A 109,143-nucleotide genomic window follows, 5' to 3' on the forward strand; every position below is an offset into this window, starting at 1 on the left:
ATCTGGCTTCAAGAATAAGCTTGATAAGTTTATGGAAGGGATGATATGATGGGATAGCCTAATTTTGGCAATTAATTGATCTTCGACGATTAGCGGTAGGTATGCCCAATGGCCTGGGATGGGATGGGATGGGATGAGAGTTACTACAGACAATTCTTTCCTGGGTATCTGGCTGGTGCATCTTGCCCACATGCTCAGGGTTTAGCTGATTGCCATATTTGGAGTTGGGAAGGAATTTTCCTCCAGGGCAGATTGGCAGAGGCTCTGGGGTTTTTTTTGTCTTCCTCCGCAGCGTGGGGCACGGGTCACTTGCTGGAGGATTCTCTGCACCTTGAAGTCTTTAAACCATGATTATAGGCCTTCACTCGCTCAGACATAGGTTAGGGGTTTGTTACAGGAGTAGGTGGGTGAGATTCTGTGGCCTGCCTTGTGCAGGAGGTCAGACTAGATGATCATAATGGTCCCTTCTGACCTTAAAGTCTATGAGTCTAAGTTCTGGCCTAAGTAACTGGCCCAGGTTGGTGCCGAGCTGGGAATAGAATCAAAGAACATTGGACTGGGCTTCCTGAATCTTTGAGTCCAGACCCCTTCTATGACAGGCAAACCAATCATATAATCCCTTTAATAAACTGACTCTTTGTTCCAAGCTGCTGCTCGCAATAGTTGGGTGGTGGGGCTTTGTGTGCCCCTGTGTGTTGGTGTAACATTGGTGTCCCGAACTTGTTCTGCTGGACAGGAAAGAACTTCTTAAAGTGGATGGATTAGAACTCTCTTTCTTTCCCTGCAGCGCCTTTTCTCTGGTGCTAGTGATGACATGCCCTCCGTTGAATAGCGGCACTCGTACTCTGAAACAAAAAGACACCTGGCTTGCCTATGTAGCTTGTAAGCTCATCGAGCCAGGTGTTGTCTCTTACCATATGTCTGTCCGTCTTCTAGCCCTGACTTCAGTTGTGCCCTCTCAATGCTCATATAATATATCCTTATGTCCCTAAGCCAGATTGGTTGGCTCTCTCTCTGATTCCAATACATCTGTCTTTTTCTTCAATTGTTCATAGTTTTCTATATGCAATTGGAAAAGGCTATTTGCATTTCCCCATCTTGTGCAGTGGTGAACAGTTCCTACTTTTGTTTCAAAGTAGCAGCTGTGTTAGGCTGTATTTGCAAAAAGAACAGGAATACTTGGGGCACCTTAGAGACTAACCAATTTATTTGAGCATAAGCTTTCGTGAGCTACAGCTCACTTCATCTCATGAAAGCTTATGCTCAAATAAATTGATTAACCTCAAAGGTGCCACAAGTCCTCCTTTGCTTGTTTTGATTCACCTTTTATTTTTTTTAAACGGGGATTTGTTTCTGGTCAATTTCTTTTGAAAGGGGCCTGAGAATCCCAGAAGTAATGGGAAAGTTCAGGACCAGATAAAAGGGGGAGGGAGAGACAGAGACGGAGCGTGTGTTGTTGCTGCTTTGGAATACTTGATATCTAAGAGACACTTGGGTACCGGTTGTGCTGAAAATCAGCCCCATAAAAGCACATAGCAGCGCGGGGCTGGAAGGGACCTCCCGAGGTTATCACGTCCAGCTCCCCTGCACCGAGTCAGGACCAAGCAAGCCTAGACCATCGCGGACAGGTGTTTGTCCAACCTGTCCTTAAAACCTCCAGTGATGGGGATTCCACAAACCTCCCTCGGTAACCTGCTCCAGTGCGTAACTAGCCTTAGAGGTAGATGTTTTTTCTTCATGTCCAATCTCAGTCTAAATGAGGATAATGGATTCTGCCCTGCTTTGTAAAGTGCCTTGAGATCTACTGATGCAAAGCGCTACCTAAGGGCGAGGGGTTCGTGTTCACTGCCTGAGGTTTTGTGGGTTGTGAAAGTCACTGCCGTCCTAACAGGAAGCCAGAGGCCGGTACCAACGCCTGTGGAAACAGTTTCATGCGCTCACTGGCAGCTCTTTTGCTGCACAGATAGACCAAGCCAAAGATTTGCTGGGCAGCAGGACCGTGCTCACAGCTCCGCCCTTGGAGTCCAACTGCAGATGTGCTTGTCCCCTCCCTCACCCAACAGCTGGTTCAGAACTAGCCCCCTTCGCCCTCTGGAATTTGCAGCTTGAGCTGAGCCGATACCCAGGCCTAGAGGAAGTGCCGACGGGGAGGCGGAGGCTGCTACAGGCTGAAAGATAGTGGTGTTGTATAACAGCTGTCTTTCCAGGCTGATTTTAATCTCAAATCCTCTTTCAGCTTTCAGGAAGGGTGGAGTTATTTCCCCCATCCCCACCCCCTGCCCTGACAGCTGCGGTCCTGGATGTATCCGGAGCCCAGAACCAGCAGGGGTCTTAGCAGGGCAAGCCTCCCCCAAAAGCCATCCCACCTTGCGCTGGAGGGTTCGTTTTGAAGGGGTGCAATGTTGGTTCACCCTCAGTGGCACCTGCTAGCTACAGTATTGCCATCCAGCAACTTACAGTGTCACTGAATTGGGGCACCACGAAGCAAGCTCCCTTTGCCCTTCCTCGTTGCTGCCCCCGTTGTCACCGGCAGGCACAACCAATGAACCCCTGGCGGTGATGATCTGCTTTGTGTACGTGTATGTACCTTGCAGCATCTCTCCGCAGGGCTCAATGTATTTACCGGACACCAGGCAAGCCGCGGCTAGCTCGGTCCCTGCAACCAAGGGAAGTTCTCGCCCTGCAAATGGAAATTAATGTGCATGAGCAGCTCCTTTTGTCTTCAGTACCTCTGACAAGCAAACCCGAAATAACTTTCCCATGGTTACTCAGTGGGTCAGTGGCAAAGGAAGGAATAGAAGCCGGGCCTCCTGACACCCAACCCTGCATTTTAACTGCTAGAGAGGCCATGCTTCTTCCCTCATAAACGTATTTTTGTCATTAATTTTCATAAGCAAGCTAGTTTAACCCTTCTGTTCAGTGGAATTTAATCAATGGCGGGAGAGGGCAACTGGCACTGCCTTCTATTAAGGACTCTTATTATCACTCCGATGTCAGGATCAGAGGAACACACCAAGGAAAAATGCAGACGCGTCAATGGCAAACTCTGCTGATGTAGGCTCGGAGGCTCTCTACTTTCCTGGAATTAATGTGGACAGCGTCATCGACTCCACATGCAGAGTCGTTGTGATCATCTTGTCTGACCTACTGTATAACACGGGCCATAGAACTCCCTCACTATAATTCCTAGAGCACATCGTCCCACATTCTCCAGCAGGAGTTTAAAAGGTGCAGGACAGAGGGGGAAATTCCTTTGATCCTGACTTCCCAATTAGCAGCTGTCCAAGGTCCTGGATCTGCTGGATCCTGGCAGGGGGAAAGACTCTTGATTGTATTGCTATGAAAAATGACATGGTGTGAACAACTAATCCACCGAGACAGGACAATGACAGAGCAAGTGAAGAAGGGGTGCAGAAGCTTCCAGAATAGACATCTTTCCGCACACCTGACATTGTTAAAACAACAGCAGCCCACAAATCGCTGAAATTAGCCCAGAGTACCCGTGGGCATGCGCCTCCTAAAACCGTTTAACGGCTCAGCGAGGAGCCACCCTCTTTGATTTGCTCCTGCACAGATCAGATGCACAGCTCCTCCCTAGTTTCTGCCTGAAAGCAGATAGTGCAGCTAAACCGATGCACAAACTGAACTGCACAAACATTTCCATTTTGGGGTTCAACACTTTATGGCCACCATGCTAGGTATACTGGCGGATCAACACGCAATAGCATGAAGATGGATAATTTTTGTCTTGGTTTTTTTTTTTTTTTGATGAGGACAGATTTTTTTTAAAAACTGATTTCGAGGAACATGCCCGACAAGAGAGAGTTCTTTACATATGTAAACTGACAGTTGTGAAACTCAACTGACTGCGTTCCTCCCTCAGTAGGGTCCAAGTTCAACTAGCTGACTTGAGCTTTTGTCATTCAGATACTTCCTCCTTTTTGTTCATGCCTTGCAAACCCCCAGACAAGAGGTATCCATACACACACAACCAGCACATATTGTGCCATTATTTGTATTTTAACTTAGTTTTTATTAGACAAGTTATTCCTTGAAATAGTCAACCACAAACTCCTCTTTGTGTAGGCTAGGGGGCAGCATACTGGTCTGATTTCTGGCAGCTGTAATCCATCACCTCTGCTGTTTTCAAAAGCCATTCAAAAATAGTAGCAAAAATAGCACAAAAGCCCTGGAACAGCTATTTGGTCTATTCATATGCTGGTAGGGAGTAAAATAGGAAAATAAACACATTCCCTTATGATCTTAATATTAACCTGTTCATTGGTCCTTTAAACTGGATGAAGGGAACACACTGTGGTGTAGTGGTCAGGGCACTGGACTGGGAACTAGAAGGGGGCCTCTGTTCCAAGCTCTCCTAATGATCTGCTCTGTGATCTCTCTGTGTGCTTGTTTTCCTTCCTGCCCTTTGCCTATCTTGTCTATTTGGATTGTAAGCCTACGGGCTGCCTCTCTGTATTTGTAGAGCACCTAGCATAGCTGAGCTCCAATCTCAACTGGAAGATTCAAGACACTGCTGTAAATAAAAAGGATAAATAAGCCTTTGCTTCTCTTTGTGCGAGTTCCATATTTCTTGAAAAATGAATACAACCAACAAACTGCCAAGTTGCATCTATGTCAGCGTTTATTTATACTGAAAGGCTTTAAAAATACAGAATAAAATAGCTTTATCTACTATTATTCACAACATCTGGTCCAAATATTACATATTTTTTAAATATTTAAACGTTTAATGAAGCAATGTTAGAAAAACAAAATACGAAAACTCCATAAAAGAATTACACGTTTCAAAAAATAAAAACAAACAAACAGAAAACCCTTGGTATAACACAAAATAAAAATGTTTACAGCCAAAGTCAGTCACAAAAAAAGAAAAAAAATCATGGAAAAATATTTATCCCCACTGTCTAAGAACAGTCAATAGTTTGTTATGCCAAAGGTTGTTATAAACAGACAAAAGTACAATAATTTGGACTGGCAGCAAGACGCAAAGATGTCACAATAAATGCCAGATAACACAGGAGGCAAGTCTAAATACATCTTTGATATTCATAAGTACCGATGACAATGTGCACAGTCACAATCAAATTGTAACTTGACAGGAATGGTTTGGATGTCGCTAAATATGAATCCCCCACATTTTTAAAGCAGCCCAGCACTATGTTGTATAGAAGACTCTTGGGCAGAAGCTAAATACCGGCAAGCGTGTGGCCTCCTCCAGTATTGTAAATAGCTACATAAAGAGGTGGACATGCGACATTTGTTATCCCACGTCCAGGAAGGTTAACATAAGCCTGAGCAAGAAGTCCTACGAGACATACACCAAATGGGAAACCAACCACTGGAGGATTTTCTGGAGAGGAAAAAGTGATTATTTTTGGTTTGAGAAGGCCACTTAGAAAAACAACCAAGGTTGTGCTGGTCCATCATGCATTTTTATTGAGATCTAAATTACGTTAGCACAAGCTGCTTTGGATTGTGTGCAAATATCCAATGGCTAACTTAAACCACCAGACACTGGCTGCTTTGGACTGTGAGCAAACATCCAATGGCTAACTTAAACCACCAGACGCTGGCTGCTTTGGACTGTGAGCAAACATCCAATGGCTAACTTAAACCATCCGACGCTGTAAACCACAGATGCCTGTAGTGCTGTTTATACCATAAGTGATATTAACCCACTGAATATTTTTCACACTGTTTTGGTATGAAGGCATTGCCAAGACGGATTGTTCTTACCTGACTGACACCTCTTGCCGTATACATAGTACCAAGGATTTCAGTTCGTGTTGATTCGACTTTGCGAGTCACAATATTTCGGTAGCGAGGTGAACAATAAGAAACCCTTCCGTTTTCAGGAATAACGAACACGGGTAAATAAAGTATACACAACTACTATCGATTCGTCAATGAAGAAATTCTATCACCACATGACATTGTCATGACAATCATACCACTCCCTCCCAGGAAACCTGTGAAAATTATCCTGAGTGGAAATGTTATTTTTAATATATGGAAATAAAATACTGCAATATTCATGTACAGACCAAGTTGCCATATTGAAAGTTAGTATTAAAAGGTGTAAAGCAAATCCCAAGTATGAATTTGGAAGAAAAAGGAAGAAGTCATGCTTTCCCCAATAGGTGACTGGTCAAGCTAGTCAGTCAACACACCCGAATAGGACATTCGTCAGTCATAGGTAAATTTGCTATGAAATGTAATTTTCAAGATGAATAATTTGTCAGAGTTCTATTTAGGGAACTTGTTAGCAAGAGTTCTTAATTTAACCAAAAAGATCAATACAATAAAAGATTGGCTACCAAAGCCCCAAAGCTATTTTGCCTTGAATATAGTTATACACCTCTGATATGACAAAATGATATTTCGTCATGAATATTTGCCATTCTAGATTTAAATAGAGTTGAAACACCTCATTCTCTTCTAGTCCTTTTAGTAGGTGTTGTCTTCTTTATACAGTATTGTCTGACTTCTCAATTAGAAAGACAATTACATATACAGCAAACACATAGTATTGCAACAACAACCGTATTTCTATTTCCATCTCCCACGCCAACTTACCCCTTTAAGTATAAACGTAAACAAGAAACTTTTAAAGTATCTAACTGCTTTTCAAAATTACAGAGCAAACCTCCGCAGCGTATCTGCCTGCAGCACCTCATGTGGTAAACTTTGCATCACCTAAAGTTAACAGCATTTCGACACCATTCTAACTCAAATTTAACGTGTTTTTTTCTTGTTTTGGGTTTTAGGGGGTGTGGACTCTCCTACCATAAACAAAGGTATTAAAAATCTGCACTTAGTATTTGATTGGCAACTTAGATTCCTCTGAGAAAGATGCGCAGAAGGGGGATTTCTCTTCCCAAGGCAAAACTGTGCACTTGAGCTTTTCCCCGGCTCTTATCTGAGAATGCGGAGATATACACAAAGAGACATCTCACATTCTGGGTGCTGCCATTATCAGACGTTAAATGCACTGCCAGTGACTTTGTTAAAACATTTTGCTATAAGCAGTGTTTCATCAGCTCTCTTCTGGTTGTCCTTGCAAAATTAAGGCTCAACGTTAACCATTAGCTTTCTTAAAAGAAGAGGATTCAAGAAGTCACCTTTCTCAGAAGTTACAACGTTTCAGGATTTTCGTTGCAAAATGGACTGCTCAACCACATTAAATACTAGTTTTTGTGTTGCCAAGTCAAGGTGGATGCAAAAGCGAAGCATGTCAGCTACACATTGTGATTCTCCAGTATATACTTCACTCAACTTCTCTCACCCAGTCAATGGAATCAGTGTGGTAGGACCAGGGAAGAATTAAAATCTAACCATAAGATTTTAGATGGAGGCGGCTCTGGCTTTACATAATCCAATGTACTTTCTTCTGCCAAGGATGGTATTGTATCTCAGAAAAACAAGTCCTCAGAATGATGGTTCAACTGTTACTTGATTCAAACTACCACGCAGCACCTAAAGACTATTTAAAGTGGTTGTTCTTTCAAACATGTTTAATAGGCCATTCGTGTGAGTGCAGCACTTTACTTCATCCAAAGTAAGACCTTGTAGGAAAAAATCTATTTAATTTTCAAGTCAGGATTTCCCATTGTGTTGTCTACTACTGTATGATGCGTCATGCTAATACAAGAATGCACAAGCTTCCTGGCATTTCAGGGTTAACATGTAAGTCATTCTGCCAACAACCTTGTAAGGTAGCCAAATTGTTCCTAAAGTTGTTATAAGATTTTAGTTTCTTTCCACTGCCTTACATTAACACGCTCTTTTGGGAAAAGATCAGAGAAGCCTCAAGCATGACATTCGCTGCTGAGTCCACAGAACAAAAATGTACTATCAGATTTTAAGTATCTAGAAGTCTGTTTTTAAGTCGTGGCATCATCTTTAATTCAGACTTTTGCCTTCCTGACCCCACATTTATAAATGAACCAGCTTTGGCATTTTACATGATTATAGCCACCTCAAACAAGTGGCTTTTCTTTTTTTAATTGAAACTCCCCCACCCTGACATCTTTGGTTGCACATAAAATAAAAGGTGGAAAATTTAGAAGCTTAGTGTTACTGATCAGTGCTCTTGGCCAAATCCGTTCCTAAGGAGACGGGTAATTTCTGCAACCCCTCTCGTGGCCTGGAGAGCAAAACAGAAAATGTAAGACATCACTTTGTCTACTACACAATAATTCTTCTGATTGGCTTTCAACAAAGTCCAACTGACACCCCCACTGCAAACTACTGAAAGTTCCTTGGAGCAAGAACAAATACATGGTTTGTTATGGAAAAAGTTGTATAAAAATATGTGGAATAAACAGCCATGACATGCTGAAAACGAGATCAATGGAATCATTTTGACGCTGCACTATTCAATACTGATCCATTAAGCAATTTTCTTCCCCTCCCCCACCCCACCCCGTCCATGCTTCAATAACAAAATTTACTGCTCCCGTCCAGTAGTCAACTTTGATAAATATATTAGTGAATTACAGTATTTACCTTTTTTTTTTAAATCCAGAGATACAAAACGCAAGCATCGTAGAGCATACTGGCCTTAAGAGTACATTACACTACACTTCCCTGATGATCTCCACAGCTTAAAAATGCTTTTTTGGGGCCACACTGAAACACTGACGTCTAAAACTAACTTGCAATAGTAAGAACATTAAACATGAATAAAACCGTATAATTATGAATGCATGATGAGCATTAACATCCACATAACATCAGAGCTGAGGCTATTCCAGAAAAAAAAAATAACTGAATGGCACCGTCACTGGGCCCAATACCCGTTAAAACCATCCAGTGGATGACGATGCCGAATGCAGTGTCTCTGCTATTTAAAAAATCCACTTGTAAAAACAAACAGCTGCTGGGAGAGTCCCCAGAGGAGGGGAAAAAGGCAACATATACATAGGCCGCTCTTACTCAAGTGGCACTAGTCAGACCGAGATCGTATCTGAGCAGGATGAAGAAAATTCGGTACAAGTCAGAATACGCAAATGCTGATATTTTGCCCTGTTGATTTCTACGTATCTGGGGCTGCTTAGACAAATTCACATTTTCATTCAGGAAGAGTCTGTGATTAAAGTGGATATATGCACTGCATTGTAATGATAAAAGCGGTTGGGCTAGGAAAATGGAACCGTCTTGAGGTTAAATAGTTCCCTATCCAAGTAAAAATAAAGCTAACACATCCCTTAAAGAGAACTTGGACTTAGGCACCAGTTAGGTGGCTAGCTGCCAGGCAGACAAGAGCAATCCTATTTAAGTGAGTCTTGCACAGTAGTAGATCACGTGTGTCAAGCAGTGCTTTTATCTGGCGTAATTTAATAAGGAAACACTTGTCTGGAAATCTCTGAATGTACTGTCAATGATTGTGAAGATATTCTAGTGATATAACCATTAGCCACAACAATATAATGTCTGATTTACAGGTGGCTGTGTGGAAAAAATATGGAATGTATGAGCTATAACTGGAAAAAAATACAACTGACTTGATACTGGTGTCTATGTTTTACAAGTGAATAAAATGGTATTTACTCATTTCACACAAGGATTTAAATTGTCCGGCACAACTAACTGACAGCAATGGATGTGCCAAAAATGCCAGCAGCGATGATTTAAATAAAATAATCGGAGGATAAAATTTTCAAAAGCACCTAAGTAATTTAGGAGCCCACGTTCCATTTTCAAATGCGAGTTAGGCACTTAGGGACCTAAACCTGTTCTGAAAATGGGACTCGGGCACTTAAATTTTACCCAGATCGGTAACCAATTAGGCAACCAGACACACTATATAGAGCCATCACCATCCACAACAGGAAAGCTATTTTTTTTTTTTTTTTTTAAATCTGTCTCAGCTCTGGTTCCAGAATTTAAATGCAGATATACAAAACATATATTTTAATGCTTCTTAATCAGCAAGAAACTGCAAATACATCTGTTACTACAACGAGATAATATAATTGCAACCAAGGCTATACGGTAGCCTCAGAGTCTTCGTCTGAACTCCTGCAGTTACTGCTTTTCCTGAAGCCTTTCCACGTGTAGCCCATGAAGGTGGGACTGATGGGCAAGAAGCTGAAGCACCTGCACTTTTTGATAAAGTTCATGCCAAAGGGCAAATCGTATGTTTCCATGCCCTCCAGGGACTTGCTGCCTTTCCCCACGCCTTTCTTCCATTTCTGGATTCCTCTCTCCTCGGGGCTTCCTGAAGTTAAATTTTAAAAAAAAATGGGTGGGGGGGGGGAACTCATTCTACTTCAAAAACATGTTCCACAAGCAGCCAGTCTAGGAAGCCATATCGTAGTCACGGGGAGGGAAAAACGGAACTTCACTGCAAAGGTAGAGCATCGAGTACGAGGTTGCTCCTACACCTCGAAGGGCTTGTCTACATTACTGGCCAGATTGACGGGCAGCGATCAATCCTGCGGGGGGTCGATTTATTGGGTCTAGTATAGAAGTGATAAATCGACCACCGATCGCTCTAGCGTCGACTCCGGTACTCCACCTCAACGAGAAGCGCAAGAGGAAATCGACGGGAGAGCGTCTCCCACCGACGCACCGCAGTGAAGACACCGCGGTAAGTTGATCTAAGTACGTCGACTTCAGCTACATTATTCACGTAGCTGAAGTTGCATAACTTGGATCGATCCCCCCTGTAGTGTAGACCAGCCCTAGGTCAATGGCGACTTGACGGAAGCAGGATCAGACCTTATACGATCTTCTACTAAGGAAATGGCTTCAACAGTCTGTTCTTTTCCCTGGTTTCATTTCGTAATCATCAGTACATCTTTTAACTTACATTGCCCTTTCGGCATAGAGACGTTAAATGATTTGCCTAAGGCATCACAGCAAGTCAGTGAATTCAAGCCAAGAATTAAGCTCTGGTCTCCAGCATCCCAGTTCTGCGTTCTCATCTCCAAGCCATGCCACCTCCCCAGTTAACAGTGAGAACCCTCATTCAGAAAGGCAGGTGAAGCCATTTAAATTTCAAAGACAATTACAACGACATCACAAAACTCACCTGGAATGGTGTTATCCAAAATAAAGGCCACACACCCGCCGACAAACATGGCTGTAGTGAGAAGAACGTTTAACACTTGATCTATGCCTGCTATTCCTAGAAAAAGAAAAAGAATTAGGTCACGATTTGCAGTTTTTACATGTCCACACCCTATCTGGGGGGGGTCTGATCTCATGTACCTTAACCAGGCAAGAATCCCAGTGAGCTCAAGGGGGGCCTTGCTTGAGTAAGCGAAGAACAGAGGATTAGGTCGTTGCAAACAGTTTACAGGAGCATCTGCCACTAAGCTAGTGGAATATGTAAGACTGAGGGAAGTATGTGCCTTACCTACTCTTTTTAGAGTCTACAGTTCTGGATTTAAATCAGTCAGGAAACTAACCTGAAAGGAATTCATTTCAGATTGCTTAGAATACCATTTTCTTTTATAAATATATGGGAGACACTTCTGTTAATGCAATGAAAAAACTACTAGATAAAAAATATGAGAGTTTTTCCAATTTCAAAATGATGTTGACCGAACAACCCAACTATTCACTATCATTCCTTGGAATGGCAAGTAGTTTACAAGGTTCTTCATTAAGGATTACTCTATTATTGCTTTGAATTTCGTTCTCCCCGCTTCCTTAAAGCGAATCTCAGCCAAAATGAACAGCTAGATTAGCCTCTGAATCTGCTTTTGAAGCAGCATGATTAAAATTTAGTTTAGACTTGTAGCTTTCACCAAAATAAATGGTTCTGGTTCAGGGGCTTTCTTCAAACATTACATATCTGCGTCAGTCCCAGTGGTGACAGAAATCAAAACAGCTTCTCCATGGTTTTGTTAAGAAATCAGTCATTAAAAAGTCTGAAAAACTGAATTTTGAGGTGATCTCTCTCGAAAATACATCTGCAAGTGACAAACGCACCACAGTCTTGTCAAAGGTTAAACACAAATACCCACGTTTCAAGAGCTAGTTCAACGTTTTCCCCAGTGCTTTTCAAACCTTTTATCCATTAGCTCTAGCTTTCTAAATGCACACTTTTCTCAACGCTTCTTCCACCCGTCTAGCAGTAGGTCCTCTCCAGACCCTGCATCCCTCTCCAATGTCACCCACAGAAGGTGAGGTGAGAAAGTCATCTCCACACCATCTGGAACAACCTTCTTGGGTCTCACCATCTCACTCTACTGGGAATATATCTGCTCCTTTACTTATGGCTCTCAGTCCAGGTGTACCCTACATTCTTTTATAAACTATGTTGGTCAGGCATGTGATCCCTGACCCACATAGCTGTGCCAGCAAAAGCCCTAATTATTCTGGCAAATCTGCACATGAAGCTAGCTATGCCAGGGTAAGTGTAATTTTGCTCGGATAAGCTGCTTCCACACTCCGACATTACACCTGAATATACCTATACTGGCAAAGTGCTCCAACTGTAGGTAAGACCCTGATTATTATTATTTTTTTTAATAAAGTATTTGTCACTAGCCCATGTTTCACTCGGTACAACATTTTCAATGAAACAGAAGTTGGTACCTGTAACCAGTGGATTTTGTTTGAGGTAACTTGGAAGGACAAGTCCGAAGAAGATGGAAAATCCAAGTACAAAGAGGTTACGTGAAGAGTTTAAATCTATGAACTGGAGGTTGGACAGACCCACAGCTGTAATCATTCCTAAACAAAAACAAACAATCAAGAGTGCGAACTTTTAGACTCTCCCTCCTTTTCGTTCAATAATTTTGTTCAAAGGTTAGCTAACAGCCACAGGTACATACCACAGAGGTCAAAGGCTGTCAAACAATCAACTTGCATATGAAGAGAAGCAGAGAAACAGACACTTACCAAAGAGGGTGCAGAAGAGGGCTCCAAGCACTGGGTCAGGCAGGGATGCAAAGAGCGCACTGAACTTCCCAACCATTCCAAGTAAGAGCATGAAGGCTGCACCATACTGAATAACCCTACGACTTCCAACCTATGAAGCACAAAGGGAGAGGAATGAAGCAGAATACTTCAGAAAAACACACATTTACACCAACTTTAATATCTTACTTTTTACACTAGAAAAATCTATATTTTATTGTCTAATCCCTCTTGAAATTCTCTCCAAACAGAGCCCAGCCATTTCCTGTAGTCCTTCACGACACCACAAAGCAAAGTAACCCTGCACAACAGTAGCTACTCTGGCTGAGACAATATACATAGGGTTGACTGTGAATTCTCCAGTGAAACACCCAGCACAATCCCCCCCAAACCCACACCCTACAGGAACTGGAGATCATCAGAGGAGCGGAAACTGCAGAAATCTCAATTTTAGGACCAGCTGCTTCAATTTTCCATTTAGAATTTTTTTTTTCTCTTCTTAAAATACTGGCTGCACAGTTTTACAGATGTCTTGGGTTTCACAGGTGGAACATGGCTGTACTTCAACGGTGACATAATATGGTTTTGGTCTTGCTTATTTAAGCTAGGCCGTTTTGAAACTAAAGAATCATTAACCTTGCCCAGCATGGTTTCCTTGATGTAGTTTGGTCCCATCTACAAAAGTTAAAATAAACCACGTCACACAAATTGCCCCAAGATGGTTTTAACAAATGGGACCAAAACGTATACATTTGGATTGGCACCACATTAACACCGCCTTGCAGAAAAACATATCGCCAGCTAACAGCAACGGAGTGAAATTTTGCCTCACCTCCAATTCACTTCAGTCACGTGTAATTTCCCTGCCTGAGATCATGTAACTGATTTTAAGTCATCTCTCTCTTAAGCGGCTCCAGTATTTGTCACCTGCAGAATTTGGCTCAGCTAACGCTGCAGGAACTTTAAAATGTAAAAACATTATGGAAACGGAAATACTAATTGTGGAACCTATAGTGTAGTATTACTCTTACATTTTAGGTTGTATTGTATGTTTATACACAAGTATAATATGTTTTGAACTAGAGAGAGACCTGGTGTACGTATTTGTATGCACAGGACCCAAATCTGGTCGGTTTGAAAACTTGCTCCCAGCATAAACCTTTTAGAGGTTTTGAATTCAGCAATGTTAAGCTTCATACAGAACATAAGTAACAAAAATCACTATTATGTGTGGGTGTTTCCAGTGCTTGAGCCCTTAATTGAGCCAGTAGGTATAACAGGGTGCTTCACCCAAAAAGAGACACTCAGCATAAGCAACTATCAGTTCCTCAGAACGCTTGGGTACTAACAGGGTCAGACACAAGCAAGGGTGGCTCATGCTGCAATTATGTAACATTTGAATTTTAAAAAGAAGCACATTATGCCTTTGTGGGTAGAGGAGACTATTTTCACCATGTTCTTCATTGCTTAATCATTCGCAGTCTTACCCGCTACGTGTGAAGAGACCAATTGCAAAGAGAAGCCAGACTGGTCAACATTAGTTATTTAGTGGATTAGCAATGCAAACAACTCTGCAAAATATCTTGATTGAAAGTATTTTCCTATTTGTATAGTATTAATTTCCCTCTGACTTGCTATCCCTTTCCCATTACTGATTACTTGATGATAGAGCGTGAAAATTGCTGAAGAACTGAATCACCACTACACCCCCAGCCAGTAAAAAGGAAATTGACATGCAAATATTCAGCCTTTAGGCATTAAACAAATGAAGTCTCAACTGGGATTTGAATCCCACTGTGGGTAGTCTATTACTGAAAACATCGAGTTCAGATCTGAATTTGATCTGCGTACATGTTCCCAGACACTTACACATAAACTGAACAAAAAAGGTTCTTATTTCAAAACCAGAGGAAACCACGTACAGCAAATCAGTATCTTATTGACATTTAATATTCTTTTCATCATTAATGTTTGCAGAGCAAGATGCCTGAAGCTTCTGCCCTGTAGTCAGATACATCACTCAATTCTCTTCTCACAGTGTAAAATTCACCGGAGCAGGGGTCTAGCATAAGGCCTAGGCCCTATCCAAGGGCCACTTAAAATTGGACCTTAAACTGTGCATGAGCCTTGTGCTGCACTCTGCACAGGGGTATATTTTACACCCACAGACTTTACACTGATAACAGACTCAGCTTTAGTCCACAGTGTGCCAAATCACCTGACATGTCTTAGGCCAGGTCTACACTACACACTTACTTTGGTACAACTGTGTGTGGATTTTTCATACCCCTGAGTGATATAGTTATACCAGCCTTAACCCTCTGTATAGACAACGCTATGTTGGTGGGAGAGCTCCTCTCGCCGGCACAGCTACTGTCTCTCGCGGAGGTGGAGTAACTAAGCTGACAGGCGAATTTTCTCCCGTCAGCTTTAGAGCATCTCCATCCAAGCACTATAGTAGCGTAGCTGCACCGAAGCAGTGTTTGTAGTGTAGATGGGCATATGCAGGAATAAAAAAATTGACCAGTTTCGGAGGCGCACGTTGTGTGCCCCACCCCGAGGCTGGGGCATGCCCCTGCTTGCCCCCCCCTTATGAACCCCCAAGTGTAGACTTGCCCACAGTTAGGTTTTTAACCCCATACAAAGTTTACATGCCTCTTTGCACCCTTGCCTTATAGCAACTCCCAGGAAAATTAGGCAGTAGACATTGAGATTATTTGGTCACAATAAACCTTTTATAATTAAACCTCTTTTTATAAACATTTACACTAATTTTTTCCTACGGAATTCCCTTCAATAATAAAAAGGAGGAGAGAGGTACAGTCAGCAGATGGCGCTGTTAGAATTTCTATTCTCAGCCAAAGCAAATACACTTGTTTTAGCAGAGACAAAAATGGATAAAGATGCTCCAGAACGCTATGTGTATGTAAGAAAATGAAGCCATCCCCCTGTACCGCCCAATGAGTTTGAAAATTAGATGTTAAATTTAAATAAAAAGATTTAATACAATTATTGAAAACGAAATATATACTTTCTGAGATCCATCATCACAGATCCAGTATATGCTGTGTACATCTTCTATTTTCATTTGCAAGAAGAAGCTGGATCTGATTGCTGAGTTCAAACACCACAATCACTTATGCCAAATATTTGACAAAAATATGGACATTCATAACAAATGGTTACTCTAAGCAATTTGATATCCTTAACAATATTAATAATGGAGGTTGAACAAATCAGTGTGTGTTCTAAGGTCCCAATTCAGGAAGTTACTAAAGCATGTGCCCACTTAAGCATGTGAATAGTCCCCATTAATTCTCATCATAGAATCACAGAAGATTAGGGTTGGAGGAGACCTCAGGAGGTCATCTAGCCCAACCCCCCCGCTCAAAGCAGGACCAACTACATCTTCCCACTAAGGGCTTTGTCGAGCCGGCACTTAAAAACCTCGAAGGATGGAGATTCCACCACTTCCCTAGGTAACCCATTCCAGTGCTTTACCACCCTCCCAGTGAAATAGTTTCTCCTAATATCCAACCTAGACCTCCCCCATTGCAACTTGAGACCATTACTCCTTGTTCTGTCATCTGCCACCATCTGCTGAGAACATGTGAGCTCCATCCTCTTTGGAACCCCCCCTTTAGGTAGTTGAAGGCTGCTATCAAATCCAGTCTTACTCTTCTCTTCTGCAGACTAAATAAGCCCAGTTCTCTCAGCCGCTCCTCATAAGTCTTGTGCCCCAACCTCCTAATCATTTTCATTGCCCTCCGCTGGAATCTCTCCAATTTGTCCACATCCTTTCTGTCGTGGGGGGCCCCCTAACGGGACCGACTTACCTGCTTAAAGTTAAGCATATGCTGACATACTTTGCTGAACAAGCCTAAAGCACAGGGCATTTTCAAAATACACATATAGAAATATAGCATCCAAAGCATTTTAGGTGCTTTACAAACTAATAAGCAGCCAAGGACAAAGGTACTTAATTTAAACCTACAAGGGGGTTTTTAACCTCTGATGTAGCTACATCAATGCAACAGCACACCAGGGCAAACCCCTAGTACGTGCTGCAGACAGTGGGGGATTTCACTAGTGCTGCTCAACAGGCGGCTCGCACCCCCGCCTCATGTAGACAAGGCCTTAAGGTTTGCACTGTATTACACTGTGTGTAAAAATGCACACAGTGGGGGATTTCACCAGTGCTGCTCAACAGGCGGCTCACACCCCCGCCCCGTGTAGACAAGGCCTTAAGGTTTGCACCATATTACACTGTGTGTAAAAATGTTTAGTCATTGTTATGAATTACCTCACAGCCAGGATACATACCAGAGCATTGATTTCAATTTACTTTAGAGCCCAACCAATTTGAAAACTGTAAAATCAACTTCGTTTGCACAAAGATCGAATTGATCTCATGTTACATTCCTGAAATAGGTTTTCTAACCACTTCCGACAAAACAAAGAAAAGGTTTTACCGTCTCTTGTTCATAATGGACATCTTGACAGGAACATGCCCAGTGTAGACAGATGAAGGAAGTTCAAAATATTGTGTGGCAGACGGTTTGCACAACAAGCTACAAGAGAGCACTACTTCCCTGTAGAGGGTTATGTCATGAAACAATATCAACAGTGAGAGCCAGAGTACTACAAGATCAAGCAATACTCAGGGAACTGATTACTGGCTGATGAGAGTCGAACATGTACCTTGGTGATACCCAAGACCCCGATGTTAGGGCTCGAAGAGGTGGATCCATTACCGGTACCAAATACTCCATCCAAAACGCAGGAAAGACCCTCAATGAAAATCCCTCTGTAATTCATGAAGAGAAAAAGAGTTAAGCTTTTAGATTAAAATACTCTCACTTCAAAATGTATTAATGGTTGCACAGTAAGTAGGTGCATATCATAGTCCCTGGTCCCCAAGTTCTGATCCACTGAACATTTCAACACTTAGGTACATCTAACCAACCACAGTGGGGTCTTGTTGCCCCATCCTAGATTTCTACATTCGTAAAACAATTTAGGAAAATACAATGACGTCGAAAAATCAACGTTTAGAATTACTCTCTACTCTTAAAATTAAATTTCAGCTGCATTTAACAAGATACCGACACTGATTCCTTAGAATGAATTTAAAGCCCAAAAGTTTAATGATTCTGGCAATATTAGGATAGACACGAGTGCTGCTCCTACTGAAGCCATACGTCTAACTTCCATTGAGTTCAGCAGGTTCATGATTGGGCTTTGAGTATTCTATTTCATACAACAGCTCAATTCAAAGTAGCTATGTTTTAGAAATCAGATCATTGGTTTCTAGACTTGATCATATTGTAAAACGTGATACAAAACATCTGATAACAAAACTCTATCTCAGCGAGAGTATGAAGCAGCCATGACAGCAGATAATACTATGCTTATTCTTTTCCAAGTGACTTACCTATTTATTGCATGAATAGGTGGAGGAGGAGCACAAGACAACCTTGCACAGGCATAGTAATCTCCGATTGATTCTATAATGCTTGCAACAACTGCACTAAGCATTCCTATTACTCCAGCCGCTGAAATCGTTGGCAACCCCCACTGAACTGTGAAGAGAAGAAAACTGAAATCTCTTTTGTTCTGCTGAAGACAATAATTTAGCTATTAAGATGTAAAACCACTGGTTCCCTTGCAGATTGCATGACTATCGCCTATGAAGATCATTCATTAAAACTCTATCTAGTTCAACTAGATATGAGAGGCAGAAACACTTGTTTAAATGTAAACCACTACAGTTTTGAGAGAGACTAAACCATTTTAACTGGCTTGGCCATGTTTAAAAACAAACTGCTTGCATTCATGAGAAATCTCAATGATTTGAGCTGCAGCTTGAGAGTCAGATCAGTGTGGGCTAATCACATAATTATGATTTGTTTGCACATTTGGTCTCTGCCTTCAAGGGCTAACGATCTAAAGAGGACAAACTACCAGCTGTGATGATCCACATACTAACACCCCATCTCTCCAAACCTTCACAATACTAAAATAAGCCTGATTTGAAGGAAAGTCTTGCCATTGTTTTCATAACCACTGCCTCGATGCTTTCATCTTTTTTAAAGACTGAGGCGCTCTTCCAATTAAGCAGTGTAAGTTATGCATACATTAGTGAGTGACCCAGGGAAGTCTAATACATCTTAGATTTGAAAAATAATACCACTACCCTCCCTCCTCACCTCTCCCCCACCCCCCCAAAAAATCTTCATTTGCTTTACATCACGTTTTATAAAACATACTTCAGAAACTACTTCTTTAAAATGTTCAGTATGAACTAAAGCACACGAAAAACCAAAACACAGTTGCCTCATTTCTGTGTGATAGTATTGATATGCATTTCTGGTATTGCTCCTTTCACCTCAAAAGGGGCACAATTAAATTTGGCTGTAAAGCTGCAATTTGTGTTCATGAGAAATGTGACGGTAAGTCCCCCGTTACCAATTTTAAGCTTTAGATCCATCAGCAAAAGAATAAATGTCTAATAGTTTTACTGTAAAATTCACTTATGCCCCAGGTATCCTGTTTCTCCAACCCACTTTCACATTTCAAAAGTAAAAAGATACACTGCAGCATTTAATTGGTTAAAATTACCAGGTTGTAAATACTTCCATTTGGACATCGTGCAGTGCTCTGGACATTCACCTAGCACATAGAGTAAGGGAGTTCAGACACCAGCCCACAGTTTCAAATTTGATGCCGAAGGTTTGACACTTAGGTTTATTATTTAGGCCAATAAACAGAAGTGGTCTAATTTTCAGACTTGCTCAGACTCCCACAGAAAACAATGGGAGTTTGGCCCTTCTGAAAGCCAGGCCACTTCTATAGTGGTGCCCAATTTCAGGCTCCCAAATTTGAAAATTTTCATCATAATTATCAGAAGTGGGTAAGAAGAAATGTGCTCAATCGGGAAAACAAAATATAAAACCCCAGACCTGTGCATTTAAGTGATGCTCTTAGGTGGCTTAAAATCGAGACACCTGTATCCATTTGTTCTCACTATAGCTCTCAAGGACCTCAGCAGCTTAACAGGGCTATATGCACTCGCCACATCACCTATATCTTACAGTGCTATTAGCAGTGGAATATATGAAAGTAACAGCTTGCTGCGCAACAAACTGCACATCAGCAAGTGAGTGTTGAGGAAAATTCAACCCATCATTTCCCAGGAATCCCAGTAGCTGCTTTGCCGTATCCATTGATAAAAGGTTACTATTTTGTGGGAGAACACGTAAAAACAGACGTTAGTCATTAAACGGCAATAGTTATCTTGTTATATCCTGTGAGGTACTGAGGGTCCTCAACTCCTACTCCAGAAAAGGCGAATTGAGGGTGCTCAGCACCTCTCTGAATGAGACCCTGTGGCTTGTGCTGTTTTTGTATGTAAAGGGAAAGCCATAACCAGGTTTAAAACTCCTGGTTTCTATAGGTCAGTTTAAAATCCCATCCCTCTTACTGTCTAAACACATCAGAACCCAATGGTATGACATAGTCGGTAATGTTAGCAAGGAACATTGAAAGGATGCTCGTGAGCATACTTCTAACTCCCAGCACTTGTACACATTTTGTAACATACTCACAAGGATAAGGAACCTTAAACCAGGGTGCTACCAACAGCACTCCTTGTCTAGCATCCGTGCGAGCATAGAACCCATACTTTGTGCTGTCGGGGGGAAAGACGTCTGTCACAGTAAAGATGAAGCAAAGCAACCATGACACCAGGATAGCCAGAATAATCTGCGGATGAGGGGGAGGGGGGGGAAAAAAGTATTTAAAGTGAACGCACATTTCCATTTATCAACAAGGAAATGGCCATCAATAGTGAATTGTTCATGCAAACCTCTATTACCTACATATCAGACATACTTAAAACCAGAATAATAAATCCTATAATGAACTTCTTGGGTAGATTTTCCTTTCATTAAACTGCATCTAGAAAAGCTTTCAAGTCGACTTTTCCCCCTTCTTAAATCAGTGAATGCTTCCAAATGAGTACTTCAGGAATGACTGCACTAGTTTTTATTTTAACAAAAACGTAAAAGGAAGCTTTTCGCATAACTCAAGTGCATATTACAGAAAGCCTGAAGATAGTGAACTTTACCAACCCCTACTTTGGAAGGCTAAATTTAAGTTGTGAACCCCTCCTTCCCCCTCCAGACTCCTTCACTCCCCCTTTTCCCACCCTGTACCCGTAACTGGCTCTGCACAGGCACAGGGGTGAGCCCACACGGAGCCAGCTGCAAGAATGGGGACTATGAATACTAGAGGTTTGTCACCATTTCCTGTACTAAATGAGAAATTTTGTGGAGTTTCTTAGAAGTGCATTTGTGGCGTTATCCCCATTATTATTTTTTGTGATCTGCTCAGCTGGTTCTAGAAAAATCAAAATAGTCTTCACCAGTTCAGGGGTGGTGGGGGGAGGGAAGAGTCCATTCAGACTATTTCACCATAACCTGTGGTCTGGAAAAATCAAAGACAAATGGAATTACTTACAGGAAACATTTTAAAAAGCTGCAACCTGTAGGCTGTCCATCCTTTTTTGGATTTGTAAATGGGTAAGGGGAATTTGACATTCCTTGCATATTGGGAAAACAACAACACTAGGAAAATAGTCCTGAGGGAGAGAAAAAAGGGCCATAAATCATTCACATCAGCATGTTCAAAATCCTTCCCATTACGAATATAATATTGTAATCTCTTGCAGACATTCTACAGCCAAGGTATAGCAGCATATTTTGGTGCTTAACCAAGACAAAACATTTTTACAGAGAAAATGAATACTTCAAGTATGAAGCCATTGTAATGAGAAATCCAATACTATAAAATATGTATACATGCTTTAGAGTGTCATAATACAGTTAAAAGAAAAGGAGTACTTGTGGCACATTAGAGACGAACAAATTTATTGAGCATAAGCTTTCGTGATCTCAGCTCAGCTCATTGGATGCATTCACTGAAGGCTGCAGCTCACAAAAGCTTATGCTCAAATAAATTTGTTCGTCTCTAAGGTGCCACAAGTACTCCTTTTCTTTTTGCGAATACAGACTAACGCGGCTGCTACTCTGAAACCTGTCAAAATACAGTTAGAGGTAAATAGGTCAGAACAGAGGGAGCGAGATTAAGAGATCTAGGCCACTGAGCGATACATATTCAGAGATGGGAAAGCCACTGAGATGGAGAGAGATTGTTCTCTATAACTCCTGTCTTTAGGGCATTGCCACTATCCATAGCCTGTGTGTGAAAGCACAGATGTCTAGGACTCTATGAAATCTCACTGCTAAATACGCAGAAGGGGAGGTCAGAGACAGGCTGGAGGCAAGTACATGGTGAGATCTTAATACTCGGTACTTACATAAAGCCTACCATCTCCAAAGCACTTTACAAACATTCATTAAGTAAGTTACCAAAAGTCAGTTCTAGCATCAGCTCTTAAAGGCTCAAATTTTGTGGTGTATTCACCCTCCAACATCCAAGCGCAACAGTCAAAGATTAATGAGTTACACGTTAGCACAGGGTGAAATTTCATCCTATGCAGAAGGACAGCTCAAGGCTTACACACCACTTAAGTTCTCAAAATAGGGTTTAAGTGATATACAGAACCTGTGCTGGCTCTCTAGCACAGTGGTATAATTCACTTATCCTTTAGGTTAATACATAAAAACTGCACAACTGATTTATGGAAAGTAAGTTCTGGTGAAGCCATACTCTAATTCCCATCCCACTGCGAAGTTTTTACAGAAAACACATTTTTTCTCTGAAAACAAGTCATGACTTCTGAGAATCCAATAACAGAAAGAAGGAGAAAGTGTTCAAAAGTGAAAGAAATGCAGATCCATCTAGAGAGAGCACAAAGAAGGGGAAGATGCAGCATGTGTAATGCAGAGTTGTAGGGCAACATGAACTGCTAAAACCACCCACACCATTCTGTTGAGTAGGATACTTACAATGGCAAATAAACAAAAATCAATATCTCTCTCCCAGGCAGACCAATATTCCCAGTTCCATTCAAAACTTTAGAGTTAATAATAATAATAATAATAATACTGTTTATTACTTGTACTATAATAATGCCTATAAGCCCTAGTATTAAGCAACCATTTTTCTTGGGCCAAAGCATCTGACTCGAGTTTTGGACTTGCCTCAGGGTCACAAGTGCAAACTTCTAATTTAGAAGGATTTTAAAAAAATATTAATTTAGTACTGTTGTAAGATTTTAAGTCACTGCTGCTCATACTGTGAAGAGGGTCAACAAGGCACGGTATTTAATATTTTACTCAAGCTCAATATCGCGGAGAATGGTCTTAATGCCTAAAAATTACTAACAAACGACCTGAATGAAAGCCTATTCCAGGTCCTACCCAAAGTAGTGACCTCATATGCTTCTCTAGTCTCTTATGGTATTCTCTGCTGACCTTGAACAAGATACTAGTCCTTATCTTGAGAGCCAATCTCGCTCTCGTGAGTCAAATCAGAATGCAAACTACATAAAAACTTGAGTTAAGCTGTTCTAAATATAAACCCTTTTTGAAATTCTAAAGGAGTAGGTTCCATCCCCAATTCAAAGATTTTAAGCTTTTCTTTCTTTCTTTCCATCTTTTCCTGTTCCAAATCACCTTTAATTCAGTAGAAAAAAGTTTTGTTCTCTCTTAAACTCTAGGTACAGCGTGTTCTGCGCAGGAGTAGTGTCATTCATACTTGCAAAAGTATGAATGATAAGAGGTACCTTTCCTTGCATATGAGGTACATCTTGCACTCTTCAAAGAAAGACATTACTGAAAGATGGACTACCTTTGTAAGTGTAACTAGCTCACCCTAAACCAGAGTTCAACTGGTTGCCTATAGTATTAAATAAAAGTAATGGTAAGAACTAAAACTGGATTACCCAAACATGACAGATGTTCCGAGCTTCCTAATTCAGAGATAGAGCTGGCAGTGGTTAAAGCACAGAAGTGGGAGTCAACTCAAAATGTAATTCCAGCTCTGCCATTGCCTCATTGGGACCATACACAAGTAAACCTTTGCGTCTCAACCTGCTGATCTACTAAATGGCTGTAATATTAGGCCTGCTTCAGGGGGGAAATATTGAGGCTTACTGGCAGTCTCTGTATAGTATTTTGCGATCCTTGGATGAAAGACATTAAGTAAACTCAGAAGTATTATTACTAAATTTGAATATTTTGCCCTCAGGCCCTGTGACAAGGCAATTTGCCTGCAGTATTCTTGGAAAACATGATTGAATTAAGTTTAAGCATCTTTGGAGTGCAAAGTTTATGTATTGTGAGATTGGATGTAAATTCTCAGGGGGGCAAGAGAAGGGAAGAGAGACGTGGCCAATGAAAGCCCTGGGAAGTGTGATGAGCTTCAAAGGACTATTTTAAACAAGACAAGAAGGATCTTCTGGGAAAAACAAGTGAATTTACTAGGAAATACCTGGGGGAAAGTGAATGCAAATTCCCACCTTCAGACCCAACCTTTTGAAATTAAACCCCAAGGAGAGAAACGCCGTCTGCTGATTATCTTTTCTCAGAATCTGAAGATCCAAGATCCAAGCTGTATACGGGAGAGACTGACTTATTCATGGGTGTGCTTCTTCTCAGCTAAAGCAATGATGAACTTGTAACCACAGAAAAAGCCCTTTGTGAGGCCTGAAGGCCTGATCAACTTACTAGAGCCCTAGCTGGATTGGGGGGTGATTTCTGGTAAGCTTATTAGCATTCATGCAGAGTTTTATTGTTTTTAATAGGTTCTCTCTGTAATGCTTTCATCTTAAGAACAAAGGTTTTTGCTTACAAAGAACTGCCGGGTAACTTAGAACTGGGCAATTACAGCTCTTTATAGCCTCTGAGGAGAAAGCAAAGTGCAGATGCAGGCCTGTTTAGGCAGTCTGGCTTGCTGCGAAGTCACAGCGTAGGTAGGGAACTATGCAGACTGGAAAATCCCCAGTCTGGAGGGAGACAGAGACAGGTCTCACTCAAGAGGTAACAGCTGAAGAGCCGGGAGCCCACAGTGGGTGCCCTTACTGGCCAATGCAGGGGGAATTCAGGTGGAGCTGTCCTGAACTGTGACAGGCCTTATTCACCAAACAGACCAGCGTCCCAGATGCACAACTGAAGCACAGTCTAGGAACTCATGTTTCCCAGTCTTCACATAGTCAACACACTATGATGCATCCTACGAGTGAGTTATTTCAGCCTTGGACTCTGATTTGTGCAACATGTGACGTCAGAAAACTGTTTGGGAAATTAAAAATCCTGTGAAACAGGACTAACTGCCTGTTTAGTGTAATTCATTCACAGGCATTTTTCTGCCTCCCAAGTTAGCAACCTAAGTCTCTGTAGCATGTCATAACAGAGAAGGTATTTTCACGAGACTTTTTTTTTTTTAATATACTGAGTTTAGCTGACTGAGGAGACACTTTCCAGTCTTGTACAAAGTTCTGCATTGCAGCAGTCGGACAGGATTTATTTACTGGCCGATGCTCAACTATTTAATTGCTGTTCCCTAACAACAAATGGAATGGGAGAGGAGGCGAGATGTCCGCCCACAGTGGGAAACTTGAGAGTTGCTGCAGGATTTAAATGCAGAAGGAAGTAAGGGAATACACACAGAAAGTAAAAATAAAGGGCGAAAGTCACATACATGCTAAAGCTGTGCATATTTCCTCACTAACAGTTGTTCAGTGTGAACGCAGGAAACCTATATAACAAAAAAAACTACCAAAACATTAATTACTACTAAAGGCTATGTCCTATCCTTTGTGCAAACCGCTCCCTGACACGAGCAGGAGAACCACTGTGGAGTGACAACTGTTTGCATCCTTTCTTCATAATGCAGCTCCAGTTAACCACATCCAAGGGTACTTACAACATAGCAATACCCCAGTGTTTGCCTGCTCTCTCCCCTGCAGCCTGGAAACCCGACAGGCCAATCAGAGCCACAGTTGGTGTAATCGTCAGAGGTCCAATGTATCTCAGGAGAGCTCCAGGAAGGCCAAGGAAGCCAATCACCACTTCTATTAAGGAGGACATGATAATAGCCCCTTGGATCTGAATACACAAAGAATGGGAAAAAATACAGTTCAATTAAGTTTGAAACGAAACATTCTTTTTCGGCTCTGGGTTATAAACTGCAATTAAAGAATTCAGTGACAAAGCAGGCCTCAGCAAACTGTTTTTCGTCATACAACAGCTAATTATGAGTTTAAGTGACTTATTGCTTACGTATAACACTCATGTTTTTCTCCACAAAACTATTACCCAACGGACCAATGGGCCAGTTTGGTAGTTGTGTGGATAGCACATCACACTGTCATACAGGAGACCTGGGTTCCAGGCTAACCTTTAAGCTCTCAGATCGAACCGGCAAGGGCTGGTGGCGCCACGGAGGTGAGATGCTCTTAGCTCCTAGGGGCAGAGTATATGCTGCATTGTTCACAAGTGCTCCTTAGAAGCTGGCATAGAGCAGCGTTGTGGTCTCAGGAGACTGCCAGCCTTCTTGGCTGCAGGGCTCTTGGCAGGATGTAGCTATGGTTTGAACATGGGGAAGAGAGAGGGGTTGTTTTAAATTGAGGAAAAATTTGCAGCCCCAAGCGACGGGATGGGAGATAAGTTCCATGACACATGCCTCAATTGGACTATGCTACCTATCCTTCTGTAGTGTGATGTCTGGGCACAACCCCCATCCTGGGCTCTGCAGGACAAGAGAAAGTTCATACTGAAATGCTGGAGGTGGGGAAGGAATTGGGCAGACTCAGCACGTCTCTGGGGAGCATCAGCATCTGCATCAGAACTGTATCCAGTTTTAGAAACCTTGATATCAAGTGATTTGCTCACTGCAGATCATTATCCTTGGGGAACAGCCTATTGAATTACTGAGCAATGGTAGGCAAGCAGCTTAATAGCAGCTAAAGTGTTTAACTGCTATTGGTGAACACAAACTGCGCATTCTAAGCAGCAGAATATTAGTCTCCCTTGTGTACTGTACGTCTTTTTGAACGTGGTAAATGACTCATTGCATTCCATTTTCAGTAATGCATAAAGAAGTTGGAATGGTTAAAATTTGCACAAAGCAGATAACGGGATATATTCACACTTAATGGTAGTGAAGGACAAAATTACAAACTTAAAATACAAGAACATGCAGAGGTATGGATGAGAAACCTTAACTGAAATGGGATGATCAACAGAGAAAGACTACTTATGTTACCTCTCGTATCCTGGGGTACCAGATATGCTCAGTGTGCAGCAGCTCTGTTGTGCCATTAGTAACTGTTACATCTTGGAGGAATAAAAAACAAACACGTTTTCATTTCTGTGTCCCATTCAGAGTGTTTTTATTTTTAGTAAGTGAAAGATTCACCTAATACTTCAGCACTAGTTTATTTTTTAGACTGACCAATGTTTGAGAAACTAAATACTCCAGTCCCAGCAATCAGCTCTCAGAGTCTGTCTACACAGCAACTAGACACCAATGGCTGGCCTGTGCCAGCGACTCAGGCTCGCAGGGCTCAGGTTATGTGACTGACCGTAGATTGCAGTCTACGCTTCTGGGCTCAGGCTCTCAGACCCTGCACAGTGGGAGCGTCCCAGAGACCAGGTTCCGGCCTGAGCCCAGAAGTCTACATGGCAATCAAACAGCCCTGCAGCCCAAGGCCCGGGAGCCCAGGTCGAGTGGCACAGGCCAGCCACAGGTTTTTCTTTGCAGCGTAGACACATCCTCAGAGGACTAAGGCAGCATTTCCTAAGGGCTAGCCACCAGAGTGGAAAATCCTAATTTGCCAAATGTAAGGGTCACTTATGGATTCTTTTCACCCCAGTAAACTCAGTGGGAACGTTTTCATCACGAGAATTACTTGATTTTATACGTCTAAAGCAGTCAAACATTTGTCATTTACTAATTTAACTAGTTCATTAGAGTGTAATAACAGCTCGTGTCTGACCCCTTTAGAAGGTTAGAAATGGTCAAGAGCAACACAAAGCAAGGGTCCTTTTCAACGATAAACTGAAACCAGTATCTCATTTGATCTCTAATACAGGAATAAGCCACAACAGGGTGTGTACTTCTAGGCTGTTAATACACGCTTCAGGGCACTGTGATGCATCCAGTTGAAAGCAGATCACGCTCCTTAGCATGGCTTACTGCCATGGACACTGAAAATTTGTGTGTAATTTCATCATGTCCAGGGCCTGATTTTCTGAACTACAGACTTGGATATCTACCTTCTAAGATATAAAACCTAACGTGAGCTGTTGCAAATATCAAAAAGAAGAAATGAATGTAAGAGGGTCACAATTAAAGGGATCTGGGGCCTATGAGAGGAAGCCGGAAACTCTTTTTTCACCTTTTCATCTGCTGTTCCCTTCCCCAAGTCAAGCTGCCTCATTCTGCACAGGTAAGATCTTAAAATCTACCGTAGAAAACTGAACTGAGAGCAATGACATAGTTCCGACTTCAGTTTTTTAACTTAAAGAGAGACCAGATGGTCAGGTTTCATTTAAAAAGGTAACTATACAACTGTGGGAAACTTCTCAAGACACTGGGGTGGGCAAAAGAGACACTGAAGGCCTAATTTGGCCTACAGTTTGGTTTGCTTGTTTAATTGGTGACATTGAGGTGGAAACCACCAAAACCTGGCTCTCAAAATTCAGGCTCATTATGCAGAGAACAGTGAAACATCTATTGCATAGAGTTTATGGCTAAAAGACTAGCTCTTCTAGTCTGATCTCTTGTATATCGCAGGCCATAGAATTTTGTCCATTTACTCCTGTATTGAGCCCAATAACTTGTATTTAACTAAGGCATATTTTCCAGACAGGCATCCAGTCTTGATTTGCAGACACCAAGAGATGAAGAATCTACCACTTCCCTTGGAAGTTTGTTTCAATGTTTAATCACCTGCACTGTTAAAAATGTGTGCCTAATTTCTAATTTTAATTCTTCCAGCTTAAGCTTCCAACCCTTGGTTCTTGTTCTGTCTGTCTTCACTAAAGCCCTTTAGTACCTGGTATTCTCTTCCTATGAAGGTACTTATACACTGTAATCAGATCACTCAAAAAAAAATTTTTTTTTTTTGATAAACAAAACAGATTGAGCTCTTGAAGTCTCTCACTCCAAGGTATTTTCTCCAGCCTTCAAATCATGTTTTGTGGCTCTTTTCTTCAACCTCAAATTTTCAACATAACTTTTAAAATGTGGGTATCAGGACTGTATGCAGAACTACACGCTATTTCAACACTGGTCTCACCAACGCTATGTACAGCGGTAACCATCATCTCCCTACTCCTACTCATTAATCCCTTTGATACATCCCAGGATTGCATCAGACCTGTGCACCACAGCATTGCACTGGGAATTCATGCTGAGTTGCTGGTCTATTATAACCTCTAACTCCTTTTCAGTTGCCAGGACATAGTCCTCTATTCTGCAGGTATGGACTTCATACCTTATTCTTAGAGGTACAGCTTTGTATTTTAATACAGTCAGATGTGTTTTGTTATATGGGTCCAGATTACCAATCAATCCAGATGACTGCCCTATCGTCATTATTTACTATTCAGTTGGTCTTTTGAGTCATCCGCAAATTTTATCAGCAGCAATTTTATATTCGCTTCCAGATGGTTGACAAAAAATGCTGAATAGCATTGGACCTAATAGTAATCCCTGTGGAACCCCACTAGTAATAACCCCATTCAATGGTGATTCCTCAATGACAACTATGTTCCAAGATCTCTCAGCTAGACAGTTCTGATTCCACTTCACACAAGTTTTGATATTGTATAGTACTATTTTAATTTTTGAATACTGATGTAACATTAGCACTTTTCCAGTTTTCTGAATTTTCTGTTTTCTCCTTAGCCAGATCTTTTATAACTCATGGATGCAAGTTATCCTGCTGATTTACAGAAGTTTATCCCCGGTAGATGTTGTTTCAAATCCTTCTTAATCAATAGTAGCATGCAAAGTACTTCAGAATGCTCATGTGACAAGAGTACATCATCCTGCTTCATTCCAAATGCACAACAGAAATATTTATTGAACACGTCTGCCTTTTCTGCATTGTTAACAACAATTCTGCTATATCTATCTAGTAATGGGCCTGTACCACTGCTAGACCCCACTTACTGAACAAAAAAACCCACCTTATTTTCCTTAGCGCTACAAGCCAGAGATTTTGCCCTGATATAATTAGCTTCTAGCTTTTTTTTAAAAAAAAATACTTCATTTACAAGAAGAGTGTATTAGACATGGAAATCACTAAAAGAAAGTCAGAACTCCACAACAGCATTTTTACAAAATCATGTTTTCAAAAGCAAAAAGTCAAACAATTCTCCTAATCCCTCCACATAGGTGAGTTGCAAGTTAGATGTCCCATTTTGAGTTACCTGGGTGACTTATCACGTGGTTAAAATTCCATAAGCATACATGACTTGCATTTACCTGTGTTATTACACTTCCACTTCTCCAAGGAGAGGATCGCTCTGGCAGGTGCTAAGAATGCAAAAGCACTGGCTTGAAACAAAGGTAACCTGAAGGAAATGGAAAGAGAAAATACAGACCTTTATAGTTTGCAACATCATAACACTGTTTCTATGTACTTTTCTACGTGTGGTTTTCACGAGGTTAACCCTCTCCAACTTACTACTCCTTTTTTCCCCACTATTAGAAATTTTGAAGTAAACAATTTTTTATTTCAAGGAATAAAAAGAAATCATAAAAAAATCCAACCACCAGAAAGACATTAAATGCAATAGCAGCTATTATCAGTAACAAATGTTACTGAACACTTGTTTGCAGATACCAGGTATTGGTACAAGACCTTTATTCAACGGGGGAAAGGCCGTGCATAACAGGTATATACGAAAACAATACAAGTGTGAGGCGCTGAATGTGCAGCAGTACAGTATATGAAGTGTTAAGTTAGCTTGTGAAAGGCAAGTTATTCTTCACATAGTTTGAATAAGGGCTAGTCTACACTGGCTTTAGCCTTGTTGGTGTAGTCACAGCAGAGTGCTGGGGGAGAGCTCTCCCAGCGCTCTAAAAATACCACCTCCATGAGAGGCACGGCTCCCGGCGTTGGTACACTGTTCACACTGGCGCTTTACAGCACTGAAACTTGCTGCGCTCAGTGGGGTGTTTTTTCAGACCCCATGAGCGAGAAAGTTGCAGCCCTGTTAAGTGCCAGTGTAGACAAGCCTTAAGGGACGCACCTGAATTGCATAGCTGGGATTAAAAGCATATATACTTTCATCACTGAGTTGATGTGTAAATAGCTATAAAGCAGGTAAAAACTGCTAAGTTCCAGGAAAGCAAGAGCAATGAATCTGGAAGCTGAAAGGATATTAAGAGAAAAGACATGTTTAATATTGTTTATATAAATTCCCCAAACGGTTTTAAAAAGGACATCCATCTGTATCTTTCTGTGTATTCAGTAAGCTATAGCTTGCACAACATGTTAAAACAGAAATAGTTAAGCAATGTCTATTAAAGAATAACACTTTGAACTGTTCTCTACAGACTGTTTTTGAGAGATGGTCACATCGTTCTCTTTAAAAACAGATCAAACTCTGGCACATCGAGCACTTCCTGCTCATGGGGCACTGGCTACACTCCTGCTTTTCTGCTGCTTGTACCGCCACAAAAGAGAGTCCTGATGCCGGCAGAATCAGCAGCACAGGAAAAGGAGCAAAACCAGCAGGCTCGGCTCGGGGTAACAAGTAGCCAAAGAAAGTAGGACTAGAAATGCGAAATGCCAGAACAACTGGAGGGAGGACCTTCCTCAGTGAGGTACTTCAGAGAGTAAGATGAACAGAGGAGGTGGCGAGGAGATAGAAAACAGAGGCAATAGGAATGTGCATGAGTTAATGTCATACGTTCACAGGCAGGAAAAGGGATCAAGAGTTGGTATATGATTGGCAGGGGAGGTGGCCATGAGATTCTTTTACAAGAATTGGCCCACACAGAGAATTTAGAAACCTCTGCTTATTAAAAATTCTAAGTACGGGCAGCACACAGACCACATGTGAATGGCCATGACTTTGCTTGGATTGTGAGGCTTCTACTCGGGTATGAGTCCCTATATCGGCTACTTGTGGCAAAAATCTAAACCATATCCTGGGTGAAGAGAAATGGTGTTTGCTGTGAGCAAATGATTCACCTCATACCTTTGATTTTCACTAGACAAACTGAGTACACTGGCACCCAGGGCAAAATATGCAACACCTGAAACAAGCTGCTACTCCTCACCTCTACTTACACACTACTCCCCTTCTCCTTTTACAAATCCTTTAATATACCTCTCAAAAACATTCTTCAATAATGAAGTCAGTTTAGTGTTTCAACTTCATTCCAGCAATTTACTCCATGCAGAAAAAGCTTTTCAAACCTTGTGTAAATTTAACTTCATCTGTAACATGCACATGTTGTGAGCATTCAAAGCTTAATATTTGTTCCTTTCAAATGATTAGGTATCAGCACATTCTATGAATATTAAATAGTCACAGAAGCCTGGACTTCTGCTGTGTCAACTTGCCTCCATTTGACACAAAACTTCTTGACAGATAAATTTAGATTTAATTTTTTTAAAACATCATAAAATTGCAAAACTGCACTGTCTTGGAAGAGATCAGTGCAAAAGAGTTCAGGAGTTGAGCTTTTTAACTATATTCGATAAGGAACTGTTATGTGAAGTGTTCAGAGATGCTCCAGGCTGTGGAGATTTTTAATTAATTCATGATGTTTGAATTTTCAAGTAAAACACTGATGCCCTGATTTAGGGAAGTATGAACATATGTGCTCAGGTTAAGCTTTTGGATATTCTCCTTTGATAAATTCTTTGTACATTGTCTAATGCGGTTTTGCATGACTGACCCCTCAGGCCTTGTAAGTCAAAGCTGACCTGCTATATTGATCATGAGAGTTTCTGCAGCAGACAGGATACCAGCTTTGTTTTTTCCTAACCAGAAATTAACATAACCTATCTTACTTTGTTACAGTAGTAAGCGAGTAAAGAACAACCATAACCAGTTATCTTTCAAGAAAGCTAGCATTAGCACTGGCCTGGGTTAATAGAATATCAGGGTTGGAAGACCTCAGGAGGTCATCTCGTCCAACCCCCTGCTCAAAGCAGGGCCAATCCCCAACTAAATCATCCCAGCCAGGGCTTTGTCAAGCCAGGCCTTAAAAACCTCTAAGGATGGACATTCCACCACCTCCCTAGGGAACCCATTCCAGTGGTTCACCACCCAACGTATTCCATACAATGCCAAACATATTCCGTAAAATGCCTTTCCAATTTTTAAGTTCCACACATACTGGATAAGAATTATGCTACTGTCAGGGTTCCTTCCCCCACTCTGAACTCTAGGGTACAGATGTGGGGACCCGCATGAAAGACCCCGGAAGACCCCCTAAGCTTATTTCTAGCAGCTTAGGTTAAAAACTTCCCCAAGGTACAAACTTTCCCTTGTCCTTGAACCGTATGCTGCCACCACCAAGCATTTTAAACAAGGAACAGAGAAAGAGACCACTTGGAAACGTCTTCCCCCAAAATATCCCCCCAAGCCTCCCTCCTCCCCCCGCCTCCATTCCTGGGGAAGGCTTGATAAGAATCATCACCAATTTTGTACAGATGAACACAGACTCAAACACTGGGATCTTAAGAACAATGAAAAAATCAATCCGGTTCTTAAAAGAAGAATTTGAATTAAAGAAAAGGTAAAAGAATCACCTCTGTAAAATCAGGATGGAAAATACTTTACAGGGTATTCAGATTCAAAACACAGAGGATCCCCTTCTGGGCATAACCTTAAAGTTACAGAAAACAGGAATAAACCTCCCTCTTAACACAGGGAAAATTTACATAAAACCAAAGATAAACTAATCCACCTTGCCTGGCTTACTTATACCAGTTGCAATATTGGAGACTTGGATTAGGATGGGTTGGAGAAGATGGATTACTGTCTGGCCTCTCTCAGTCCCAAGAGAGAGCAAACATGTAAACTAAGAGCACAAACAAAAGCCTCCCCCCACCCCAAGATTTGAAATTATCTTGTTCCCTTATTGGTCCTTTGGGTCAGGTGCCAGCCAGGTTAGCTGAGCTTCTTAACCCTTTACAGGTAACAGGATGTTGCCTCTGGCCAGGAGAGATTTTATAGCACTGTATACACAAAGGTGGTTACCCTTCCCTTTATATTTACCTACAGCCATATTTAAACCAAAGCTCATCTTTAATGTGTGATTTCAATTTGGGCTATAGTGCAGTACGTAGTCCTTAGTCCCATTTCTAACGTTTACACTGCAGTCAATTCACAGAGTAAATTCTAATGCAACACCAAGGCAAACACCATTGCTGCAGACACATAAACCACAGTATAAACGCTGAAGCTCTTTTGTAAAAGAGAAGGTTACTCGAAGAATAGCAATTCACAACTAACTTGCAAAAAGTAAGATGCTAATTTAGAGTTTAAGTGTAACAGCAAGCCTGAAGCAGGTTTGTAAAAGGTAAGGTTACTCGACGAAAACCAATTACTCACCTTCTCGGAACTGTTCTTCAAGATATGTTGCTCATATCGATTCCAATTAGATGTGTGCACGCCATGTGCACAGTCATCTGAAAGTTTTTCCCCTCGCAGCACACGTCGGGTTGGCTCTAGAGCGGTGCCTTCATGGCGCTCCATCTACGACCCTGGCAACCCGGCGCCTCCTCAGTTCTTTCTTGCCAGTTACTCCGACCGAGGGCAAGGGTTTGGAATGGATATCAGCAACACATCTCGAAGAACAGCTACGATAAGGTGAGTAACCGTTTTTTCTTCAAGTGATTGCTCATATCTATTCCAATTACGTGACTCCCAAGCCTTAGCTAGGCAATGGGGTCAGAGTTATGGAATCGCTGATTGGAGCACCGCTCTGCCAAAAACTGCATCATCTCTGGCATGCCGGATGATGGCGTAATGAGAGGTGAACGTATGTATCGAGGACCAAGTTGCTGCCCTGCAGATTTCTTGCATCAGGCCCTGGGCCAGGAACGTCACTGATGAGGACTGGGCCCTCATGGAGTGTGCCGTACGAGCCGGGGCTGGTGTTTTGGCCAGCTTTAGTATGTGCGGATGCAGGACGTGATCCAGGAAGATATTCTTTGAGAGGAGACCAGGAGTCCTTTCATCCCGTCTGCTACCACTACGAACAACTGGTTCAACTTCCTGAACAGCTCGGTGCGCTCCATGTAGAAGGCCAGCGCTTGCCGAACATCAAGGGAGTGCAGCCTCTGCTCACGACTACAGGCATGAGGCTTAGGATAAAAAAACACGCAAGAAAATGTCCTGACTATTGTGCAAGTGTGACACAACCTTAGGAAGAAAGGCCGGGTGGGGTCTGAGTTGCACCTTATCCCTGTGGAAAACCGAATAAGGTGGGTCAGAGGCAAGGGCCTAACTCAGACACACTCCTTGCAGATATAACGGCAACCCAAAAGGATATCTTCCACGACAGATAGAAAAGGGAGCAAGTCGTCAGCGATTCGAATGGGGGCCCCCCATCAGTCTGGAGAGGACCAGATTAAGGTCCCTCACGCGGACAGGCTGTCTGATCTGGGGATGTAGCTTTTCCAGACCCTTGAGGATCTGACCAACCATAGGGTTGGCGAAGACGGAGAGTCCAGACGCTCCTCGGTGGAAAGCTGAGATAGCAGCGAGGTGTACCTTTCTGGAGGACCTTGCCAGGCCGTGCTGTTTCAGGTGCAGAAGGTACTCTAAGATGAGAGGTACAGGTGCCTGAAGAGGGGGTGTATGACTCTGGTCACACCAAAACAAAAATCTCTTCCACTTTGCCAGATACGTGGCTCTAGTGGAGCGCTTCCTGCTGCTGAGGAGGACTTGTTCTTAGCACAGAAGCTCCATGGGGTTCAGCCAGGAAGCTTCCAAGCTGTGAAGTGGAAGGACTGCAGGTCGGGGTGATGGATGCAACTGTGGTCCTGAGTGATCAGGTCGGGGAGGAGTGGCAACGTGATCGGGGCGTCCACTGACAGTTCCAGGAGCGTAGTGTACCAATGTTGTCGAGGCCATGCTGGTGCCGCGAGAATTCTCTCTGCCCTGTCCCTGCGGACTTTGAGGAGGACCTTGTGCACAAGAGGGAACAGGGGAAAGGCAGAGAGCAAGCAGCCTCCCCAGGGTAGCAGGAATGTGTCTGTGATTGAGCCTAGGCTTTGTTTCTGGAAGGAGCAGAACACTGGGCACCTTCTGTTGCTCCAGGTGGCCAACAGATTGATCTGGGGAGACCTCCACCTTTGGAAGATGGAGTGTATGACATCCAGCCGGAGGGACCACTCGTGATTGCGGATGGACCTGCTGAGGTGGCCCGCCAGTGTGTTCTGAACTCCTGGTAGATGTGATGCTTCCAGGTGAATGGAGTAGGCTATGCACAACTCCCACAGCCGGAGGGCTTTCCGACAATAGGAGAGAGGAGCGGGCTCCACCCTGCTTGTTGATGTAAAACACAGCAGTGGTGCTGTCCGTCAGAACTGCTACACTCTGACCTTTCAGTCAGACCTGGAAGGCTTGGCATGCTAGTCGCACCGCCCTTGGCTCCTTGATATTGACCTGGAGGGAGAGCTCACCCTGCAATCACAGGGCCTGTCCGTCGCTCGCCTGCAAGCACTCTGATGCAAGCACCCTTTCTTGTCCCAGCATATAAACAATGACTAAAACGCCAACAGTCTGATAGGAGAAAAGTCCACTCCCAAACTGGAGTCTCTCATGCCGCAGTGGGGCCGAGAAAGCAGCATGCCAGCCTGCAAAGAGTATTAAGCTGGGTAAATCAGCAGACTCCATAGTAAATGGTTTTACTACCCACCATAAAAAGGCACAAGAATTCTGCTACATAATTAAGCAATGAATGCTCCAAAGAGCTTCTGGCTGAACTCCCCTCAGTCCAATTGCTAGAATAAACTCCAATTCAGCTTGCAATAAAAGTAAAACTGGAAAGGATCTAAAACAAAGCGAACAGCTCGACTTTAGCAATGCTATTTCCACAGTGGCTTTATCTCTGTGTTTAAGCCTGGACGAGTTAGGGGAAAAAACGCATTAGGAGGTCTCTATTAGATTCCCTTTTCACGTCATATCCACGGAGATGGTGATTATCTTAATGGTGAGGAGTTATTCCAAATGAAAACTGACTTTTTTTTTAAGCATAGAATACAGAAGACACTGACTGTAAAGTTGTTTGATTAGTGCCCCTGCATTTTTCTTCTCTCTCCAGCCAGTCTCCTTTCATCTAAGACCTAGGAAGTTGTGTTTATGGCTGCAGAATCAATAATACTCTTTTTGTTAATGTAGTGACTTCCCATACAAAGCTACATTTTTCAGTAGTTTAAAATTTGTTTGACTAGGGCAGTGGTTTTCAAACGTTTTGTATTGGTGACCCCTTTCACACAGCAAGCCTCTGACCCCAACGTAACCACCTTGTGACCCCAGTTTGAGAATCCCTGAACGAGGGGTCGCACGCTTTGTAGCTTGCGTAGGCTGAGCTCATTGCTCCCACAAGGGGCTCCAGGCATCCTTCCCTTCTCCCTGTCCCCAGCTCCCTATGTGCCATTCTTCCCTCCCCCTCTATTGCAGGGACTCCCTGCAACCTCCCCCAATCTGCTCTCTGCCATGGGGTCTGTGCCCGCCCTATTCCTCCTACACCAGCAGCGTTGTGTGCACCACCTTCCTTTCCCACTTCCCCCACGTCATCCATTCCCCTCCATGACATTCTGGCCACTGATCCTTAGATCACACGGTGAAATTTTGTAATTGGTCAGGTGCAGCATTCAACAGCGATTGTGATGCACGCATAAGGCCTCCCCGAGCTTTGCTAAAAAATTCACTCTGAGTTGAACACTGTTTCTGAACTACTTTTTTCAGCCCAGTCACAATGGACTTTTTGCCAAGGCTAAATTGGCTGGTCTTTTATGAGGACATGATCAAGGGACTCCAGTGGTTATTGCATTTCCTTCTTCTCAAGAGAAGACAAATTCACTCTTCTCAGATAAATACATAGTAATTTGTCAGCAATATACAATGAAGTGGCGATACATGGAAACACCAGTCAACAAAAATCAGAAGAAAAAACAAAAGGTGAGATTGTACTAGGTTAAGTAACAATTAAATCTCTTAGTGGAATTCTACCACAATCTTGATAAACTGAAACTATGCCCTAAAAGTACACTATTGTGAAACAGTAATACATCACACAAATGTACAAAGTGGATACATTACCCAAGCCCATATAAACACATGGTCAGGATGCAATTTCAAGGGCAAGTGTGCATGATAACACCCATTGTTTCATGTTCTCTATGTATATAAACCTCCCCACTGTATTTTCCACCGAATGCATCCGATGAAGTGAGCTGTAGCTCACGAAAGCTTATGTTCTAATAAATTGGTTAGTCTCTAAGGTGCCACAAGTCCTCCTTTTCTTTTTCAGGGCAATTCTGAATTTCCTAATGGTTGAGGTTTTGACACTCGCACTATTGAGGACAGCTTCTGAGTAATTAAAATGTTGTTTTTGAAACATCCTAGCTAACATAAATACATTGCATATATGTAACAATGCTTAGATACTACAGACACACAATTCACCAGACCTAAAATATAGCTCAAGGTACACATTTATCTCTCAGATCATAACAGTTCCTTTGTATTAATCCAAAACGCTGGCAAAGAGCTATGCTTTGGTAAATAGCCTGAATTCCTAAAATTAGTATGGATAGCAGACGAACTACAATGGCTCCAGATAACTGGCTACGTCCATCTCTAAGGGCTTTTAACTAGTGAAAATTGACCTTTCTGAAACCGTAATGGCTTTATTTGTTTAAACATTTCTCAGTTCACAGGCTTGCCAATAAACCTTGTAAGAATCTCATTTCAAGTGTAGTTCACGTCTGCAGGTCCCAAGCAAATATAAAACAGTATCACATGCTAACAGTTACAAAATGTTCAGCCGCTAATTCTCCAAAAACAAAGTTAGTGGAATAGGCCTGAGAGATGATGGAGTAAGTCTTCAGTGGTCTAAAAAAATGAAGATGACTTTTTCATCTAAAAAAAGACTTATACTGACCATATCTTCCGATTTCCGTGACTATCCCTTGACCCTATACGTGAAGGCCAGTATAAGATGCAAGATAAGGAGGTAAAAAGTAATGTGTTAAAGGTAAAAGCATTTGAAGCAAGCAGCAACATAATCAGATATAGCTGCTCAATTTAAATGTGATTATCTTGAAGACAATGAGGGGCCTGGCCCATTCTTCTCTGCTACCCTCTCCCCCCCCCCCTTTTATAAATGTTTAGCTAAAATCTAGGAATAAGTGTGTTTGAGCTAACTCTCTTTGTCCTCATTTGAAGTTAACAGGAAGGAACAAACCGAATAGGAAAGAAAACTGTCTCATACGTGACAGGTTTCAGAGTAACAGCCCTGTTAGTCTGTATTCACAAAAAGAAAAGGAGTACTTGTGGCACCTTAGAGACTAACCAATTTGTTTGAGCATAAGCTTTCGTGAGCTACAGCTCACTTCAACGGTTGCATCCGATGAAGTGAGCTATAGCTCACGAAAGCTTATGCTCAAATAAATTGGTTAGTCTCTAAGGTGCCACAAGTACTCCTTTTCTTTTTGCGAATACATGTGAGGGACAGAGCATTTTGTCTCAAGGAAAACATGGTCTTAGGAAAAAGCAAATTCTTTTTTCTCCTTTCTGACAATTTCACCTAGACAAAATATCCCTTCCTATTTCTGAAGTAAGCATTCGATGAAAGAAATATCAAAGCAGCTTTACAATTCTTAGAAAAGCTGAGGGTAAGAAAAGGACAAAGAACCTTTTCTGAAGAGGTAGAAGGAAGGTGAGATGGCAGATCAGCTGAGTACTTTCTCCAGGCTATTGAAAACAAAACAAACACAAGAACTTTGACTCAGGACGCCTGAATTGCCTGAAGAGGTTTTGGATTTTTTCCCCTTTGGCTGACCTGCATTAACAATCCTAAATGATTTGTTTAACGGGTTTGCCCTTTTCTCCCTACTGAGTGATCTCCTCCACCCAAAGAGTCTGTTTCTTGAGTAAGTGTTTTTAATTTAAACTACGTTGTCCATTTTTCACTGAAAGTCTAAGACTTCATCTTATATCATTTTTATGATGAATTAAGTGACACTTGAACAATAGTGCTTGGACATGCTAATGCGAGTATCTTTCTTCTGGTCTTATTTTTCTTTCTTGATTCTATTCAAGATGCAGCAACAACCTTGTGGGTTTTATCCATCCCTTGACTCAAATAATGCACGAACAAGGGTTTAAGTAAATGTTTAGTTAAACTCTCTCTGCAGTATTCCAAGTACAGTGATAAGTGCTTTTTTATTTTTATTTTAACTTCACTGTTAGAACGTACTCAGTTTTGGCAATAACGTATTATTTTAAAAATCTGGCAGTATTTGGACTAGTCTCAGATATGTCACCGTATTAAAATAGCACTTCCAGAAACAGTGGCGTAAAAGATACTCACAGGAACCCCAAAGCAAACACTTATGTTCCTTGACAGCTTGTGGTAAAGTGATACTGGCACCTCTGTGCAGTTAAGAAAGAAGACCTTTATTTCCCACCCATTCCCACAGAAGGAATTTACAAGGGAACATATGCAAAGGGTATGTTATTGGCAGACAGAGTAAGGTCAGGGATAAGAAGTTGCCCTTCCTTTTTCTTAAGGTCTATTATATGATCTACCTTAATTATGTAAAAGTGATTCCGAAGTGCAAGGGTTTCGACAGGACAGAGAGACTCTTCTAGATGAGCATTTTATCCTCAGCTGTAAGCATGATTAACTACACAGGTCACTTGCTTTCACTGATATACACCTGCAACCTGAAGCATCAGAGTCGTACATTAGCTTCTTCAAGTATATGGCTCCAGAGATCCTAGTATTTCAACATACTTTGACAATCACCTTGCGGAAACTGTCACAGCACAATGTGACAGAAGGAACAGTAGATGTTACTGTGTCCATACACCAAAACTTCAACTGGTTACCTTTTGGAAGTTAGTACAAGGACAGTATTCTAAGCAATCACTCTTTAAAGTAAGCTAAATCATTTTTTTCCCAGTGTTCAATCATCTTGTTTCTCCTCACTATTTCTCCGCTCCTCTACTCTTTTTATTCTGCTCATGCCTTCTTTCATTCAAAACAGCTTCCCAGTTATCCAAAATGTAGTGCTGGTCTACATCAGAAAATTAGATCAACCCAGCTACATTGCTCAAGGGTGCAAAAAATCCACATCTCTGAGTGACGTAGCAAAATGACTTAACCCTCAGGCAACTTTATTACAGTGCTACATCAATGGAATAATTCTTCCATTGATCTCGCTGTGACATTGCACTCAATATGATTTTATCAAAGTATGCTAATGAGTGAATATCATGTAACTGGAATATGCTTCATGCAAAAGGTCTCTTGTAAGGTATCATTACAAAGCTTATAACCTAGTGAGTGTGGTCATCCTATTTGTATAAATGTATCCCTCTTGTATCTGAAACTAGAAATATGAAATATAGCTTTGTAGTTATGCAAAATGTGGGCCATTAATGGTAGTTTGGAATCTTAATGGCGCCCATCAACCAGGACAATTAATTGTGGATAGCTCTGTTCGCTTCCAGGCCTTCCTGTGAGTCAGACTGGGAGGAATGAGGGCTTGGAGTTTTACAGTGACATGTGATCATGTCACCTGAACTGAAATCCATCTTTAACCTGGTGCTTTTCCATTGAGAACTAGGAGTGGGAACCCAGAGAGAGACAAAGGATTCCCACCTGGTACAAAAGATATATAAGGGAGTGGAACAAAACAAAGGGGGCAGCAATCATGAGAAATCCCCTAGCTACCACCTGAGCTGGAACAAGGGCTTTGTACGAGGAGAAAGGATTGTGCCCAGACTAGGAAGGCGTCCAGTCTGTGACAGAAGCTTTTTCAAACATCTGACGGTGAGATTTTATCTGTACTCAGTTTTCTTACTGTACTAGACTTAAACTTGCGTGTTTTATTTTATTTTGCTTGGTAATTCACTTTGTTCTGTCTGTTATTACTTGGAACCACTTAAATCCTACTTTTTGTATTTAATAATTAATAAGGAAAAAGTGATTCTAACTCAGAGTACGTATTAATGCCTGGGGGGACAAACAGCTGTGCCTCTCTCTCTCTCAGTGTTATAGAGGGCGAACAGTTTTATGCGTTTACCTTGTAAAAGCTTTACACAGGGTAAAACGGATTTATTTGGGGTTTGGACCCCATTGGGAGCTGGGCATCAGTGTTAGAGACAGGAACGCTTCTTAAGCTGTTTTCAGGTAAGCCTGCAGCTGTTGGGGGACATGGTTCAGACCTGGGTCTGGGTTTGTAGCAAGCCAGCATGTCTAGCTCAAACAAGCAAGGTTCTGAAGTCCCAAGCTTCAGGGGTAGTCTCAGCACATCAGTTGGCAGTCCCAAGGGGGTTTCTGTGATCCAACCCATCACACTAGCTATGGCCTCTTGGGGAGGTGGATTTACTACAGCGACAGGAGAACCCCTCCAGTCACACTAATACGTGAGGACAGTGAGCATACACTGAAGCGCTACAGTGGTGTAGCTGCAGCTATGCCACTGTAATGTTTTAAGCGTAGAGACAGCCTTATTTTTACATTTCGTATCCATTTTGTGTACGTTAAACCTTCCAAAATTAGGAAGGGACAACCCTATTGCCGAGCAAGCGTGAGTTTGAACTGTTATTCTGTGTTTCACATTCATCCTTCTGAAATATCCTATGCACTTCTTGGATCACACAAGGTATCCTGTACAATTAAAGAGATGTGTACCCCACCATCAACATCTCAATAATAAAGAATGACTTAGGAGTTTGGATCTCACCTGCATCCAAAAGTGGTTTGTAACAAAGTAGTGATTCCCACACAGAAGAAAATGGTCCCAATCAGTTGGCTGGTTGCCCACTGGTCAAATCCAACACACATGGCGTCAGCTAGCAAAAAAGGTACAGCTATAGTTCCACTAAAACATGTCAGGTAGTGCTGTGAACAAAAAGAATGAACAGCGTGTTAACACTGCTAATCACACATACGAGAAGCCCCAAGATGCACTATTTTTCCTCTGCACTCAGTTTATTTATTGTTTTAAATTAACCACCAACTCTCATTGCTTTCTCAATTCCGATTCCAAATATTTTAATTCCTAGTGTTTTTTACTTTCCATGTTTAGCTACTTTTAGCCAACTACTAATGACTTCTACTTATAGATGATAAATTAGGCTATTTACATAGCTCAGTGGTTCCTGTTCTTATTCTTGATGAGTAGGTATCTAGGTAACCAGGCTGAAGCAGCTTCCAACTTACAGAAGCAGAAAAACAGCTCCCTCCATTTTGAAACACACAAAATCACAGGGTTTGAAGGGACCACAAGCGTCATCTAGTCTAAACCCCTGCCAAGATGCAGGATTTGTTGTGTCTACACCATCCAAGACGGATGGCTATCCAGCCTTCTTTTGAAAGCCTCTAGTGAAGAAGTTTCCACAATCTCCGGAGGCGGTCTGTTCCATTGTCCTACGATTCTTACAGTTAGGAAGTTTTTCCTGTGATTTAATCTGAATCTGCTATGCTGTAGTTTGAACCCATTGCCTCTTGTCCTGAACTCTGTGGCAAAACAGAACAATTCTTCTCTTTTTTATGGCAGCCTTTTAAGCAGACATGCCAAACCTGCGGAAAAAAAGCAGAAATCAGGCTTGTTTGGGGCTTAATTGGCTTGTGAGTTGCTTTTTGGCTAGTTTTTGGTTTGTAGCTTTTTGCTTGTTTGGCTTGTAGCAGCTTGTTGCTTCTTTTTTTTATCAGCTCCCGGCAAGTAGGGGCAAGGAGGGAGAGAGTCAGGGATGCACAGCAGGTCCACCAAAGTCCCAGACTGCACGCAGGGGATCTTGTCAGAGTGTTGGGATTCTTAGGGATTGGCTGGTTTGGGCCTTGTTTTGAAATGGGATTAGCTTGATTTTTGGCTTATTATGGAAGTCGGGGTGCATATTTACCATGTGAAAGTTGGCAGCTGTGCTTTTGAGTATTTGAAAACAGCTATCCCCCGCCCTCCACCCCAGCTGTGTGTTATCTGCAAATCTGATCATTATGCTCTCTATTCCTACATCCAGGTCATTAATAAAGATGTTCAACATCACTAGACCCAGAACAGATCCCTATGGAACCCCACTTCAGACCTCCCTCTAATCCCCCATCATTCCATTAATAGTTACTCTTAGTTTGCGGTTGTTTAACCAATTGTATATCCACTGAATGGTCTTTCTGCTGAGCCAGCATTTCTCCAGCAGACTTATCAGAATGTCCTGTGGGACTGTGTCAAAAGCCTTGCTGAAGTCCAGGTATATTATGTCCACCACATTTCTCCTATCCACCAAATTAATTCATATGAGGATCACATGACAGACTGTCTGATTAGACATGAATTTAAATAGTACTTCAGTATGAAAACTATATAGGGGATAAATTCTGGAATGTTAGAGATGAGCCAATCATGGATTTATTCTGCTCCAATCCAAGTAGATTTAAAAAAAATATTAAAATGCTGTATGTTCAACTACATAAGAAAAAGAAAATTCCTGCAGTGCTGGCTGATGAATCAATGCAGGCAGAAAAATAAGCCACTTTGGATTTCTGAGTTGTCATTTATTTGAGGATCTCCCAGTATTTTTACAAATACTAATGAAGTCTCAACACTCCTTTGGGGTAATTTTATTCCCCCTTTCAGAGAGGGGGAGAGAGATGAACGGACTTGCCCATATTCACAGCAAAACAGCAACTAGAATCCAGCTGTCTTGGCTGTCTGTTAAGTTCTACTATGGCCACATCTACGCGACAGACTTCTGCTGGCATTGGTCAAGGATGCAGAGTGAGATGCATGACCAACAAAGCTGTCCTGGCAGAAGTCTGTAGTTTAGACAGAGCTTTATCAGCAAAACTGTGCTTTTACCACTCGAGATTGTTTCGTTGGCTGGGGGCGGGGTTATTATACCAGCACAAAGCACAGCCTTGCCGGTCTAGTGCCCACACTCGAAGCACTTTGCCGGTACAGTACACTGATATTCCTATACCAGTAAAGCACTCCTAGTGTAGACATAGTCTAACTCTCTAACTAACAGAAAGTACAAGTGCCTGAGAAGTACAGGAAACTCAGCAGGCAGGGGGTGGTGTTTTTTTTCATAATTAACCAGCTTTCCAGACAGTGGATGCTGCCAACTTGGTGCTAGTCATTCCCAGAACTAACTCTCCTAAAAGCAGAACCTCCGAGAAAGATCTGAACATTAACACAGCATCTCTCCCATCTTCCATCCCCCTGTATTATCCCCACATGAATTCGTGAGTGACAAGTTGTTAACAAATTTTAATTTTTAGTTGAATTAAGGAACACTTTGTTAGGCAGCAGCCCAAATGGTTATTTGTGACGCAAGTCTCCAGTAATTCCTGAAATGCAACAGCTAGCAAGCAACATTATAGCTCATTGTCCATGGGTGAATTCTAGTGAGGTGGTGGTGAAGGGAAGGAGACATTTTGCAGGAAGGCTATCTTGCCACAATAAAAATTAGTACAGATATGAAAGTAGGGAAGCATAATAAATAGATAAGACTTATATAAGCTTCCAGCTGTTTTATAACTCCCCAGTAGTACTTTCCATCCGTTCTGCTTCATTCACAATACACATAACTCTGTTGCCAGAGTGGGCTTCCAGCCTTCCAAACCACTTCAATAAGTAATCAAATGGACTCAAAGCAGAAGGCAAGTCACTAACATTGCTGAATATCTGTATCACGTACCATTATGTACTATATAAGAAAATGTTCAGCATTTTTAAAGATTATAAACAAAAAAATGGATTTCTTCAGAAATATGCGTTTTGAAATGTACCTGTAACCCCAAGAATATGCAGAGGTACCAGGGAGGAACATCCTCAATTGTGTAAATCATGTCAGCTCTCTGCGCATCTAAACTTCCACTGCTGTCCAGTGTCTCTGCCAGAGAACTCTGTTAAATTGAAAGAGGAAAAGCCAACAGCAGTTTAATGTTACGGAAGAATAACTGAATTTGGAATGTTAGACTTCTAAGGGACTCTTGAAGAGGACGGGGTTCTATTATTCCAAAGCAACATCGGTGCATATTAAAGCTTTAACTTTTGAAATGATCAACCGCTATCTCCAACTCTAACTACTGAGCATGCATAAAAAGATTCTCTTTCATAATCCATCCCCTGCCTATTCACACAAACAAAGCATAATCCTCCATTTGTGATATAACCACTTTGGCAGCAGATTATGCCAAAATAAACGGGGATTATCATGACTGATAGGTTTACACAAAGAAGGAGAATGAGAAAAAAGAGTTAAGGAGCAGAACATTCTACAATGGATATTTCAAAAGTAAAATGGCTATCCTTGCGTAAGAGATCTAAACTGAGGGCAACAACGTTTCAACTATTGTGATTTCATTCTAAGATGGCCTCTTACTTATTTTAGTCATGCGCAATCATTTTTAGCAACATAGCAAACCCTATGGGGTTGCTGCTGCACACTGAAGCATGTAGGAAAACATGTTGATGTGGCTACATGAGGTAAATCCAGAGCATCTTTAATACAGACCAACTGAGTTACTCTGGATTTACCAAGTGTAAACGAGATCTGAATTTGGCCTATACACATTAATACATCCTAATTAGGAGAGAGCATGCAGGTAACTGGAAAGGCAGCTACATGTAGGATAGTACCTTCCAGCCTCCTGAGATAGTCTGCAATAATTTCAGAATCATTATCCTATTTTCTACAGCAAAATATTTTAAATACAATTTTAATGGCTTCATTTCAAAACTGGGGAATTAAAACTCTGAGATCAAAATACCTACATGTCTTTTAGTGCCAAGAACATTTGAGCAGGAGGGAGGATTTGATTTTATCATTTTAAACCCTGAATCATAACTTATGTAACTACTGTTCTGGCCTAATCCACACTGAACAAATTCACATGAAGAAGCCTTACCGCAAAACTGATAACTTTACCAGACTCCCCTTCCCTTTATTGAGATAAATCCAAGTAGAATTCCTACATGACCCAAATTTAGTTTATTGTCCAAAGTGTCATGGAAATCAACTGACCCATGACATTTCCTTTTCACACAGCACTGATTTTGTTAGCAAAACAAATACAACTGCCTGGGATACACATCCATACTCAGATCAGTTACATAGGGGGTTGAGGAAGAATGAGGACATTGAGATTTTTCTGTGCTGAGTACAGCGATATTCGTATCCTAGAAGCTTACTCAAAATGTTAAATTCCGTGTTTTGTTGAAGGAATGTTTGAAATGGGAGGGATAGCTCCTAAATGATCACTGAGGGGAAGCTGTTCAGCGTGGCTCCCGTCTGCCAGACCAGCGGCAGCACTAAGGGTATGCTTTAACCAAAGGATAGCTAAAAACACAGTGGAGAAAAAGCAATTTATTTTTATGAGAGGTAAATTAGGTGAGGTTAACCATGGGGAGGAGGTACATAGCACTGACCTCACCTAGCCACTCTCATGGTAGACACTAAGCGCCTCTGTCTTCACTCAGGATTATACAGCAAGATAACTACAGCATGTTTTGCTTTGCGTCAGTGAAGAGAAAGCTGAGTGAAGAGCATCAGTAGGGAAAGGAAAGCTGGCCCTGGGAGGGTGGAAGAGAGGGAGATGCAGAGGTTAGTGAAAATGTGGGGAGACCCGATGGCACCTTTATGTGACATGGGGACTTTTCCTCTTCATTAGGTTACACAGCTGGACAACCAGAAGAGCCCAGTCTAAAGAGGGCTAAGGACAAATCGAGACTGACAGCCTGTCGGAAAAGAAGAGCCCTCTCCTGGGAATTTAAGTATACTTCAAGAGAAATTTCTGTGATGGTTTCAGTCTCGTTGCAATAAAGTTCTGTTCAACTTCTTAAGAGTGTTTCTGTGCCTGTATACATTTCTCTTCATCCTTCCTTTTGCTCTGAGATTAGCATATGTACTTGCTGAGGATTGTTTATCAAAGGGGATTTTGTATTTTAATTAATTTTTTGGCTAAGTCATCAACATACTGACTAAAAAGGGTCAAGAGGGAAACACCGCCACCCTGTTAAATACAAGCTAAGCCTAATACCAACAGAGACAAACCGTTTCCTTGTGAACAATGCCAGAGTTGTTTTGGTGAAGCCATCCATCTAGGAGCACAAATTAAACAGGATGGACAGTTGCCCTACACTCCTGAAGGCGAAATTCTCACTTGCCCCATTATCCAACAGAACACCTCAACACGCCAAAGTCATGGGTAACTTTCCAAGGTCAAGTCCTTCCAAAGACTGAGTGGCCTGACCTTGACAAGTTGCCTATGACACAGTGGGCTCGAGTGACATTTTGGCCTTCACACATGTTCAGAATGCCTCAACATTGGGTACCAGATTTCATGCAAACTCCAGGCCATAATTTGGGGATGCCGACGTGCCTTCATTGGTCCTTGCCCCCCGTTGGCCTCTTCTCTTGGTCTGCAGCTATGCTGAAGAGCTTCCAAAAACTGTCCACAGCTGCATTAGCACCTTACTACCCTGAAACACTCCCCCCTGTTCTTCACAGGACTGGTGATATTGCACCAGTTCTACAGTGATGGCGGGAAATTTTCAAAGAAAGCTTAGTGTAGTCACAGCCTGGAGATAAAAGCGTTATTTATTGGCCCACTGTCCTACCTGGCCATTCCCCACCCAGACACAAGTTTACAACCCACCCATCTGCAACAAAAGAGATTAAAAACCTGAAAATACATTTAGAAATCGAAAAAATTCAAACACACATCCAGCAACTCTGAGCCCAGCAGTCTGTCAGCTACACACCAACCACACACTGGCTTCCACCATCCTCAGATACTATATTTGCAGGATAACCCCACCACACTCCCAGGTCTGTATTTTTCCAAAATATTGTGTTCTGCACTGTCCAGCCCTTTGGGTGTGACCTGTATGCAAGAAGGCTGTTTGTGAGCAGCCCAGTTTGGGGGCTTCATCATCAAAACATTGTGAGGCACCCAAAGTTGCAGGGCAAGCGGTGACAACCCCTCACTGGTCTGGATTGCACCCTGGAACGTGTCATCAGTCATTTGATGGGAGTGAGTGTGTGACCAAATTTGTGGATTTGCGTGATGGAATAGATTGGAAAACAAGCAGATTACTGAATGGTTTTTTAGTGGGGCTAGGGAAGTGGGACCAATATAGAAATATATATTTTGAGAGAGAGAGAGAGAGAGAAACCACACAGAGTAAGGGAACAAAGCAAAAGGAAAGAAAGGCACCAAAAATAAATTGACAGACTTACACTGTGACCTAATAAAAGGGAAAAAAATAAAGAAGCGGAGAGAAGTCGGAAGACAAAAATGCAAGAGACATAATGCAAGAGACATTTTTTAAAGTGTTATATGATGAGCTAACTGACAACACTTTACAATTAAATCAATTGTGCAATAAGCAGTGCACACGTGTTTATTTTTCTAAATTGGAGCCATAGGGCAGTGCAGCTATTTTCATTCTGGCTAGCAGGTCTAACATTGGGACTAACAGGTGTCAGATAATTTAGCATTCATAGTCTACAGACGGATACGTGTTAGCGTGCATATTTACTCGCCACAGATTATACAAATTTTAGTCATCTTCACTTTGAACTTTTTGGTTTAAGCCTTGTGTGGTCTTTGATGAGTCATATTTTATGAGGAAGAGAACAAAAAAAGGAACATAATTGATACCGATACTGTTAGGGGTGACTGATAAACAGAAGAGAGAGATGTTTACATAAAGGAAATTACAGTGTCAACCATTATCTCCCACACTAGATGGCTAATGGATAAAGCCCTCTCCTTTCACCTCTAACAAGTTCCTAAATCAAGCAGGTTTAGCTGATAAAGTTCACTATCTATATAGGGAAAATTATATTGTGCACTACTTACAATCCTGTTCACGTACAGCTTAAAAAGAGAGAGACAGAAAAAGAAGTACCCAGAACTGAGTCGAAGCAATGAATGAATGTTTTCCTTCCATGTAATGTAATCTGAGTTACACTGGCATGCAGATGGCTAAATTGTCCTAGAACTGGATGAGGAGTTAAGGAATTAACAAGAGATCAGTGGAGAACAGATAGAAATACCATTTAGGCCAAAAAATTAGTCAGCTAATGCATGCTTTCAAATCTGAAGACCAACCTACTATGGTGGTTTTACCATAATAAATTTTGCATATTAAGGTGTCTTTGCTTTGATGTGACCCAATCCCCATGGTGCAATATTAGCATCTGATAAAATTTACAAGTCACCAGTTGCCAAAAAGTTGATCTTTGCAGTACCGTAATGAAAACTGGAGTTTTGCCAGCTAAAATATTATATGACAAAGGTGGCATTAGAAACAGAAATAATCATGATTTATGCCTCTCTGAGTAAGCTTAGTGTTTGCAGTGGGACTCTAGGATAAAAGGTTTTCTGCATCTAGACAATTCGATACATTGTTGACTTTGTTTCAGATATTTATCTAATGTTCTTGTTAAACACAATATAATCCAAAATTACGCTGGTATATTATTAGCCTTCCAAAGTTATGGCTAAAAACCTCATAGATTTTCTAAAGACTTTGAGATAGTTAAGGAACTAACTAAATATTAATAAAGAAAAGAATCTACGCAGCTCTTCTCAAAATCTCATTTATGTCCCTCTGGTTTATCAAACACCTTTCCATAAAGTGTGTGATTTTAGATAATTTCAAAGCAAAACACATTGACAATGAATTAAGACACTGATGCCTGTTTTAACATTGCTTATTTTTAGTCTAAATTTTAAAGATGAATAGCAGAACTGGATTCTAAAGGTCGCTATAAAAACCTAATATAAATATATAATTATAACTAAAGCTACCTTCAAGTCAGATATTTTTAACAGTCATTTTTAAAAGTTTTGGTAATTTGGTCACCAGAACAATAACTTTTCCATATATTCCAGATGCATGGGATATTCATGAAGAAGTGGTTTTTTACCCACCAAAGCTTATGCCCAAATAAATCTGTTCCTCTGTAAGGTGCCACCAGACTCCTTTTTGTTTTTGTGGCTACTCCTCTGATACTATTCCATACAGTTTCACTTGAAACATTTCAGGCTACAGAGTCTAGATTACAAAAGGGAAGGTTATAAGAACATAAGAAAGGCCATAATGGGTCAGACCAATAGTCAAATGAGGCCAATATCCAGTACCAGATGCTTCAGAGATAATGATCAGAACATGGCAATTATCGAGCAATCTAACCCCATCATCCAGTCCCAGCTTCTCACAGTCAAAGATCTAATGGCATTTGGGGTTCAAGCCCCAAATAAGGTTTTCCTTAAAGAAGCTCTCCAGTCCTTGGTGTATTAACACTCATCACAAAGATGTCACTTATATGGCTTAACACCAACAGTACTAGGGGAAATACGGTAATCAAGATTCTTTAGTTTCACAAAAATCTGTGAAAGTCAACGTTTGTTTCAATATAGAAAGCCCACTTGTTTAACAGGTATACAACACGACTGAAGAGTAATCCCATAATGACTACTGACACTTATAGTTCTATCTATCAGCATGAATAAGGCTGATGGAATAGATTAAAGCCCTCCCCTACTCCACCCTCTAGGATTAAGAGATCCTTAATTCTTTCAGATAGCCCTGCAGCCAGGTTTAAGGAGAGATTTTCAAAGGCACAAACGACGGTTATGCACCCAACTCTCACTGAAAGTCACAGGGACTTGGGTTCCTAACTCCCCTTTGTGCCTTTGAAAATCTCCCCATAAACAGTGAACCAGTTTCAAGGGATGAGACACGACAGCCTACAGACAGCTTTGTGTCGTCCTTCTCATTAAAGAAGGGAAAGGGACATAGCTCATGTTTGCCACCACCTAATCTATTATGATTTTACTGTAATAGAGCAAGCAGCTTTCTGTGCTATCCGATTCAAGGCTTTTTATGAAATATTTTCCACCAGACAAAAAAGAAATATTTCATCTCTATTAGAAATACAGATTTCTCAAAAGGAAAATCGGACAATAAAGATGACAGATTAGAAAATCTGCAAAGACTGTAAATAAGTAAAATGTGCACAAAGACTTGGACGAAAGCAGTGCATGGAGTGCCACAGAACCGTCTCTTTGAAGCTGACTTCAAAATTCATAGGCCCAATCCAGAGAGGGGCTGAAATCAAAAGGAGTTGCAACAGCAAAGCAACTCTTATAAAGGTCAAGTGTGAGGGGAAAAAAAAAACCCCACAATTTACTTCTTGCATCACAAAGGTGCTGTGTCTAGTAGTGGCTATTTTGTCAGATTTTTTAAAAAGTTGATTAAAAAGAGCCCCACCTTGAACCAGGCCCCAAATTCTACATGATTTTAGCAATACAATAGTGGCAAGCTAACAGAGCAATTAGCAGAGCTTACCTAGCCCCGAGTTCAACGTAACCATCAGCAATGAAAGAAAATTGCATTGTAAAAGGTAAAGAGCTAATTCTGACGGAGGAAGAAACAAGACACTTTCCGTTTCTTTCCATTTACGCCTCCTTCTGTGAGCTCAGTGACCAGGTCCAGCAGAAGGGCCTCTCTCTTCAGCAGATCCACCTAAGTCTGCATGTTTCATGCTGTCCCATGGATCATGTCTCAGGGATTTTTCCAGATTATGCCTTTTGGCTTTCATGGGGCTGATGAGGCCAGGTGTGTCCAGGATGATCAGCTGACTGTCTTCTTCTGTGATGACCCCATGGGCATTGCATCGTGTGGTGTGCACCTTCTTATTGGAAGGCAGAAATGATGAACACTTATCAGTTCACGTCTGCCTGTTTTTGAAAGGTTTCGGGCATGACATGGACAGGCATATGCCATGTATTTGACATAGCATGAGAGCACATTACATTTAAAAAAAAGAAAAAAGAAAATCTGTCCCCACCGTTACAAAAAAAATATATATATCTAAAAGCAGTTTAACGCAACAGATGAAACCCCAACTCTCAACACACACTGATAACCCAGAACGGATGCATGTAAGTGACACTAGACTACTCCAAAGGCATCACCTCTTCTTGCTCCGACTGGTCCATTCTTGCGAACCAGCAGGTATGTCAGAGGATCTGTCTACACGGCAAAAAAAGATGTGCCTTTCTAATCTAATCTGATTAATTTGACTTAAATCCCCCCTCAATACCCACATAGGTATAGTTTATCACCTTTAAGATTCTTTGAGATGGCCGTGTTGCGCTTGTGCTGACAATCTTAAAGGCATTAAACTATGCTTATGTGAGCACTGAGGGGTTTTCAGTTGAGTTACCTACAGCTTCCTCATGATGAGAAAGCATCACCCATTTCAATTAAAGGTGGGATATTAACCAGCTTTGGGGTATGCTTACACTGTAAAGACTTGAGCAACCCAGCTGCACCACTTCGGTGGCATAGGTAATCCCCTTCCATGGGAGACAGTTGCTAGGTTGACAGAAGAATTCTTCCGTCAATGTAGCACTGTCTACACCAGGGATAAGGTTCTTATAGCTACATCTCTCAGGGGGTGGATTTTTCACACGCTTGAGATGTAAAACTTGGCCCTTAGTTAAACTGGAACCAAAAACTATGTGTGGCCACTGTGAATTGGATAAACCAAGTTGATTTCAATTTCATTTAAGTTGATGAGAAAGGTGTTAAAGCTAACCAAAATAAACTATTCTTAATCAGAAGTGCGTCCACACGGGTTTCCACTGTTTAAACTTAAATTGGTTTAACATTTAAGTTAAACTGGGGCAACATTCTTGTTTAGATAAGGCCTAACTCAACAGAGCTAACTCAGCTGAAACACTTGTTTTTGCCCATGCAGACCGATATACAATAATCTTACTGCCTACACACCAGAAAAGCTAAGATTCTTTTACATTCTTGCATATTCTGCCTGTTTGCATCATTGCCCTGCCTTATTAGCTCTTTATCTGTGTTCTCTTGCAATGTCGATACGACCTAGATAGAGCTACTATAAGGTGGGTGCATAACTGGTTGGAAAATCACTCCCAGAGAGTAGTTATCAGTGGTTCACACTCAAGCTGGAAGGGCATAACGAGCGGGGTCCCGCAGGGATCGGTTCTGGGTCCGGTTCTGTTCAATATCTTCATCAAGGATTTAGATAATGTCAGAGAGAGTACACTTATAAAGTTTGCGGACGATACCAAGCTGGGAGGGGTTGCAAGTGCTTTGGAGGATAGGATTAAAATGCAAAATGATCTGCACAAACTGGAGAAATGGTCTGAAGTCAATAGGATGAAATTCAATAAGGACAAATGCAAAGTAGTCCACTTAGGAAGGAACAAATCAGTTGCACACATACAAAATGGGAAATGACTGCCTTGGAAGGAGCACTGCGGAAAGAGACTGGGAGTTATAGTGGATCACAAGCTAAATATAAGTCAACAGTGTAACGCTAGGTTTCAGAGTAATAGCCGTGTTAGTCTGTCTTCGCAAAAAGAAAAGGAGTACTTGTGGCACCTTAGAAACTAACCAATTTATTTGAGCATGAGCTTTCGTGAGCTACAGCTCACTTCATCGGATGCATACCATGGAAACTGCAGAAGACATTATATACACACAGAGACCATGAAACAAAACCTCCTCCCACCCCACTGTCCTACTGGTAATAGCTTATCTAATGTGATCATCAAGGTGGGCCATTTCCAGCACAAATCCAGGCTCTCTCACCCCCCCACCCCCATACACACACAAACTCACTCTCCTGCTGGCAATAGCTCATCCAAAGTGACCACTCTCCAAGTTTAACCAGAACGTCGGGGGGGGGGGGGGAGGGGGAAAAAACAAGGGGAAATAGCCACTCCCAGTCTCTATTTAAGCCTAAATTAATAGTATCCAATTTGCAAATGAATTCCAATTCAGCAGTTTCTCGCTGGAGTCTGGATTTGAAGTTTTTTTGTTGTAAGATAGCGACGCTGTTACAAAAAAAGCAAACATCATTCTGGGATGTATTAGCAGGAGTGTTGTAAGCAAGACACGAGAAGTAATTCTTCCGCTCTACTCCGCGCTGATTAGGCCTCAACTGAAGTATTGTATCCAGTTCTGGGCGCCACGTTTCAGGAAAGATGCGGACAAATTGGAGCAAGTTCAGAGAAGAGCAACAAAAATGATTAAAGGTCTAGAACACATGACCTATGAGGGAAGATTGAAAAAATTGGATTTGTTTAGTCTGGACAGAGGGGACATGTGTGACGCACTCTATACGATTTTATAAAAGTATAAGTGTGAATATAATGTAACTAAAATATGCTTCATGCAAAAGGTCTCTTGTAAGGTATCATTACAAAGCTTATAATCTAGTGAGCGTGGTCATCCTATTTGTATAAATGTATCACTCTTGTATCTGAAACTAGAAATATGAAATATAACTCTAATGAGGGCCTATTGTAGTTATGCGAAGCGTGGGCCATTAATGGTGATTTGGAATCTTGATGGCTCCCATCAACCAAGACAATTGACTGTGGGTGGCTCTGGTTGCAGGCAGGCCTTCCTGTGAGTCAGGCTGGGAGGAATGAAGGCTTCGGGGTCTCACAGGACATGTGATCATGTCACCTGAACTGGAATCCATCTTTAACCTGGTGCTTTTCCACTGAGAAGGAGGGGTGGGAACCCAGAGGGACAAAGGATTCCCGCGTTATGGAAAAGATATATAAGTGGGTGGAACAGAACAAGGAGGGAGCCATCATGAGAAATCCCCTAGCTATCACCTGAGCTGGAACAAGAGCTGTACCAGGGGAACGAATTGTGCCCAGACTAGAAAGGCTTCCAGTCTGTGAAAGAAATTTACTGAAACATCTCTAAGGGTGAGATTTTATCTGTATTCAGCTTCTTACGGTATTAGCATAGATTTGCATGTTTTGTTTTGTTTTGCTTGGTAATTCACTTCGTTCTGTCTGTTACTACTTGGAACCACTTAAATCCTACTTTCTGTATTTAATAAAATCACTTTTTAATTATTAATTAACCCAGAGTATGTATTAATATTTGGGGGGGGGGGAGGGGAAAACAGCTGTGCATATCTCTCTATCAGTATTACAGAGGGCGAACAATTTATGAGTTTACCTTGTATCAGCTTTATACAGGGTAAAATGGATTTATTTAGGGTTTGGACCCCATTGGGAGTTGGGCATCTGAGTGTTAAAGACAGGCACACTTCCGTAAGCTGCTTTCAGTTAAGCCTACAGCTGTTAGGGGACATGGTTCAGACCTGGGTCTGGGTTTGCAGCAGGCTAGCGGGTCTGGCTCAAACCAGGCAGGGCACTGAAGTCCTAAGCTGACAAAGCAGGAAAGTAGGAGCAGAAGTAGTCCTGGCACATCAGGTGGCAGCTCCCAAGGGGGTTTCTGTGATCCATCCCATCACAACATGATCACAGTTTTCAAGTACATAAAAGGTTGTTACAAGGAGGAGGGAGAAAAGCTGTGGGGAAAACTGTTTTTCTTAACCTCTGAGAATAGGACAAGAAGCAATTGGCTTAAATTGCAGCAAAGGCGGTTTAGGTTGGACATCAGGAAAAACCTAACTGTCAGGGTGATTCAGCACTGGAGTAAATTGCCTTGGGAGGTTGTGGAATCTCCATCATTGGGGATTTTTAAGAGCAGGGTGGACAAACACCTGTCAGGGATGGTCTAGAATGATAATACTTCGTCCTGCCTTGAGTGCAGGCGACTGAATTAGATGACCGATCAAGGTCTCCTCCAGTTGTATGATTCTATGATAAATGCTACAAAATCAAAACCAAGCTGACTGGTTTAATTTTAGGCCCAATTGCCTTAAGAGTTTCTTTGAATAGTTATTAAGCCACTAGCAATATCCAAGGAGAATACTTATGGGTTTATTAATGACATGAACTTTGTTCACAATGCTTTCAGTAAAGAACAAAAAAAAGGCCCTCATATTCAGAAGGATTAGAAACTTGAGTATGTGAGAAACAAGACAAAAGGTCACAAATCACCAAAGTCTTAATGTTGGAACACCTGCTGGCAGGCTTTTTTTCTGCAATTCTCATTAATTCTGCCTTCTAAAAGGGAAGTGAGAAAGTTCTTGTTGAAAACTTCAACGTCAGAGTGATTGAATCAATATTTAGAAATTGTTATTATGGACACTAAGATTAAAACTACCCATCTGACCAAAATTATAGAGGGCTACTGGGGGGATCTAAATGCATTGGAATTGGCCGGGTTTTGTTTGCAGAAAGTTGGCTTTAGAGAGAGATCTAAAAGGAGATAGAAATCTATGTTGCTGCAGAGAACCACTTTGGGAAGGGACTAACCGTAGCAGTTCACTAGCCAAAATGAACATCGGAGAGCAGGAGCATATGGGACACGGAAACAGTCCCGAAGCTATGGTAGCAACCACAGAATAGTTATGAGGCTGCTGTGTAGACTAACGGTGGGAGGAGGACATCTTGCTATCTCCTGACACATAGGAACTCACTGAATTGGGATTGACAGAGGGGTTGAGCCCGTGGTCCTTTGTTCTTTCCTTTAAGGGCTTGTCTACACTGGCACTTTACAGCACTGCAACTTTCTTGCTCAGGGGTGTGAAAAAACACGCCCGAGTGCTGCAGATTTCAGCCTTGTCACATGTCAGTGTCGACAGTGACCCAGCGCTGGGGGCGTAGCTACGCCCCTCATGGAGGTGGCTTTTTCAGAGCACCGGGAGAGCTCTCCCCCAGCGCTCTGCCACAACCACACAATCCACATTAAAGCATCACTGCAGCAGCGCTTTAGCATTGCCAGCGTAGACTAGCCTTAAATTGACACATTTTAATCCTTCTAGACGTCTTCAACAGAAGCAATTTCGACAGAGTCTGGCAGCATATGGGGATGTGTAAAAGGCCGGATGGAGTTCAGAAAGGCAAAAAAGCAGCATATTAAGAAATTATGCGCTTTAACCCCCTCACCTAATTGCTGTGTCGCTCCTTGAGCTCCATAATCACGGACCTGACCCTGCAGTCATAAGGAAGGCAAATACCCCAGAGAACCAAGAATTGGGGCTTTAAATCAGTGTATTTTGTGGAAGTACAGAAGGTAGACAGTGAACTGAAATTAATTAGAAAGAATGTCCAGGCCCTAGGATGAAGCAAGAGTAAGTTATTTTATATTAACATGAGTTTTACAAAAAACATTTAACAAAACGTTATACCTTTTCTGCTATGCCATTTTCTGTGGTATAGATTGCCATCAGCTCGGTGTCCTCTGTGTCCTGATCACCACTCGATGTCGCTCCACCACTTATGACAACCTACAAAAAATCCACATACAGTATTGTAACTTACGTAACTGTACAGCTTATGTGACCCTATTTGAGGCCAACTATCACTAACAAACTTTCTGAATAAAAAGTATGTCACAAGAAAATTTCTCACTGTAGCTCCTTAAGAATATATTCAAGTTGTTCTTGTGGCCATATTCCAGTGGTTCTCAACCAGGGGTACGTGTACCCCCAGGGGGTACACAGAGGTCTTCCAGGGAGTACATCAACTCATCTAGATAGTTGCCTAGTTTTACAACAGGCTACATAAAAAAGCACTCGCAAACTCAATACAAACTAAAATTTCATACAGACAATGACTTGTATATATTGCTCTATATATTATGCTCTGATTGATTTATTCAAATTGATTTATTTTAGAATTATATGGTAAAAATGAGTAAGCAAACAATTTTTCAGTAATAGTGTGCCGTGACACTTTTGTAATTTTTATGTCTGATTTTGTAAGCAAGTAGTTTTTAAGTGAGGTGAAACTTGGGGGTACGCAAGACAAATCAGACTCCGAGTCCTGAAAGGGGTACAGTACCCTGGAAAGATTGAGAGCCACTGCCATAGTCTATAGCAGTTTATAAAGTAAAGGTCACATTTCCAGACATCTTGCTGAGAAGGTATTTTAAAACTATATATGTATCATCGATTAAACGCACCACAGTATTCAAGTCTTTTCTTTACTAAACAAAAGCATGGTTTGCGATAATGAATCAACAACTGTGTCTTTTGCTTGTGTCTTTAATGGCACTTAGCTGAAAATGGGGAATTTCTGGCTTTAATCTTCACCTTGTTTCCCAAGTAAGGGAAAGGGGAAGATTCTGTCAGTTCTCAAATTCTTTCAGCATGAGCATAGTAATTCTCTGGAAATTAGATACACTTTCATTACTGAAGTATTTTAATACAACACCATGAAATCCATGTCATGAGTTTTTCTTAACTCCACACATCTTATTTGATTGCATATTTGACAGTGTCAAAGCAAATGCTAAGCATTTTTTAATTTGCCTTTTCTCCCAGAGTACTCCCCTCCTAAGTGCCTGTAATAAATCACTTGTGATGCAAAGTATTCCAGTCTATTATTATAATTTCTGACTTTGGACCATGAGATAAATACCAATTATCTAAATAATGTGGATCACTCGTCTTTTTAACAGGCATTTAACATAAGAATATGCTTAATTGTGTATTATAATCAATTGAGGTTCTGATCCTTACCACCATCTTCCTTTATATCCTGGAATATACTATACACAACATGAATTGCGGTTTTCAGTTTCACAATCAGCCCCCCATAAAAACATCCACCCACCCCCCGCAAAGATTGACCCAGTGCATGGGCGTGAAGTCACATCCGCAATTTAGAAAACAAACCTGTTAAGGCCACAAGAGCAGTAAGTTACAGCCATTCAGGCAGTGAACAACGACTACAGGAGGAGGAGGAGAGAGGAACTGAGTAACACAAGGAAGTGGGAGAAAGGTAACAGCAAGACTTCTAGAACAAGCATAAATTGCTCTCTGAGTCACTCTTGCCATCTGTGTCAGCACTATAACATCTCGAGGAATTATAGCCCCATAATTTGCTTATCTATGTACATATTTTGCAGAGAAGGGCTCCCTTTGATTGACCATGCCTCTCTCCCCACTTTCTTCTCATTTCTGAAAGACCTTCATTTATCAGTTGATTCATTTTATATTTGTTCTTTCCTCCAGAGAGTAAAAGCTAATCATCTGCTGCTCTATGCTTTTAGATTGCATTTAATATGGAGTAACAGAAAGTTCTCAGGTCAAAATTAGGAAAGACAGATTTTGGGGTTCTTCTTGTCCATCATGCCTTGGATACAAGACTCATCCTGAAAGCAAAAACCCATCCTTAAAAATACAACACAAGTTCAAATGCGGACAGTGATTTAATACATTATTCTCTTTTTCCTCTATCAAAATTGAGAAGACATTAGTTTGCATGGTATAAATTTTATCTCCATTTTCTACTAGTTGTAAACCTTCTGGGACAGATCAAAGGCAAAACCAAACACAATCAAACAAGATGTCAATAACCTAGTACATTCAGTTTGCTTGTTCACCTAAAAACTGCATCAGCAAATTATTAACAACAGCTTGTGCACTGGTAAAACAGAAGTGATCCAATACCATTTTATAGCTACTTTGAACTATTAGAACTTGATGTTTTAGTTGAAAATTAACTAGGTTAGAAGTCACAGAGATCTTAACGTTCACGTTAACATTTTCCACGGATGAGCAAATATTACTGAGTACTGAAAAATCTAACCTTTCCTCTATCTAGAAATAGCAGGCATAATTCAATCAGGGATGACGAAAAAAGAGCTTTCACACAGAGTTAAGAGGCTATCTGGCAGATAACTACACTGTTACCAACAATGATTTGGAAGCTCATTTCTGTACCAATTCTGGGTTAGAATCCTTTTTTATAGAACACTTACATAAATAAAAAGAACAATTCTTTCCCAGGCCTGGAAATGACCTAATTTTTAAGATATGAAGTTTATCTTAGAAAAGTGTACACACTTGAAAATAAAGCATTTCCACTAAAAGAATGCAGCAACAGATATTTGTGGTCTGGTGAACACTCTTTTAGATACACAGAACACAACCCTCGTGTCTGTCCTCAAAACAGAGAGACAGACACACAACTCCACAGAAGTCAATGAGAGCAGATGTCTTATAAAAATTTATAAATGGTAAACAACGAAGCGGGCCATGTCTGCATTCTTGCTTGCAGTACTTCAACAGGCTGATACATTTCAGGCCCTTCCATATTTTAGGAACATTGTATAAGGCAAATAAAAATAATGAGAATCTTGCCTGTGTAAAGATTGCAGGATTAGGCTCAGAACCATCAAGAAACAAAAAGGAAATCCCTCTTCCTGCTTTCAATTAGTTATAGTCTTCTCCCTATATGTCCTTCCACAAACCCACACACATTCAGGAGGAAAAAAACATGCATTCTGGGTAACAGTCAAAACATCTCACAAGTCACTGAAGATCTTAAACGGTAAAATAACTGAATGAATTTCCATATGCATTCTTTTAAGCAGTGCATGTTTCCCAATACATTATTGATCTAACCATTTTTCAAAACTTTCTCTGATTTCACCACCTCAATGAATTAGAACATGTACGTCACGCCTATCCTCACGTTCCTTCACTGGCTTCCAGTCAGGTTACAATGATAGTGTACAGCTTCGGTGCTAAGCGGTATTAACTGATCAAATCCCAGGTTTATCAGAGACAGAATTTTCATCTATGAGCCACCATGGCAGCAACGCTTCTCTGGGACAATGAAGCTCACAAAGCCCAGGACGAAGTGCACATCATCTGGAGATAAAACATTCTCAGCTGAGGGGATCCAGCTAGCTTCCAGAGAAGATTAGGCAACTTCAGAACCTGACCTTTCAAAAAGACTGCAAAACTTTCCTCTTCAAAAAAGCCTTTTCACCACAAGACAGGCATTCAACACCGACATCCACTTCTAGCCAATAAATCCCTCTTCCCCCACCCCGGACACACACACACGAAAATAAAACCTTAAAAACAATGCCCTCCCCCGCCCTCCCAAATCCTCCCATATTCAATTTCCGTGTAGGAAATTCATAAGCAGCTGTTATAGCAGCAAGGAGAAGTTTTTCACAATAGTATTTTGCACAATTCAAATTACTTATGAACTGCACTCTCGTATTTGAGCCATTAGATATTATGGTGCTGTAAAAAAAACAAACAAAACAAAACAAGTTCCAACACAAGCCCATCAGGAAAAGACATCCTTTTATTATTAACAGGGCAACTGAGATGTAACTGTTCACCAGCAAGAAATGAAATTGGACCATACGAAAGAAACCATGTCCCACACAGACAGTCACTTTTCCCTTTGTGTCACTGAGTTATTTAGAAGCGACTGGGTGCCGCGTCTGCCATAGTTTTGAGCCATGCATCAAACTGAAACATTTTGTTTTAAACTTTTAAGGTACGGCATGAGATTGACAAAAAACAAGTAATACAGCCTCCTTCCTCCAACTTAACATCTCATCAGGGGATCATCGTACTGAAACGAAGTTGCCAAACAGATTACAGCAACCCAGAACATGGAATCGTCTTGTAGGGTAGCCTGGACTTAACTGTAAACTGGAGCCACACTACAGGCTTGTACTTCTACACGACTGTAGCACAATACCTGAGTCCAGTTCAGGCCTGTCTACACTGCAAAACCCATGGAAATTCTAACAGTTTTATTTTTGGGTGCCGGGGAGGGAGGGTAGAGTGCCGGATGACTGTCATACTCTAACCAAGTACACAAAATTTGGTCGCTTCTACAGTGTAGTCAGAACCAAAACACATTTCACCCTAAAACTTCAGTGTAATTTCTACCCGCCAGTCAGTCTGCTCATGGAGTACGGCTGGTGCGTTGCAGTAGAAGACAGATGAGGATTCAATTTCCAATGCCAGTTTCCAGTTGTTCCATGGGACAACAAACGTGAGAAGAACTGTGCAGGCATTGCATTCAGCACATTTGAAGACGACTGGCAGAGGCTAAACAATACCGCTAATTAAGGAGTACCATCTCACCTTATTAAAGGCAACTTCATCCACTACTCTTCAGCTGGGAGGACGTTGTCTGCAACGTTCATATGGGGAATATGCTCATCAGGGATCCGTAAAGGATAGGGTGAAATGCTACTCCCATCGAAATTTACGTGACACCTCAAATTTTAAGTAGGCCTCCCGAAAGTAAAACTAGCTCAGTAAAATACCCACATGAAAATCACCCAATTAAGGAAGGCCGGGTTGACAGGCACAGGAGGAAGATGGCATTTTAGAATAATAAAAACAAATTGTATATATATTTGATTGCACCCTATTTTCACCCCTCCTTTGTATTTTACTTTTTTTAGGACTAAGCTGTTGAAAGCAGGAAGCATGCCTTCCTTTGCAATTGCCCAGCACTTAGTACAACAATCCTGACTGGGGGCTAATCTAACTTAGGTATGTATATGGCTCTGGACAGGACGCTAATAAATAATTATAAGCAGTCCTTTATTCCAAGGCTCACCATTAATAACGTGATGTACAAGTCTCCTTTCCTCAACCTAAGACTGCTCTGGATAAAACACCAGCGCTTTTAGAATGAAGGATCCTAGGAACCCAGATAATCTCTTCCTCCAGCACACTGACACTCAAAATCATTGTTGTAGCTGTCAGCCCCAGGATATTAGAGACACAAAGTGGGTGATATCTTTTATTGGACCAATTTCTTTGTGAGAGAAGCTTTCGAGCCACACAAGAGCGCTCAAGAAGAATAAGCATGAGCACACAACTACAAACATTAATGGCAGCTGAAAAAAAAAAAAAAAATCAAACTGAGTATTTCAACAGCAAAAGCACGTGGTGCTCCCAAAACAGGGATGCTTTTATGATTCCTTTTTGTTGGCCTAATTGTCTGCCTGTATGTTGCAATATGATTTTTCCACCCAGTCTTGTGACAGGATTTCACAAAAACTGTACAAAACAAGTGATAAACAACTCAGGACCATTGATGGGGTTTTTCTGTTTGAAGCACACACAACACAGACCATCTTCTGTTTTCCACATAGTGGTATTTACAACAGAACTTATGGTACACAATTTATATTCAAAGGGCTCTTATTTTCCCATCACTTACCCTCTACTTCTTTTACTTTTGGCCTATTTTAAATGAGTTTCACAATGCTGGATGTATTGACATACGTGTGATCACAATTTAGTAGTGATGTATATGTGAATAAGCAACAGGAAAACAAAGAGCTACATAGTAATAGTTTTTTTCTAGTATTGGGTTACTACAGTGATCTTTTACCAAAGGGGAAAAGAATTGTGCCCAACGAAACGTAACGTATCAAATATTCTCCCTTCAAAATTTCATAGATTCAAACTACAGCTGTTCCTGGACACTGCTCCTCCCTTCCTCATGAGAAATAGAAGTGATATTTTAAAGGATTCTCAAAGCAGAAAGGTAAACAGACAAGCCTTGATAAGATAAAACATTCTTATCACTACGGCCTTATTTCATTCATATACTTCCTACACCAACCAAACTATTTGCACTGAATCTTGTGGTGACTGGTTGGCACGGGTGCGACAACTGCTGAAATACAGTGTCCACTTCCAGTGCCTGCAGTTCAAGAAGGATGTTGATGAACTGTAGCGCGTACAGAGAATACCCATGAGAATGATTAAAGGATCGAAAATCATGCCTTATAGTGATCGACTCAAGGAGCAATCTATTTAGCTTAACAAAGAAAAGATTAAGGAGTGACTTGATTACACAGCCGACATGGGAAACAAATACTTAATAATGGGCTCTTCAATCTAGCAGAGAACAGTATAACATGATTCAATGGCTGAAAGTTGAAGATGGACAAATTCAGACTGCAAATTAGAGTAATTAACCACTGAAACAATTTACCACAGTAACGGGAGATTCTCCATCACTGACCATTTTTAAATCAAGACTGCATGTTCTAAAAAATCTGCTCTAGGAATTATTTTGTGCAAGTTCCCTGGCCTGTGTTATACAGGAGGCCAGACTAGATGATCACAATGGTCCCACCTTTCTGGCTTTGTAATCTGTGAATACCTCTCTTCTTCCTGTGTACATGTTCTAACGCTAATAGCATGACCCCTTTCATCCCAAACATATGCATATACTTTAACTGAAATATTTGCAGGGTGGTTTTTTTTTGTTTTTAACTGCTTGAGTTGTGCGTGTGTCTGACTGTCATTACACGGTTACAATAAGAAAGATATCCAGGTTCAAAGCTAATCTGTAGTGCGTTCATGAGCGTAACTAGCTACTGCCTCTTACACATCAATTTATTGGTATTAAATTTTCAGTTAGAATTCTAACAGTATTCTTTGGGCACCTACATCTTCAGGCTAAATTTTCTTTTTTTCTGAACTGTCATGGGGATGGACTTGTTTAAATTTGGTTTCATATTTTTACTTACAGAATTTATTCAAATTATAACTGGATTTCAAATATATTTAAAACCCAGGACCCAGACAAAAGTCTGGAGCCACACCTATCTGATGATGGTTTATCCTTCTGAGAAGCTTATTCCTTTAGGAGGTGTCACTTCACTGTCTTTGGTTTGTTTTTCCCCTTCAGAAAAGGCAAATCAATAAAAGAACCACTTAGATCGAAGTTTAGTGGAGATGTAAGTGCTGCTAAAATCATATTTGGATATCCAGGTTTGGAAGTAGAACAGTGATATTAGCAGGGGTGATTTACTTTGAACAGGTGCATGCTGAATAGTGAGGAAACTGCACGCAACATCAAATCCCCAAAGTCTCTACTTCAGGAACTCTGAAAAATTATTGCTTCCTAAACCTCTGTGAGGAAAAGTCCTCAATTGTCCATTTGCAGTTACATTTGATTACTTTTTCCTACTATAATCCATTAAGTGCAAAGCACATATTTAACAAATCTGATTTCTGACATTTTACTTTGCTACAAATGTTCTTCGAAGAAGCTCACATTAAAAGAAGTGAGAAGACAACAAACCAGTAAGAGAGAAATTATATAGCACTGTCTACTGATATAAATAGTATACAATAAACTGAAGTGAATCAGATGGAGCTCTTTGGCCAGGTAAACTTGTATCAGTTGACTTATGAAATCTGCTAAGGGAAGACCCAATCCTGTTACCAATTAAGCGAGAGAGTTATGACTTCAGTGGGAGTAGAATTTGGCCAAAGCAAGGAAAGGACAAGGAAAGGCGGGGGAGATGCAGAAACTTAACAGGGTCATGAAAGAATCAAACAAGTGTAACCCATGCCTGCATGGTGTGGTACTCTGTCCCCCTCTAGTGCACGTAGACCATTTAGAGATTGATGCGTCTGCTATAGCCTTGGTTAAGAGGCATGCGGCTTTTGGCTCATGCAGTAGAGGCTCACACACTTAGCTTCAGGGATCCCAGGTTTGATCCCAGCCAATGACAGATCGTCAGCGTTACACAAGCATCAATGGAGCCTACTGCTGCAGTGTTTTTATTTTTCTCTCAACCCTCTGAACAAACCTACAGCCCATGGAGGTGGGGGGGGACATATTCTTTCACTCCGCCCCCCCCCATCCCACTCCTATTCACCCCAAATTTATACTTTGTGAGGTTATCACTGATAGGCTGCTTCCCCACACACATTTTTATATATATATTATACACTCACCCACATATATATTTACACAGACACACACAATATGGGAATGGTCAGGAGGAAAACAATATTTGGTTGGTCCACAAACACAGGGATTCATGTCTAACCTGCATCTTCATGAAAATAATATTTGCACCTTTCATATTTGCACAATCTTTGTATAGGTCACTAGGACCATCAAATAGCTGACTCAAAAGAGCTCTGTTCATGCTGCTCCCAACAATCGATGTCTTTATAAATAAATAGCCCCTAGCACTAATATTTCAGAGGTCAAACATTTGCAGAAGCAGGCCAATATTGCAGGATTCAAAATGAAGACTAATTAGAGGGAACGTCCTACCCAAGCGTCAACCTTCTACTCTTAATGTCACCAAGCTCAGCATGCTGGTTCTCTATTTTGTTGACTGTAGAGAGATACTAGGACACGGTAGAGTTAATCTAATCAGAATTTTTAGAGATGTGAGACTGATGACCGTGTGGACAGCTATATCAGGAGCAAACAGTGGCTAAACATTAGCTCCCGGAGGATAATATCAATAAGATCTCTCTCCCTTCCTCCTGAAACCAAAAATCTGATAAACTGTATGGAGATTAGATAAATAATTCAAAGTTTACCCACCACATGTGTCACTTCTTAATAGAAATAACGAGAAAAGGAACAAATCTGTGGAAAAGCAACCAGAAATATTTTTAATGTGAAACGCAGAAGAGCAAAATTATAGATCTGATTGGGGAAGACACCTTAAATTCACTCATGTTTCTACTGGAAACCCCAGTTCTCTTGATGGGGCAAGAGAACCAAATGCTAATGCAGCAGCATTAGTCAAGTGGCAAAGCTTTCTTTATTTCAAGCTCATTATCTTAAAACACTGACATCCAGTGGAGTTGAGGAACTGATCAAGACGTTCCAGACCAGGGGTTCTCAAATTGGGGGTCATGACCCCTTACGGGGTCACAAGGTGGTTACATGGGGGTCATGAGCCATCAGATCCATGGGGCTGACAGCCCTGAGCCCCCATTAACCACCACCCCCTCATTTTATATGTGCTGGGGCAATTTCAGAGGCTTGCTGGGTGAAAGAGGTCACCAAAATAAAAAGTTGGAAAAAACACTGGTCTAGACAGTCAAGAGAGCTAACACCAACAAAAACCACTATGATCCCATCCACAATGTGGCAAAACTGTGGTATCTACAATTGTGTTAAGTCTATAAGATGTAGACATTAAGCAGATACAGCACAGTTATGGAGGTTTGGTGCTAAAACTCACCTATTAAAAACATTTAAACAGGGTTGCAGTTAGCATAACTATGCTTCCGGAAAAGCTACTAAAATAAATTACCTCAAAGTGGTTTTGTACCTACGGCACAATCCTTCAGCATGAAAGGAACCATGGCACTGTCTGGAATAATTCAGTGTCATTTACTTTTCACCTCAGTTAAAATAAAATTTCTTTTCATCTAAGTAATGCCATCACTGCACACATTGTTAGTGTTTGTTTTTCTGAACAAAAACATATTCATTGCAACTATTCATAATATGGAACTACTTTCCCTACTTCAATAAAATTCTATTTCCAGACAAATTACAGCCTCAATTTCCTCTCAATAGATGCAATTTAGCCAGACGATTTTAAGACAAGATTCTTCCCCAAAAAAGGGTGAGTAGGTGTATACTTACCAAGAAACATATCTTGAGACGTGTCAGAGAGCTATATCACAATAGACATTGAGGATTCAAGAATTTAGCTCACTGATCTAGTAAAAGTCTCTTCATAATGCAATGCCACTCAGAATTTGTATATCTAAAAAAGCTTAACTGCGTATCTGGACACTATACTTAAGCCAACATAAACCCTGATAAGTGAACAATACAAAAACTTTTTACATATTATTTAAGGAAGAACATTCTTGAATATTTTACTTACAGGTAGAGTGAAGAAGGCAGGATGCTTAGATTCATCTTCATATTTGCCCTCTGTTGAGCTTCCAGTCTCCACTGATTTAGAAGCAGTGTTCTTGCCAATCCCCATGGTTTCCAGAATGCTGAGGACCGTCACACAGTAGCTCAGTTGAATTTTATGAGACGGGAAGGTGGAGAAGAACAGGGCAGTTTACAGACAGCAGCACCCCCGGAAGTTAGAACGGCACCTAGTAGTCAAGTTCAAGCATTAGGTCCTGGAATTACCTTTAGCTTCGATGGCACCTAGAAACAAAGAAGTGAAACTAATGAAATTTTTTTTCATGATGACGAAGCATATTTGTAATACTTTATGAAACCAAAAAAAAAAAAGTCACTGTTTTATAAAATTCAGTAACAGCCACAACCGTTGTGAGTGCAGTACCGCTTTATCGAACATCCCATATGGAACATTACGATGATCCACGTCTCCCATAAAAACCTGAAAGAAAGCAACCCCAATTTTAGCTCTCCAACATACAGCCTGCTAAAAGTTTAGGCTCTGCCAAAAAAAATAGAGATCTTTAATTTCTCCCAATTTTGGATACAAATCAAGGCCACTTACTGGTTTGCTCACCCTTTCCCCAAAATCTGGAGCGTCATTGACTTACAAACACCATTTGCAGCATTCTGTACACTATTACTGTCTGAAATCCCAATGTGAACAATGTTTTACATGTTACACTAGCCTACATAGACACACATCTGCAATTTACTATAATACCCATGTACTTTATCTTGAGTGTTTAAGCGAGAGAGGTTTCCCTTGGGAAGGGTTTCTTTGATTATTCTCTCATGCTGAACAGTCGTTTCCTGAGAGGGAGGGATGTACCTCGTATCTTGAAAAAGTTATTTTCACCACCTTCAAAGTACTGGAGACTTGTATTTTTAGGGTTTTTTTAATTCCACTAATTTAGATGGATTAGGACCATTTGTAAAAAACTTTCTGCAACCAGAAAAATCCCATCCTTTAGGGTGTGGAAGTATGATGATGCAATTAGCCATTATTTGTTCCTGCCAGTTACGCTTCTTCAAGAAGTAAATCCTACAGACCTAGACACAGGTAAACCTGATCTTTCAAGGTAACCCCCTGCTGCCATTTTAAAATAGGAAAAACACACATTTAGCTTACTGAGCCTCATGTTGAGCACATTCCTCTGCTATAGAAACTTTGTTTTAACCTAAGATTGAAGATATTAGAGCCCATTGCTGGTTATAGAAATTTAGTTCAAAAAGTTTGTTGGAGAAGACAGCTGTTCGAGGATGCAAAAGTGATTGTTTTAGGGCCTCTACAGAACTGAATATGCATTTTACATAACACTGTGTAACATATTTGTTCCCTTACTCCCTTTGGGATGGGGACATTAAAAGAAAAATCTTCTGTAATTCGTCTCCTTTTAATTTGCCAAACCGACCACTGCAATGTACCCGCCCCCATGTTCCCTACTTAGATAAACATCCCAGCTCTTGCAACAATCCAAAACCTGCCATCCCCAAGAGTGAAAACACAGCCTGAATATTCAACCCCAATTCCCCAACTGGCAATGCAGAACATCACCACTAAGTTCCCGGGCCAGATAAGCCCTGTTTTGACATTATTTAATGTATTTGGTGATATTCTATCATCAGACACCTGAAAATAAAAATCAGTTACAGGCAAAATGCAAAAAGACTAAACCACAGAGAAAGAATATGACAGATCACAAAGAGGAATGAGAAAAATACTCCCCACCAAAAAAAAAAAAAAGGACTATCAAGGGAAATTTCTGTGAAAGCAGCCACAAAATTGAAACAGAAGAAAAACCTATGGTACACTGGCAATGACATTTTCAATTAAATTCCTGAGGTGGAAAGGCAGTGAATGAATATTCAAAAAGAAGTCAAGAGGAACAAATCTCAAAACAGCCACATAACTAGTCCCAACCAAGTATTGACTGTTTATTCTCTTTCCTAAAGGTTGTCTAGCAAAATGCCAGGAGTTTAATGTCTGATGCAACTGCAGTAATAATGACACTTGAAGTGTGATCTGTTCTGCACATGGCAGAGCTGGGGCTGTGTCCGGAATAATTATACAATACCTCAATATTTAAGAGCTAGTTCCAGTTTAAGAACTGTCCATTTGCTAGTCGATTCTGGTTACTCTGGTTGGCAAACAATTTAGTTTTAAAAATAATTTGACATTTAGACAGCCAAAAAATAAACACAGATATAAAAAAAGTGCTATTTGAGCATTGAAATGAAAGTGAAGCGCTCCTACTAGAAAAGTGAAATGGGCTCAAAAGTAGTACAGTGTTTTCTTAACTCAAAGGCTTAGCTAATAAGAGCCAGTAATTAAATTAAAACAAAACATTAAGGGGATACAGGCAACTCGTTCTTGTAGTTGGAACTTTAAATTAAAAAAACAAAAAAAGAGAGCCAGCCCAAGTGCTGAGTGTTTGGAACACCCTTTTATAAACTAAATGTTTCAATCCCCACCAGATGCACATATTTCCACTCGAAAAATATGACCTTCCAGAGATGGAGAGTAACTAGTTTGCTTCTAATTTGTTGACACTGTTGACAGCTCCAAAAATAATGTGGTAAATGTTAGTGAAAAACCTACTGGAGACGTTCATCGTGTCTGGATGGCACAAAAATAGAAGAGAACACAAAGATGAGAAAGAGACATGGTGTGGTTATGGATATTTTTTTTAAACCCACAGAATTACAAAAGAAACAAAAAGGAAAACAAAAATGGGATAGAGATTGCTGTTCTTTGTGCAAAAAAGTTACTTACAAGGAAAAACAGTGAGAGTGACTAAGTTTTTGACTACACGCACAGTGTGCCACTTTAACTAAAGACCAGTATAGTTTATTCCTGTACAGGAAGAGAAAGAGTAATAAATTATACCAGTCTAAACTTACTCCTGGGGGAATTCTGTGCCAAAACATTAAAGTTTCAGCACCAAAAAATAAAGATTCAGAACCAAAAATTAAAAATTTGGCACATAGTACTTTAAAATTCTGCAACATTCTGCATATTTTATTTGTCAAAATAATACAATATAATCACTCTGGTTTCAATTATTTTGGTAATTTCTTTGAACTACAATACAATGGATGGAGAATGGGAGTGGGGAGCACCGGCAGGAATACCCAAACCCCCTTGCCTAATAGTAATGTAAACAGGTTTCACCCTCTATTTCTAAAAGCAGCAAAGAGTCCTGTGGCACCTTACAAGACTAATAGACGTATTGGAGCAAAAGCTTTTGTGGGTGAATACCCACTTGGTCGGGTGCATGTAGTGGAAATTTCCAGAGTTTTTAAATTTCTTTTATTTCCAGTTATTAGTCAACAAATATATGCAGCCATATGCTCAGTGTTAGATTATAGTCAACTGAAGAGCAAATGAGGACTGGCGAATCAAACTCACAATTTATATTGGCTACTGACCATCTCCAGAAAAGAAAGTAGCAAACAGTTCACGGAGCACATTTTGATAGGAAATTTTTTCAGACCGAAAAGTTAGACTAGTTCTAATCACTAAAGCAACATAAGCATTTATAAGGCCATACTGTCCTTTTACCCACTGCAGCATTGCTAAAAATAGAAGTGTAGATGAAGCAGCGCTGGCTTAAGCAATGCCTTAATAGGTGCCCAGATTTCTGGGCAGGCTTATACTGTCCGCACTGAAGCCCATGTCACCACATCTCCACTATATTGTTTTATTTAGCAATGCTAGCATGGGTATGTCATAGTGTGTGTAGATAGGTAGGTAGATAGATAGGTAGATAGATAGATGCAGTTTGGGTAGACATATCTCCTGTGTCAGTCAGAGAGTTTTTTGTGCTGCCATATCCTGGTCAGCCTCTCTGATCACTTGCCCTCTCCCTTCCTGCCAGGGTTAGCCTTTAACCAGTTAGGATCTTTTGATCTAATAGGGTGTCTGCGCTGTGATAAAAAACTCATAGCACCAAGTCTCATGGTCAGCTGGTCAGCTGATAAGGATCCATGAGGCTTTGCCTGTGGGGCTAAAAACAGCAGTGTAGACATTACGGATGGGCTGAAGCCCAGGCTCTGAGATCCGCTTTGCAGGGTCTCAGGGCTCAGGCTCTTGCCCGAGCCCTAACGCCTACACTTTAAATTTGGCAAGCACCCCAAGCCCGAGTCAGCAATTCCAAGTTAGGTGATGCAGTGCTCCTTTTCATTTTCTCCACATGAACCCTTTAGGTTCAGCCTTTGGCAGCATAAAGCACCCTACCTTGGATAGAGTCTGGAAGGTAAATTCTCCCACCAATTGATGGCCCAGCCATTATCTTAACTCCTTTGAAACTGGGTTTGTTTTACTTTTCCTGGGTTCTGGGTTTTATCTTTCCTGGGTTCTTTTACCCCCTTAAATTTAACTATCTGCATTCAGGCAGATAATACCCAGCTGAACAAGGTAAGCCACATATAGTATTCTTTTTAGAATACCAACATTCTCCCAGTTTGTCATTACAGCATTAAGTTATCTTCTTGTGAATATTTCAATTGCAAAAACTTTCCCAACTTTATGAAGTTGGGAAATGGGAACCTTAGAGTGAAAAGGTCATTAACATACAAACAGAAAATTGTGCTGGAAGAGTATTTGTTCAGATTCAGAGTTGTGGGGTCTTGTGAAAAACTTCAATCTTTCGCAGTTGCATCCAATGAAGTGAGCTGTAGCTCACGAAAGCTTATGCTCAAATAAATTGGTTCGTCTCTAAGGTGCCACAAGTACTCCTTTTCTTTTTTCAATCTTTTAGGCTGCTTAAATTGGCTTTTATACCCAAGACACATGTCTGCGGTTTATCCCTTACAGAGGCTGAAAGGGGTTTACTTGAAATGGATGAAAGATCTTTATCGTCATCCTTGCTTCTTCCCACTTGACTCAAAGAACTCCCTTATGAACCAGAGAACAAAAAAAAATAAGTAAAAACATATTTACATTCATTTCTACAACACATATTACAGTATTAGAGTTTCTTTTAGGAAAGACATGGAGAGGAGAGAAGGACCATCACCTTTTAAGTACAGTGTTAATTAAAGCACAGATATTAAAAAAGTAATCTCTGTCCTCTAGACTGCGAGCTGCTTTCAGCAATTACAATGTCTTTCTTTCGAGCTACTGAAAACTTAAGATGCCAGCTCTCAATAAATAAGCTGTTAGATTTCACAAGCTGAAAACTACCAAGGGCTTGGCAACAACAGAAATCACAAAAATGAGCAGTTTATTCTGAAATGAAGACTGCACTGCATTCAGGATGTATTGTAAATGCTTGGGTGTTTTTGATCTGTTCACTTCTTTTCCAAAATCATACTTAAACATTAATCCATTTGGCAGATGCCTAGCTAGGAACCCCAGGTCCACAGCCTTGTTTAAACTGCTTTATTTGAACACTAAGAGCACTTTCAATCCTGTAGGATTTTGAAATCCTAAATTCATCTCATCGCTGAAATGCTGACTTCAAGCCTAAAATTCTGGTTTGACAATCCTCTATCACCATGGTAAAAATCTGAAGACATTCAGCTGATGGAATTTTTTCAGAACTTTTACACAAGCAGCAGCTTTATGGTATTTATGTAATAATTAAATTCAGACAGCAAAATTTACAAGACAATAAAGAGAGGGGTCGGACGCAGATCTTTGTGGGATTTGAAAAGTTTTACAATTCTGCTGAACTACCAGAATGAACTACCCAGAAGGATCACGGCAAGAGGCTATGGAAAATTACTACATTTTAATGAAGTTTGATTCCCCACAAGTACTGTAAAACTCGACAGAGGCTGACTAACGTCTAGGTCCCTAGTAATTTACATTTCTCATGTTGTGAACAAGTAGTATCCAGCTTCTCTAAGAAGTAGGTGGATTCCACTTCATGTCAAGTGGACATTCTTGGCCTCGAGGAGTTTTCCTTTTTGACTATGATTTACATTTGGTTTGTTTGGGTGGGGCAACAGAGGACTCAAAGGACAAATTGAACGTCCCCTGCCACACCTACGAGTGAAGAGGGAGAGTGATCTACGGTACTAGAATACAGCCACTGTGGTAACCCTTAAGGTGCCCAGCCTTACGGTGGGACACTAACTGCTTGTATACACCACCACTTACTTCGGTATAATTTATGTCACTCAGGGGTGTGAATAATCCACACCTGTAGCACTTCTAGTGCAGACTAGCCCTAAGGTACTGCCCTGCGCTGGAGCACTGGGCAATGCGTTTTTGTTCCTGGGGTCGGGGGGGAGAGAAAAGGAAGGGAGACGTGGGCTGCAAAGCTCTTATGGGATGTGCCACATGCCCTGAGAAGGGAGGTGGAGTGGGAGACAGCTGCCCTTAAAGGCCAAAGAAACCTCAAGAGCTAAGTGAGTTCCATCAACCTCACGCTAAGAAGCCCAGAATACTGTAAGATGACACATTCAGAGAGGAGTGAATCATCTTAATTATAGGCTAAAGAAATTTATTTTTTTTTTCTTTAATTTAGCCCTAATGTTGATGTACGCCACTAACTGGCCTCTTCCACAAGTTGATACAGGTCATGCCTGCTCTACTAGCAGATATTTGAACTAAGATCAACAACACTTAGCTTTGCTGCAATGTAAAATAAGCCCAGAACATCTATATTACAGTGGTCTGATTTTCAGAGGTACCAAGCCTCTGAAACTTCCATTGGCTTCAATGGTAGTTGAGAGTGCTTAGCACCTCAGAAAATCAAGACATACTATATTTAGGGACCCTGTGATGTAGACATCTCTAACCTCAGGTTCTGAGTTTGAAAATATTTCTTTTCCCTATGGGCTTGAGACAGAGTTGTGGCCTGGAAAACTGACTCTTAACATTTCAGTATATGTACTGATAAGACAGAAAATATCGTTTGGAAACCGACTGGAAAGTGGAAAAGATTAATATTCGAGGTCATCCTTCTTTAGCTTGCCAATATACAATTTTAGCAATACTGCAGCATTAAAACCAACAGACTGCAATTAAGGACAGCTTTCAAGTCCTGCTGTACCAGGCAGAAAGCCATGAAAACTTTAGGCCTGTAACCAAATCACTGGATTTACTTTGTTATCTCGAAAAGAACTGCACCTAAGCCAAGTAGTCTACATTGTTCTGCAGCAGATCCTTTGTGAAGGCATATTAAAGAGGGAGCAAGGGAGGAGACTGCATTCAGAAGAACAAGATCCCATACAATTTGGCTGCCAGCAGACATTTACATTTAAAGAGGTGAGAAGGAGGGGAGGACTCAAGAGTATGGCTGCCAGAGAGTATCAAGGGAGACTCATGCCACACAAGATAGTGGGGACACCCCCCCCCGACATTGTAAAAGAAATTCTGCCTTCGACAAACACTGAATTGACCTGATTAGAGAAACAAGACTGGTTTTCAACATTCTTAACTACTGAAACAGGTAATTATGGAATGTGGAATGTTGTTGAGGCTCTAATTAACCAAGTTCACTTACTGGGTATAGCTGTCACTTGCCAGATAACCAATTAAAGACAAAAGCAAGGCAACTCCCAATTAATCACGGAATGGTAGCTTTATCCTGATTGTTACTGGCTTTGGTCAATTGTCAAGTCAGTAATGACAAATTTCAGTGTTTAAATTTCTCTAGCTGAAGTACAGATTTTTAAGGAGACATTTCCATGATATCAAGATCCTTTCGACTGAGTAAATGTGAGTCACCTTTTGCATATTTGTCTTAATACACATGAACACAACACAACTGCATCCGATGAAATGAGCTGTAGCTCACGAAAGCTTATGCTCAAATAAATTTGTTTATCTCTAAGGTGCCACAAGTACTCCTTTTCTTTTTACAACACAACTGCTCTTTTACAGACATTCTGACATATGCTGTCACAATAATTAATATTTCAAGTCCCACAGAAATCAGACTCTGGGCACAATTGTATCAAGTCCACAAAATGGACATACTTTTAACTATTCAGCATGAACATTAGTTTTTCCTGATTAAACAAAGCTGCAGTTTATGTTCACGTATTAAAAAGCAAGAAACTAGTTTTTTTACATTTAGATTATAAACTGTTTAGGGCAGAAACTCATTTTCTTGGTAGAGTGACTAACAAAATGGGGCTGTCACGTGTGATTGAGGCCTCTAGGCACTACCATAAATAATAAAGTTGTGTTATCTATCAGCCTAATCTAGCCTGCAACATTCTGGTTTTTAAAATGAAGTATTTCTCTGCTGGAGGGTAAAAATTTAATCCCAACATGAAAGTTCATGACCAAGTTATGAAAGACTGAAAAAAACAAAGCTCAAAGAAACCTAACTTCTAGTTGAAGGATTATCCTTCCAGTTATGCTGACAAGTGTCACAATAATTATATGGTGGTGCCCCAAAACCTGTCTAGCTGACATAACTCAAGGTTAATAAAGCCCAATATGTACTGAAATTAATATATATAACTTGAGCAAAATACTGATTGGGGAACAATCCTACAAGATGCCAATTCCCCTTAACTCCGATTGGCTCACAGGATTTGCCCAAGTAATTAATCTTATAATTGGTGCTTAGATAGGAGCCTTATAAATTTGTAAATTAACAGTTTAGGTCCCCATTCTGCAAACTGTTCCAGGTGGGCAAAACCCTGAGCCCACATGAAGGAGGGACAGCTTTGCTCTGCACGGTGTGAGGATCCACGCTTGCAAGATCAGGTCCTTAAACACTGTACTTATTTTATTTTTTAAACTATTTTTCTAGTTCAGTCTGGGAGAACAGATTTTCCACAGGGTATCCCAAACTGGAGCCTCCTTCAGTTAAAAGGCAGCTTACAATTTGTTTTCCTTTTACTGTACACGAGTCCTTTACAACAAGTTTTCCATGACAGGGACTAAAACGTAACAAAGGTCTGCAATATCTCGGAAAAAAGGCTTAGCACTCAACAAACAGCACCATTCAGATGCTTACAAGGCAAGTATGTTTCAAATCCCTGATGCAATACTTTTGAGTATCATCGCTAAAAATCCTTTATGAAATAGGTGTCTTTGCTCAACAGAAATGTTGGGACTGTACAGAGAAGTGGATAAAGGGCTTGGCAAGTACCCCAAAAAACTAATAAAAAATTTGGCCTTTTAAAAATAGATTCAAAGGACATTTAGGTGACTCTTGGGTACTGAGTTAGTTTCTTACCTGGGTTTTGAGATGAGGGTGCTTTAGAACTAGTCTTCAAAAGAGAACATAGTATTTTCAAGTGGTACGGTATTTCGACTGTCATACAAAATAATCTATAGAATTACGATTCCAGGAACATCCCATCCATCTGAAGCTAAGAATTTCTGTGGAGTCAACGGCTATGTCTATACGACGGCTCTTACAGTAACACAGCTGTACCACTGCAGCACTAAGCTCTCCTGTATAGCTGCTCTATGCCAGCAGGAGAGAGGTCTCCTGCCAGCATAATTAAACCACCCCCAACAAATGGCGGTAGCTATGTCAGCAGGAGAGCGCTAGCGTAGACAAAGCCGGTGTGACGCAACGGAAGCAGCTACAAGCATGGCTGACAGCTCTTCTTGTTCAGAATATCACCAGGAAGCAAGAAAGGAGAGCAGCAGAATATGGACCCTGGACTTCAGAAAAGCAGACTGACTCCCTCAGGGAACTGACGGGCAGGATCCCCTGGGAAGCTAATATGAGGGGGAAAGGAGTCGAGGAGAGCTGGCTGTATTTTAAAGAAGCCTTATTGAGGGCGCAGGAACAAACCATCCCGATGTGCACAAAGAATAGCAAATATGGCAGGCGACCAGCTTGGCTTAAGAGTGAAATCTTCTGTGAGCTTCAACACAAACAGGAAGCTTACAAGAAGTGGAAACCTGGACAGATGACTAGGGAGGAATATAAACACATTGCTCGAGCATGCAGGGATGCAATCAGGAAGGCCAAAGCACAACTGGAGTTGCAGCTAGCAAGGGATATGAAGGGTAACAAGAAGAGTTTCTACAGGTATGTTCGCAACAAGAAGGTGGTCAGGGAAAGTGTAGGAGGACCCTTACTGAATGGGGGAGGCAACCTAGTGACAGATGATGTGAAAAAAGCTAATGTACTCACTCAATGCTCTTTTTTGCCTCAGTCTTCACAGACAAGGTCAGCTCCCAGACTGCTGCACTGGACAGCACCCTACGGGGAGAAGGTGAGCAGCCCTCAGTAGTGAAAGAACAGGTTAAGGACTATTTAGAAAAGCTGGACATGCACGAGTCTATGGGGCCGGACGCAATGCATCCAAGGGTGCCGAGAGAGTTGGCTGATGTGATTGCAGAGCCATTGGCCATTATCTTTGAAAACTCATGGTGATCGGGGGAGGTCCCAGATGACTGGAAAAAGGCAAATCTAGTGCCCATCTCTAGAAAAAAAAGGGGAAGAAGGAGAAATTGGAGAACTACAGACTTGTCTGTCTCACCCCTGTCCTTGGAAGAAAAATGGAGCAGGTCCTCAAGGAATACATTTTGAAGCACTTGGAGAGGAAGGTGATCAGGAACAGTCAACATGGATTCACCAAGGGCAAGTCATGCCTGACCAACCTGATTGCCTTCTATGATGAAGTAACTGGCTCTGTGGATATGGGGAAAGCGTTAGACGTGATACAGTTTGACTTTAGCAAAGCTTTTGATATGGTCTCCCACAGTATTCTTGCCAGCAAGTTAAAGACGTATGGATTGGATGAATGGACTATAAGGTGGACAGAAATCTGGCTAGATCGTCAGGCTCAATGGGTCGTGATCAACACCTTGATGTCCAATTGGCAACCAGTATCAAGTAGAGTGCCTCAGGGGTCGGTCCTGGGGCCAGTTTTGTTCAACATCTTCATTAATGATCTGGATGATGGGATGGATTGCACCCTCATCAAGTTCATGGATGACACGAAGCTGGGGGGAGAGGTAGATATGCTGGAGAGTAGGGATAGGGTCCAGAGTGATGCAGATGAATTGGGGGATTGGGCCAAAAGAAATCTGATGAGGTTCAACAAGAACAAGTGCAGAGTCCTGCACTTAGGATGGAAGAATCCCATGCGCTGCTACAGGCTGGGGACCGACTGGCTCAGCGGCAGTTCTGCAGAGAAGAACCTGGGGATTACAGTGGATGAGAAGTTGGACAGGAGTCAGCAGTGCACCCTTGTTGCCAAGGCGGCTAACGCATATTGGGCTGCATTAGTAGGAGCATTGCCAGCAGATCAAGGGAAGTGATTATTCCCCTCTATTTGGCACTGATGAGGCCACAGATTCATAGATGCTAAGGTCAGAAGGGACCCTTATGATCATCTAGTCTGACCTCCTGCACAATGCAGGCCACATAATCTCACCCACCCACTCCTGCAAAAAACCTCTCACCAGTGTCTGAGCTACTGAAGTCCTCGAATTGTGGTTTAAAGACTTCAAGGAGCAGAGAATCCTCCAGCAAGTGACTCCAATCTGCCCTGGAGGAAAATTCCTTCGCGACCCCAAATATGGCGATCAGCTGAACCCTGAGCATATGGGCAAGATTCACCAGCCAGATACCCAGGAAAGAATTCTCTGTAGTAACTCAGATCCCACCCCATCTAACATCCCATCACAGGCCATTAGGCCTATTTACCATGAATATTTAAAGATTAATTAATTGCCAAAAATCATGTTTCCCATCATACCATCTCCTCCACAAACTTATCGCATTTAATCTTAAAGCCAGATAGATCTTTTGCCCCCACTGCTTCCCTTGGAAGGCTATTCCAAAACTTCACTCCTCTGATGGTTAGAAACCTTCGTCTAATTTCAAGTCTAAACTTCCCAATGACCAGTTCATATCCATTTGTTCTTGTGTCCACACTGGTACTGAGCTTAAATAATCTGGAGCATTGCGTCCAGTTTTGGGGCCCCTGCTGCAGAAAGGATGTGGACAAACTGGAGGGAGTCCAGCAGAGGGCAACGAAAATTATTAAGGGGCAGGGGCACGTGACTGATGAGGAGAGGCTGAGGGAACTGGGCTTATTTAGTCTGCAGAAGAGAAGAGTGAGGGGGGATTTGATAGCAGCCTTCAACTACCTGAAGGGGGGTTCCAAAGAGGATGGAGCTCGGCTGTTGTCATTTGTGACAGATGACAGAACAAGGAGCAATGGTCTCATGTTGCACTGGGAGAGGTCTAGGTTGGATATCAGGAAAAACTATTTCACTAGGAGGGTGGTGAAGCACTGGAATGGGTTCCCTAGGGAGGTGGTGGAATCTCCATCCTTAGAGGTTTTTAAGGCCCGGCTTGACAAAGCCTTGGCTGGAATGATTTAGTTGGGGTTGGTCCTGCTTTGAGCAGGGGGTTGGACTAGATCATCTCCTGACGTCTCTTCCAATCCTCATCTTCTATGATTCAGGTTGAATCATCACTGGATTTGGTGGTCTATTACAGTCCAGTTTTTAAGTTCTCAGCCATTTTGACTTTATGAAATTACACCTGTGCCTTGTACAGCCACCATAAGGTGTGTGTCTATGCCACACCAAGACTCCTAAACCACTATGACATCAGAGGTCATGCAACATACCAAATGATGAGGTCTATATTAGCCGTTGTCACTCGTGAAAAAAAGCTTTTGGAGTCACTGTGGATAGTTACCCTTATGCTACCACTAATTTATGTGCAACAATTTTATTAGTTGTACAGGGGAGACTTGCCTAGATGCTGGGTTAACCGGCTCAACTGCCACACTCGTACGCCCAACATAAAACTCCCAACACAACTATGCCTTCCCAGATACAACCACACACAGCAACACCACAACCATCTTACAGAATAATTCCAAATACGTATAGCCTTGACTACTGCACACACCCCTTCATTCGCCACCAGCAGAAATCCAAACAACTCTCCCAGCACAATACAACCCACATATAAAATCAACAAAATCACCCGTAGAACCAGCAAACAGAACAACCCGAAACATCACTCTGAACCCTAGAATGTGAGAGTCAGTGTGAAGCAATGGAAACAGCTACCAATATGATTGAGAGATCTTTTTGTTCAGAGTATCACAAGGTTCAAACATCACTGCGATTCATAGCCTGTTACTGACCAATTTTTAAGTTCTCAACTATTCTCAGCCCCCACCTTTTTTTTTTAAAAAAACAATATAACTTCACTGATTACACCCCCATGACTGCATGGGCTTTCAGCAACTGATCTGTCCTCGTAATTCACCTGCTATTTTTGGGCATATCTACACAGGGATGCTCAGGAAAATTAAGCTGAATTAACTTAAGAAGGTGTGAATTCAAAGCATATTGAAACACTCCATGGACTCTCATGGTGAGAAGTAATATGGATTCAGTGCGCTTTAAACTCAGCCTGAAAGCCCACATGGCTTTAATGTACTTTAAATTCACACCATCAATTAACTTGGCTTAACTTTCCTAATGCTGCTGTGTAGACATGCCATTCAGGTATATAACGCTGTTTACACTGAGAACAAAGATAACCAGTATTTTCTGGACACACTTGCCACTATATTTTCCTAGATTTTTTTAGGATCTTGTATTTTTTCCTATTGGTGATCATTCTTCTTGCTATATCATCCTTGATTGGTTTAATCTCCTGTGGAACACCGTACATACAAGTTCATATACAAATAGTGAACTCTAATAAAAAATTAACAAGTAGGATGCTTCCAGTATAGGCTGCAACAACAGATTTGAAAAGGAATGTAATCAAAAATTAGGAGTTCGGTGTTTCAGATTTTGTGCTTTTTAGCTTAACAGCATTAAAAAATTTCAAGTGAATTCTGGGAATAATATCCAAAGCAATTTGAAAAACACATTACATTTGCAGTTTTCATTATGAAACAGAGCACCATTTTGAGTTCTTCCTCTGTACCACGTAGCCAGACATGTTAAAATGAATGCAATCCACGTCCATTTCTGGCAGAAATCACGTCAATTTTAAAACATTATATTATTTCTCCTCTATGTTGCATGTGTCATTACTGAAATGACTGCGCTTTTATATGTTATCTACTGTCAATCAGTGTTTAGTTCTTCATGTCAGAACCTAAACAACATTTTTAAATGTGTATTACATGGCAGTGTATACCTTGCCCAGGAATGATTACATTCATTTATTTTGTTCTGGCGCAGAGAATTAGTAATAACCTGTAAAATTTCAAGGCAGTTTTAATCTGGATACACTATTTTTCCTCCAGAAAAATTCATGTAATTGACACCAAGGGGTCTTTTTGGCCCTCATGAGTAATTTTTTGTGAATTGAAAAATTTTGATATCCTCATGGACACACTACACAGTTTATGGAATACTGTTCACACGCTCATGAAGACTCCTGAGAGCATGCAGAGTAACCATTATTTGTTTAACCTTATATTAAACTGCCATGCAGAAGTAGAGGGTAAACTATCTTTATCCAGAAGCCCAGTCTCACCGTCATTTCCAGCTTAAATCAAGTCTCTGATCAGAAGAGAATCCCCTTGTTGGAAGAGCATATTTAAACACTCCTCCAGACTTCCAAAAGCTAGAGCTCTCTATCCCCTTCTAAAACTACAGTACTTTAAAGTCAACATGAGACTAATTAACCCAAGAGCGAGTGAGTGAGTATCCTGAGTATCAGAGTAACAGCCGTGTTAGTCTGTATTCGCAAAAAGAAAAGGAGTACTTGTGGCACCTTAGAGACTAACCAATTTATTTGAGCATAAGCTTTCGTCAGCTACAGCTCACTTCATCCGATGCACTGATAAAGTGAGCTGTAGCTCACGAAAGCTTATGCTCAAATAAATTGGTTAGTCTCTAAGGTGCCTCAAGTACTCCTTTTCTTTTATCCTGAGTATCTACTTTTAGTTAGGTACTTTACACAAAAAACTCATGACTGATAATGATCTACATAATTAACAGCTTCCTTTCTAGTTGGAAAAACTGGCTTTGTAAAGCATTTGAGAAATGTGAAGCTTCCATTTATTGTTCTTAAATATCCAACCTTGTTGGAAGAAAACCCAAACAGCAACAATTTTTTTCCTCCCCAAATCTCTGCTCTAAACACACTCCAGTGTTTTCAAACACTGTAGAACTCCATTCTTAACAGAATGATTTTTCTCTTATTGCAAGGATTTTTTTAAAATTAAGTCTGTAAGCAAATGTATTGCTACAGATGACTTTACAAATTAAGTTAATGCTTAAGCATTTCTTCCTAGATCTCTTTTCAGCAGTCACAAATCTGTTTTCTACAGTAAGCAAATAAAAGTGGTTCAAGTTCTCACATCCAAGTGACATGTTTTGAATGTTAGTTTGAATAATCAGAAGAATTTTTCATATGGTTTATAATCATTTGCATCTTATATTCTTTAGGTCTTCTTAAATATAAACTGGACATTTAATATCTGAACTTAAGCAGCTGAGTTCTTCCTTTTACTACTTCAATTCCAAGAAAATATCTTACCTCCAGAAATCTGTCCTAATCTCTACAGAGCCTCTCAACCAACTGACCACTCCAAAGTTTCTTGCGTTTTCTACATAGAGAAACTGAAGGCTGTAGTAGCATTCTACTAAAATGCAGACATACTGAAGGTTTTTTATAATCTGGATGGGCTCATTATATTGTATAACTATTTTATCCAATCAGAATCACTATTTACATTACACAACAGCTAAAAATACAGGAAGACAGCACATGGTCACAAGCTGTTACTACATGCCTATGACATAACTAGAAAATTTAAGTAAATGCACAGTAAGTCGCTTTATGAGTAATAGCATAATGCATACAAATCAAATTAAACCAACGGCCTGGAGGTGGTTTAGACATGATAAACTGTTGTATACATGCTGAAATATTATAGGCAGAAAATCCAGTGGAACACAGTGAAAATCCTCAAACTGAGGATGACAACTACTTAAATGCCTGATTTTGTAAAAGCTATGATCATGCCAGTGTGCACTCCCGACCCACCCCACCCGTTTCCAGTATTAACTACTGTTAATATTGATGTTATTATACGGTTAGGTACATGGTTTGTAGGACAAAACACTGGAGAACACACTCATACAGCATACAAAGGAAGGGGGAGACAAACACGTGTTGCGTAACTGCAATGAAAATATTTTTATAGCTATTACCTTAAATCAATAAAAAACTAATGAACTCAAATCTTGTCTGACAGTACAAAATTTAGTCAGTGAAAATTCATCCAAGACCTATAAGGCAAAGTATATATTGCGGTTCATTATTCTTACAGATAGGCTCAGTGAAGTTTGATGTTTGAGTGCCTATGATGGGGGGGAAATTGAAAACAGGAGAATTGGAGCAGAAAATAAAATTAGGTCCTAATTTTAAAAGATTCTTTTAAAATTGTTCCTCTATTGCAGTTTACTAAATGTCCTATGTATATTAACACTTTGCATTTGTACAGAAAATGTAATCCGAAGACTTAAGTTCTTTCCAAAGACAGGTAGGTATGCATTATACGTTTTAACAGATGAAGAAACTGAGGCCAAGTAAATGGCTTGCCAAAAGACACAAAGTATGTCAAGTATAGAACCCTGAAATACTACCTTCTAATTTCCATCTGAAACTACACTGAAAACTAGGCAGCCACATTATGTAAGTTCTGAACCTTAGTTTCTTAACCAGTTTAACCAAAAATATCATGAACAAACATTACAACAAATGAAGGCAAAGTATTGCAACACAATATGACTTACTAAATGACTTACTGAATACTTACCTTTGCTAAAGCTCTTGGTGGCTATAAACTGGCTTCCTCCTATTCCTTCTTAGTAAACAAGAAGTAAAACCTTCTCTATAACACAATTTCAGTGTGAACAGGAACTGTGTAACCTCTAGCTCAGTGTGTGTTTGTTCGTTTTTAAGAAAGGTGAATTAAGAACTATTAGCCTTCGCTCAGGTGCTGAGCATCCACAGCTTTAACTGTAAAAAGAAAAGGAGTCCTTGTGGCACCTTAGAGACTGACCAATTTATTTGAGCATGAGCTTTCGTGAGCTACAGCTCACTTCATCAGATGCATACCGTGGAAACTGCAGCAGACTTTTTAAAAAGTCTGCTGCAGTTTCCACGGTATGCATCTGATGAAGTGAGCTGTAGCTCACGAAAGCTCATGCTCAAATAAATTGGTTAGTCTCTAAGGTGCCACAAGGACTCCTTTTCTTTTTGCGAATACAGACTAACACGGCTGTTACTCTGAAACCAGCTTTAACTGTGGTCAACTGGAGCAACAGGTACTCCACACCTCCAGAAAATAAATTTTGTTGGCTTTCTGTTAAAAACAGCTTTAAAATTGCCAAACATTTGCACTGCTCACAAATTGAAGGGAGTTAGACAGCACTATTGCTTTGTTTTTCAGCTCTTAAAAATCCGAGTTCAAAAACTTCTTAAATTGCAAGCAGCAATCAACAGACTTAATAATTTTAGTAAGATGATGTTAAAATAAAAAAAATGGTACACAGTTTAAGCGTAGAAGTTTCTGATTATCAGGGAATAAGGTACAGATTATGAAGTGGTGCAAAATTCGGTTTAGGATCGGATGGCGTAAGGAATACATAATCTGCAATATCCCCGTTTGGGGGTAAAATGTTCATGGGTCAAAGTACAGACATTGAGCAATGAGGGTATGTTGTTCATATAATGGCTACCTTCAGGCGTGGAGTATAATGAGTGGATACGATGATGAGGATGGATTTACCCTTATTTGGTGAGATTTAATGTTCAGTGAGTTTATGGCTCCAGTTTATATGGTCCAATGGGAAAAGTCTCTCGGTCCCTTTCTCATCATTCCGGCTCACACCCCCTGGTACTGTCGGTGGCCGGTGATGTGTTCGATGTAGATGTCCCTGGATCATCAGATGGTGTCCGAGACCATGAGGCGCCGCATGAGCCGTGCATAGCGTCGACCCATCCCACAGGTCCGCAGCACATGCTCTTTGCAGGGGTCCCAGGCACCCAGGGCTCCGACGATCAGGGCATCCATCTGCACCTCGTAGCCCTTCGCTCTCAGAGTGTCGGCCATGGGGGCGTATTTTTCCAGCTTAGTCAGTCTCTCACCAGCACCAGAATGGTGGGAACACTGTAAATCTGCCTTGAGCTGTGTCTGCAGTGTTGTAGCCGGGTTGGTCCCAGGATATTGGGATATCTACACCAGCACTTTTGCTGATAGAACTTTTGTCCATCAGAGGAGTGGAGGGAAAAACCCATCCCTGAATGACAAAAGGTGTGGAGAGTGCTCCATCAGCAGGAGACGCTCTCCCGCTGACACAGCTACCCCGGCTCATTGGGGGTGGTTTAATTATGGAAAAGGGAGTGCTCTCTCCTGTCAGCACAGAGCTGCTATGTGGGAGAACTTACAGCGGCATAGCTGCATCGGTACAGCTGTGCCGCTGTAAGGTCTGTAGTGTAGACATAGCCTTGAGACAATGTGGGTGAGGTAATAACTTGTATTGGTCAACTTCTATTGGTGAAAGAGACAAGCTTTGGAGCTCTTCTTCAGGTGTGGGAAAGGTACTCAGAGCGTTACAGCTAAATACAAGGTGGGACAGTTACCATAAGGAGTCAACATGTTTTAAGAGACCATTCAAGGTGAAGTGGGCATTTAACACCTCTGCAGTGGTAGGACAAAGGACAATTCCTGGGTTGCAGATTGTTGTAACGAGCCATAAAACCAGTGTCTTTATTCAGTCCATGATTTTGTGTCTAGCAAAGTTATGAATTTAAACTCCTAGGCTCATCTTTTCATAGACTTGTAAGCCTAGAAGTGACTGATGCGTACATTTGTGCACTAGGAACTGTAATAAGACCACTGAAGTATCAATTAGCTGGTGAATTATTTCCACATGCACAAAAACACACCTCTGCTCTTTGTGGAATGGAAGTTCACCTGAGGCTGCACAAACTCTATTTTCAGATTTCTATAGCCTGGAATGAAAGCTGAACTTTATGGAACTCAGACATAAAATAATCACAGTAATACTTCTACCGGTCTGCTTCTACACCCCTCGTATCTTACTTTTCAAGGTTTTCTACTAGCTCCAAAGTTGTGTTCTGCATATTGCTCCCACACCACATGACGTAGTTGACATTAGTCTGATGTACATAACGTCGTGTATGATGAAACAAAAATAATACTAACAGCTTTTATATAGTGATCATCCATACATCTCCACATGTTTTACGAACGAGTGCAGTATCATTTATCCCCATTTTACAAAAGAGGAAACTGAGGCACAGAATGGTGAAGGTCAGCCAGCCAGAAGCAGAGCTGGAAACAGAAACCAGATTTCCTGAATTCCAGTCTAATACTCTAGCCACTGGACCGCACTGCCTAGAATTGGATGAATCAGCACATGTCTGTGGCCTGGTCTTTTCTGGGTTTATATGCCATGTTGCATAGTGAGAAAAGTGTACAGGAGAACCAGACGCTGATTTATTCATTCCATTTACCTTTGGGAGATTGCCCCTAGGATTCTGATTTAAAGGGAAGAGTGAAATCATGCTGGTTAAGTCACGTGCAACAATTTTGCAAAGAAACGCAAACGATCACAGTGACCCTCAACAGCTGATCATTTTTGTTTATGAAGTTTATTTGCTTGATTAATTTTCAATACCTAAAATAAACCAAGAGGAGTTACAATTGCAACAAGGAGAGATGGTGTTTTCCAAAGGCTGGTCTACACTGGCACTTAACAGCGCTGCAACTTTCTCCCGCAGGGGTGTGAAAAAACCACCCCTGAGCGCCGCAAGTTTCAGCACCGTGAAGTGCCAGTGTAGACAGTGCACCAGCGCTGGGAGCTATTCCTCTCTTGGAGGTGGGTTTTGTTGTTTGTTTGTTTGCTGGTGCCATGACTACACAGCCACGTTAAAGCACTGCTGCGGCAGCGTTTTAACGTTGCTAGTGAAGAAATGCCCTCAGAGTTGGTTCACTTCAGGTACAACTTTGTTACTTTTCCCCTCCAAATATACAATTTACGTGTGTGTGTGTCATTACTTTGTCCACTTACAAAGCAGAGACATTCAGTCAAAGGATAAACAAATATTGCAAAATATTCTATTCAGGTACCAGTATCTGCTATTAGACATATACTGGTCAAAATATCTGGAAATTTACTAAAAAAAGAAAAGGAGGACTTGTGGCACCTTAGAGACTAACCAATTTATCTGAGCATAAGTTGCATCCGTGGAAGTGAGCTGTAGCTTACGAAAGCTCATGCTCAAATAAATTGGACAGTCTCTAAGGTGCCTCAAGTACTCCTTTTCTTTTTGCGAATACAGACTAACACGGCCGCTACTCTGAAACCTAGAAATTTACTGAGCACCCACCCTAACTTAAAATAGATATACCAAGACCCTCTTACCTGATCACTGTATTCACAGTTCTGACCAAACTCTTCCTTAAAGTAAAAAAATTTAAAAAAACCACAACAGCCACCCTACCTCATTTACAAGTAAAACAGAATAGCTCCAAATCCTGGGTACCTTTTCCCCCAGTTTTGCCTTGCCTTATGGCAACATGCACTTAACTGACACGCCTCCACATTACATGCTCAAAAACAGAGGTTTGCTCATTTGGATTTCACTTAATCCTGTTTATATATGCTGCATTTCACATGTTCAATGAGAAATGCAGTCCTACTGCTCAATAATAGTTCCTGCAAACACTACACTTCACAGAATCATAGAAGATCAGGGTTGGAAGGGACCTCAGGAGGTCATCTAGTCCAACCCCCTGCTCAAAGCAGGACCAATCCCCAACTAAATCATCCCAGCCAGGCCTTTGTCAAGCCTGACCTTAAAAACTTCAAAGGAAGGAGATCCCACCACCTCCCTAGGTTACGCATTCCAGTGCTTCACCACCCTCCTAGAGAAAAAGTTTTTCCGCATATCCAATCTAAACCTTCCCCACTGCAACTTGAGACCATTACTCCTTGTTCTGTCATCTGCTACCACTGAGAACAGTCTAGATCCATCCTCTCTGGAACCCCCCTTCAGGTAGCTGAAAGCAGCTATCAAATCCCGCCTCATTTTTCTCTTTTGCAGACTAAACAATCTCAGTTCCCTCAACCTCTCCTCATAAGTCATGTGTTCCAGTCCCCAAATCATTTTTGTTGCCCTCCGCTGGACGCTTTCCAATTTTTCCACATCCTTCTTGTGGTGTGGGGCCAAAAACTGGACACAGTACTCCAGATGAGGCCTCACCAATGTCGAATCGAGGGGAACAATCATGTCCCCCAATCTGCTGGCAATTCCCCTCCTTCAAGAGGAAGGACAAACCACAAATATCCTTTCCCTCCCCACCCCAATCTATCACATTCCCCAGAAAAATTGTTACTTTTTATTTAGGTGTGGCATGACAATCCCATGCACTGCTACAGGGTGGGGACTGACTGGCTAAGCAGCAGTTCTGCAGAAAAGGATCTGGGGATTACAGTGGACGAGAAGCTCGATATGAGTCAGCAGTGTGCCCTTGTTGCCAAGAAGGCCAACGGCATATTAGGCTGTATTAGTAGAAGCATTGCCAGCAGATCAAGGGAAGTGATTATTCCCCTCTCTTTGGCACTGGTGAGGCCACACCTGGAGTATTGTGTCCAGTTTTGCCCCCCCCCGCCCCCCCCAGAAGGGATGTGGACAAATTAGAGAGAGTCCAGTGGAGGGCAACGAAAATTATTAGGGGGCTGTGACACATGACTTACGAGGAGAGGCTGAGGGAACTGGGCTTATTTAGTCTGCAGAAGAGAAGAGTGAGGGGGGATTTGATAGCAGCCTTCAACTACCCGAAGGGAGGTTCCAAAGAGGATGGAGCTAGGCTGTTCTCTGTGGTGGCAGATGACAGAAGAAGCAATAGTCTCAAGTTGCAGCACGGGAGGTCTAGGTTGGATATTAGGAAACAGTATTTCACTAGGAGGGTGGTGAAGCACTGGAATGGGTTCCCTAGGGAGGTGGTGGAATCTCCATCCTTAGAGGTTTGTAAGGCCTGGCTTGACAAAGCCCTGGCTGGGATGATTTAGTTCGTGTTGGTCCTGTTTTGAGCAGGGGATTGGACTAGATGACCTCCTGAGGTCTCTTCCAACCCAAATATTCTGTGATTCTATGACCATAAATTTGCATGTTCCTTTTATTTAGGTGTGAAATGCCAATTAATTGCATGATCATGAATGCCAAGAAAGCAGGATAACATGGCCCAATGCATGCCAACTCTTCCTAATCAAATCACTCTTTTCGATCTTTCATACATCTGTTATCTTGTAACACAAGACTGAATAAGAAAATGATTCCAGTGCTATTACAAAACTTATCTTTAAAATCTGTTTTAAAAAGAAAAGAAGTGTCACATTTGTTAGCTAATGTTCAAATGCTTGAGGCTGCCCTTGTTGGAGCAGGATTTTTCAACGTAGTCGTCGGTCCCTTGGCAAGGAAATCATATAGGGGACACATCTGATTAATTAAGGCTAGATGAGTCTCTCTCACGTGTATCAATTATTGTGCAGGGTTATCATCTAATTTAACTGTGTTCTCCCTCAAAAATGGAAGGCTTGAAGTTTCTTCCAACCATCAAATTACATAGCTGTCATAAAAATAAAGGGAACCACCTTTCTGTATACAGTGCTATAAAAGCCCTTTCACCTGTAAAGGGTTTAGAAGCTAAGATAACCTCGCTGGCACCTGACCAAAATGACCAATGAAGAGACAAGATACTTTCAAATCGGGAGGGAGGGAGGGAGGGGAAAACAAAGGGTCTGTCTGTGTGATGCTTTTGCCAGGAACAGATCAGGAATGCAGTCTCAGAACTTCTGTTAGTTAATAAGTAATCTAGCTAGAAATGCGTTAGATTTCCTTTTGTTTAATGGCTAGTAAAATAAGCTGTGCTGAATGGAATGTATATTCCTGTTTTTGTGTCCTTTTGTAACTCAAGGTTTTGCCTAGAGGGATTCTCTATGTTTTGAATCTGATTACCCTGTAAGGTATTTACCATCCTGATTTTACAGAGGTGATTCTTTTACCTTTTCTTTAATTAAAATTCTTCTTCTAAGAACCCGATGGATTTTTCCTTGTTCTTAAGATCCAAGGGTTTGGGTCTGTGTTCACCTGTACAAATAGGTAAGGATTTTTATCAAGCCTTCCCCAGGAAAGGGGGGGTAGGGCTTGGGGGGAAGACGCCTCCAAGTGGGCTCTCTCCCTGTTCTTCGTTTAACACGCTTGGTGGTGGCAGCATACTGTTCAAGTACAAGGCGAAGTTTGTACCTTGTGGAAGTTTTTAACCTAAGATGGTAAGAATAAGTTTAGGGGGTCTTTCAGGCAGGTCCCCACATCTGTACCCTAGAGTTAAGAGTGGGGAAGGAACCTTGACAATAGCATATCCATATATGAACATCCTCCCTTTGAAGTACTCCTAAAATAACCAGAGGACAAGCAAAGCAATTGTACAGGAAAGTAGCATTACATATTAACAGAATAAATAGACCTAAATCTCACTACTATTTAAAGAGCCAAAAAACAAACAAGTTTTATCTTGCAGACATATTTATAAGTATTTAGAGATTTCAGATTTTAACTGCAGGTACAGTAAAGCACAGCCTTCGGTGGTAAAATGTACTCTAAATTCAGAGAAATTACTACAAGACCTTGAATACCAGTATCATCTTGCTTACAAAAGCATTTAAGATGCAGCCCTTTAATATGAAAGCACTTAGGGCTCCTACATTTAATGCTTTGTAAATTACATACGGAGGGCTACTTCTGATTTGTGAAATTGTTCTGAAATCCTGCCATTTGACTTCAAGGCACGATCCTTGATACTCAGCACTGTTACGTGTTTGCTCCTTACAAAACCTGACTAGTGAAAATCTAGGTCTTTCTGCTGTAACAGAAAGAATGTCCACTGCTATTCTATCAGTGACGTAACTGGAATTTCATTTTCTGGTTTGCCAAATTTTTTATTTTTATCCTAAATCTGATTACAGGGCACATTACTTTGGAACATTTCTTAGAACTTTTCCTGCATCTGTATGTTTTTACATATTAAAATCAAAGGATAAAATACTCAGTTAAAAAAATAGTCAAGAGGGAGTTACATTTTTAAATATATGCTCATTACTCAAGAAGAAAGCACATCCAATACATTGTGGTTTTCAGGACCAAGCGTCAGAGATCACTTTCAAATATCTGAAAAAAACTTCCCTTCCACATACAGGGCCATGAGCTTCGTAAGCACAGAGGTAACTGTCCCCCACAAAATAAGGCAAGATGGCAGCCAGTGATCTACTGTTCTTTTTATTAGGTTAGCAATCTTTGACATTGATCACATCCTCCTTTACTGGACCTCCATTTACATTCACAAATCATTCTTAATGGTGGATCAACTGCCAGAGATTAGCTTTACAACTAAACTTGGATTGGCACAACAGTCAATAAATGGTTCAATGTTCAATAAGGGTTAACTTGACGTTGTTCATTTCAATGCTGACATCAGCTTTAACTATTACTTTCAAGTTTCAGGGAGCACCCGGGTTTCTTGCTACCAAAGACTGTGTCAGAAAGAAGTACTCTCACACACACACACACACAAAATAGTACAGCCACAACTCAAAGAAACAACTTTCATTGCAACAGACAGCATACCTACTGCTGAGTATCTAATCTGCTATTAAGCAAGGTGACCAAGTACTCTCCAACTATACCTGATGTCTGCCAATATCTTGCACCCTTCACAGTCAGGCTTCATATCAGGATACAGCACACAAATGATGCTAACTCCGCTCAGGGGGTGATCTGCTAGCCACAGAGGCAAAAATCCACACTCGTTCTATGGGATCGCTTTGCAGAACCCAATGCCACAAATCACAGGATGCTACTGACACACTTTAGGAAACCTAGGCCAGGTCTACACTTAAAACATTTGCCAGTATAGTAACATTGGTTAAGGGTGCGATTTTTAAGGACACTTTCTATACCAGCAAAAGCCATAGTTTAGAGGCAGTTATACCAGCAAACAACTGCTTTTGCTGATATAGCTTATTTTGTTCAGAGAATCTGTATAAGCAAATCAGCAAAAGCACGCTTTTGCCAGTATAAACCACATTTATACTAAACTTCCACACTGAGATGATTACAGGCTATGCGCAAAACTAGAAAGAATTCCATTTTTTAGGGGAAGTTATTCTCTATTTTTATACAAACAAAAGCAACTCCAAAATGCATACATTCTTTAACTCAACATGCTGTTTGCACAGGTGCTTAGGAAAAACTCCTGCACTAAATGCTAACTGATCAAGCAGAACAATCAAGCCCAGGGATCGGCAACCTCTGGCACGCGGCCCGCCAGCATAAGCCCCCCTGGTGGGCCGGGACGGTTTGTTTACCTGCCGCGTCCGCAGGTTCGGCCGATCGCAGCTCCCACTGGCCCTCCGTCAGCACGCGCCGCTTCCCGCAGCTCCCATTGGCTCGGAGCGGTGAACCGCAGCTAGTGGGAGCTGTGATCAACCAAACCTACTGACATGGCAAGTAAACAAACCGGCCTGGCTCACCAGGGGGCTTACCCTGGCGGGTCGGGTCGTGTGCTAAAGGTTGCCAATCCCTCATCTAGCCACATAGGTGAAGCAGCGTTGGAACTAGGGAAAGGAGATAGATGTGTAGGCCTGCCTCTGCTCAATCTTCGCTTCAAATCCTGTTCTCATTCAGGACTCAGTAAGCGAGTGATACGTACAAAGTTATTCAAGTATTCCCTAGCTGCTGCAGTAACCGTAACACACCTACTTTTATCTGAAATTAAATATTCCCATCAATCTTCAAAGCATGGCCACAAGTCCATTTCAAATTTAGCATATCTTCTCACTTTCTTTACAATAATTCAGTTGGTAGAGTAATGCCCCTTCTGATTTGGTGACTATACATTCCTTTTGGATTATTTCAAGGACACTCTTCTAGGAATAGTCAGCAAACGTATGCTCATTTTTCTGTAAAGGAATTGTTAGGTTTCAAGTGCGGGGTACTCAAGTCTTTCAGTTACCCATTTTCCTCAATCCAGCTCTCACCTCACTGTAGAAGTTTCTAGCTAACTGCACACCCAGTACAGTGGATGCTGCAGAGTGTCGCCCCCCTGGACTACATGGCTCAACATCTCACAGTGGGCAACTGGAAGTGCTACATGTTAATGCAACCATGTTTGCCATCTACTACTGACAGTGGTAGTTGCCATTGGGAAAAGAGTAGCAGCAGAGCAAAGGGAGAGAGACATTTTCATTGATTATAAGGCCAAAAAGGACCACTGTGATCATCTAGCATGACTTACTGCATAATACAGGCCATAGTATTTCCCTGAATTAATTCCTGTTTGAACTACAGCCCATATTTTAGGGGCGGGAATCCAATCTTGATTTTACCATTTCCAGCGGTGGAGAAACCACCACAAACCTCGGAGACAACGAGGAGACAAAAAGTGTGTGGTGGAGGGAAATGAAAGGGGAGAAAAACAAAATTATTCCATCAAGAGAAAATCCTTCGTTAGAGATGAAGTACATCTAGAAAACTTTATTCTGGAATCAGGAAGAGTCAGAGGTGATAAGGGACGGTTGACTCAGATGACCTACAGAAAAGAAAAAAGCATAAAGAGCCTTTAAAGATCTAATACCTATGTTTCATCACTAGTGGGGCAAATTATGATTTTTATAAATAAAGGTCATCAATAGGTTTCTTTCACTATAAGGCAATACGCAATGTCATTTTAATGGATTCGGAGAGTCACAATATCCTGAAGTTAGCAGAATACACTATTGCCTATTGTAGGGCCCCTCATTTTTGGTTTTTATTTTATTTAAAATTACCCAGGAAATTATCAGTATTTATCACAACAACAAAAACAGGTGAAAATCAGTGCAAAACATATTAATCATTTTTCTGGATAAATATCGGGGTTTTCTTTGGCGGACGGAAGCCCAGGAGAAAAAGGTTTATATTAATCTTCAGTATATTAATGCTTTGATGAACAGAATTCAATGTGGTTTGCTGTAGAACTAAAACAGAACTCAAAACACAGTTTCTCCTATGAGTTTAGGAAAACAATCTCTCTCTAAACCCCAAATAAAACTTTTCATTTGAATAAGCAGTTTACTGTTGTAGCCTTGGTACTATTAGCCTATAAATATTTACATTTAATAATTGGGCCACACCATTTGCAGCACACACACTCAACTTCATCCTTTTCTCCTCTTTTTTTTCAAGCTTTCAAATAATTCCTTGTGTTCGGAAACATATTATGATACAGATTTTCATTTTCTTCCCATTTTAATGCACTAAATCTTTAAACTGTTCTCTGCTAATGGCCTGAATGGGTACATGGTGGGCATGAGATTCATCAGTACATTCAGATGCACCGGCACTTCAGAGCTTGCGTGCGTGTCTGTTTGTTTATTGTGTGTATCTTGTAGACTAACACACAACCTTAGTTCCAAAGGCCTCTTTGCATATACATGCAGACTAATGTATTATTCTAATACATATCACATGCAATGTGTTGTATTTTCCTAATAAAATAAGTTATTTTTATATATTTGAACGATACAAATGTAGGGAGAAAATCAGAAAGAAAAAAAAAGATATTTTGTAAAACCAGAGATTTTTTTGGTAAAAAAATCGGTTTAAACCGAAAACAAAGGGGCTTACCAGACTAGTCCAGTGGTGAAGAGGAGTGATAGCGGAGGAGGAGGAAGGGTGTGCTAGGGGATGAATGGGCTAGTGAGAACGTAGGTACCCCAGCTCCCATACAAGTGCCTTTGATAAAGGAGTTTGTCCATAGCCACCTCAAGGAGGCAGCAACTTTTGGACATATCCTTTAACTCAGGTTGTTTTTTTAAATAGACCTGAATTGAATTTTCCTCTCCTTCAACAGCTAAAACCAACATGTTTTCCAGCCTAGTTCTTTTTTTCTTCGTTTGACATTTAAAAGGATAAAGGCACTTGCTCTGGCACAAACTACAGAAGGGACAAGACTGAACACTGCAGATCCCAATGTGAGAGGACCCTCCAGGCTGAAGAGCAATTGCCCCAAACAATCTACTGGGATCTCTTAGTAAGCTTAGTATAAATTACTGCATTTTTTGTGCATCAGCGTTTGCTTATGTTTTTTATGCTTGCACAACTCCGAGAAATATTTACTCTCCTCAGTTTATAAACATTTTATTCATAGATACTGGTGTAAACAAGGTTGCATTGCTTATCTCCTGTTTGGTGTTGCCACTGACTTCAAGACGAGAAAGTGTTGATGGAATCAACACAGGCATCCATGGGTTAACAAAAGTACATAAGAACATTTAAGTTTTGCTGGTAAGGTTATAAGCACGCGCTCACGTAGAAAGAGCTGTGGAGTAGCTTGTAGCTAAGGGTAACAATAGGCTCTGAAGAGAAAAAGTGCAGAGGAGGCCTGGCTTGCTGGGGAACTCAGTGTAGACAGGGAACTGTGCAGCCTGGAAAAACCCAAGTCGGGAGGGTCTCCGTGCAACAGAGGTGGCAGTTCGGGAGCTGGGAACCTACAGTGGGTGGTCTTGCTGAGTCATGGAAGGGGTATACAGGCACAACTTGCCTTCAACTGTGACATCTACTACAAGCAATTACGGGGAAGGGCCAGGATCTGAAAAAATTCTGAGAGGGAATCAATTCACAAAGATTTAACAGCCATCAGCAGTACTGAGGATAAGAGTTTCTATTTCAAAAGGGCTTAGATTTTAAGAGCACATGGCAAGTCCAGTGAAATTAGTGGCATAAATTCCATTCCCCTAATGCTATCCATTCAATACTCGCTGTTCTGTCTGCAAGAATGAGCACGCATTACAGACGGCACCTACCAGCAATCTACCAAAACAAATTGATGTACTGGGCCAGTGACACAGAGCCGAGGCAAGTCTCACAGCTGCCCACAGGAACACTGAAGGTCTCAGAGAGTTCTACCAGAATGCATACTAACACTGGAAATGCCACATGTTTATTAAGGGCTTTTAAAATCTAACCCCCCTTTTCCAAGAGGTGGTGACAACAACCACAAATTGCACTGGCATGTTTTTCAAATGATCACACAGGCCTGTTTTAAAAAAGATGTCCAAGTGGAAACAGTTTGCCATCCAGCACTAGCCGATGACTTGCAAAAAACCAACCAAACTGTTAGTCTGTTTGTGCGTTTTACTCCAGAGACAGTTCTTACATGGAGTTTCTGAAAGCAAGATTAGACTCTGAAAACAAACAGTATTAAAAAGCTACAATTAACATGCTAATTTCAAACTCTCTCAGTTGCAGAGAAAGGAGGATGGTTATGTCGGAAGATGACTTTTTAAATGCAAATGTTTGCAACCACAAGAAAAGCAGTTATACGACAAGGAAAGTCTCAAAAAAACATTAATAGAACAGAACAAGAAACATGATTTACCCAAGTTGTGTTAGTTTTCCTACTGGTGATGAATCAGGAGGACAAACCAGTGATTTACGATCAATAATTGGACATGGAGTTTCTTAACTATTTTTTAGGGGCTAGATCTGCAAAGGAGACTTAGAGCATTTTAACACCTAACTTTTAGGTGCCCTACTGCCTAGTGAGATTTATAACCCTGAGTTAAGTGCCCAGGCTCCCTATACAATGCATAGGGGAAGTCCGGCACCTAAGAATGGAGCCACAAATACCACCGGGCTGAACAGGAAGTTTCCTGACGTAGACAGTAGGAAATGCCCTAAGACCTGCCCCTCAAAAGGACTTAGATGCCTACGTTTGGAAGTCAGAGCCATGAACCCTCTCCTGAAGTTAGATGTCTAAGCCCTTTTTCACAAAAGAGTTGGTACTATCTTTATAACCTTTAGCCCAGTGTTTAGGGTACTCAGCCAGGATGTGGAAAACCCATGTTTAGTTCCATTCTCTGCCCGATTGTGAAGCAGGGACTTTTGAACTTGGATCTCCCCACTCTCAAGAAATGCTGTAACCACTGGGCAATGGGTGCGTGCTGGGCCGATCTCAGGCTCTCCTGTTGAAACTGTTCCTCCATGTATAAATAATTAAATATGCATTGGCGCACAGGGACTGGAACCTGGATCTCCCTTCTCCTCTGTGAGCGTGCTAACCACTGGGCTAAAGGTTACTGGGGGGTTGGGGGAACGCAACACCATCTTTTCCTCATGTTGTTTTGTGCAGCACCCATTCTGGTAGGCAGTTTCTGACACCACCTAGTAGATCGAGCCCCGCAGGTGAGATAGGCAAGGCAATGCCTAGTTTGAGGATCTTAGCGGTGAGCTAGGTGCCCAGATACCTAGACAGAGGCAGCTGTGTGCAGGCCCAGCTTCAGATTTAGGCACCATGGGACTTTAGGAACCTACAGAGATAGATGGCAGCTGACTGAGGGATTAAGGTGGCTAAAATGGCAGTTAGACATCTAAATCCCTTTATAGGTCTAGCCCCAGATGGTTTCTCATTCCAGAACAAAACATTAACTCCTATAATTCATGCTTTCTAAATTATCTGAGCACTCCTCACTCTCTTCCCCATACACGGAAGGATTTATGTAATCTTGCACTTTATTTCATCATATTATGGCAACTATCTAATAGTTTATCACTTTCACAACAGAACAAGTTTGAAAAGATTGTTTACACAGACTGGCACATGTTCAACCAGTCCTGCTCATTATTCCCCTTGCTATCGTTTCAGATATGTTTAGATAAAAGATATTATTCAATCATCCAGCTTCACCTCCTCACCATTCTATGCTTGTGAAGCCAGTTTGCGGCCTTGGAAATTAACGCGACGTTTCAAATTTAGCATTGCTACTTCACTGGAGGAACAAATAGGAAGAGGAGATGGGCAATAACGAGACCTTGCTTAAACACAACTGATATTTAGTCTATGCGGCAACTAAAATGATTAACATGGGTACAGCAAGGTGTGATTTACCACAATGGGTTTTAAATTTTTCCTCAGTAGAGAAGTCTTTAAGAAAGAAAAGATTTACAACACATAAGTCCAACATGTACCGAGAATTTATATTTAAACAACTTTTTATCAATTCTTCTCCAACCGATGTAAATGAGAAGGTAATAGAAATGAAATATTTCCATTTCTATGCTGGTCATTAAGGAATGTCACAAAGGAAAATTAGAATAGTTCGATAGTGGTTCAAACAGCTACAAGGATATTTTTACCATCTGCAGGAAAACCCTGAAACAAAGTTTATTCTTACAACAAGACTAGCCTTTTAAGACTACCTTATTTTAGGCCATGTATTTAAATTGGTTAAATTAATGCTTTTTCTGTCTTTTTTAACCTTTTGACAGGCTAGCAATTTATTCTTTTACCATGTATTAAAGTTAAAAGGCTTTTATGATGTTTCTGTACATAAATTTGGTTTGGCACGTTTTAGTAACTAGAGTTAAGTGTTAACCTCACTTAATTGGCATTACTTAATGTCCGTATGCCTTGAACCTTTTCTTAAAAGCAGTAACTCTTTCACTGTTATTTACTATTTGGAGTAATACCCCTTTCTTATATATTCTCTCTTCAACAGACACAATTTCCTATTTGAATAATTAAGGCAAGACGAGATCAATGTAGATATCCACTTTTTAAAGATACCCACACACAGTGATGTCTCCACAACCAATCTATTACCTGCCATTCAACAAGGCATTGGCTGTCACAACAGCTTACAGAATAAAAATGGTAATTATACTTTTATACTTAATATACCGGATGCATTGTTCTAAGGACAAAGACTGAGCATATTCAGAAAGTACTGAATGGACTATGAAAGCATTCATTAACTGGTGTGTAGAAGTTGAGCTAACATATGTCCAAAAGATCTTGCTAAAAATAGCAAAGGTCCAAGGATTCAGACAATTCCATGGTCTTAAGCTCATCTAATGCTAGGAAACAAACCCACTGCTGATGATCATCAATAAGTTCCTCTGAAAGTATGTTTAAAATTGTTTAATTGCTAGTATTGCTTGGTTTAACTGAGTCCCAGGCTTGGTCAACGCTTAAAATTTACATTGGCATTGTTTTACATCTGCTAGAAGTATGAGCTAATGGCTGGAAGCTGAAGCTAGACAAATTCTGACTGGAAATAAGGTGTCAATTTTGAACAGAGGGTAATTAACCACTGGAACAATTTACCAAGGTCGTGGTGGATTCTCCATCTCTGGCAATTTTTAAATCAAGATTGGATGTTTTTCTAAAAGATATACTCTAGGAATTATTTTGGGGAAGTCCTCTCACCTGTGTTATATTAGGTCAGACTAAATGGTCACAATGGTCGGTTCTGGCCTTGGAATCTAGGAATAGGTAAATATGGTTCGGAGAAGTGGTAATTACTTTTATCTGCCTATGCGGCATCGACATGAAGGGGCTACGTCAGTGTAGCTAGGCTGACATAACCACACTGACATGAGCTCTGTAACGGAGATACGGCCTCAATAATGCTTTTGGTAATGGTGCTGAAAATTGTTTTGTCCTACCATGCTTTGTCCTTTCCAACTAAACCATTGTCAGAATAGATTCAGAGGGTATGACTACCGTGCTATTAAAAAAATCCACGGCTGGCCCGGGCCAGCAGACTCGGATTCACAAGACTTGGGCTAAGAGGCTGTTTAATTGTGGTGTCGACATATGGGCTGCAGCTGGACCCTGCGAGGTGGGATGGTCCTAGAGCCCAGGCCCCAGCTCAAAGGTCTAAACAGCAATTAACAGCGTCTTCGTCCGAGCCAGCCACAGATGTCTAATTGCAGTGCAGACATACCCAGAGGGACCCACTGCCGAAACCTGTTGCCAGTGACTGGAGTGTTTCCTGGAGCAGAAGAGGCCTCATAGAGAAATATTCTCTGTCAAGAGTATCAGCTACCAACTCAAGAGATCATGCTGACTCTCCCCCATCTCCTCCCTTAGTGATCTATACAATCAAAACTGGGATGGATTTTACAAACAAGACCATGGAAATATGCCAGTATGTTGGAAATACCATGACCCAGGTTTTGCAGAGGAACACTAGTATGTTGCTTCTGTATTGCCTTTCATCCAAGGATTTGCGATCAAAGTCAGCCGACAAAGCTGTGAGAAGATTACGACTGAGCATCTAGGAGCTCTAATCATGAACTAGGACCCCATTTTGCTAGGTACTAGGCTACACCAAGTCAAGGTCTTCATTACCGTACAAGTTTTCCGGCTCTTGATTTTAAAAAAATGCAAATTGGGATAGCTAGATCAAATAAATAGCCCAAGACATTTGTGACTGGTTCCACAACACACAAACGACAAAAGACTTGTAAAAAACAAAATACGTGCCTCCACCTGCGTGTGTTAAATTTTTTAAACGTATAAAATTCCCTGAGTAAACTGGAGTAAGTACAATAATAATACGAACATATCCGGGGTAAATATCAGGTTCGTAAAACCACCGTCCGGTAGCCTGAAATGTATAATACTACCAGCATGACCATATAGTACTTTATAAACAATTATCTTCGCACTAATACTGTGCCGTAGATAAACACTGTCCCCATTTAAAGATGCGGCAAGGGGCACAGAAATTGTGACTAACTCACCGTCACACATCTTAAGAGCTTGATCCAACTGCCACTGAAGTCAATAGGAGTCTCTCAATGACTGTAGTGAGAGCTAGACCAAGCTGCTAGTCCATGCCATTAGCGGCTCATGGTTGATCCCAACATGTTCTTTAAAAGAAGCGATCCTGTCCAAACTCAGGGCAAAGCGGTGCTCTATACTATATCAGTTACAACACTTCAAAAGATGATGTCTTTACCTGAAATGCACATGGCTTCAAAAATAGTATTAAGATTCATGAGCTCCCAGTCTTGCATTTACCCTACTAGATCACAATGCCGCTCTGGTTAAACTGTTGACCTGTACTTAATTCTGCCTGTATTTCAGCCATCCAGAACATCTAGCCTAAGTGAGAAGGAAAAGTGAGGACCTGCTTCAGTTTCCTTGTAAATATCACCAAGCAGCAGAAGTAATGGAGTATTTGCCCAGCCTGCTTCCTTATGAATTCCTCCTTCAGTTCTGGTTCATGCACTTCTCACAACTTGCCTACCAAAAATAACTCAGTCTGGCTTCAGAAAAAAATTAGCCACAACTTTATTGTCTCATCAAATAACCAGGATTCCCTTGGTCTAAAAGACATTACAAGAGACTAGTCATCAAATGGTCTGGGAACTGCAGGCAGAGCTTGGGTACTGTATCAGAAACTGTGTCCCATCCCACCATCTGAAATGGTTGGCATGTTGCCTTTGTTAAGAAGGACAGAAGCAGATACTGGAATCTCCATACAAAGGACCAGTTTCTCAGTTTCGGCCTCATTTATCCTTTGTAACTTAACACAATAGGGATTCCAAGACTCAGATAACACAAAGCAGGCATCCCTTCCCACAAGAAAGGTAAAAGCCACAGTCTGTTCAAATCGTACCACAATGCAGTCAGCTCAACTGCTATTTGACTTCATGGCATTTTAATTTTATTTAACGTTTGCCAGAGAAACAAGAATATTGCTATTTTTGTAATGCAGCATTTTATTCCGAATTACAAGCTGCTAATAACTTCATAGAATGACAAGTGACAAAGCCATGACAAGCTATCAAGGTTGTGGGTTTGGTGCTTTTTTTTGGAAAGCATTTATATGCTCATGAATATTTTAAGATTATTTTTTTAAAAACTTACATTCAATCAGCACCACAAAATAGAAAAACTTTGAAATGTACACTTAAAAGCACAGTATAGTATTCTAATTGATAATGCTAAACTAGTGACACCAAAAAGACCACCAAAAAACAAATGATAGTTCAGTAACCAAATAAGAGCCACGATCACAGCTGTGTCTCAAAAGTGGGTTCAGTATACATCTATAGTACTATGCAAGTGTAACTTCAGGCCACACCTACTTGACCCAAAGCTCCTTTCAAAGATTTCCCACCATGGCTAATACCAGTTCAGCTCCACTGTCTTTAGCAATGTTGACAGCCCTGGGGTAGACAGGCCACCAGCATATTAATGGCCACATCATCTACCTCCGCGCCAGCGGACATAGGGCTTCAAATAGCAGCAGCAGCCTGTTCACGCTAGGGTACCTGCGTGTACACGAAGCCTAAAGTTCTCTCTCCCCACTCCAACCTACTTTTAAATTTTACAGCTGATCACAGCAAGAACAAGCATCCTGATAAGAGCTGAAACCACACTGAAAATATAAAAGAGAAGGAAACCTTGACCCGCTAAGATTGTGCCTCTCGAATCTAATGAGATATCAGGGGATAACAAGCAAGCCAGAGTAGCCACAATGAAAATGTGCTCGGGCATTTTAAAGTACTAATGGGGCTCAAGCTACCTAAATGCATGTAGGCATAAGAATCTATTACTTGTACTCAGAAATTAGATATGGAAGAGACCTGTTAAGTCACCTTGCTCGTTCACCGGACAATACAGAATTGCTCTCTTCAATACATTCTCAAAATGTTTTATCCAGTCCACTTAAAATGACTTATGCAATAAGGTAGCTGACTTACAAATATATGCAGCTAATAAATTTCACAGATGCCTAGAACATTCCAAGCCAGCCCTATGTGTAGTGTTAGATTTAAAACACCGGGGGAAAGAGAGGGAAATCAACCAACTTTTCCTTCAGTATTTATACCCATTTGACTCTGTATACTTTGAGCCATTTTATTCTAAAAACAAACACTGTTAATGTTAGCAGGTTACTAAAATCAGACCTCAATCCCCTTAATCACAAGGCAGATAACAAGCAAACATTCCTTTACATCTAACCTATGATTAGTAATTGCACTCAAGAAAAGCTATTTCAGCCATTATTTTTAACCAACATAGAACCTAAAAGTCTAAAACAAGAATACAATTAAATGTCCTATTGCTGCTTACACCTTTTCAAATGCAATTCTAACAGAATTACTCTTCCTCTGTGCCCTTTTAAAAACCCTGGAATCATTCAGAGAGCTCACTTTCTCCAGCACTTCGATGTCACAAGCATTGGATCAAAACACCACTTGTACAGAAGGGGAAGGATATAATGTGTTCTGCCACAAACAAGATCAGAACAGGATCATCATGGTTGTACCCAACATCACCTGTATACTGAAGGGCACATGATGCATGTCCTCAACACAAACAGAATTGCTTTGTGTTTAAATTGTCTCAAACTTAATATTAACATGATTTTGAGAACGGATAGCCGTGTGCCTTCCTGCCTGAAGTAGAGAGGTTAAGAACCTCTGGAATCTCCCCATTATTAAAGGGCAAAGGGCTGGGCTTCACTCCCTCCTGAGTCAGTTAGCACAGCTCTCTTAGCATCAGACACATGGATTGGAAGGCCCTGAAGTATGGCAGTAAAAGCACTTCAGTGGAGTCCAAGACAGAGGGAAGGGTAGCTAGTTTAGCAGAGAAACAAGAAGCTGAGAGGATCTAGGGAGAAGCCCGAAAAAGGGAAGCTGTGTTAAACTCAAACTGCAAGAAAGCAGCGCAAGGGGGCTTGGAGATATGAAGTGGCAAAGGGAAATGGCAGCCTGCCCGAAGGAGCAGACCTAGCTACTTTACACAGGGTCCCCAGGCAGAGCAGAGGGTGGGCCTGGGTTCCCTCACCAGCCACTGAGGCATGCAAGCTCAAAGGCAGGAATACTGAGCTCAAAGGCAGGCTCAAAAATAGCCCAAGATGGGGAGCAAAAGGCTCTCTTGTATTGGGGGGGGGGTTTGTGAACTTTCTGTTGGACCCTTCTGCTACCACTCTAGGGGACTGAACTTTGTAACCTGGCTGAAGGGCCGAGCCACAGAAGACCCATTGAGAGATGGGCTGCCTGAAAATGGTGCCAGAGACAAGGACCACTCACAGCACTGCACCCTGCCACAACTGGGCGCTTCAGGTGGTGAGTCCACTATGTTACAGTACAAACCTAGAAGTTCAAAAAAAAGTGAGATTTCAAAATCCTGATCTCTCTTCCAAGGTGTGTGTTTGTTTTTTTAAACAAACATGGCTGAGAGTTGTCAATTTGAATTCACTTCTTCATAGTAAGTGATGAATTTGTTTTTATATACTTGTTTTATATGTAGAGGTCAAGATAAGTGCTTAATAAACTACAGTATTTGAAACAGTCGGTACATAGAGGAAGACCTAAAAGTCTAAACTTCATTTTTTGCCTCCTGTAATCTGAAAATAGCTCACCACCACCAGACTTTTTTCCACCTTCCAGACTACAGTTACCATCAGTACACTACTAATCACTAGAAAATACGGTTTCTAATAGAAACATGCTCCACAATAAAGATAGCAGTATTACGGGTTGGACGAGAAAGGGATAAGTGAAAGCTTACAAGCAAAACATTTTAATGCAACAGAGCACAGCAAACAGATTTTGTTTTCAATTATTTTATTCCTACCTTCCACTACAGCATGATGCACATCCCCTTACATAACCCGACTGTCAGTCTCCTCTTCCTGCAGATTCTAAGCAAAAATAAAACATGTTTTAATTACTGGCATACTGTTTCATAAGTGTTCGCTCTTCATAAATATAGTTAGGTGAGTGGTGGACGGCAGTAACTGTTTCAGATACGTATGGACATAAAACAAGGCAATTCTTCCAGCTAACTACCCACATCTCCCCAATCAGTTCCAACACATCTCTCAGTCAGATTACATTCTGGTTTGTTCTATGCCCTCAATTTAATTTACATGAGGGACCCTAGAATACCTAAGAATGTCTTGAACATTCTTCTCCATAGCGCCTCAAGCTTGAAAACGAAATACATGAGAAAAACGTGTTTGAAAGAAAAGTCATCCTTAAAAAATGGCTCCCCAGTCATAATATCTCTAAGGCCTTGGCTACAGAAATAGTAGTAAGAATCTTGTCTACATGATGGAAATTGATCAGAATAGCTATTGCAGAATTAACTATTCCATAGTATCTCCTTGTGTAGACACTTCTGGAATAAAAGTCCAGAATAATAAAGTGACTTTTATTCTAAAACAGAATGTCCACACAGGGAGCTATTCTGGAACAGTAATTCAAGTCAATTTCCCCTGAGCAGATAAGCCCTAAAAAAAAGTTAATACAGTCTCAAATTAGATCATTATGGCAGGTTATCCACTATTTGTTGAGGAATCCATTAAAAAAAGTTTTACCAGTTTAATTTAAACCCCTTCCCAAGTGACAAACTAAACCAAAGAAAGTTATTCTTATACCAGAGTAATAGCCTCCACAGGGAGGGGAGGTTTCTACCGCTATGTCAATTACTGGTTTAGACTGGCAGGGGACTGGAGAGGGACACCAAAATTTCCCATGTAGGCAAAGCCAAGGAGAGAGTGACCAGCTGACTTGTTCTAATTATAACCCTTTGACATGGAAAACAAGACATTAATAAATTGAAACCCTACAATCAGCAGGATCTCTAGCTGTTGTTCTTTTCTACCCAATCTTTCGATCGCTGGAGGGTGGGGGGCACATTTTTAGCATTTTCTGTTTGGGGAAAAAAAATATTAATTGCTGCTGCCCTTACTAAGCTACACATGCAGAAAAATGTCTCTTTCCGAACAACACTGAAAGCGAAGCTCTGACCTTCATTCTTCCCTTTGAATTCAATTGTACGTTAACTTCAAAACAGGAGTGGGGGTATTTCAATGCTAATGCTATTAAGACAGACAACAAGAAAAACACTCAAGGCGGCACATATTAAAAATATCTATATTCTCCCACCCCTGTCTCAGGAAGGAGTCTTTTCTTGCTGCTCCTTCACCATGTCATACTACTTCTTAGAAAACTGTAGGGGTTGCTATCACGTTTGGTATGTTTCCCTCTTGCTTCCCAAACTCACCTCTGGATCAATAGTAAATGCAAGATGAGGACATGGTTCTTTACTGCAAACAAAAAGGAGTGAGCTGCTGCCCAAGTCGCTGCTGGAGAGACTGGTAGTCACAAACCCTGTACCTTTCCCCTAGGGCTTAGACAATACTCTTGTAACTCCCACTAAAAACACACATGGGGGGGGGGGGTGTTCTCTCCTTACACATTAGTTAACACATGGTAAAATCCTAATGAACACAGGACAGTTTGTAGGGTTTTTTCCTCCACACATTAGCAGGCTGAGGCAAACTTCAGGGCAGAGCCTAGGGTTCATCTCAACCCGCTAACTCATGTTAAGACCATGTGTGGCAAAAGTGAAAAGGGAAGAACTGCATCTGATCATTAATTACTTTGTTTCACACTAACCTAGGGACTTCCCCTTTCTGCCAGAACCTGCTTGCAAGGTTTGTGATTCCCCTTCAGACTGTTAACTTCTGGTGCCTAAAGAACCACCCTCCAAAGCAGATCCAAGGCTGTGTTAAGAGTTTATCTTCTCTGACTAGGCTACAATAATGGGTTGTTTCAAAATGAAAGGGTGGGAATAAAAGTGAATCCTCCTTTTTCTGTCTCTGTATTTCATCTTTTATAGAAAAAATAATCACATATACACAGAAAGCTACGTTACTTGCATACACAATGCTGGGCATCAACTGCTCTACTTAGTTTTTAGGAAGTGAAAAACCGCAAGCTAGGGCCAAGCTTTGATGGTGGAATTTGATTGTGTCTGTGTCACTCATTTCCAATACAAATATTTTAAGATAAAGCAAATGCATACACAAGACACACATGGGAGGGAATGTGAGGAACATGGGGCTCACAGGTAAAAGCCACAGAACAAATGTATCCTTTTAGCTGTTCAAAATAAACGCACAAGCATATCACGAGAGAAGGATCAGTCAAGGGGGCGTGGGGGGAACCAGCCCACCCCTTCAAAGCCATGCGAGAATTAACCTGAATTCTTCACTGGTTTACAAGCTTACCCCCTACCACCCACTTAGATCCTCATCTTTATTTGCAACCAAGTGGAAGACGAAAAAACAAACATGCCACATAAAAAAAAAAAAAAAACCCTTTTAGGCCCTTTTCCCCCCCCTCCTTTTGCAAAATATAGGGATCCTCTTCCCATGCATCTACTGCCATACCCGCACTCTAGACAGCCAGTATGACAGCCCAGGCCATGCTATTCCTGATGCAATTAGCTGGCTCTGCCCTCCTGGTACAGGCTAGGGAAGGGAAGCTGCAGCTAAACATGCCAAATGGGGACCCCTGGCTCCCAGACAGAACATGGAGGAGTCATCACCTTGCAGGAGGATGGATGAGAGATGACACTGAGCAAGGGGGGGTAGGGGGTTATACCAGACCTGAAGAGCAGGTCACCCCCCCACCCCAAACACACAGAGCAAGAGGGGGCAGGGGGATGATGCTGAAAGCAGGGAGAGGGTGGCAATGGGATGGAGAATAGGGATCAGATGCGGGGGGGGGGGATTATCCCCAGGCAGAGGATTAATACAAAGCAGGGGATAGGGGAGAAGGAAGGTGGGTCAATATCACACAAGATGGAGCAGGACGTTAGCAGGGGAGGGGCCATTGCCAAGCCGCAGGGTAGGTGGAGGGGGCATTGCTAAGGGACGGGGGGGGGCAGTGTCAGGCAACCAGACGGGGGGGCAGTGCCAGGCAGGCGGGGGGGATTGCTAGGGGGCGGGGGACAGTGCCAGGCGATGACATTGCTGGGAGGAGGGCAGTGCCGGGGGGGGGGGGGCAGTGCTAGGCGACA

General features: G+C 41.3%; 1 protein-coding gene across 3 annotated transcripts; it reads right to left on the reverse strand.

Annotated features, from left to right (window-relative positions):
- Positions 1-4,624: 4,624 nt before the first annotated feature.
- On the reverse strand, positions 4,625-107,163 carry SLC23A2 (solute carrier family 23 member 2). 3 transcript variants are annotated; one of them, XM_077805600.1, is made up of 18 exons: positions 105,907-107,163; positions 94,871-95,073; positions 68,900-68,956; positions 68,483-68,760; positions 58,215-58,313; positions 45,877-45,993; positions 42,833-42,990; positions 30,361-30,449; positions 27,130-27,200; positions 25,789-25,970; positions 21,418-21,538; positions 20,505-20,661; positions 18,332-18,479; positions 17,599-17,704; positions 12,880-13,009; positions 12,574-12,711; positions 11,060-11,155; positions 4,625-10,243 (listed from the first exon to the last, which is right to left on the reverse strand). In XM_077805600.1, the coding sequence occupies exons 4-18, from the start codon at positions 68,585-68,587 to the stop codon at positions 10,011-10,013; spliced, it is 1,950 nt and encodes a 649-aa protein (XP_077661726.1). In that variant the 5' UTR covers positions 68,588-68,760; positions 68,900-68,956; positions 94,871-95,073; positions 105,907-107,163; the 3' UTR covers positions 4,625-10,010. The 3 variants fall into 3 exon arrangements, with proteins under 3 accessions (XP_077661726.1, XP_077661725.1, XP_077661727.1); XM_077805599.1 differs by lacking the exon at positions 68,900-68,956; XM_077805601.1 differs by lacking the exons at positions 68,900-68,956; positions 94,871-95,073.
- Positions 107,164-109,143: the final 1,980 nt, after the last annotated feature.

Source organism: Eretmochelys imbricata, chromosome 26 (genome assembly GCF_965152235.1).
Source record: "Eretmochelys imbricata isolate rEreImb1 chromosome 26, rEreImb1.hap1, whole genome shotgun sequence".
Taxonomy (NCBI): Eukaryota; Metazoa; Chordata; order Testudines; family Cheloniidae; genus Eretmochelys; species Eretmochelys imbricata.

Coding starts and splice junctions, on each gene's coding strand:
- SLC23A2 (XM_077805601.1), bottom strand. CDS start 68,587: ATGGGGATTGGCAAGAACACTGCTTCTAAATCAGTGGAGACTGGAAGC. Junction 17,705..18,331: donor CCTATTCATGCAATAAATAG/GTAAGTCACTTG, acceptor CATGAATTACAG/AGGGATTTTCATTGAGGGTC. Junction 12,712..12,879: donor CCTCTTCTGCACCCTCTTTG/GTAAGTGTCTGT, acceptor GTTTTTGTTTAG/GAATGATTACAGCTGTGGGT.